The following is a 144,179-nucleotide window of genomic DNA, read 5'->3' on the forward strand; positions in this document are numbered from 1 at the left end:
TGGTCGACCACGACCGGCAACGAGAGGTACATCCCAATAACGCCCCTTAGGTCTCTGCGCGGCGCCGACCATGCTGGACATTCTTCCAGCGTATGGCGCGCAGAGTCCTGGGCCTCCTAGCAGTGGTGGCACTGCGATCCTCCCAGTGCCAGTTATGAACACACAGTTTGACGAAACGGCGGTATGCAGGTAATTTAACTTATGCGCATGCATTGCTGCAACTTGTGCTGTATAATTTAGAATTTTTGTTACCGCGGCATCCGATTTTTATACATGTGCAAATACTCGTACACGCTGCATTGTATTTTCTTCCGCATGCGACAAGGAGGGGACAGAGGCGAGTTCCGGCTAGCGTCTGACCCCTCCCCCCGTCCCACCCCTCTGGTCGACCCGCATAAAACTTAAAAATATGATAAAATAAAAGATAAAATCTATAAATGAAAACGTGTATAGATAAAATAGATCAAATAAAAGTCAATAAATAAACAAATAATAATAAGTAAATAAATACAATGGACAAACCACAACAAACATAAGAAGGGGGGCAAAATAAAGGGGAATAAAAGATAAAGATGAAATTTATAATATAGAATATAAAATATATATAGAATAAAATGAAATATTATAAAATAAAAGGACGGGGGTCGACCGGCTGGTCGCATCTTTGTAGAGGGGGGGAGGGGATTATTGCTCCACCTCGCCCCCGCGACCTGCCAACCTCGGGGGCGCCTTAAAGGCCAGCCCCCCTTGGCGGCGGTGGAAGTACTAAGTATTCCCACCGCCGCCATTACGTCTGCGGCCCCTTACCGGGGGGCCTTCGGCCTCGTCGGGGTTGCCCCGCCGATGCTAGCCTCCTGGTGGAGAGTGGTCGGCTTCCCTCTCCCTCTCCACTGCCTCCTTCTGCGTTATCACAATCTCGCAGAAGGAGGCAAACGCTGCTCTTGACCTCTCGCTGCCGATCATGTGGTCGACCACGACCGGCAACGAGAGGTACATCCCAATAACGCCCCTTAGGTCTCTGCGCGGCGCCGACCATGCTGGACATTCTTCCAGCGTATGGCCGCAGAGTCCTGGGCCTCCTAGCAGTGGTGGCACTGCGATCCTCCCAGTGCCAGTTATGAACACACAGTTTGACGAAACGGCGGTATGCAGGTAATTTAACTTATGCGCATGCATTGCTGCAACTTGTGCTGTATAATTTAGAATTTTTGTTACCGCGGCATCCGATTTTTATACATGTGCAAATACTCGTACACGCTGCATTGTATTTTCTTCCGCATGCGACAAGGAGGGGACAGAGGCGAGTTCCGGCTAGCGTCTGAACCCTCCCCCCGTCCCACCCCCCTGGTCGACCCGCATAAAACTTAAAAATATGATAATATAAAAGATAAAATCTATAAATGAAAACGTGTATAGATAAAATAGATCAAATAAAAGTCAATAAATAAACAAATAATAATAAGTAAATAAATACAATGGACAAACCACAACAAACATAAGAAGGGGGGCAAAATAAAGGGGAATAAAAGATAAAGATGAAATTTATAATATAGAATATAAAATATATATAGAATAAAATGAAATATTATAAAATAAAAGGACGGGGGTCGACCGGCTGGTCGCATCTTTGTAGAGGGGGGGAGGGGATTATTGCTCCACCTCGCCCCCGCGACCTGCCAACCTCGGGGGCGCCTTAACGGCCAGCCCCCCTTGGCGGCGGTGGAAGTACTAAGTATTCCCACCGCCGCCATTACGTCTGCGGCCCCTTACCGGGGGGCCTTCGGCCTCGTCGGGGTTGCCCCGCCGATGCTAGCCTCCTGGCGGAGAGTGGTCGGCTTCCCTCTCCCTCTCCACTGCCTCCTTCTGCGTTATCACAATCTCGCAGAAGGAGGCAAACGCTGCTCTTGACCTCTCGCTGCCGATCATGTGGTCGACCACGACCGGCAACGAGAGGTACATCCCAATAACGCCCCTTAGGTCTCTGCGCGGCGCCGACCATGCTGGACATTCTTCCAGCGTATGGCGCGCAGAGTCCTGGGCCTCCTAGCAGTGGTGGCACTGCGATCCTCCCAGTGCCAGTTATGAACACACAGTTTGACGAAACGGCGGTATGCAGGTAATTTAACTTATGCGCATGCATTGCTGCAACTTGTGCTGTATAATTTAGAATTTTTGTTACCGCGGCATCCGATTTTTATACATGTGCAAATACTCGTACACGCTGCATTGTATTTTCTTCCGCATGCGACAAGGAGGGGACAGAGGCGAGTTCCGGCTAGCGTCTGACCCCTCCCCCCGTCCCACCCCTCTGGTCGACCCGCATAAAACTTAAAAATATGATAAAATAAAAGATAAAATCTATAAATGAAAACGTGTATAGATAAAATAGATCAAATAAAAGTCAATAAATAAACAAATAATAATAAGTAAATAAATACAATGGACAAACCACAACAAACATAAGAAGGGGGGCAAAATAAAGGGGAATAAAAGATAAAGATGAAATTTATAATATAGAATATAAAATATATATAGAATAAAATGAAATATTATAAAATAAAAGGACGGGGGTCGACCGGCTGGTCGCATCTTTGTAGAGGGGGGGAGGGGATTATTGCTCCACCTCGCCCCCGCGACCTGCCAACCTCGGGGGCGCCTTAACGGCCAGCCCCCCTTGGCGGCGGTGGAAGTACTAAGTATTCCCACCGCCGCCATTACGTCTGCGGCCCCTTACCGGGGGGCCTTCGGCCTCGTCGGGGTTGCCCCGCCGATGCTAGCCTCCTGGCGGAGAGTGGTCGGCTTCCCTCTCCCTCTCCACTGCCTCCTTCTGCGTTATCACAATCTCGCAGAAGGAGGCAAACGCTGCTCTTGACCTCTCGCTGCCGATCATGTGGTCGACCACGACCGGCAACGAGAGGTACATCCCAATAACGCCCCTTAGGTCTCTGCGCGGCGCCGACCATGCTGGACATTCTTCCAGCGTATGGCGCGCAGAGTCCTGGGCCTCCTAGCAGTGGTGGCACTGCGATCCTCCCAGTGCCAGTTATGAACACACAGTTTGACGAAACGGCGGTATGCAGGTAATTTAACTTATGCGCATGCATTGCTGCAACTTGTGCTGTATAATTTAGAATTTTTGTTACCGCGGCATCCGATTTTTATACATGTGCAAATACTCGTACACGCTGCATTGTATTTTCTTCCGCATGCGACAAGGAGGGGACAGAGGCGAGTTCCGGCTAGCGTCTGACCCCTCCCCCCGTCCCACCCCCCTGGTCGACCCGCATAAAACTTAAAAATATGATAAAATAGAAGATAAAATCAATAAATGAAAACGTGTATAGATAAAATAGATCAAATAAAAGTCAATAAATAAACAAATAATAGTAAGTAAATAAATACAATGGACAAACCACAACAAACATAAGAAGGAGGGGCAAAATAAAGGGGAATAAAAGATAAAGATGAAATTTATAACATAGAATATAAAATATATATAGAATAAAATGAAATATTATAAAATAAAAGGAGGGGGGTCGACCGGCAGGTCGCATCTTTGTAGAGGGGGGGGATTATTGCACCACCTCGCCCCCCGCGACCTGCCCACCTCGGGGTCGCCTTAACGGCCAGCCCCCCTTGGCGGCGGTGGAAGTACTTAGTAGTTCCACCGCCGCCATTACGTCTGCGGCCCCTTACCGGGAGGCCGGCGGCCTCGTCGGGGTTGCTCCGCCGATGCTGGCCTCCTGGCGGAGAAGGAGTCGGCTTCCCTCTCCCTCTCCGCTGCCTCCTTCTGCGTTATCACAATCTCGCAGAAGGAGGCAAACGCTGCTCTTGACTTCTCGCTGCCGATCATGTGGTCGACCACGACCGGCAACGAGAGGTACATCCCAATAACGCCCCTTAGGTCTCTGCGCGGCGCCGACCATGCTGGACATTCTTCCAGCGTATGGCGCGCAGAGTCCTGGGCCTCCTCGCAGTGGTGGCACTGCGATCCTCCCAGTGCCAGTTATGAACACACAGTTTGAGGAAACGGCGGTATGCAGGTAATTTAACTTATGCGCATGCATTGCTGCCACTTGTGCTGTATAATTTAGAATTTTTGTTACCGCGGCATCCGATTTTAAACATGTGCAAATACTCGTACACGCTGCATTGTATTTTCTTCCGCTCGCGACAAGGAGGGGACAGAGGCGAGTTCCGGCTAGCGTCTGAACCCTCCCCCCGTCCCACCCCCCTGGTCGACCCGCATAAAACTTAAAAATATGATAATATAAAAGATAAAATCTATAAATGAAAACGTGTATAGATAAAATAGATCAAATAAAAGTCAATAAATAAACAAATAATAATAAGTAAATAAATACAATGGACAAACAACAACAAACATAAGAAGGGGGGCAAAATAAAGGGGAATAAAAGATAAAGATGAAATTTATAATATAGAATATAAAATATATATAGAATAAAATGAAATATTATAAAATAAAAGGACGGGGGTCGACCGGCTGGTCGCATCTTTGTAGAGGGGGGGAGGGGATTATTGCTCCACCTCGCCCCCGCGACCTGCCAACCTCGGGGGCGCCTTAAAGGCCAGCCCCCCTTGGCGGCGGTGGAAGTACTAAGTATTCCCACCGCCGCCATTACGTCTGCGGCCCCTTACCGGGGGGCCGTCGGCCTCGTCGGGGTTGCCCCGCCGATGCTATCCTCCTGGCGGAGAGTGGTCGGCTTCCCTCTCCCTCTCCACTGCTTCCTTCTGCGTTATCACAATCTCGCAGAAGGAGGCAAACGCTGCTCTTGACCTCTCGCTGCCGATCAAGTGGTCGACCACGACCGGCAACGAGAGGTCCATCCCAATAACGCCCCTTAGGTCTCTGCGCGGCGCCGACCACGCTGGACATTCTTCCAGCGTATGGCGCGCAGAGTCCTGGGCCTCCTCGCAGTGGTGGCACTGCGATCCTCCCAGTGCCAGTTATGAACACACAGTTTGAGGAAACGGCGGTATGCAGGTAATTTAACTTATGCGCATGCATTGCTGCAACTTGTGCTGTATAATTTAGAATTTTTGTTACCGCGGCATCCGATTTTAAACATGTGCAAATACTCGTACACGCTGCATTGTATTTTCTTCCGCTCGCGACAAGGAGGGGACAGAGGCGAGTTCCGGCTAGCGTCTGAACCCTCCCCCCGTCCCACCCCCCTGGTCGACCCGCATAAAACTTAAAAATATGATAAAATAAAAGATAAAATCTATAAATGAAAACGTGTATAGATAAAATAGATCAAATAAAAGTCAATAAATAAACAAATAATAATAAGTAAATAAATACAATGGACAAACCACAACAAACATAAGAAGGGGGGCAAATTAAAGGGGAATAAAAGATAAAGATGAAATTTATAATATAGAATATAAAATATATATAGAATAAAATGAAATATTATAAAATAAAAGGACGGGGGTCGACCGGCTGGTCGCATCTTTGTAGAGGGGGGGGATTATTGCACCACCTCGCCCCCCGCGACCTGCCCACCTCGGGGTCGCCTCAACGGCCAGCCCCCCTTGGCGGCGGTGGAAGTACTTAGTAGTTCCACCGCCGCCATTACGTCTGCGGCCCCTTACCGGGAGGCCGGCGGCCTCGTCGCGGTTGCTCCGCCGATGCTGGCCTCCTGGCGGAGAAGGAGTCGGCTTCCCTCTCCCTCTCCGCTGCCTCCTTCTGCGTTATCACAATCTCGCAGAAGGAGGCAAACGCTGCTCTTGACCTCTCGCTGCCGATCATGTGGTCGACCACGACCGGCAACGAGAGGTACATCCCAATAACGCCCCTTAGGTCTCTGCGCGGCGCCGACCATGCTGGACATTCTTCCAGCGTATGGCGCGCAGAGTCCTGGGCCTCCTCGCAGTGGTGGCACTGCGATCCTCCCAGTGCCAGTTATGAACACACAGTTTGACGAAACGGCGGTATGCAGGTAATTTAACTTATGCGCATGCATTGCTGCAACTTGTGCTGTATAATTTAGAATTTTTGTTACCGCGGCATCCGATTTTTATACATGTGCAAATACTCGTACACGCTGCATTGTATTTTCTTCCGCATGCGACAAGGAGGGGACAGAGGCGAGTTCCGGCTAGCGTCTGAACCCTCCCCCCGTCCCAGCCCCCTGGTCGACCCGCATAAAACTTAAAAATATGATAAAATAAAAGATAAAATCTATAAATGAAAACGTGTATAGATAAAATAGATCAAATAAAAGTCAATAAATAAACAAATAATAATAAGTAAATAAATACAATGGACAAACCACAACAAACATAAGAAGGGGGGCAAAATAAAGGGGAATAAAAGATAAAGATGAAATTTATAATATAGAATATAAAATATATATAGAATAAAATGAAATATTATAAAATAAAAGGACGGGGGTCGACCGGCTGGTCGCATCTTTGTAGAGGGGGGGAGGGGATTATTGCTCCACCTCGCCCCCGCGACCTGCCAACCTCGGGGGCGCCTTAAAGGCCAGCCCCCCTTGGCGGCGGTGGAAGTACTAAGTATTCCCACCGCCGCCATTACGTCTGCGGCCCCTTACCGGGGGGCCGTCGGCCTCGTCGGGGTTGCCCCGCCGATGCTATCCTCCTGGCGGAGAGTGGTCGGCTTCCCTCTCCCTCTCCACTGCTTCCTTCTGCGTTATCACAATCTCGCAGAAGGAGGCAAACGCTGCTCTTGACCTCTCGCTGCCGATCAAGTGGTCGACCACGACCGGCAACGAGAGGTCCATCCCAATAACGCCCCTTAGGTCTCTGCGCGGCGCCGACCACGCTGGACATTCTTCCAGCGTATGGCGCGCAGAGTCCTGGGCCTCCTCGCAGTGGTGGCACTGCGATCCTCCCAGTGCCAGTTATGAACACACAGTTTGAGGAAACGGCGGTATGCAGGTAATTTAACTTATGCGCATGCATTGCTGCCACTTGTGCTGTATAATTTAGAATTTTTGTTACCGCGGCATCCGATTTTAAACATGTGCAAATACTCGTACACGCTGCATTGTATTTTCTTCCGCTCGCGACAAGGAGGGGACAGAGGCGAGTTCCGGCTAGCGTCTGAACCCTCCCCCCGTCCCACCCCCCTGGTCGACCCGCATAAAACTTAAAAATATGATAATATAAAAGATAAAATCTATAAATGAAAACGTGTATAGATAAAATAGATCAAATAAAAGTCAATAAATAAACAAATAATAATAAGTAAATAAATACAATGGACAAACAACAACAAACATAAGAAGGGGGGCAAAATAAAGGGGAATAAAAGATAAAGATGAAATTTATAATATAGAATATAAAATATATATAGAATAAAATGAAATATTATAAAATAAAAGGACGGGGGTCGACCGGCTGGTCGCATCTTTGTAGAGGGGGGGAGGGGATTATTGCTCCACCTCGCCCCCGCGACCTGCCAACCTCGGGGGCGCCTTAAAGGCCAGCCCCCCTTGGCGGCGGTGGAAGTACTAAGTATTCCCACCGCCGCCATTACGTCTGCGGCCCCTTACCGGGGGGCCGTCGGCCTCGTCGGGGTTGCCCCGCCGATGCTATCCTCCTGGCGGAGAGTGGTCGGCTTCCCTCTCCCTCTCCACTGCTTCCTTCTGCGTTATCACAATCTCGCAGAAGGAGGCAAACGCTGCTCTTGACCTCTCGCTGCCGATCAAGTGGTCGACCACGACCGGCAACGAGAGGTCCATCCCAATAACGCCCCTTAGGTCTCTGCGCGGCGCCGACCACGCTGGACATTCTTCCAGCGTATGGCGCGCAGAGTCCTGGGCCTCCTCGCAGTGGTGGCACTGCGATCCTCCCAGTGCCAGTTATGAACACACAGTTTGAGGAAACGGCGGTATGCAGGTAATTTAACTTATGCGCATGCATTGCTGCAACTTGTGCTGTATAATTTAGAATTTTTGTTACCGCGGCATCCGATTTTAAACATGTGCAAATACTCGTACACGCTGCATTGTATTTTCTTCCGCTCGCGACAAGGAGGGGACAGAGGCGAGTTCCGGCTAGCGTCTGAACACTCCCCCCGTCCCGCCCCCCTGGTCGACCCGCATAAAACTTAAAAATATGATAATATAAAAGATAAAATCTATAAATGAAAACGTGTATAGATAAAATAGATCAAATAAAAGTCAATAAATAAACAAATAATAATAAGTAAATAAATACAATGGACAAACCACAACAAACATAAGAAGGGGGGCAAAATAAAGGGGAATAAAAGATAAAGATGAAATTTATAATATAGAATATAAAATATATATAGAATAAAATGAAATATTATAAAATAAAAGGACGGGGGTCGAGCGGCTGGTCGCATCTTTGTAGAGGGGGGGAGGGGATTATTGCTCCACCTCGCCCCCGCGACCTGCCAACCTCGGGGGCGCCTTAAAGGCCAGCCCCCCTTGGCGGCGGTGGAAGTACTAAGTATTCCCACCGCCGCCATTACGTCTGCGGCCCCTTACCGGGGGGCCGTCGGCCTCGTCGGGGTTGCCCCGCCGATGCTGGTCTCCTGGCGGAGAGTGGTCGGCTTCCCTCTCCCTCTCCACTGCCTCCTTCTGCGTTATCACAATCTCGCAGAAGGAGGCAAACGCTGCTCTTGACCACTCGCTGCCGATCAAGTGGTCGACCACGACCGGCAACGAGAGGTCCATCCCAATAACGCCCCTTAGGTCTCTGCGCGGCGCCGACCACGCTGGACATTCTTCCAGCGTATGGCGCGCAGAGTCCTGGGCCTCCTCGCAGTGGTGGCACTGCGATCCTCCCAGTGCCAGTTATGAACACACAGTTTGAGGAAACGGCGGTATGCAGGTAATTTAAGTTATGCGCATGCATTGCTGCAACTTGTGCTGTATACTTTAGAATTTTTGTTACCGCGGCATCCGATTTTTATACATGTGCAAATACTCGTACACGCTGCATTGTATTTTCTTCCGCTCGCGACAAGGAGGGGACAGAGGCGAGTTCCGGCTAGCGTCCGTCCCCTCCCCCCGTCCCACCCCCCTGGTCGACCCGCATAAAACTTAAAAATATGATAAAATAGAAGATAAAATCAATAAATGAAAACGTGTATAGATAAAATAGATCAAATAAAAGTCAATAAATAAACAAATAATAGTAAGTAAATAAATACAATGGACAAACCACAACAAACATAAGAAGGAGGGGCAAAATAATGGGGAATAAAAGATAAAGATGAAATTTATAACATAGAATATAAAATATATATAGAATAAAATGAAATATTATAAAATAAAAGGAGGGGGGTCGACCGGCAGGTCGCATCTTTGTAGAGGGGGGGGATTATTGCACCACCTCGCCCCCCGCGACCTGCCCACCACGGGGTCGCCTCAACGGCCAGCCCCCCTTGGCGGCGGTGGAAGTACTTAGTAGTTCCACCGCCGCCATTACGTCTGCGGCCCCTTACCGGGAGGCCGGCGGCCTCGTCGGGGTTGCTCCGCCGATGCTGGCCTCCTGGCGGAGAAGGAGTCGGCTTCCCTCTCCCTCTCCGCTGCCTCCTTCTGCGTTATCACAATTTCGCAGAAGGAGGCAAACGCTGCTCTTGACCTCTCGCTGCCGATCATGTGGTCGACCACGACCGGCAACGAGAGGTACATCCCAATAACGCCCCTTAGGTCTCTGCGCGGCGCCGACCATGCTGGACATTCTTCCAGCGTATGGCGCGCAGAGTCCTGGGCCTCCTCGCAGTGGTGGCACTGCGATCCTCCCAGTGCCAGTTATGAACACACAGTTTGACGAAACGGCGGTATGCAGGTAATTTAACTTATGCGCATGCATTGCTGCAACTTGTGCTGTATAATTTAGAATTTTTGTTACCGCGGCATCCGATTTTTATACATGTGCAAATACTCGTACACGCTGCATTGTATTTTCTTCCGCATGCGACAAGGAGGGGACAGAGGCGAGTTCCGGCTAGCGTCTGAACCCTCCCCCCGTCCCACCCCTCTGGTAGACCCGCATAAAACTTAAAAATATGATAAAATAAAAGATAAAATCTATAAATGAAAACGTGTATAGATAAAATAGATCAAATAAAAGTCAATAAATAAACAAATAATAATAAGTAAATAAATACAATGGACAAACCACGACAAACATAAGAAGGGGGGCAAAATAAAGGGGAATAAAAGATAAAGATGAAATTTATAATATAGAATATAAAATATATATAGAATAAAATGAAATATTATAAAATAAAAGGACGGGGGTCGACCGGCTGGTCGCATCTTTGTAGAGGGGGGGAGGGGATTATTGCTCCACCTCGCCCCCGCGACCTGCCAACCTCGGGGGCGCCTTAAAGGCCAGCCCCCCTTGGCGGCGGTGGAAGTACTAAGTATTCCCACCGCCGCCATTACGTCTGCGGCCCCTTACCGGGGGGCCTTCGGCCTCGTCGGGGTTGCCCCGCCGATGCTAGCCTCCTGGCGGAGAGTGGTCGGCTTCCCTCTCCCTCTCCACTGCCTCCTTCTGCGTTATCACAATCTCGCAGAAGGAGGCAAACGCTGCTCTTGACCTCTCGCTGCCGATCATGTGGTCGACCACGACCGGCAACGAGAGGTACATCCCAATAACGCCCCTTAGGTCTCTGCGCGGCGCCGACCATGCTGGACATTCTTCCAGCGTATGGCGCGCAGAGTCCTGGGCCTCCTAGCAGTGGTGGCACTGCGATCCTCCCAGTGCCAGTTATGAACACACAGTTTGACGAAACGGCGGTATGCAGGTAATTTAACTTATGCGCATGCATTGCTGCAACTTGTGCTGTATAATTTAGAATTTTTGTTACCGCGGCATCCGATTTTTATACATGTGCAAATACTCGTACACGCTGCATTGTATTTTCTTCCGCATGCGACAAGGAGGGGACAGAGGCGAGTTCCGGCTAGCGTCTGACCCCTCCCCCCGTCCCACCCCTCTGGTCGACCCGCATAAAACTTAAAAATATGATAAAATAAAAGATAAAATCTATAAATGAAAACGTGTATAGATAAAATAGATCAAATAAAAGTCAATAAATAAACAAATAATAATAAGTAAATAAATACAATGGACAAACCACAACAAACATAAGAAGGGGGGCAAAATAAAGGGGAATAAAAGATAAAGATGAAATTTATAATATAGAATATAAAATATATATAGAATAAAATGAAATATTATAAAATAAAAGGACGGGGGTCGACCGGCTGGTCGCATCTTTGTAGAGGGGGGGAGGGGATTATTGCTCCACCTCGCCCCCGCGACCTGCCAACCTCGGGGGCGCCTTAAAGGCCAGCCCCCCTTGGCGGCGGTGGAAGTACTAAGTATTCCCACCGCCGCCATTACGTCTGCGGCCCCTTACCGGGGGGCCGTCGGCCTCGTCGGGGTTGCCCCGCCGATGCTAGCCTCCTGGCGGAGAGTGGTCGGCTTCCCTCTCCCTCTCCACTGCCTCCTTCTGCGTTATCACAATCTCGCAGAAGGAGGCAAACGCTGCTCTTGACCTCTCGCTGCCGATCAAGTGGTCGACCACGACCGGCAACGAGAGGTCCATCGCAATAACGCCCCTTAGGTCTCTGCGCGGCGCCGACCATGCTGGACATTCTTCCAGCGTATGGCGCGCAGAGTCCTGGGCCTCCTTGCAGTGGTGGCACTGCGATCCTCCCAGTGCCAGTTATGAACACACAGTTTGACGAAACGGCGGTATGCAGGTAATTTAACTTATGCGCATGCATTGCTGCAACTTGTGCTGTATAATTTAGAATTTTTGTTACCGCGGCATCCGATTTTTATACATGTGCAAATACTCGTACACGCTGCATTGTATTTTCTTCCGCATGCGACAAGGAGGGGACAGAGGCGAGTTCCGGCTAGCGTCTGACCCCACCCCCCGTCCCACCCCCCTGGTCGACCCGCATAAAACTTAAAAATATGATAAAATAGAAGATAAAATCAATAAATGAAAACGTGTATAGATAAAATAGATCAAATAAAAGTCAATAAATAAACAAATAATAGTAAGTAAATAAATACAATGGACAAACCACAACAAACATAAGAAGGAGGGGCAAAATAAAGGGGAATAAAATATAAAGATGAAATTTATAACATAGAATATAAAATATATATAGAATAAAATGAAATATTATAAAATAAAAGGATGGCGGTCGACCGGCAGGTCGCATCTTTGTAGAGGGGGGGGATTATTGCACCACCTCGCCCCCCGCGACCTGCCCACCTCGGGGTCGCCTTAACGGCCAGCCCCCCTTGGCGGCGGTGGAAGTACTTAGTAGTTCCACCGCCGCCATTACGTCTGCGGCCCCTTACCGGGAGGCCGGCGGCCTCGTCGGGGTTGCTCCGCCGATGCTGGCCTCCTGGCGGAGAAGGAGTCGGCTTCCCTCTCCCTCTCCGCTGCCTCCTTCTGCGTTATCACAATCTCGCAGAAGGAGGCAAACGCTGCTCTTGACTTCTCGCTGCCGATCATGTGGTCGACCACGACCGGCAACGAGAGGTACATCCCAATAACGCCCCTTAGGTCTCTGCGCGGCGCCGACCATTCTGGACATTCTTCCAGCGTATGGCGCGCAGAGTCCTGGGCCTCCTCGCAGTGGTGGCACTGCGATCCTCCCAGTGCCAGTTATGAACACACAGTTTGAGGAAACGGCGGTATGCAGGTAATTTAACTTATGCGCATGCATTGCTGCAACTTGTGCTGTATAATTTAGAATTTTTGTTACCGCGGCATCCGATTTTAAACATGTGCAAATGCTCGTACACGCTGCATTGTATTTTCTTCCGCTCGCGACAAGGAGGGGACAGAGGCGAGTTCCGGCTAGCGTCTGAACCCTCCCCCCGTCCCACCCCCCTGGTCGACCCGCATAAAACTTAAAAATATGATAATATAAAAGATAAAATCTATAAATGAAAACGTGTATAGATAAAATAGATCAAATAAAAGTCAATAAATACAATAAATAAACAAATAATAATAAGTAAATAAATACAATGGACAAACCACAACAAACATAAGAAGGGGTGGCAAAATAAAGGGGAATAAAAGATAAAGATGAAATTTATAACATAGAATATAAAATATATATAGAATAAAATGAAATATTATAAAATAAAAGGAGGGGGGTCGACCGGCAGGTCGCATCTTTGTAGAGGGGGGGGATTATTGCACCACCTCGCCCCCCGCGACCTGCCCACCTCGGGGGCGCCTTAACGGCCAGCCCCCCTTGGCGGCGGTGGAAGTACTTAGTAGTCCCACCGCCGCCATTACGTCTGCGGCCCCTTACAGGGGGGGCCGTCGGCTTCGTCGGGGTTGCCCCGCCGATGCTAGCCTCCTGGCGGAGAGTGGTCGGATTCCCTCTCCCTCTCCGCTGCCTCCTTCTGCGTTATCATAATCTCGCAGAAGGAGGCAAACGCTGCTCTTGACCTCTCGCTGCCGATCATGTGGTCGACCGCGACCGGCAACGAGAGGTACATCCCAATAACGCCCCTTAGGTCCCTGCACGGCTCCGACCATGCTGGACATTCTTCCAGCGTATGGCGCGCAGAGTCCTGGGCCTCCTCGCAGTGGTGGCACTGCGATCCTCCCAGTGCCAGTTATGAACACACAGTTTGAGGAAACGGCGGTATGCAGGTAATTTAACTTATGCGCATGCATTGCTGCAACTTGTGCTGTATAATTTAGAATTTTTGTTACCGCGGCATCCGATTTTTATACATGTGCAAACACTCGTACACGCTGCATTGTATTTTCTTCCGCACGCGACAAGGAGGGGACAGAGGCGAGTTCCGGCTAGCGTCTGTCCCCTCCCCCCGTCCCATCCCCCTGGTCGACCCGCATAAAACTTAAAAATATGATAAAATAAAAGATAAAATCTATAAATGAAAACGTGTATAGATAAAATAGATCAAATAAAAGTCAATAAATAAACAAATAATAATAAGTAAATAAATACAATGGACAAACCACAACAAACATAAGAAGGGGTGGCAAAATAAAGGGGAATAAAAGATAAAGATGAAATTTATAACATAGAATATAAAATATATATAGAATAAAATGAAATATTATAAAATAAAAGGACGGGGGTCGACCGGCAGGTCGCATCTTTGTAGAGGGGGGGGATTATTGCACCACCTCGCCCCCCGCGACCTGCCCACCTCGGGGGCGCCTTAACGGCCAGCCCCCCTTGGCGGCGGTGGAAGTACTTAGTAGTCCCACCGCCGCCATAACGTCTGCGGCCCCTTACCGGGAGGCCGTCGGCCTCGTGGGGGTTGCCCCGCCGATGCTAGCCTCCTGGCGGAGAAGGGGTCGGCTTCCCTCTCCCTCGCCGCTGCCTCCTTCTGCGTTATCACAATCTCGCAGAAGGAGGCAAACGCTGCTCTTGACCTCTCGCTGCCGATCATGTGGTCGACCACGACCGGCAACGAGAGGTCCATCCCAATAACGCCCCTTAGGTCTCTGCGCGGCGCCGACCACGCTGGACATTCTTCCAGCGTATGGCGCGCAGAGTCCTGGGCCTCCTCGCAGTGGTGGCACTGCGATCCTCCCAGTGCCAGTTATGAACACACAGTTTGAGGAAACGGCGGTATGCAGGTAATTTAACATATGCGCATGCATTGCTGCAACTTGTGCTGTATAATTTAGAATTTTTGTTACCGCGGCATCCGATTTTTATACATGTGCAAATACTCGTACACGCTGCATTGTATTTTCTTCCGCACGCGACAAGGAGGGGACAGAGGCGAGTTCCGGCTAGCGTCTGTCCCCTCCCCCCGACCCACCCCCTGGTCTACCCGCATAAAACTTAAAAATATGATAAAATAAAAGATAAAATCTATAAATGAAAACGTGTATAGATAAAATAGATCAAATAAAAGTCAATAAATAAACAAATAATAATAAGTAAATAAATACAATGGACAAACCACGACAAACAAGAAGGGGGGCAAAATAAAGGGGAATAAAAGATAAAGATGAAATTTATAATATAGAATATAAAATATATATAGAATAAAATGAAATATTATAAAATAAAAGGACGGGGGTCGACCGGCAGGTCGCATCTTTGTAGAGGGGTGGAGGGGATTATTGCTCCACCTCGCCCCCCGCGACCTGCCCACCTCGGGGGCGCCTTAACGGCCAGCCCCCCTTGGCGGCGGTGGAAGTACTAAGTATTCCCACCGCCGCCATTACGTCTGCGGCCCCTTACCGTGGGGCCGTCGGCTTCGTCGGGGTTGCCCCGCCGATGCTAGCCTCCTGGCGGAGAGTGGTCGGATTCCCTCTCCCTCTCCGCTGCCTCCTTCTGCGTTATCATAATCTCGCAGAAGGAGGCAAACGCTGCTCTTGACCTCTCGCTGCCGATCATGTGGTCGACCGCGACCGGCAACGAGAGGTACATCCCAATAACGCCCCTTAGGTCCCTGCGCGGCTCCGACCATGCTGGACATTCTTCCAGCGTATGGCGCGCAGAGTCCTGGGCCTCCTCGCAGTGGTGGCACTGCGATCCTCCCAGTGCCAGTTATGAACACACAGTTTGAGGAAACGGCGGTATGCAGGTAATTTAACTTATGCGCATGCATTGCTGCAACTTGTGCTGTATAATTTAGAATTTTTGTTACCGCGGCATCCGATTTTTATACATGTGCAAACACTCGTACACGCTGCATTGTATTTTCTTCCGCACGCGACAAGGAGGGGACAGAGGCGAGTTCCGGCTAGCGTCTGTCCCCTCCCCCGTCCCATCCCCCTGGTCGACCCGCATAAAACTTAAAAATATGATAAAATAAAAGATAAAATCTATAAATGAAAACGTGTATAGATAAAATAGATCAAATAAAAGTCAATAAATAAACAAATAATAATAAGTAAATAAATACAATGGACAAACCACAACAAACATAAGAAGGGGTGGCAAAATAAAGGGGAATAAAAGATAAAGATGAAATTTATAACATAGAATATAAAATATATATAGAATAAAATGAAATATTATAAAATAAAAGGAGGGGGGTCGACCGGCAGGTCGCATCTTTGTAGAGGGGGGGGATTATTGCACCACCTCGCCACCCGCGACCTGCCCACCTCGGGGGCGCCTTAACGGCCAGCCCCCCTTGGCGGCGGTGGAAGTACTTAGTAGTCCCACCGCCGCCATAACGTCTGCGGCCCCTTACCGGGAGGCCGTCGGCCTCGTGGGGGTTGCCCCGCCGATGCTAGCCTCCTGGCGGAGAAGGGGTCGGCTTCCCTCTCCCTCGCCGCTGCCTCCTTCTGCGTTATCACAATCTCGCAGAAGGAGGCAAACGCTGCTCTTGACCTCTCGCTGCCGATCATGTGGTCGACCACGACCGGCAACGAGAGGTCCATCCCAATAACGCCCCTTAGTTCTCTGCGCGGCGCCGACCACGCTGGACATTCTTCCAGCGTATGGCGCGCAGAGTCCTGGGCCTCCTCGCAGTGGTGGCACTGCGATCCTCCCAGTGCCAGTTATGAACACACAGTTTGAGGAAACGGCGGTATGCAGGTAATTTAACTTATGCGCATGCATTGCTGCAACTTGTGCTGTATAATTTAGAATTTTTGTTACCGCGGCATCCGATTTTTATACATGTGCAAACACCCGTACACGCTGCATTGTATTTTCTTCCGCACGCGACAAGGAGGGGACAGAGGCGAGTTCCGGCTAGCGTCTGTCCCCTCCCCCCGTCCCATCCCCCTGGTCGACCCGCATAAAACTTAAAAATATGATAAAATAAAAGATAAAATCTATAAATGAAATCGTGTATAGATAAAATAGATCAAATAAAAGTCAATAAATAAACAAATAATAATAAGTAAATAAATACAATGGACAAACCACAACAAACATAAGAAGGGGTGGCAAAATAAAGGGGAATAAAAGATAAAGATGAAATTTATAACATAGAATATAAAATATATATAGAATAAAATGAAATATTACAAAATAAAAGGAGGGGGGTCGACCGGCAGGTCGCATCTTTGTAGAGGGGGGGGATTATTGCACCACCTCGCCCCCCGCGACCGGCCCACCTCGGGGGCGCCTTAACGGCCAGCCCCCCTTGGCGGCGGTGGAAGTACTTAGTAGTCCCACCGCCGCCATTACGTCTGCGGCCCCTTACAGGGGGGGCCGTCGGCTTCGTCGGGGTTGCCCCGCCGATGCTAGCCTCCTGGCGGAGAGTGGTCGGATTCCCTCTCCCTCTCCGCTGCCTCCTTCTGCGTTATCATAATCTCGCAGAAGGAGGCAAACGCTGCTCTTGACCTCTCGCTGCCGATCATGTGGTCGACCGCGACCGGCAACGAGAGGTACATCCCAATAACGCCCCTTAGGTCCCTGCGCGGCTCCGACCATGCTGGACATTCTTCCAGCGTATGGCGCGCAGAGTCCTGGGCCTCCTCGCAGTGGTGGCACTGCGATCCTCCCAGTGCCAGTTATGAACACACAGTTTGAGGAAACGGCGGTATGCAGGTAATTTAACTTATGCGCATGCATTGCTGCAACTTGTGCTGTATAATTTAGAATTTTTGTTACCGCGGCATCCGATTTTTATACATGTGCAAACACTCGTACACGCTGCATTGTATTTTCTTCCGCACGCGACAAGGAGGGGACAGAGGCGAGTTCCGGCTAGCGTCTGTCCCCTCCCCCCGTCCCATCCCCCTGGTCGACCCGCATAAAACTTAAAAATATGATAAAATAAAAGATAAAATCTATAAATGAAAACGTGTATAGATAAAATAGATCAAATAAAAGTCAATAAATAAACAAATAATAATAAGTAAATAAATACAATGGACAAACCACAACAAACATAAGAAGGGGTGGCAAAATAAAGGGGAATAAAAGATAAAGATGAAATTTATAACATAGAATATAAAATATATATAGAATAAAATGAAATATTATAAAATAAAAGGAGGGGGGTCGACCGGCAGGTCGCATCTTTGTAGAGGGGGGGGATTATTGCACCACCTCGCCACCCGCGACCTGCCCACCTCGGGGGCGCCTTAACGGCCAGCCCCCCTTGGCGGCGGTGGAAGTACTTAGTAGTCCCACCGCCGCCATAACGTCTGCGGCCCCTTACCGGGAGGCCGTCGGCCTCGTGGGGGTTGCCCCGCCGATGCTAGCCTCCTGGCGGAGAAGGGGTCGGCTTCCCTCTCCCTCGCCGCTGCCTCCTTCTGCGTTATCACAATCTCGCAGAAGGAGGCAAACGCTGCTCTTGACCTCTCGCTGCCGATCATGTGGTCGACCACGACCGGCAACGAGAGGTCCATCCCAATAACGCCCCTTAGTTCTCTGCGCGGCGCCGACCACGCTGGACATTCTTCCAGCGTATGGCGCGCAGAGTCCTGGGCCTCCTCGCAGTGGTGGCACTGCGATCCTCCCAGTGCCAGTTATGAACACACAGTTTGAGGAAACGGCGGTATGCAGGTAATTTAACTTATGCGCATGCATTGCTGCAACTTGTGCTGTATAATTTAGAATTTTTGTTACCGCGGCATCCGATTTTTATACATGTGCAAACACTCGTACACGCTGCATTGTATTTTCTTCCGCACGCGACAAGGAGGGGACAGAGGCGAGTTCCGGCTAGCGTCTGTCCCCTCCCCCCGTCCCATCCCCCTGGTCGACCCGCATAAAACTTAAAAATATGATAAAATAAAAGATAAAATCTATAAATGAAATCGTGTATAGATAAAATAGATCAAATAAAAGTCAATAAATAAACAAATAATAATAAGTAAATAAATACAATGGACAAACCACAACAAACATAAGAAGGGGTGGCAAAATAAAGGGGAATAAAAGATAAAGATGAAATTTATAACATAGAATATAAAATATATATAGAATAAAATGAAATATTATAAAATAAAAGGAGGGGGGTCGACCGGCAGGTCGCATCTTTGTAGAGGGGTGGGATTATTGCACCACCTCGCCCCCCGCGACCTGCCCACCTCGGGGGCGCCTTAACGGCCAGCCCCCCTTGGCGGCGGTGGAAGTACTTAGTAGTCCCACCGCCGCCATTACGTCTGCGGCCCCTTACAGGGGGGGCCGTCGGCTTCGTCGGGGTTGCCCCGCCGATGCTAGCCTCCTGGCGGAGAGTGGTCGGATTCCCTCTCCCTCTCCGCTGCCTCCTTCTGCGTTATCATAATCTCGCAGAAGGAGGCAAACGCTGCTCTTGACCTCTCGCTGCCGATCATGTGGTCGACCGCGACCGGCAACGAGAGGTACATCCCAATAACGCCCCTTAGGTCCCTGCGCGGCTCCGACCATGCTGGACATTCTTCCAGCGTATGGCGCGCAGAGTCCTGGGCCTCCTCGCAGTGGTGGCACTGCGATCCTCCCAGTGCCAGTTATGAACACACAGTTTGAGGAAACGGCGGTATGCAGGTAATTTAACTTATGCGCATGCATTGCTGCAACTTGTGCTGTATAATTTAGAATTTTTGTTACCGCGGCATCCGATTTTTATACATGTGCAAATACTCGTACACGCTGCATTGTATTTTCTTCCGCACGCGACAAGGAGGGGACAGAGGCGAGTTCCGGCTAGCGTCTGTCCCCTCCCCCCGTCCCACCCCCTGGTCTACCCGCATAAAACTTAAAAATATGATAAAATAAAAGATAAAATCTATAAATGAAAACGTGTATAGATAAAATAGATCAAATAAAAGTCAATAAATAAACAAATAATAATAAGTAAATAAATACAATGGACAAACCACGACAAACAAGAAGGGGGGCAAAATAAAGGGGAATAAAAGATAAAGATGAAATTTATAACATAGAATATAAAATATATATAGAATAAAATGAAATATTATAAAATAAAAGGACGGGGGTCGACCGGCAGGTCGCATCTTTGTAGAGGGGAGGAGGGGATTATTGCTCCACCTCGCCCCCCGCGACCTGCCCACCTCGGGGGCGCCTTAACGGCCAGCCCCCCTTGGCGGCGGTGGAAGTACTAAGTATTCCCACCGCCGCCATTACGTCTGCGGCCCCTTACCGGGGGGCCGTCGGCTTCGTCGGGGTTGCCCCGCCGATGCTAGCCTCCTGGCGGAGAGTGGTCGGATTCCCTCTCCCTCTCCGCTGCCTCCTTCTGCGTTATCATAATCTCGCAGAAGGAGGCAAACGCTGCTCTTGACCTCTCGCTGCCGATCATGTGGTCGACCGCGACCGGCAACGAGAGGTACATCCCAATAACGCCCCTTAGGTCCCTGCGCGGCTCCGACCATGCTGGACATTCTTCCAGCGTATGGCGCGCAGAGTCCTGGGCCTCCTCGCAGTGGTGGCACTGCGATCCTCCCAGTGCCAGTTATGAACACACAGTTTGAGGAAACGGCGGTATGCAGGTAATTTAACTTATGCGCATGCATTGCTGCAACTTGTGCTGTATAATTTAGAATTTTTGTTGCCGCGGCATCCGATTTTTATACATGTGCAAACACTCGTACACGCTGCATTGTATTTTCTTCCGCACGCGACAAGGAGGGGACAGAGGCGAGTTCCGGCTAGCGTCTGTCCCCTCCCCCCGTCCCATCCCCCTGGTCGACCCGCATAAAACTTAAAAATATGATAAAATAAAAGATAAAATCTATAAATGAAAACGTGTATAGATAAAATAGATCAAATAAAAGTCAATAAATAAACAAATAATAATAAGTAAATAAATACAATGGACAAACCACAACAAACATAAGAAGGGGGGTCAAAATAAAGGGGAATAAAAGATAAAGATGAAATTTATAACATAGAATATAAAATATATATAGAATAAAATGAAATATTATAAAATAAAAGGAGGGGGGTCGACCGGCAGGTCGCATCTTTGTAGAGGGGGGGGATTATTGCACCACCTCGCCCCCCGCGGCCTGCCCACCTCGGGGGCGCCTTAACGTCCAGCCCCCCTTGGCGGCGGTGGAAGTACTTAGTAGTCCCACCGCCGCCATAACGTCTGCGGCCCCTTACCGGGAGGCCGTCGGCCTCGTGGGGGTTGCCCCGCCGATGCTAGCCTCCTGGCGGAGAAGGGGTCGGCTTCCCTCTCCCTCGCCGCTGCCTCCTTCTGCGTTATCACAATCTCGCAGAAGGAGGCAAACGCTGCTCTTGACCTCTCGCTGCCGATCATGTGGTCGACCACGACCGGCAACGAGAGGTCCATCCCAATAACGCCCCTTAGGTCTCTGCGCGGCGCCGACCACGCTGGACATTCTTCCAGCGTATGGCGCGCAGAGTCCTGGGCCTCCTCGCCGTGGTGGCACTGCGATCCTCCCAGTGCCAGTTATGAACACACAGTTTGAGGAAACGGCGGTATGCAGGTAATTTAACTTATGCGCATGCATTGCTGCAACTTGTGCTGTATAATTTAGAATTTTTGTTACCGCGGCATCCGATTTTTATACATGTGCAAATACTCGTACACGCTGCATTGTATTTTCTTCCGCACGCGACAAGGAGGGGACAGAGGCGAGTTCCGGCTAGCGTCTGTCCCCTCCCCCCGTGCCACCCCCCTGGTCGACCCGCATAAAACTTAAAAATATGATAAAATAAAAGATAAAATCTATAAATGAAAACGTGTATAGATAAAATAGATCAAATAAAAGTCAATAAATAAACAAATAATAATAAGTAAATAAATACAATGGACAAACCACAACAAACATAAGAAGGGGGGCAAAAGAAAGGGGAATAAAAGATAAAGATGAAATTTATAATATAGAATATAAAATATATATAGAATAAAATGAAATATTATAAAATAAAAGGACGGGGGTCGACCGGCAGGTCGCATCTTTGTAGAGGGGGGGAGGGGATTATTGCTCCAACTCGCCCCCGCGACCTGCCAACCTCGGGGGCGCCTTAAAGGCCAGCCCCCCTTGGCGGCGGTGGAAGTACTAAGTATTCCCACCGCCGCCATTACGTCTGCGGCCCCTTACCGGGGGGCCGTCGGACTCGTCGGGGTTGCCCCGCCGATGCTGGCCTCCTGGCGGAGAGGGGGTCGGCTTCCCTCTCCCTCTCCGCTGCCTCCTTCTGCGTTATCACAATCTCGCAGAAGGAGGCAAACGCTGCTCTTGACCTCTCGCTGCCGATCATGTGGTCGACCACGACCGGCAACGAGAGGTCCATCCCAATAACGCCCCTTAGGTCTCTGCGCGGCGCCGACCACGCTGGACATTCTTCCAGCGTATGGCGCGCAGAGACCTGGGCCTCCTCGCCGTGGTGGCACTGCGATCCTCCCAGTGCCAGTTATGAACACACAGTTTGAGGAAACGGCGGTATGCAGGTAATTTAACTTATGCGCATGCATTGCTGCAACTTGTGCTGTATAATTTAGAATTTTTGTTACCGCGGCATCCGATTTTTATACATGTGCAAATACTCGTACACGCTGCATTGTATTTTCCTCCGCACGCGACAAGGAGGGGACAGAGGCGAGTTCCGGCTAGCGTCTGTCCCCTCCCCCCGTCCCACCCCCCTGGTCGACCCGCATAAAACTTAAAAATATGATAAAATAAAAGATAAAATCTATAAATGAAAACGTGTATAGATAAAATAGATCAAATAAAAGTCAATAAATAAACAAATAATAATAAGTAAATAAATACAATGGACAAACCACAACAAACATAAGAAGGGGGGCAAAATAAAGGGGAATGAAAGATAAAGATGAAATTTATAACATAGAATATAAAATATATATAGAATAAAATGAAATATTAAAAAATAAAAGGACGGGGGTCGACCGGCAGGTCGCATCTTTGTAGAGGGGGGGGATTATTGCACCACCTCGCCCCCCGCGACCTACCCACCTCGGGGGCGCCTCAACGGCCAGCTCCCCTTGGCGGCGGTGGAAGTACTTATTAGTCCCACCGCCGCCATTACGTCTGCGGCCCCTTACCGGGAGGCCGTCGGCCTCGTCGGGGTTGCCCCGCCGATGCTAGCCTCCTGGCGGAGAAGGGGTCGGCTTCCCTCTCCCTCTCCGCTGCCTCCTTCTGCGTTATCACAATCTCGCAGAAGGAGGCAAACGCTGCTCTTGACCTCTCGCTGCCGATCATGTGGTCGACCACGACCGGCAACGAGAGGTCCATCCCAATAACGCCCCTTATGTCTCTGTGCGGCGCCGACCACGCTGGACATTCTTCCAGCGTATGGCGCGCAGACTCCTGGGCCTCCTCGGAGTGGTGGCACTGCGATCCTCCCAGTGCCAGTTATGAACACACAGTTTGAGGAAACGGCGGTATGCAGGTAATTTAACTTATGCGCATGCATTGCTGCAACTTGTGCTGTATAATTTAGAATTTTTGTTACCGCGGCATCCGATTTTTATACATGTGCAAACACTCGTACACGCTGCATTGTATTTTCTTCCGCACGCGACAAGGAGGGGACAGAGGCGAGTTCCGGCTAGCGTCTGTCCCCTCCCCCCGTCCCATCCCCGTGGTCGACCCGCATAAAACTTAAAAATATGATAAAATAAAAGATAAAATCTATAAATGAAATCGTGTATAGATAAAATAGATCAAATAAAAGTCAATAAATAAACAAATAATAATAAGTAAATAAATACAATGGACAAACCACAACAAACATAAGAAGGGGTGGCAAAATAAAGGGGAATAAAAGATAAAGATGAAATTTATAACATAGAATATAAAATATATATAGAATAAAATGAAATATTATAAAATAAAAGGAGGGGGGTCGACCGGCAGGTCGCATCTTTGTAGAGGGGGGGGATTATTGCACCACCTCGCCCCCCGCGACCTGCCCACCTCGGGGGCGCCTTAACGGCCAGCCCCCCTTGGCGGCGGTGGAAGTACTTAGTAGTCCCACCGCCGCCATTACGTCTGCGGCCCCTTACAGGGGGGGCCGTCGGCTTCGTCGGGGTTGCCCCGCCGATGCTAGCCTCCTGGCGGGGAGTGGTCGGATTCCCTCTCCCTCTCCGCTGCCTCCTTCTGCGTTATCATAATCTCGCAGAAGGAGGCAAACGCTGCTCTTGACCTCTCGCTGCAGATCATGTGGTCGACCGCGACCGGCAACGAGAGGTACATCCCAATAACGCCCCTTAGGTCCCTGCGCGGCTCCGACCATGCTGGACATTCTTCCAGCGTATGGCGCGCAGAGTCCTGGGCCTCCTCGCAGTGGTGGCACCGCGATCCTCCCAGTGCCAGTTATGAACACACAGTTTGAGGAAACGGCGGTATGCAGGTAATTTAACTTATGCGCATGCATTGCTGCAACTTGTGCTGTATAATTTAGAATTTTTGTTACCGCGGCATCCGATTTTTATACATGTGCAAACACTCGTACACGCTGCATTGTATTTTCTTCCGCACGCGACAAGGAGGGGACAGAGGCGAGTTCCGGCTAGCGTCTGTCCCCTTCCCCCGTCCCATCCCCCTGGTCGACCCGCATAAAACTTAAAAATATGATAAAATAAAAGATAAAATCTATAAATGAAAACGTGTATAGATAAAATAGATCAAATAAAAGTCAATAAATAAACAAATAATAATAAGTAAATAAATACAATGGACAAACCACAACAAACATAAGAAGGGGTGGCAAAATAAAGGGGAATAAAAGATAAAGATGAAATTTATAACATAGAATATAAAATATATATAGAATAAAATGAAATATTATAAAATAAAAGGACGGGGGTCGACCGGCAGGTCGCATCTTTGTAGAGGGGGGGGATTATTGCACCACCTCGCCCCCCGCGACCTGCCCACCTCGGGGGCGCCTTAACGGCCAGCCCCCCTTGGCGGCGGTGGAAGTACTTAGTAGTCCCACCGCCGCCATAACGTCTGCGGCCGCTTACCGGGAGGCCGTCGGCCTCGTGGGGGTTGCCCCGCCGATGCTAGCCTCCTGGCGGAGAAGGGGTCGGCTTCCCTCTCCCTCGCCGCTGCCTCCTTCTGCGTTATCACAATCTCGCAGAAGGAGGCAAACGCTGCTCTTGACCTCTCGCTGCCGATCATGTGGTCGACCACGACCGGCAACGAGAGGTCCATCCCAATAACGCCCCTTAGGTCTCTGCGCGGCGCCGACCACGCTGGACATTCTTCCAGCGTATGGCGCGCAGAGTCCTGGGCCTCCTCGCAGTGGTGGCACTGCGATCCTCCCAGTGCCAGTTATGAACACACAGTTTGAGGAAACGGCGGTATGCAGGTAATTTAACTTATGCGCATGCATTGCTGCAACTTGTGCTGTATAATTTAGAATTTTTGTTACCGCGGCATCCGATTTTTATACATGTGCAAATACTCGTACACGCTGCATTGTATTTTCTTCCGCACGCGACAAGGAGGGGACAGAGGCGAGTTCCGGCTAGCGTCTGTCCCCTCCCCCCGTCCCACCCCCTGGTCTACCCGCATAAAACTTAAAAATATGATAAAATAAAAGATAAAATCTATAAATGAAAACGTGTATAGATAAAATAGATCAAATAAAAGTCAATAAATAAACAAATAATAATAAGTAAATAAATACAATGGACAAACCACGACAAACAAGAAGGGGGGCAAAATAAAGGGGAATAAAAGATAAAGATGAAATTTATAATATAGAATATAAAATATATATAGAATAAAATGAAATATTATAAAATAAAAGGACGGGGGTCGACCGGCAGGTCGCATCTTTGTAGAGGGGAGGAGGGGATTATTGCTCCACCTCGCCCCCCGCGACCTGCCCACCTCGGGGGCGCCTTAACGGCCAGCCCCCCTTGGCGGCGGTGGTAGTACTAAGTATTCCCACCGCCGCCATTACGTCTGCGGCCCCTTACCGGGGGGCCGTCGGCTTCGTCGGGGTTGCCCCGCCGATGCTAGCCTCCTGGCGGAGAGTGGTCGGATTCCCTCTCCCTCTCCGCTGCCTCCTTCTGCGTTATCATAATCTCGCAGAAGGAGGCAAACGCTGCTCTTGACCTCTCGCTGCCGATCATGTGGTCGACCGCGACCGGCAACGAGAGGTACATCCCAATAACGCCCCTTAGGTCCCTGCGCGGCTCCGACCATGCTGGACATTCTTCCAGCGTATGGCGCGCAGAGTCCTGGGCCTCCTCGCAGTGGTGGCACTGCGATCCTCCCAGTGCCAGTTATGAACACACAGTTTGAGGAAACGGCGGTATGCAGGTAATTTAACTTATGCGCATGCATTGCTGCAACTTGTGCTGTATAATTTAGAATTTTTGTTACCGCGGCATCCGATTTTTATACATGTGCAAACACTCGTACACGCTGCATTGTATTTTCTTCCGCACGCGACAAGGAGGGGACAGAGGCGAGTTCCGGCTAGCGTCTGTCCCCTCCCCCCGTCCCATCCCCCTGGTCGACCCGCATAAAACTTAAAAATATGATAAAATAAAAGATAAAATCTATAAATGAAAACGTGTATAGATAAAATAGATCAAATAAAAGTCAATAAATAAACAAATAATAATAAGTAAATAAATACAATGGACAAACCACAACAAACAGAAGAAGGGGTGGGAAAATAAAGGGGAATAAAAGATAAAGATGAAATTTATAACATAGAATATAAAATATATATAGAATAAAATGAAATATTATAAAATAAAAGGAGGGGGGTCGACCGGCAGGTCGCATCTTTGTAGAGGGGGGGGATTATTGCACCACCTCGCCCCCCGCGACCTGCCCACCTCGGCGGCGCCTTAACGTCCAGCCCCCCTTGGCGGCGGTGGAAGTACTTAGTAGTCCCACCGCCGCCATAACGTCTGCGGCCCCTTACCGGGAGGCCGTCGGCCTCGTGGGGGTTGCCCCGCCGATGCTAGCCTCCTGGCGGAGAAGGGGTCGGCTTCCCTCTCCCTCGCCGCTGCCTCCTTCTGCGTTATCACAATCTCGCAGAAGGAGGCAAACGCTGCTCTTGACCTCTCGCTGCCGATCATGTGGTCGACCACGACCGGCAACGAGAGGTCCATCCCAATAACGCCCCTTAGGTCTCTGCGCGGCGCCGACCACGCTGGACATTCTTCCAGCGTATGGCGCGCAGAGTCCTGGGCCTCCTCGCCGTGGTGGCACTGCGATCCTCCCAGTGCCAGTTATGAACACACAGTTTGAGGAAACGGCGGTATGCAGGTAATTTAACTTATGCGCATGCATTGCGGCAACTTGTGCTGTATAATTTAGAATTTTTGTTACCGCGGCATCCGATTTTTATACATGTGCAAATACTCGTACACGCTGCATTGTATTTTCTTCCGCACGCGACAAGGAGGGGACAGAGGCGAGTTCCGGCTAGCGTCTGTCCCCTCCCCCCGTCCCACCCCCCTGGTCGACCCGCATAAAACTTAAAAATATGATAAAATAATAGATAAAATCTATAAATGAAAACGTGTATAGATAAAATAGATCAAATAAAAGTCAATAAATAAACAAATAATAATAAGTAAATAAATACAATGGACAAACCACGACAAACAAGAGGGGGGGCAAAATAAAGGGGAATAAAAGATAAAGATGAAATTTATAATATAGAATATAAAATATATATAGAATAAAATGAAATATTATAAAATAAAAGGACGGGGGTCGACCGGCAGGTCGCATCTTTGTAGAGGGGGGGAGGGGATTATTGATCCAACTCGCCCCCGCGACCTGCCAACCTCGGGGGCGCCTTAAAGGCCAGCCCCCCTTGGCGGCGGTGGAAGTACTAAGTATTCCCACCGCCGCCATTACGTCTGCGGCCCCTTACCGGGGGGCCGTCGGACTCGTCGGGGTTGCCCCGCCGATGCTGGCCTCCTGGCGGAGAGGGGGTCGGCTTCCCTCTCCCTCTCCGCTGCCTCCTTCTGCGTTATCACAATCTCGCAGAAGGAGGCAAACGCTGCTCTTGACCTCTCGCTGCCGATCATGTGGTCGACCACGACCGGCAACGAGAGGTCCATCCCAATAACGCCCCTTAGGTCTCTGCGCGGCGCCGACCACGCTGGACATTCTTCCAGCGTATGGCGCGCAGAGACCTGGGCCTCCTCGCCGTGGTGGCACTGCGATCCTCCCAGTGCCAGTTATGAACACACAGTTTGAGGAAACGGCGGTATGCAGGTAATTTAACTTATGCGCATGCATTGCTGCAACTTGTGCTGTATAATTTAGAATTTTTGTTACCGCGGCATCCGATTTTTATACATGTGCAAATACTCGTACACGCTGCATTGTATTTTCCTCCGCACGCGACAAGGAGGGGACAGAGGCGAGTTGCGGCTAGCGTGTGTCCCCTCCCCCCGTCCCACCCCCCTGGTCGACCCGCATAAAACTTAAAAATATGATAAAATAAAAGATAAAATCTATAAATGAAAACGTGTATAGATAAAATAGATCAAATAAAAGTCAATAAATAAACAAATAATAATAAGTAAATAAATACAATGGACAAACCACAACAAACATAAGAAGGGGGGCAAAATAAAGGGGAATAAAAGATAAAGATGAAATTTATAACATAGAATATAAAATATATATAGAATAAAATGAAATATTATAAAATAAAAGGACGGGGGTCGACCGGCAGGTCGCATCTTTGTAGAGGGGGGGAGGGGATTATTGCTCCACCTCGCCCCCCGCGACCTGCCCACCTCGGGGGCGCCTTAACGGCCAGCCCCCCTTGGCGGCGGTGGAAGTACTAAGTATTCCCACCGCCGCCATTACGTCTGCGGCCCCTTACCGGGAGGCCGTCGGCCTCGTGGGGGTTGCCCCGCCGATGCTAGCCTCCTGGCGGAGAAGGGGTCGGCTTCCCTCTCCCTCGCCGCTGCCTCCTTCTGCGTTATCACAATCTCGCAGAAGGAGGCAAACGCTGCTCTTGACCTCTCGCTGCCGATCATGTGGTCGACCACGACCGGCAACTAGAGGTCCATCCCAATAACGCCCCTTAGGTCTCTGCGCGGCGCCGACCACGCTGGACATTCTTCCAGCGTATGGCGCGCAGAGTCCTGGGCCTCCTCGCCGTGGTGGCACTGCGATCCTCCCAGTGCCAGTTATGAACACACAGTTTGAGGAAACGGCGGTATGCAGGTAATTTAACTTATGCGCATGCATTGCTGCAACTTGTGCTGTATAATTTAGAATTTTTGTTACCGCGGCATCCGATTTTTATACATGTGCAAATACTCGTACACGCTGCATTGTATTTTCTTCCGCACGCGACAAGGAGGGGACAGAGGCGAGTTCCGGCTAGCGTCTGTCCCCTCCCCCCGTGCCACCCCCCTGGTCGACCCGCATAAAACTTAAAAATATGATAAAATAAAAGATAAAATCTATAAATGAAAACGTGTATAGATAAAATAGATCAAATAAAAGTCAATAAATAAACAAATAATAATAAGTAAATAAATACAATGGACAAACCACAACAAACATAAGAAGGGGGGCAAAATAAAGGGGAATAAAAGATAAAGATGAAATTTATAATATAGAATATAAAATATATATAGAATAAAATGAAATATTATAAAATAAAAGGACGGGGGTCGACCGGCAGGTCGCATCTTTGTAGAGGGGGGGAGGGGATTATTGATCCAACTCGCCCCCGCGACCTGCCAACCTCGGGGGCGCCTTAAAGGCCAGCCCCCCTTGGCGGCGGTGGAAGTACTAAGTATTCCCACCGCCGCCATTACGTCTGCGGCCCCTTACCGGGGGGCCGTCGGACTCGTCGGGGTTGCCCCGCCGATGCTGGCCTCCTGGCGGAGAGGGGGTCGGCTTCCCTCTCCCTCTCCGCTGCCTCCTTCTGCGTTATCACAATCTCGCAGAAGGAGGCAAACGCTGCTCTTGACCTCTCGCTGCCGATCATGTGGTCGACCACGACCGGCAACGAGAGGTCCATCCCAATAACGCCCCTTAGGTCTCTGCGCGGCGCCGACCACGCTGGACATTCTTCCAGCGTATGGCGCGCAGAGACCTGGGCCTCCTCGCCGTGGTGGCACTGCGATCCTCCCAGTGCCAGTTATGAACACACAGTTTGAGGAAACGGCGGTATGCAGGTAATTTAACTTATGCGCATGCATTGCTGCAACTTGTGCTGTATAATTTAGAATTTTTGTTACCGCGGCATCCGATTTTTATACATGTGCAAATACTCGTACACGCTGCATTGTATTTTCCTCCGCACGCGACAAGGAGGGGACAGAGGCGAGTTGCGGCTAGCGTGTGTCCCCTCCCCCCGTCCCACCCCCCTGGTCGACCCGCATAAAACTTAAAAATATGATAAAATAAAAGATAAAATCTATAAATGAAAACGTGTATAGATAAAATAGATCAAATAAAAGTCAATAAATAAACAAATAATAATAAGTAAATAAATACAATGGACAAACCACAACAAACATAAGAAGGGGGGCAAAATAAAGGGGAATAAAAGATAAAGATGAAATTTATAACATAGAATATAAAATATATATAGAATAAAATGAAATATTAAAAAATAAAAGGACGGGGGTCGACCGGCAGGTCGCATCTTTGTAGAGGGGGGGGATTATTGCACCACCTCGCCCCCCGCGACCTACCCACCTCGGGGGCGCCTCAACGGCCAGCTCCCCTTGGCGGCGGTGGAAGTACTTATTAGTCCCACCGCCGCCATTACGTCTGCGGCCCCTTACCGGGAGGCCGTCGGCCTCGTCGGGGTTGCCCCGCCGATGCTAGCCTCCTGGCGGAGAAGGGGTCGGCTTCCCTCTCCCTCTCCGCTGCCTCCTTCTGCGTTATCACAATCTCGCAGAAGGAGGCAAACGCTGCTCTTGACCTCTCGCTGCCGATCATGTGGTCGACCACGACCGGCAACGAGAGGTCCATCCCAATAACGCCCCTTATGTCTCTGTGCGGCGCCGACCACGCTGGACATTCTTCCAGCGTATGGCGCGCAGACTCCTGGGCCTCCTCGGAGTGGTGGCACTGCGATCCTCCCAGTGCCAGTTATGAACACACAGTTTGACGAAACGGCGGTATGCAGGTAATTTAACTTATGCGCATGCATTGCTGCAACTTGTGCTGTATAATTTAGAATTTTTGTTACCGCGGCATCCGATTTTTATACATGTGCAAATACTCGTACACGCTGCATTGTATTTTCCTCCGCACGCGACAAGGAGGGGACAGAGGCGAGTTCCGGCTAGCGTCTGTCCCCTCCCCCCGTCCCACCCCCCTGGTCTACCCGCATAAAACTTAAAAATATGATAAAATAAAAGATAAAATCTATAAATGAAAACGTGTATAAATAAAATAGATCAAATAAAAGTCAATAAATAAACAAATAATAATAAGTAAATAAATACAATGGACAAACCACATCAAACATAAGAAGGGGGGCAAAATAAAGGGGAATAAAAGATAAAGATGAAATTTATAATATAGAATATAAAATATGTATAGAATAAAATGAAATATTATAAAATAAAAGGACGGGGGTCGACCGGCAGGTCGCAACTTTGTAGAGGGGGGGGGGGATTATTGCACCACCTCGCCCTCCGCGACCTGCCCACCTCGGGGGCGCCTCAACGGCCAGCTCCCCTTAGCGGCGGTGGAAGTACTTAGTAGTCCCACCGCCGCCATTACGTCTGCGGCCCCTTACCGGGAGGCCGTCGGCCTCGTCGGGGTTGCCCCGCCGATGCTAGCCTCCTGGCGGAGAAGGGGTCGGCTTCCCTCTCCCTCTCCGCTGCCTCCTTCTGCGTTATCACAATCTCGCAGAAGGAGGCAAACGCTGCTCTTGACCTCTCGCTGCCGATCATGTGGTCGACCACGACCGGCAACGAGAGGTCCATCCCAATAACGCCCCTTAGGTCTCTGCGCGGCGCCGACCACGCTGGACATTCTTCCAGCGTCTGGCGCGCAGAGTCCTGGGCCTCCTCGCAGTGGTGGCACTGCGATCCTCCCAGTGCCAGTTATGAACACACAGTTTGAGGAAACGGCGGTATGCAGGTAATTTAACTTATGCGCATGCATTGCTGCAACTTGTGCTGTATAATTTAGAATTTTTGTTACCGCGGCATCCGATTTTTATACATGTGCAAACACTCGTACACGCTGCATTGTATTTTCTTCCGCACGCGACAAGGAGGGGACAGAGGCGAGTTCCGGCTAGCGTCTGTCCCCTCCCCCCGTCCCACCCCCCTGGTCGACCCGCATAAAACTTAAAAATATGATAAAATAAAAGATAAAATCTATAAATGGAAACGTGTATAGATAAAATAGATCAAATGAAAGTCAATAAATAAACAAATAATAATAAGTAAATAAATACAATGGACAAACCACAACAAACATAAGAAGGGGGGGCAAAATAAAGGGGAATAAAAGATAAAGATGAAATTTATAACATAGAATATAAAATATATATAGAATAAAATGAAATATTATAAAATAAAAGGAGGGGGGTCGACCGGCAGGTCGCATCTTTGTAGAGGGGGGGGATTATTGCACCACCTCGCCCCCCGCGGCCTGCCCACCTCGGGGGCGCCTTAACGGCCAGCTCCCCTTGGCGGCGGTGGAAGTACTTAGTAGTCCCACCGCCGCCATTACGTCTGCGGCCCCTTACCGGGAGGCCGTCGGCCTCGTCGGGGTTGCCCCGCCGATGCTAGCCTCCTGGCGGAGAAGGGGTCGGCTTCCCTCTCCCTCGCCGCTGCCTCCTTCTGCGTTATCACAATCTCGCAGAAGGAGGCAAACGCTGCTCTTGACCTCTCGCTGCCGATCATGTGGTCGACCACGACCGGCAACGAGAGGTCCATCCCAATAACGCCCCTTATGTCTCTGTGCGGCGCCGACCACGCTGGACATTCTTCCAGCGTATGGCGCGCAGACTCCTGGGCCTCCTCGGAGTGGTGGCACTGCGATCCTCCCAGTGCCAGATATGAACACACAGTTTGACGAAACGGCGGTATGCAGGTAATTTAACTTATGCGCATGCATTGCTGCAACTTGTGCTGTATAATTTAGAATTTTTGTTACCGCGGCATCCGATTTTTATACATGTGCAAATACTCGTACACGCTGCATTGTATTTTCCTCCGCACGCGACAAGGAGGGGACAGAGGCGAGTTCCGGCTAGCGTCTGTCCCCTCCCCCCGTCCCACCCCCCTGGTCTACCCGCATAAAACTTAAAAATATGATAAAATAAAAGATAAAATCTATAAATGAAAACGTGTATAAATAAAATAGATCAAATAAAAGTCAATAAATAAACAAATAATAATAAGTAAATAAATACAATGGACAAACCACAACAAACATAAGAAGGGGGGGCAAAATAAAGGGGAATAAAAGATAAAGATGAAATTTATAACATAGAATATAAAATATATATAGAATAAAATGAAATATTATAAAATAAAAGGAGGGGGGTCGACCGGCAGGTCGCATCTTTGTAGAGGGGGGGGATTATTGCACCACCTCGCCCCCCGCGGCCTGCCCACCTCGGGGGCGCCTTAACGGCCAGCTCCCCTTGGCGGCGGTGGAAGTACTTAGTAGTCCCACCGCCGCCATTACGTCTGCGGCCCCTTACCGGGAGGCCGTCGGCCTCGTCGGGGTTGCCCCGCCGATGCTAGCCTCCTGGCGGAGAAGGGGTCGGCTTCCCTCTCCCTCGCCGCTGCCTCCTTCTGCGTTATCACAATCTCGCAGAAGGAGGCAAACGCTGCTCTTGACCTCTCGCTGCCGATCATGTGGTCGACCACGACCGGCAACGAGAGGTCCATCCCAATAACGCCCCTTAGGTCTCTGCGCGGCGCCGACCACGCTGGACATTCTTCCAGCGTATGGCGCGCAGAGTCCTGGGCCTTCTCGCAGTGGTGGCACTGCGATCCTCCCAGTGCCAGTTATGAACACACAGTTTGAGGAAACGGCGGTATGCAGGTAATTAAACTTATGCGCATGCATTGCTGCAACTTGTGCTGTATAATTTAGAATTTTTGTTACCGCGGCATCCGATTTTTATACATGTGCAAATACTCGTACACGCTGCATTGTATTTTCTTCCGCACGCGACAAGGAGGGGACAGAGGCGATTTCCGGCTAGCGTCTGTCCCCTCCCCCCGTCCCACCCCCCTGGTCTACCCGCATAAAACTTAAAAATATGATAAAATAAAAGATAAAATCTATAAATGAAAACGTGTATAGATAAAATAGATCAAATAAAAGTCAATAAATAAACAAATAATAATAAGTAAATAAATACAATGGACAAACCACAACAAACATAAGAAGGGGGGGCAAAATAAAGGGGAATAAAAGATAAAGATGAAATTTATAACATAGAATATAAAATATATATAGAATAAAATGAAATATTATAAAATAAAAGGAGGGGGGTCGACCGGCAGGTCGCATCTTTGTAGAGGGGGGGGATTATTGCACCACCTCGCCCCCCGCGGCCTGCCCACCTCGGGGGCGCCTTAACGGCCAGCTCCCCTTGGCGGCGGTGGAAGTACTTAATAGTCCCACCGCCGCCATTACGTCTGCGGCCCCTTACCGGGAGGCCGTCGGCCTCGTCGGGGTTGCCCCGCCGATGCTAGCCTCCTGGCGGAGAAGGGGTCGGCTTCCCTCTCCCTCGCCGCTGCCTCCTTCTGCGTTATCACAATCTCGCAGAAGGAGGCAAACGCTGCTCTTGACCTCTCGCTGCCGATCATGTGGTCGACCACGACCGGCAACGAGAGGTCCATCCCAATAACGCCCCTTAGGTCTCTGCGCGGCGCCGACCACGCTGGACATTCTTCCAGCGTATGGCGCGCAGAGTCCTGGGCCTTCTCGCAGTGGTGGCACTGCGATCCTCCCAGTGCCAGTTATGAACACACAGTTTGAGGAAACGGCGGTATGCAGGTAATTAAACTTATGCGCATGCATTGCTGCAACTTGTGCTGTATAATTTAGAATTTTTGTTACCGCGGCATCCGATTTTTATACATGTGCAAATACTCGTACACGCTGCATTGTATTTTCTTCCGCACGCGACAAGGAGGGGACAGAGGCGATTTCCGGCTAGCGTCTGTCCCCTCCCCCCGTCCCACCCCCCTGGTCTACCCGCATAAAACTTAAAAATATGATAAAATAAAAGATAAAATCTATAAATGAAAACGTGTATAGATAAAATAGATCAAATAAAAGTCAATAAATAAACAAATAATAATAAGTAAATAAATACAATGGACAAACCACAACAAACATAAGAAGGGGGGGCAAAATAAAGGGGAATAAAAGATAAAGATGAAATTTATAACATAGAATATAAAATATATATAGAATAAAATGAAATATTATAAAATAAAAGGAGGGGGGTCGACCGGCAGGTCGCATCTTTGTAGAGGGGGGGGATTACTGCACCACCTCGCCCCCCGCGGCCTGCCCACCTCGGGGGCGCCTTAACGGCCAGCTCCCCTTGGCGGCGGTGGAAGTACTTAGTAGTCCCACCGCCGCCATTACGTCTGCGGCCCCTTACCGGGAGGCCGTCGGCCTCGTCGGGGTTGCCCCGCCGATGCTAGCCTCCTGGCGGAGAAGGGGTCGGCTTCCCTCTCCCTCGCCGCTGCCTCCTTCTGCGTTATCACAATCTCGCAGAAGGAGGCAAACGCTGCTCTTGACCTCTCGCTGCCGATCATGTGGTCGACCACGACCGGCAACGAGAGGTCCATACCAATAACGCCCCTTAGGTCTCTGCGCGGCGCCGACCACGCTGGACATTCTTCCAGCGTATGGCGCGCAGAGTCCTGGGCCTTCTCGCAGTGGTGGCACTGGGATCCTCCCAGTGCCAGTTATGAACACACAGTTTGAGGAAACGGCGGTATGCAGGTAATTAAACTTATGCGCATGCATTGCTGCAACTTGTGCTGTATAATTTAGAATTTTTGTTACCGCGGCATCCGATTTTTATACATGTGCAAATACTCGTACACGCTGCATTGTATTTTCTTCCGCACGCGACAAGGAGGGGACAGAGGCGAGTTCCGGCTAGCGTCTGTCCCCTCCCCCCGTCCCATCCCCCTGGTCGACCCGCATAAAACTTAAAAATATGATAAAATAAAAGATAAAATCTATAAATGAAAACGTGTATAGATAAAATAGATCAAATAAAAGTCAATAAATAAACAAATAATAATAAGTAAATAAATACAATGGACAAACCACGACAAACAAGAAGGGGGGCAAAATAAAGGGGAATAAAAGATAAAGATGAAATTTATAATATAGAATATAAAGTATATATAGAATAAAATGAAATATTATAAAATAAAAGGACGGGGGTCGACCGGCAGGTCGCATCTTTGTAGAGGGGGGGAGGGGATTATTGCTCCACCTCGCCCCCCGCGACCTGCCCACCTCGGGGGCGCCTTAACGGCCAGCCCCACTTGGCGGCGGTGGAAGTACTAAGTATTCCCACCGCCGCCATTACGTCTGCGGCCCCTTACCGGGGGGCCGTCGGCTTCGTCGGGGTTGCCCCGCCGATGCTAGCCTCCTGGCGGAGAGTGGTCGGCTTCCCTCTCCCTCTCCGCTGCCTCCTTCTGCGTTATCATAATCTCGCAGAAGGAGGCAAACGCTGCTCTTGACCTCTCGCTGCCGATCATGTGGTCGACCGCGACCGGCAACGAGAGGTACATCCCAATAACGCCCCTTAGGTCCCTGCGCGGCTCCGACCATGCTGGACATTCTTCCAACGTATGGCGCGCAGAGTCCTGGGCCTCCTCGCAGTGGTGGCACTGCGATCCTCCCAGTGCCAGTTATGAACACACAGTTTGAGGAAACGGCGGTATGCAGGTAATTTAACTTATGCGCATGCATTGCTGCAACTTGTGCTGTATAATTTAGAATTTTTGTTACCGCGGCATCCGATTTTTATACATGTGCAAATACTCGTACACGCTGCATTGTATTTTCTTCCGCACGCGACAAGGAGGGGACAGAGGCGAGTTCCGGCTAGCGTCTGTCCCCTCCCCCCGTCCCATCCCCCTGGTCGACCCGCATAAAACTTAAAAATATGATAAAATAAAAGATAAAATCTATAAATGAAAACGTGTATAGATAAAATAGATCAAATAAAAGTCAATAAATAAACAAATAATAATAAGTAAATAAATACAATGGACAAACCACAACAAACATAAGAAGGGGGGGCAAAATAAAGGGGAATAAAAGATAAAGATGAAATTTATAACATAGAATATAAAATATATATAGAATAAAATGAAATATTATAAAATAAAAGGAGGGGGGTCGACCGGCAGGTCGCATCTTTGTAGAGGGGGGGGATTATTGCACCACCTCGCCCCCCGCGGCCTGCCCACCTCGGGGGCGCCTTAACGGCCAGCTCCCCTTGGCGGCGGTGGAAGTACTTAGTAGTCTCACCGCCGCCATTACGTCTGCGGCCCCTTACCGGGAGGCCGTCGGCCTCGTCGGGGTTGCCCCGCCGATGCTAGCCTCCTGGCGGAGAAGGGGTCGGCTTCCCTCTCCCTCGCCGCTGCCTCCTTCTGCGTTATCACAATCTCGCAGAAGGAGGCAAACGCTGCTCTTGACCTCTCGCTGCCGATCATGTGGTCGACCACGACCGGCAACGAGAGGTCCATCCCAATAACGCCCCTTATGTCTCTGTGCGGCGCCGACCACGCTGGGCATTCTTCCAGCGTATGGCGCGCAGACTCCTGGGCCTCCTCGGAGTGGTGGCACTGCGATCCTCCCAGTGCCAGTTATGAACACACAGTTTGACGAAACGGCGGTATGCAGGTAATTTAACTTATGCGCATGCATTGCTGCAACTTGTGCTGTATAATTTAGAATTTTTGTTACCGCGGCATCCGATTTTTATACATGTGCAAATACTCGTACACGCTGCATTGTATTTTCCTCCGCACGCGACAAGGAGGGGACAGAGGCGAGTTCCGGCTAGCGTCTGTCCCCTCCCCCCGTCCCCCCCCTGGTCTACCCGCATAAAACTTAAAAATATGATAAAATAAAAGATAAAATCTATAAATGAAAACGTGTATAAATAAAATAGATCAAATAAAAGTCAATAAATAAACAAATAATAATAAGTAAATAAATACAATGGACAAACCACAACAAACATAAGAAGGGGGGCAAAATAAAGGGGAATAAAAGATAAAGATGAAATTTATAATATAGAATATAAAATATGTATAGAATAAAATGAAATATTATAAAATAAAAGGACGGGGGTCGACCGGCAGGTCGCATCTTTGTAGAGGGGGGGGGGGATTATTGCACCACCTCGCCCTCCGCGACCTGCCCACCTCGGGGGCGCCTCAACGGCCAGCTCCCCTTAGCGGCGGTGGAAGTACTTAGTAGTCCCACCGCCGCCATTACGCCTGCGGCCCCTTACCGGGAGGCCGTCGGCCTCGTGGGGGTTGCCTCGCCGATGCTAGCCTCCTGGCGGAGAAGGGGTCGGCTTCCCTCTCCCTCGCCGCTGCCTCCTTCTGCGTTATCACAATCTCGCAGAAGGAGGCAAACGCTGCTCTTGACCTCTCGCTGCCGATCATGTGGTCGACCACGACCGGCAACGAGAGGTCCATCCCAATAACGCCCCTTAGGTCTCTGCGCGGCGCCGACCACGCTGGACATTCTTCCAGCGTATGGCGCGCAGAGTCCTGGGCCTCCTCGCAGTGGTGGCACTGGGATCCTCCCAGTGCCAGTTATGAACACACAGTTTGAGGAAACGGCGGTATGCAGGTAATTTAACTTATGCGCATGCATTGCTGCAACTTGTGCTGTATAATTTAGAATTTTTGTTACCGCGGCATCCGATTTTTATACATGTGCAAATATTCGTACACGCTGCATTGTATTTTCTTCCGCACGCGACAAGGAGGGGACAGAGGCGAGTTCCGGCTAGCGTCTGTCCCCTCCCCCCGTCCCACCCCCCTTTTCGAGGCGCATAAAACTTAAAAATATGATAAAATAAAAGATAAAATCTATAAATGAAAACGTGTATAGATAAAATAGATCAAATAAAAGTCAATAAATAAACAAATAATAATAAGTAAATAAATACAATGGACAAACCACAACAAACATAAGAAGGGGGGGCAAAATAAAGGGGAATAAAAGATAAAGATGAAATTTATAACATAGAATATAAAATATATATAGAATAAAATGAAATATTATAAAATAAAAGGAGGGGGGTCGACCGGCAGGTCGCATCTTTGTAGAGGGGGGGGATTATTGCACCACCTCGCCCCCCGCGGCCTGCCCACCTCGGGGGCGCCTTAACGGCTAGCTCCCCTTGGCGGCGGTGGAAGTACTTAGTAGTCCCACCGCCGCCATTACGTCTGCGGCCCCTTACCGGGAGGCCGTCGGCCTCGTCGGGGTTGCCCCGCCGATGCTAGCCTCCTCGCGGAGAAGGGGTCGGCTTCCCTCTCCCTCGCCGCTGCCTCCTTCTGCGTTATCACAATCTCGCAGAAGGAGGCAAACGCTGCTCTTGACCTCTCGCTGCCGATCATGTGGTCGACCACGACCGGCAACGAGAGGTCCATCCCAATAACGCCCCTTAGGTCTCTGCGCGGCGCCGACCACGCTGGACATTCTTCCAGCGTATGGCGCGCAGAGTCCTGGGCCTTCTCGCAGTGGTGGCACTGCGATCCTCCCAGTGCCAGTTATGAACACACAGTTTGAGGAAACGGCGGTATGCAGGTAATTAAACTTATGCGCATGCATTGCTGCAACTTGTGCTGTATAATTTAGAATTTTTGTTACCGCGGCATCCGATTTTTATACATGTGCAAATACTCGTACACGCTGCATTGTATTTTCTTCCGCACGCGACAAGGAGGGGACAGAGGCGATTTCCGGCTAGCGTCTGTCCCCTCCCCCCGTCCCACCCCCCTGGTCTACCCGCATAAAACTTAAAAATATGATAAAATAAAAGATAAAATCTATAAATGAAAACGTGTATAGATAAAATAGATCAAATAAAAGTCAATAAATAAACAAATAATAATAAGTAAATAAATACAATGGACAAACCACAACAAACATAAGAAGGGGGGGCAAAATAAAGGGGAATAAAAGATAAAGATGAAATTTATAACATAGAATATAAAATATATATAGAATAAAATGAAATATTATAAAATAAAAGGAGGGGGGTCGACCGGCAGGTCGCATCTTTGTAGAGGGGGGGGATTACTGCACCACCTCGCCCCCCGCGGCCTGCCCACCTCGGGGGCGCCTTAACGGCCAGCTCCCCTTGGCGGCGGTGGAAGTACTTAGTAGTCCCACCGCCGCCATTACGTCTGCGGCCCCTTACCGGGAGGCCGTCGGCCTCGTCGGGGTTGCCCCGCCGATGCTAGCCTCCTGGCGGAGAAGGGGTCGGCTTCCCTCTCCCTCGCCGCTGCCTCCTTCTGCGTTATCACAATCTCGCAGAAGGAGGCAAACGCTGCTCTTGACCTCTCGCTGCCGATCATGTGGTCGACCACGACCGGCAACGAGAGGTCCATACCAATAACGTCCCTTAGGTCTCTGCGCGGCGCCGACCACGCTGGACATTCTTCCAGCGTATGGCGCGCAGAGTCCTGGGCCTTCTCGCAGTGGTGGCACTGCGATCCTCCCAGTGCCAGTTATGAACACACAGTTTGAGGAAACGGCGGTATGCAGGTAATTAAACTTATGCGCATGCATTGCTGCAACTTGTGCTGTATAATTTAGAATTTTTGTTACCGCGGCATCCGATTTTTATACATGTGCAAATACTCGTACACGCTGCATTGTATTTTCTTCCGCACTCGACAAGGAGGGGACAGAGGCGAGTTCCGGCTAGCGTCTGTCCCCTCCCCCCGTCCCACCCCCCTGGTCTACCCGCATAAAACTTAAAAATATGATAAAATAAAAGATAAAATCTATAAATGAAAACGTGTATAGATAAAATAGATCAAATAAAAGTCAATAAATAAACAAATAATAATAAGTAAATAAATACAATGGACAAACCACAACAAACATAAGAAGGGGGGCAAAATAAAGGGGAATAACAGATAAAGATGAAATTTATAATATAGAATATAAAATATATATAGAATAAAATGAAATATTATAAAATAAAAGGAGGGGGGTCGACCGGCAGGTCGCATCTTTGTAGAGGGGGGGGATTATTGCACCACCTCGCCCCCCGCGACCTGCCCACCTCGGGGCCGCCTTAACGGCCAGCTCCCCTTGGCGGCGGTGGAAGTACTTAGTAGTCCCACCGCCGCCATTACGTCTGCGGCCCCTTACCGGGAGGCCGTCGGCCTCGTGGGGGTTGCCCCGCCGATGCTAGCCTCCTGGCGGAGAAGGGGTCGGCTTCCCACTCCCTCGCCGCTGCCTCCTTCTGCGTTATCACAATCTCGCAGAAGGAGGCAAACGCTGCTCTTGACCTCTCGCTGCCGATCATGTGGTCGACCACGACCGGCAACGAGAGGTCCATCCCAATAACGCCCCTTAGGTCTCTGCGCGGCGCCGACCACGCTGGACATTCTTCCAGCGTATGGCGCGCAGAGTCCTGGGCCTTCTCGCAGTGGTGGCACTGCGATCCTCCCAGTGCCAGTTATGAACACACAGTTTGAGGAAACGGCGGTATGCAGGTAATTAAACTTATGCGCATGCATTGCTGCAACTTGTGCTGTATAATTTAGAATTTTTGTTACCGCGGCATCCGATTTTTATACATGTGCAAATACTCGTACACGCTGCATTGTATTTTCTTCCGCACGCGACAAGGAGGGGACAGAGGCGAGTTCCGGCTAGCGTCTGTCCCCTCCCCCCGTCCCACCCCCCTGGTCTACCCGCATAAAACTTAAAAATATGATAAAATAAAAGATAAAATCTATAAATGAAAACGTGTATAGATAAAATAGATCAAATAAAAGTCAATAAATAAACAAATAATAATAAGTAAATAAATACAATGGACAAACCACAACAAACATAAGAAGGGGGGCAAAATAAAGGGGAATAACAGATAAAGATGAAATTTATAATATAGAATATAAAATATATATAGAATAAAATGAAATATTATAAAATAAAAGGACGGGGGTCGACCGGCAGGTCGCATCTTTGTAGAGGGGGGGAGGGGATTATTGCTCCACCTCGCCCCCGCGAACTGCCAACCTCGGTGGCGCCTTAACGGCCAGCCCCCCTTGGCGGCGGTGGAAGTACTAAGTATTCCCACCGCCGCCATTACGTCTGCGGCCCCTTACCGGGGGGCCGTCGGCCTCGTCGGGGTTGCCCCGCCGATGCTAGCCTCCTGGCGGAGAGGGGGTCGGCTTCCCTCTCCCTCTCCGCTGCCTCCTTCTGCATTATCATAATCTCGCAGAAGGAGGCGAACGCTGCTCTTGACCTCTCGCTGCCGATCATGTGGTCGACCACGACCGGCAACGAGAGGTCCATCCCAATAACGCCCCTTAGGTCTCTGCGCGGCGCCGACCACGCTGGACATTCTTCCAGCGTATGGCGCGCAGACTCCTGGGCCTCCTCGCAGTGGTGGCACTGCGATCCTCCCAGTGCCAGTTATGAACACACAGTTTTAGGAAACGGCGGTATGCAGGTAATTTAACTTATGCGCATGCATTGCTGCAACTTGTGCTGTATAATTTAGAATTTTCGTTACCGCGGCATCCGATTTTTATACATGTGCAAATACTCGTACACGCTGCATTGTATTTTCCTCCGCACGCGACAAGGAGGGGACAGAGGCGAGTTCCGGCTAGCGTCTGTCCCCTCCCCCCGTCCCACCCCCCTGGTCGACCCGCATAAAACTTAAAAATATGATAAAATAAAAGATAAAATCTATAAATGAAAACGTGTATAGATAAAATAGATCAAATAAAAGTCAATAAATAAATAAATAATAATAAGTAAATAAATACAATGGACAAACCACAACAAACATATGAAGGGGGGGCAAAATAAAGGGGAATAAAAGATAAAGATGAAATTTATAACATAGAATATAAAATATATATAGAATAAAATGAAATATTATAAAATAAAAGGAGGGGGGTCGACCGGCAGGTCGCATCTTTGTAGAGGGGGGGGATTATTGCACCACCTCGCCCCCCGCGGCCTGCCCACCTCGGGGGCGCCTTAACGGCCAGCTCCCCTTGGCGGCGGTGGAAGTACTTAGTAGTCCCACCGCCGCCATTACGTCTGCGGCCCCTTACCGGGAGGCCGTCGGCCTCGTCGGGGTTGCCCCGCCGATGCTAGCCTCCTGGCGGAGAAGGGGTCGGCTTCCGTCTCCCTCTCCGCTGCCTCCTTCTGCGTTATCACAATCTCGCAGAAGGAGGCAAACGCTGCTCTTGACCTCTCGCTGCCGATCATGTGGTCGACCACGACCGGCAACGAGAGGTACATCCCAATAACGCCCCTTAGGTCTCTGCGCGGCGCCGACCATGCTGGACATTCTTCCAGCGTATGGCGCGCAGAGTCCTGGGCCTCCTCGCAGTGGTGGCACTGCGATCCTCCCAGTGCCAGTTATGAACACACAGTTTGAGGAAACGGCGGTATGCAGGTAATTTAACTTATGCTCATGCATTGCTGCAACTTGTGCTGTATAATTTAGAATTTTTGTTACCGCGGCATCCGATTTTTATACATGTGCAAATACTCGTACACGCTGCATTGTATTTTCTTCCGCACGCGACAAGGAGGGGACAGAGGCGAGTTCCGGCTAGCGTCTGTCCCCTCCCCCCGTCCCATCCCCCTGGTCGACCCGCATAAAACTTAAAAATATGATAAAATAAAAGATAAAATCTATAAATGAAAACGTGTATAGATAAAATAGATCAAATAAAAGTCAATAAATAAACAAATAATAATAAGTAAATAAATACAATGGACAAACCACGACAAACAAGAAGGGGGGCAAAATAAAGGGGAATAAAAGATAAAGATGAAATTTATAATATAGAATATAAAATATATATAGAATAAAATGAAATATTATAAAATAAAAGGACGGGGGTCGACCGGCAGGTCGCATCTTTGTAGAGGGGGGGAGGGGATTATTGCTCCACCTCGCCCCCCGCGACCTGCCCACCTCGGGGGCGCCTTAACGGCCAGCCCCCCTTGGCGGCGGTGGAAGTACTAAGTATTCCCACCGCCGCCATTACGTCTGCGGCCCCTTACCGGGGGGCCGTCGGCTTCGTCGGGGTTGCCCCGCCGATGCTAGCCTCCTGGCGGAGAGTGGTCGGCTTCCCTCTCCCTCTCCGCTGCCTCCTTCTGCGTTATCATAATCTCGCAGAAGGAGGCAAACGCTGCTCTTGACCTCTCGCTGCCGATCATGTGGTCGACCGCGACCGGCAACGAGAGGTACATCCCAATAACGCCCCTTAGGTCCCTGCGCGGCTCCGACCATGCTGGACATTCTTCCAACGTATGGCGCGCAGAGTCCTGGGCCTCCTCGCAGTGGTGGCACTGCGATCCTCCCAGTGCCAGTTATGAACACACAGTTTGAGGAAACGGCGGTATGCAGGTAATTTAACTTATGCGCATGCATTGCTGCAACTTGTGCTGTATAATTTAGAATTTTTGTTACCGCGGCATCCGATTTTTATACATGTGCAAATACTCGTACACGCTGCATTGTATTTTCTTCCGCACGCGACAAGGAGGGGACAGAGGCGAGTTCCGGCTAGCGTCTGTCCCCTCCCCCCGTCCCATCCCCCTGATCGACCCGCATAAAACTTAAAAATATGATAAAATAAAAGATAAAATCTATAAATGAAAACGTGTATAGATAAAATAGATCAAATAAAAGTCAATAAATAAACAAATAATAAAAAGTAAATAAATACAATGGACAAACCACAACAAACATAAGAAGGGGTGGCAAAATAAAGGGGAATAAAAGATAAAGATGAAATTTATAACATAGAATATAAAATATATATAGAATAAAATGAAATATTATAAAATAAAAGGAGGGGGGTCGACCGGCAGGTCGCATCTTTGTAGAGGGGGGGGATTATTGCACCACCTCGCCCCCCGCGACCTGCCCACCTCGGGGCCGCCTTAACGGCCAGCTCCCCTTGGCGGCGGTGGAAGTACTTAGTAGTCCCACCGCCGCCATTACGTCTGCGGCCCCTTACCGGGAGGCCGTCGGCCTCGTCGGGGTTGCCCCGCCGATGCTAGCCTCCTGGCGGAGAAGGGGTCGGCTTCCCTCTCCCTCGCCGCTGCCTCCTTCTGCGTTATCACAATCTCGCAGAAGGAGGCAAACGCTGCTCTTGACCTCTCGCTGCCGATCATGTGGTCGACCACGACCGGCAACGAGAGGTCCATCCCAATAACGCCCCTTAGGTCTCTGCGCGGCGCCGACCACGCTGGACATTCTTCCAGCGTATGGCGCGCAGAGTCCTGGGCCTTCTCGCAGTGGTGGCACTGCGATCCTCCCAGTGCCAGTTATGAACACACAGTTTGAGGAAACGGCGGTATGCAGGTAATTTAACTTATGCGCATGCATTGCTGCAACTTGTGCTGTATAATTTATAATTTTTGTTACCGCGCCATCCGATTTTTATACATGTGCAAATACTCGTACAGGCTGCATTGTATTTTCTTCCGCACGCGACAAGGAGGGGACAGAGGCGAGTTCCGGCTAGCGTCTGTCCCCTCCCCCCGTCCCAACCCCCTGGTCGACCCGCATAAAACTTAAAAATATTATAAAATAAAAGATAAAATCTATAAATGAAAACGTGTATAGATAAAATAGATCAAATAAAAGTCAATAAATAAACAAATAATAATAAGTAAATAAATACAAAAGACAAACCACGACAAACATAAGAAGGGGGGCAAAATAAAGGGGAATAAAAGATAAAGATGAAATTTATAATATAGAATATAAAATATATATAGAATAAAATGAAATATTATAAAATAAAAGGACGGGGGTCGACCGGCAGGTCGCATCTTTGTAGAGGGGGGGAGGGGATTATTGCTCCACCTCGCCCCCCGCGACCTGCCCACCTCGGGGGCGCCTTAACGGCCACCCCCCCTTGGCGGCGGTGGAAGTACTAAGTATTCCCACCGCCGCCATTACGTCTGCGGCCCCTTACCGGGGGGCCGTCGGCCTCGTCGGGGTTGCCCCGCCGATGCTAGCCTCCTGGCGGAGAGTGGTCGGCTTCCCTCTCCCTCTCCGCTGCCTCCCTCTGCGTTATCATAATCTCGCAGAAGGAGGCAAACGCTGCTCTTGACCTCTCGCTGCCGATCATGTGGTCGACCGCGACCGGCAACGAGAGGTACATCCCAATAACGCCCCTTAGGTCCCCGCGCGGCGCCGACCATGCTGGACATTCTTCCAGCGTATGGCGCGCAGAGTCCTGGGCCTCCTCGCAGTGGTGGCACTGCGATCCTCCCAGTGCCAGTTATGAACACACAGTTTGAGGAAACGGCGGTATGCAGGTAATTTAACTTATGCGCATGCATTGCTGCAACTTGTGCTGTATAATTTAGAATTTTTGTTACCGCGGCATCCGATTTTTATACATGTGCAAACACTCGTACACGCTGCATTGTATTTTCTTCCGCACGCGACAAGGAGGGGACAGAGGCGAGTTCCGGCTAGCGTCTGTCCCCTCCCCCCGTCCCACCCCCCTGGTCGACCCGCATAAAACTTAAAAATATGATAAAATAAAAGATAAAATCTATAAATGAAAACGTGTATAGATAAAATAGATCAAATAAAAGTCAATAAATAAACAAATAATAATAAGTAAATAAATACAATGGACAAACCACAACAAACATAAGAAGGGGGGGCAAAATAAAGGGGAATAAAAGATAAAGATGAAATTTATAATATAGAATATAAAATATATATAGAATAAAATGAAATATTATAAAATAAAAGGAGGGGGGTCGACCGGCAGGTAGCATCTTTGTAGAGGGGGGAGGGGATTATTGCTCCACCTCGCCCCCGCGACCTGCCAACCTCGGGGGCGCCTTAACGGCCAGCCCCCCTTGGCGGCGGTGGAAGTACTAAGTATTCCCACCGCCGCCATTACGTCTGCGGCCCCTTACCGGGGGGCCGTCGGCCTCGTCGGGGTTGCCCCGCCGATGCTAGCCTCCTGGCGGAGAGTGGTCGGCTTCCCTCTCCCTCTCCGCTGCCTCCCTCTGCGTTATCATAATCTCGCAGAAGGAGGCAAACGCTGCTCTTGACCTCTCGCTGCCGATCATGTGGTCGACCGCGACCGGCAACGAGAGGTACATCCCAATAACGCCCCTTAGGTCCCCGCGCGGCGCCGACCATGCTGGACATTCTTCCAGCGTATGGCGCGCAGAGTCCTGGGCCTCCTCGCAGTGGTGGCACTGCGATCCTCCCAGTGCCAGTTATGAACACACAGTTTGAGGAAACGGCGGTATGCAGGTAATTTAACTTATGCGCATGCATTGCTGCAACTTGTGCTGTATAATTTAGAATTTTTGTTACCGCGGCATCCGATTTTTATACATGTGCAAATACTCGTACACGCTGCATTGTATTTTCTTCCGCACGCGACAAGGAGGGGACAGAGGCGAGTTCCGGCTAGCGTCTGTCCCCTCCCCCCGTCCCACCCCCCTGGTCGACCCGCATAAAACTTAAAAATATGATAAAATAAAAGATAAAATCTATAAATGAAAACGTGTATAGATAAAATAGATCAAATAAAAGTCAATAAATAAACAAATAATAATAAGTAAATAAATACAAAAGACAAACCACGACAAACATAAGAAGGGGGGCAAAATAAAGGGGAATAAAAGATAAAGATGAAATTTATAATATAGAATATAAAATATATATAGAATAAAATGAAATATTATAAAATAAAAGGACGGGGGTCGACCGGCAGGTCGCATCTTTGTAGAGGGGGGGAGGGGATTATTGCTCCACCTCGCCCCCCGCGAACTGCCCACCTCGGGGGCGCCTTAACGGCCAGCCCCCCTTGGCGGCGGTGGAAGTACTAAGTATTCCCACCGCCGCCATTACGTCTGCGGCCCCTTACCGGGGGGCCGTCGGCCTCGTCGGGGTTGCCCCGCCGATGCTAGCCTCCTGGCGGAGAGTGGTCGGCTTCCCTCTCCCTCTCCGCTGCCTCCCTCTGCGTTATCATAATCTCGCAGAAGGAGGCAAACGCTGCTCTTGACCTCTCGCTGCCGATCATGTGGTCGACCGCGACCGGCAACGAGAGGTACATCCCAATAACGCCCCTTAGGTCCCCGCGCGGCGCCGACCATGCTGGACATTCTTCCAGCGTATGGCGCGCAGAGTCCTGGGCCTCCTCGCAGTGGTGGCACTGCGATCCTCCCAGTGCCAGTTATGAACACACAGTTTGAGGAAACGGCGGTTTGCAGGTAATTTAACTTATGCGCATGCATTGCTGCAACTTGTGCTGTATAATTTAGAATTTTTGTTACCGCGGCATCCGATTTTTATACATGTGCAAACACTCGTACACGCTGCATTGTATTTTCTTCCGCACGCGACAAGGAGGGGACAGAGGCGAGTTCCGGCTAGCGTCTGTCCCCTCCCCCCGTCCCACCCCCCTGGTCGACCCGCATAAAACTTAAAAATATGATAAAATAAAAGATAAAATCTATAAATGAAAACGTGTATAGATAAAATAGATCAAATAAAAGTCAATAAATAAACAAATAATAATAAGTAAATAAATACAATGGACAAACCACAACAAACATAAGAAGGGGGGGCAAAATAAAGGGGAATAAAAGATAAAGATGAAATTTATAATATAGAATATAAAATATATATAGAATAAAATGAAATATTATAACATAAAAGGAGGGGGGTCGACCGGCAGGTAGCATCTTTGTAGAGGGGGGAGGGGATTATTGCTCCACCTCGCCCCCGCGACCTGCCAACCTCGGGGGCGCCTTAACGGCCAGCCCCCCTTGGCGGCGGTGGAAGTACTAAGTATTCCCACCGCCGCCATTACGTCTGCGGCCCCTTACCGGGGGGCCGTCGGCCTCGTCGGGGTTGCCCCGCCGATGCTAGCCTCCTGGCGGAGAGTGGTCGGCTTCCCTCTCCCTCTCCGCTGCCTCCCTCTGCGTTATCATAATCTCGCAGAAGGAGGCAAACGCTGCTCTTGACCTCTCGCTGCCGATCATGTGGTCGACCGCGACCGGCAACGAGAGGTACATCCCAATAACGCCCCTTAGGTCCCCGCGCGGCGCCGACCATGCTGGACATTCTTCCAGCGTATGGCGCGCAGAGTCCTGGGCCTCCTCGCAGTGGTGGCACTGCGATCCTCCCAGTGCCAGTTATGAACACACAGTTTGAGGAAACGGCGGTATGCAGGTAATTTAACTTATGCGCATGCATTGCTGCAACTTGTGCTGTATAATTTAGAATTTTTGTTACCGCGGCATCCGATTTTTATACATGTGCAAATACTCGTACACGCTGCATTGTATTTTCTTCCGCACGCGACAAGGAGGGGACAGAGGCGAGTTCTGGCTAGCGTCTGTCCCCTCCCCCCGTCCCACCCCCCTGGTCGACCCGCATAAAACTTAAAAATATGATAAAATAAAAGATAAAATCTATAAATGAAAACGTGTATAGATAAAATAGATCAAATAAAAGTCAATAAATAAACAAATAATAATAAGTAAATAAATACAATGGACAAACCACGACAAACAAGAAGGGGGGCAAAATAAAGGGGAATAAAAGATAAAGATGAAATTTATAATATAGAATATAAAATATATATAGAATAAAATGAAATATTATAAAATAAAAGGACGGGGGTCGACCGGCAGGTCGCATCTTTGTAGAGGGGGGGAGGGGATTATTGCTCCACCTCGCCCCCCGCGACCTGCCCACCTCGGGGGCGCCTTAACGGCCAGCCCCCCTTGGCGGCGGTGGAAGTACTAAGTATTCCCACCGCCGCCATTACGTCTGCGGCCCCTTACCGGGGGGCCGTCGGCTTCGTCGGGGTTGCCCCGCCGATGCTAGCCTCCTGGCGGAGAGTGGTCGGCTTCCCTCTCCCTCTCCGCTGCCTCCTTCTGCGTTATCATAATCTCGCAGAAGGAGGCAAACGCTGCTCTTGACCTCTCGCTGCCGATCATGTGGTCGACCGCGACCGGCAACGAGAGGTACATCCCAATAACGCCCCTTAGGTCCCTGCGCGGCTCCGACCATGCTGGACATTCTTCCAGCGTATGGCGCGCAGAGTCCTGGGCCTCCTCGCAGTGGTGGCACTGCGATCCTCCCAGTGCCAGTTATGAACACACAGTTTGAGGAAACGGCGGTATGCAGGTAATTTAACTTATGCGCATGCATTGCTGCAACTTGTGCTGTATAATTTAGAATTTTTGTTACCGCGGCATCCGATTTTTATACATGTGCAAATACTCGTACACGCTGCATTGTATTTTCTTCCGCACGCGACAAGGAGGGGACAGAGGCGAGTTCCGGCTAGCGTCTGTCCCCTCCCCCCGTCCCATCCCCCTGGTCGACCCGCATAAAACTTAAAAATATGATAAAATAAAAGATAAAATCTATAAATGAAAACGTGTATAGATAAAATAGATCAAATAAAAGTCAATAAATAAACATATAATAATAAGTAAATAAATACAATGGACAAACCACAACAAACATAAGAAGGGGTGGCAAAATAAAGGGGAATAAAAGATAAAGATGAAATTTATAACATAGAATATAAAATATATATAGAATAAAATGAAATATTATAAAATAAAAGGAGGGGGGTCGACCGGCAGGTCGCATCTTTGTAGAGGGGGGGGATTATTGCACCACCTCGCCCCCCGCGACCTGCCCACCTCGGGGGCGCCGTAACGGCCAGCCCCCATTGGCGGCGGTGGAAGTACTTAGTAGTCCCACCGCCGCCATAACGTCTGCGGCCCCTTACCGGGAGGCCGTCGGCCTCGTGGGGGTTGCCCCGCCGATGCTAGCCTCCTGGCGGAGAAGGGGTCGGCTTCCCTCTCCCTCGCCGCTGCCTCCATATGCGTTATCACAATCTCGCAGAAGGAGGCAAACGCTGCTCTTGACCTCTCGCTGCCGATCATGTGGTCGACCACGACCGGCAACGAGAGGTCCATCCCAATAACGCCCCTTAGGTCTCTGCGCGGCGCCGACCACGCTGGACATTCTTCCAGCGTATGGCGCGCAGAGTCCTGGGCCTCCTCGCAGTGGTGGCACTGCGATCCTCCCAGTGCCAGTTATGAACACACAGTTTGAGGAAACGGCGGTATGCAGGTAATTTAACTTATGCGCATGCATTGCTGCAACTTGTGCTGTATAATTTAGAATTTTTGTTACCGCGGCATCCGATTTTTATACATGTGCAAACACTCGTACACGCTGCATTGTATTTTCTTCCGCACGCGACAAGGAGGGGACAGAGGCGAGTTCCGGCTAGCGTCTGTCCCCTCCCCCCGTCCCACCCCCCTGGTCGACCCGCATAAAACTTAAAAATATGATAAAATAAAAGATAAAATCTATAAATGAAAACGTGTATAGATAAAATAGATCAAATAAAAGTCAATAAATAAACAAATAATAATAAGTAAATAAATACAATGGACAAACCACAACAAACATAAGAAGGGGGGGCAAAATAAAGGGGAATAAAAGATAAAGATGAAATTTATAATATAGAATATAAAATATATATAGAATAAAATGAAATATTATAAAATAAAAGGAGGGGGGTCGACCGGCAGGTAGCATCTTTGTAGAGGGGGGAGGGGATTATTGCTCCACCTCGCCCCCGCGACCTGCCAACCTCGGGGGCGCCTTAACGGCCAGCCCCCCTTGGCGGCGGTGGAAGTACTAAGTATTCCCACCGCCGCCATTACGTCTGCGGCCCCTTACCGGGGGGCCGTCGGCCTCGTCGGGGTTGCCCCGCCGATGCTAGCCTCCTGGCGGAGAGTGGTCGGCTTCCCTCTCCCTCTCCGCTGCCTCCCTCTGCGTTATCATAATCTCGCAGAAGGAGGCAAACGCTGCTCTTGACCTCTCGCTGCCGATCATGTGGTCGACCGCGACCGGCAACGAGAGGTACATCCCAATAACGCCCCTTAGGTCCCCGCGCGGCGCCGACCATGCTGGACATTCTTCCAGCGTATGGCGCGCAGAGTCCTGGGCCTCCTCGCAGTGGTGGCACTGCGATCCTCCCAGTGCCAGTTATGAACACACAGTTTGAGGAAACGGCGGTATGCAGGTAATTTAACTTATGCGCATGCATTGCTGCAACTTGTGCTGTATAATTTAGAATTTTTGTTACCGCGGCATCCGATTTTTATACATGTGCAAATACTCGTACACGCTGCATTGTATTTTCTTCCGCACGCGACAAGGAGGGGACAGAGGCGAGTTCCGGCTAGCGTCTGTCCCCTCCCCCCGTCCCACCCCCCTGGTCGACCCGCATAAAACTTAAAAATATGATAAAATAAAAGATAAAATCTATAAATGAAAACGTGTATAGATAAAATAGATCAAATAAAAGTCAATAAATAAACAAATAATAATAAGTAAATAAATACAATGGACAAACCACAACAAACATAAGAAGGGGGGGCAAAATAAAGGGGAATAAAAGATAAAGATGAAATTTATAATATAGAATATAAAATATATATAGAATAAAATGAAATATTATAAAATAAAAGGAGGGGGGTCGACCGACAGGTCGCATCTTTGTAGAGGGGGGAGGGGATTATTGCTCCACCTCGCCCCCGCGACCTGCCAACCTCGGGGGCGCCTTAACGGCCAGCCCCCCTTGGCGGCGGTGGAAGTACTAAGTATTCCCACCGCCGCCATTACGTCTGCGGCCCCTTACCGGGGGGCCGTCGGCCTCGTCGGGGTTGCCCCGCCGATGCTAGCCTCCTGGCGGAGAGTGGTCGGCTTCCCTCTCCCTCTCCGCTGCCTCCCTCTGCGTTATCATAATCTCGCAGAAGGAGGCAAACGCTGCTCTTGACCTCTCGCTGCCGATCATGTGGTCGACCGCGACCGGCAACGAGAGGTACATCCCAATAACGCCCCTTAGGTCCCCGCGCGGCGCCGACCATGCTGGACATTCTTCCAGCGTATGGCGCGCAGAGTCCTGGGCCTCCTCGCAGTGGTGGCACTGCGATCCTCCCAGTGCCAGTTATGAACACACAGTTTGAGGAAACGGCGGTATGCAGGTAATTTAACTTATGCGCATGTATTGCTGCAACTTGTGCTGTATAATTTAGAATTTTTGTTACCGCGGCATCCGATTTTTATACATGTGCAAACACTCGTACACGCTGCATTGTATTTTCTTCCGCACGCGACAAGGAGGGGACAGAGGCGAGTTCCGGCTAGCGTCTGTCCCCTCCCCCCGTCCCACCCCCCTGGTCGACCCGCATAAAACTTCAAAATATGATAAAATAAAAGATAAAATCTATAAATGAAAACGTGTATAGATAAAATAGATCAAATAAAAGTCAATAAATAAACAAATAATAATAAGTAAATAAATACAATGGACAAACCACAACAAACATAAGAAGGGGGGGCAAAATAAAGGGGAATAAAAGATAAAGATGAAATTTATAATATAGAATATAAAATATATATAGAATAAAATGAAATATTATAAAATAAAAGGAGGGGGGTCGACCGGCAGGTCGCATCTTTGTAGAGGGGGGAGGGGATTATTGCTCCACCTCGCCCCCGCGACCTGCCAACCTCGGGGGCGCCTTAACGGCCAGCCCCCCTTGGCGGCGGTGGAAGTACTAAGTATTCCCACCGCCGCCATTACGTCTGCGGCCCCTTACCAGGGGGCCGTCGGCCTCGTCGGGGTTGCCCCGCCGATGCTAGCCTCCTGGCGGAGAGTGGTCGGCTTCCCTCTCCCTCTCCGCTGCCTCCCTCTGCGTTATCATAATCTCGCAGAAGGAGGCAAACGCTGCTCTTGACCTCTCGCTGCCGATCATGTGGTCGACCGCGACCGGCAACGAGAGGTACATCCCAATAACGCCCCTTAGGTCCCCGCGCGGCGCCGACCATGCTGGACATTCTTCCAGCGTATGGCGCGCAGAGTCCTGGGCCTCCTCGCAGTGGTGGCACTGCGATCCTCCCAGTGCCAGTTATGAACACACAGTTTGAGGAAACGGCGGTATGCAGGTAATTAAACTTATGCGCATGCATTGCTGCAACTTGTGCTGTATAATTTATAATTTTTGTTACCGCGCCATCCGATAATTATACATGTGCAAATACTCGTACAGGCTGCATTGTATTTTCTTCCGCACGCGACAAGGAGGGGACAGAGGCGAGTTCCGGCTAGCGTCTGTCCCCTCCCCCCGTCCCAACCCCCTGGTCGACCCGCATAAAACTTAAAAATATTATAAAATAAAAGATAAAATCTATAAATGAAAACGTGTATAGATAAAATAGATCAAATAAAAGTCAATAAATAAACAAATAATAATAAGTAAATAAATACAATGGACAAACCACGACAAACATAAGAAGGGGGGCAAAATAAAGGGGAATAAAAGATAAAGATGAAATTTATAATATAGAATATAAAATATATATAGAATAAAATGAAATATTATAAAATAAAAGGACGGGGGTCGACCGGCAGGTCGCATCTTTGTAGAGGGGGGGAGGGGATTATTGCTCCACCTCGCCCCCCGCGACCTGCCCACCTCGGGGGCGCCTTAACGGCCAGCCCCCCTTGGCGGCGGTGGAAGTACTAAGTATTCCCACCGCCGCCATTACGTCTGCGGCCCCTTACCGGGGGGCCGTCGGCTTCGTCGGGGTTGCCCCGCCGATGCTAGCCTCCTGGCGGAGAGTGGTCGGCTTCCCTCTCCCTCTCCGCTGCCTCCCTCTGCGTTATCATAATCTCGCAGAAGGAGGCAAACGCTGCTCTTGACCTCTCGCTGCCGATCATGTGGTCGACCGCGACCGGCAACGAGAGGTACATCCCAATAACGCCCCTTAGGTCCCCGCGCGGCGCCGACCATGCTGGACATTCTTCCGGCGTATGGCGCGCAGAGTCCTGGGCCTCCTCGCAGTGGTGGCACTGCGATCCTCCCAGTGCCAGTTATGAACACACAGTTTGAGGAAACGGCGGTATGCAGGTAATTTAACTTATGCGCATGCATTGCTGCAACTTGTGCTGTATAATTTAGAATTTTTGTTACCGCGGCATCCGATTTTTATACATGTGCAAACACTCGTACACGCTGCATTGTATTTTCTTCCGCACGCGACAAGGAGGGGACAGAGGCGAGTTCCGGCTAGCGTCTGTCCCCTCCCCCCGTCCCACCCCCCTGGTCGACCCGCATAAAACTTCAAAATATGATAAAATAAAAGATAAAATCTATAAATGAAAACGTGTATAGATAAAATAGATCAAATAAAAGTCAATAAATAAACAAATAATAATAAGTAAATAAATACAATGGACAAACCACAACAAACATAAGAAGGGGGGGCAAAATAAAGGGGAATAAAAGATAAAGATGAAATTTATAATATAGAATATAAAATATATATAGAATAAAATGAAATATTATAAAATAAAAGGAGGGGGGTCGACCGGCAGGTCGCATCTTTGTAGAGGGGGGAGGGGATTATTGCTCCACCTCGCCCCCGCGACCTGCCAACCTCGGGGGCGCCTTAACGGCCAGCCCCCCTTGGCGGCGGTGGAAGTACTAAGTATTCCCACCGCCGCCATTACGTCTGCGGCCCCTTACCGGGGGGCCGTCGGCCTCGTCGGGGTTGCCCCGCCGATGCTAGCCTCCTGGCGGAGAGTGGTCGGCTTCCCTCTCCCTCTCCGCTGCCTCCCTCTGCGTTATCATAATCTCGCAGAAGGAGGCAAACGCTGCTCTTGACCTCTCGCTGCCGATCATGTGGTCGACCGCGACCGGCAACGAGAGGTACATCCCAATAACGCCCCTTAGGTCCCCGCGCGGCGCCGACCATGCTGGACATTCTTCCAGCGTATGGCGCGCAGAGTCCTGGGCCTCCTCGCAGTGGTGGCACTGCGATCCTCCCAGTGCCAGTTATGAACACACAGTTTGAGGAAACGGCGGTATGCAGGTAATTTAACTTATGCGCATGCATTGCTGCAACTTGTGCTGTATAATTTAGAATTTTTGTTACCGCGGCATCCGATTTTTATACATGTGCAAACACTCGTACACGCTGCATTGTATTTTCTTCCGCACGCGACAAGGAGGGGACAGAGGCGAGTTCCGGCTAGCGTCTGTCCCCTCCCCCCGTCCCACCCCCCTGGTCGACCCGCATAAAACTTAAAAATATGATAAAATAAAAGATAAAATCTATAAATGAAAACGTGTATAGATAAAATAGATCAAATAAAAGTCAATAAATAAACAAATAATAATAAGTAAATAAATACAATGGACAAACCACAACAAACATAAGAAGGGGGGGCAAAATAAAGGGGAATAAAAGATAAAGATGAAATTTATAATATAGAATATAAAATATATATAGAATAAAATGAAATATTATAAAATAAAAGGAGGGGGGTCGACCGGCAGGTCGCATCTTTGTAGAGGGGGGAGGGGATTATTGCTCCACCTCGCCCCCGCGACCTGCCAACCTCGGGGGCGCCTTAACGGCCAGCCCCCCTTGGCGGCGGTGGAAGTACTAAGTATTCCCACCGCCGCCATTACGTCTGCGGCCCCTTACCGGGGGGCCGTCGGCCTCGTCGGGGTTGCCCCGCCGATGCTAGCCTCCTGGCGGAGAGTGGTCGGCTTCCCTCTCCCTCTCCGCTGCCTCCCTCTGCGTTATCATAATCTCGCAGAAGGAGGCAAACGCTGCTCTTGACCTCTCGCTGCCGATCATGTGGTCGACCGCGACCGGCAACGAGAGGTACATCCCAATAACGCCCCTTAGGTCCCCGCGCGGCGCCGACCATGCTGGACATTCTTCCGGCGTATGGCGCGCAGAGTCCTGGGCCTCCTCGCAGTGGTGGCACTGCGATCCTCCCAGTGCCAGTTATGAACACACAGTTTGAGGAAACGGCGGTATGCAGGTAATTTAACTTATGCGCATGCATTGCTGCAACTTGTGCTGTATAATTTAGAATTTTTGTTACCGCGGCATCCGATTTTTATACATGTGCAAACACTCGTACACGCTGCATTGTATTTTCTTCCGCACGCGACAAGGAGGGGACAGAGGCGAGTTCCGGCTAGCGTCTGTCCCCTCCCCCCGTCCCACCCCCCTGGTCGACCCGCATAAAACTTAAAAATATGATAAAATAAAAGATAAAATCTATAAATGAAAACGTGTATAGATAAAATAGATCAAATAAAAGTCAATAAATAAACAAATAATAATAAGTAAATAAATACAATGGACAAACCACAACAAACATAAGAAGGGGGGGCAAAATAAAGGGGAATAAAAGATAAAGATGAAATTTATAATATAGAATATAAAATATATATAGAATAAAATGAAATATTATAAAATAAAAGGAGGGGGGTCGACCGGCAGGTCGCATCTTTGTAGAGGGGGGAGGGGATTATTGCTCCACCTCGCCCCCCGCGACCTGCCCACCTCGGGGGCGCCTTAACGGCCAGCCCCCCTTGGCGGCGGTGGAAGTACTAAGTATTCCCACCGCCGCCATTACGTCTGCGGCCCCTTACCGGGGGCCGTCGGCTTCGTCGGGGTTGCCCCGCCGATGCTAGCCTCCTGGCGGAGAGTGGTCGGCTTCCCTCTCCCTCTCCGCTGCCTCCCTCTGCGTTATCATAATCTCGCAGAAGGAGGCAAACGCTGCTCTTGACCTCTCGCTGCCGATCATGTGGTCGACCGCGACCGGCAACGAGAGGTACATCCCAATAACGCCCCTTAGGTCCCCGCGCGGCGCCGACCATGCTGGACATTCTTCCAGCGTATGGCGCGCAGAGTCCTGGGCCTCCTCGCAGTGGTGGCACTGCGATCCTCCCAGTGCCAGTTATGAACACACAGTTTGAGGAAACGGCGGTATGCAGGTAATTTAACTTATGCGCATGCATTGCTGCAACTTGTGCTGTATAATTTAGAATTTTTGTTACCGCGGCATCCGATTTTTATACATGTGCAAATACTCGTACACGCTGCATTGTATTTTCTTCCGCACGCGACAAGGAGGGGACAGAGGCGAGTTCCGGCTAGCGTCTGTCCCCTCCCCCCGTCCCACCCCCCTGGTCGACCCGCATAAAACTTAAAAATATGATAAAATAAAAGATAAAATCTATAAATGAAAACGTGTATAGATAAAATAGATCAAATAAAAGTCAATAAATAAACAAATAATAATAAGTAAATAAATACAATGGACAAACCACGACAAACAAGAAGGGGGGCAAAATAAAGGGGAATAAAAGATAAAGATGAAATTTATAATATAGAATATAAAATATATATAGAATAAAATGAAATATTATAAAATAAAAGGACGGGGGTCGACCGGCAGGTCGCATCTTTGTAGAGGGGGGGAGGGGATTATTGCTCCACCTCGCCCCCCGCGACCTGCCCACCTCGGGGGCGCCTTAACGGCCAGCCCCCCTTGGCGGCGGTGGAAGTACTAAGTATTCCCACCGCCGCCATTACGTCTGCGGCCCCTTACCGGGGGGCCGTCGGCTTCGTCGGGGTTGCCCCGCCGATGCTAGCCTCCTGGCGGAGAGTGGTCGGCTTCCCTCTCCCTCTCCGCTGCCTCCTTCTGCGTTATCATAATCTCGCAGAAGGAGGCAAACGCTGCTCTTGACCTCTCGCTGCCGATCATGTGGTCGACCGCGACCGGCAACGAGAGGTACATCCCAATAACGCCCCTTAGGTCCCTGCGCGGCTCCGACCATGCTGGACATTCTTCCAGCGTATGGCGCGCAGAGTCCTGGGCCTCCTCGCAGTGGTGGCACTGCGATCCTCCCAGTGCCAGTTATGAACACACAGTTTGAGGAAACGGCGGTATGCAGGTAATTTAACTTATGCGCATGCATTGCTGCAACTTGTGCTGTATAATTTAGAATTTTTGTTACCGCGGCATCCGATTTTTATACATGTGCAAATACTCGTACACGCTGCATTGTATTTTCTTCCGCACGCGACAAGGAGGGGACAGAGGCGAGTTCCGGCTAGCGTCTGTCCCCTCCCCCCGTCCCATCCCCCTGGTCGACCCGCATAAAACTTAAAAATATGATAAAATAAAAGATAAAATCTATAAATGAAAACGTGTATAGATAAAATAGATCAAATAAAAGTCAATAAATAAACATATAATAATAAGTAAATAAATACAATGGACAAACCACAACAAACATAAGAAGGGGTGGCAAAATAAAGGGGAATAAAAGATAAAGATGAAATTTATAACATAGAATATAAAATATATATAGAATAAAATGAAATATTATAAAATAAAAGGAGGGGGGTCGACCGGCAGGTCGCATCTTTGTAGAGGGGGGGGATTATTGCACCACCTCGCCCCCCGCGACCTGCCCACCTCGGGGGCGCCGTAACGGCCAGCCCCCATTGGCGGCGGTGGAAGTACTTAGTAGTCCCACCGCCGCCATAACGTCTGCGGCCCCTTACCGGGAGGCCGTCGGCCTCGTGGGGGTTGCCCCGCCGATGCTAGCCTCCTGGCGGAGAAGGGGTCGGCTTCCCTCTCCCTCGCCGCTGCCTCCATATGCGTTATCACAATCTCGCAGAAGGAGGCAAACGCTGCTCTTGACCTCTCGCTGCCGATCATGTGGTCGACCACGACCGGCAACGAGAGGTCCATCCCAATAACGCCCCTTAGGTCTCTGCGCGGCGCCGACCACGCTGGACATTCTTCCAGCGTATGGCGCGCAGAGTCCTGGGCCTCCTCGCAGTGGTGGCACTGCGATCCTCCCAGTGCCAGTTATGAACACACAGTTTGAGGAAACGGCGGTATGCAGGTAATTAAACTTATGCGCATGCATTGCTGCAACTTGTGCTGTATAATTTAGAATTTTTGTTACCGCGCCATCCGATAATTATACATGTGCAAATACTCGTACAGGCTGCATTGTATTTTCTTCCGCACGCGACAAGGAGGGGACAGAGGCGAGTTCCGGCTAGCGTCTGTCCCCTCCCCCCGTCCCAACCCCCTGGTCGACCCGCATAAAACTTAAAAATATTATAAAATAAAAGATAAAATCTATAAATGAAAACGTGTATAGATAAAATAGATCAAATAAAAGTCAATAAATAAACAAATAATAATAAGTAAATAAATACAATGGACAAACCACGACAAACATAAGAAGGGGGGCAAAATAAAGGGGAATAAAAGATAAAGATGAAATTTATAATATAGAATATAAAATATATATAGAATAAAATGAAATATTATAAAATAAAAGGACGGGGGTCGACCGGCAGGTCGCATCTTTGTAGAGGGGGGGAGGGGATTATTGCTCCACCTCGCCCCCCGCGACCTGCCCACCTCGGGGGCGCCTTAACGGCCAGCCCCCCTTGGCGGCGGTGGAAGTACTAAGTATTCCCACCGCCGCCATTACGTCTGCGGCCCCTTACCGGGGGGCCGTCGGCTTCGTCGGGGTTGCCCCGCCGATGCTAGCCTCCTGGCGGAGAGTGGTCGGCTTCCCTCTCCCTCTCCGCTGCCTCCCTCTGCGTTATCATAATCTCGCAGAAGGAGGCAAACGCTGCTCTTGACCTCTCGCTGCCGATCATGTGGTCGACCGCGACCGGCAACGAGAGGTACATCCCAATAACGCCCCTTAGGTCCCCGCGCGGCGCCGACCATGCTGGACATTCTTCCGGCGTATGGCGCGCAGAGTCCTGGGCCTCCTCGCAGTGGTGGCACTGCGATCCTCCCAGTGCCAGTTATGAACACACAGTTTGAGGAAACGGCGGTATGCAGGTAATTTAACTTATGCGCATGCATTGCTGCAACTTGTGCTGTATAATTTAGAATTTTTGTTACCGCGGCATCCGATTTTTATACATGTGCAAACACTCGTACACGCTGCATTGTATTTTCTTCCGCACGCGACAAGGAGGGGACAGAGGCGAGTTCCGGCTAGCGTCTGTCCCCTCCCCCCGTCCCACCCCCCTGGTCGACCCGCATAAAACTTCAAAATATGATAAAATAAAAGATAAAATCTATAAATGAAAACGTGTATAGATAAAATAGATCAAATAAAAGTCAATAAATAAACAAATAATAATAAGTAAATAAATACAATGGACAAACCACAACAAACATAAGAAGGGGGGGCAAAATAAAGGGGAATAAAAGATAAAGATGAAATTTATAATATAGAATATAAAATATATATAGAATAAAATGAAATATTATAAAATAAAAGGAGGGGGGTCGACCGGCAGGTCGCATCTTTGTAGAGGGGGGAGGGGATTATTGCTCCACCTCGCCCCCGCGACCTGCCAACCTCGGGGGCGCCTTAACGGCCAGCCCCCCTTGGCGGCGGTGGAAGTACTAAGTATTCCCACCGCCGCCATTACGTCTGCGGCCCCTTACCGGGGGGCCGTCGGCCTCGTCGGGGTTGCCCCGCCGATGCTAGCCTCCTGGCGGAGAGTGGTCGGCTTCCCTCTCCCTCTCCGCTGCCTCCCTCTGCGTTATCATAATCTCGCAGAAGGAGGCAAACGCTGCTCTTGACCTCTCGCTGCCGATCATGTGGTCGACCGCGACCGGCAACGAGAGGTACATCCCAATAACGCCCCTTAGGTCCCCGCGCGGCGCCGACCATGCTGGACATTCTTCCAGCGTATGGCGCGCAGAGTCCTGGGCCTCCTCGCAGTGGTGGCACTGCGATCCTCCCAGTGCCAGTTATGAACACACAGTTTGAGGAAACGGCGGTATGCAGGTAATTTAACTTATGCGCATGCATTGCTGCAACTTGTGCTGTATAATTTAGAATTTTTGTTACCGCGGCATCCGATTTTTATACATGTGCAAACACTCGTACACGCTGCATTGTATTTTCTTCCGCACGCGACAAGGAGGGGACAGAGGCGAGTTCCGGCTAGCGTCTGTCCCCTCCCCCCGTCCCACCCCCCTGGTCGACCCGCATAAAACTTAAAAATATGATAAAATAAAAGATAAAATCTATAAATGAAAACGTGTATAGATAAAATAGATCAAATAAAAGTCAATAAATAAACAAATAATAATAAGTAAATAAATACAATGGACAAACCACAACAAACATAAGAAGGGGGGGCAAAATAAAGGGGAATAAAAGATAAAGATGAAATTTATAATATAGAATATAAAATATATATAGAATAAAATGAAATATTATAAAATAAAAGGAGGGGGGTCGACCGGCAGGTCGCATCTTTGTAGAGGGGGGAGGGGATTATTGCTCCACCTCGCCCCCGCGACCTGCCAACCTCGGGGGCGCCTTAACGGCCAGCCCCCCTTGGCGGCGGTGGAAGTACTAAGTATTCCCACCGCCGCCATTACGTCTGCGGCCCCTTACCGGGGGGCCGTCGGCCTCGTCGGGGTTGCCCCGCCGATGCTAGCCTCCTGGCGGAGAGTGGTCGGCTTCCCTCTCCCTCTCCGCTGCCTCCCTCTGCGTTATCATAATCTCGCAGAAGGAGGCAAACGCTGCTCTTGACCTCTCGCTGCCGATCATGTGGTCGACCGCGACCGGCAACGAGAGGTACATCCCAATAACGCCCCTTAGGTCCCCGCGCGGCGCCGACCATGCTGGACATTCTTCCAGCGTATGGCGCGCAGAGTCCTGGGCCTCCTCGCAGTGGTGGCACTGCGATCCTCCCAGTGCCAGTTATGAACACACAGTTTGAGGAAACGGCGGTATGCAGGTAATTTAACTTATGCGCATGTATTGCTGCAACTTGTGCTGTATAATTTAGAATTTTTGTTACCGCGGCATCCGATTTTTATACATGTGCAAACACTCGTACACGCTGCATTGTATTTTCTTCCGCACGCGACAAGGAGGGGACAGAGGCGAGTTCCGGCTAGCGTCTGTCCCCTCCCCCCGTCCCACCCCCCTGGTCGACCCGCATAAAACTTAAAAATATGATAAAATAAAAGATAAAATCTATAAATGAAAACGTGTATAGATAAAATAGATCAAATAAAAGTCAATAAATAAACAAATAATAATAAGTAAATAAATACAATGGACAAACCACAACAAACATAAGAAGGGGGGGCAAAATAAAGGGGAATAAAAGATAAAGATGAAATTTATAATATAGAATATAAAATATATATAGAATAAAATGAAATATTATAAAATAAAAGGAGGGGGGTCGACCGGCAGGTCGCATCTTTGTAGAGGGGGGAGGGGATTATTGCTCCACCTCGCCCCCGCGACCTGCCAACCTCGGGGGCGCCTTAACGGCCAGCCCCCCTTGGCGGCGGTGGAAGTACTAAGTATTCCCACCGCCGCCATTACGTCTGCGGCCCCTTACCGGGGGGCCGTCGGCCTCGTCGGGGTTGCCCGGCCGATGCTAGCCTCCTGGCGGAGAGTGGTCGGCTTCCCTCTCCCTCTCCGCTGCCTCCCTCTGCGTTATCATAATCTCGCAGAAGGAGGCAAACGCTGCTCTTGACCTCTCGCTGCCGATCATGTGGTCGACCGCGACCGGCAACGAGAGGTACATCCCAATAACGCCCCTTAGGTCCCCGCGCGGCGCCGACCATGCTGGACATTCTTCCAGCGTATGGCGCGCAGAGTCCTGGGCCTCCTCGCAGTGGTGGCACTGCGATCCTCCCAGTGCCAGTTATGAACACACAGTTTGAGGAAACGGCGGTATGCAGGTAATTTAACTTATGCGCATGCATTGCTGCAACTTGTGCTGTATAATTTAGAATTTTTGTTACCGCGGCATCCGATTTTTATACATGTGCAAACACTCGTACACGCTGCATTGTATTTTCTTCCGCACGCGACAAGGAGGGGACAGAGGCGAGTTCCGGCTAGCGTCTGTCCCCTCCCCCCGTCCCACCCCCCTGGTCGACCCGCATAAAACTTAAAAATATGATAAAATAAAAGATAAAATCTATAAATGAAAACGTGTATAGATAAAATAGATCAAATAAAAGTCAATAAATAAACAAATAATAATAAGTAAATAAATACAATGGACAAACCACAACAAACATAAGAAGGGGGGGCAAAATAAAGGGGAATAAAAGATAAAGATGAAATTTATAATATAGAATATAAAATATATATAGAATAAAATGAAATATTATAAAATAAAAGGAGGGGGGTCGACCGGCAGGTCGCATCTTTGTAGAGGGGGGAGGGGATTATTGCTCCACCTCGCCCCCGCGACCTGCCAACCTCGGGGGCGCCTTAACGGCCAGCCCCCCTTGGCGGCGGTGGAAGTACTAAGTATTCCCACCGCCGCCATTACGTCTGCGGCCCCTTACCGGGGGGCCGTCGGCCTCGTCGGGGTTGCCCCGCCGATGCTAGCCTCCTGGCGGAGAGTGGTCGGCTTCCCTCTCCCTCTCCGCTGCCTCCCTCTGCGTTATCATAATCTCGCAGAAGGAGGCAAACGCTGCTCTTGACCTCTCGCTGCCGATCATGTGGTCGACCGCGACCGGCAACGAGAGGTACATCCCAATAACGCCCCTTAGGTCCCCGCGCGGCGCCGACCATGCTGGACATTCTTCCAGCGTATGGCGCGCAGAGTCCTGGGCCTCCTCGCAGTGGTGGCACTGCGATCCTCCCAGTGCCAGTTATGAACACACAGTTTGAGGAAACGGCGGTATGCAGGTAATTTAACTTATGCGCATGCATTGCTGCAACTTGTGCTGTATAATTTAGAATTTTTGTTACCGCGGCATCCGATTTTTATACATGTGCAAACACTCGTACACGCTGCATTGTATTTTCTTCCGCACGCGACAAGGAGGGGACAGAGGCGAGTTCCGGCTAGCGTCTGTCCCCTCCCCCCGTCCCACCCCCCTGGTCGACCCGCATAAAACTTAAAAATATGATAAAATAAAAGATAAAATCTATAAATGAAAACGTGTATAGATAAAATAGATCAAATAAAAGTCAATAAATAAACAAATAATAATAAGTAAATAAATACAATGGACAAACCACAACAAACATAAGAAGGGGGGGCAAAATAAAGGGGAATAAAAGATAAAGATGAAATTTATAATATAGAATATAAAATATATATAGAATAAAATGAAATATTATAAAATAAAAGGAGGGGGGTCGACCGGCAGGTCGCATCTTTGTAGAGGGGGGAGGGGATTATTGCTCCACCTCGCCCCCGCGACCTGCCAACCTCGGGGGCGCCTTAACGGCCAGCCCCCCTTGGCGGCGGTGGAAGTACTAAGTATTCCCACCGCCGCCATTACGTCTGCGGCCCCTTACCGGGGGGCCGTCGGCTTCGTCGGGGTTGCCCCGCCGATGCTAGCCTCCTGGCGGAGAGTGGTCGGCTTCCCTCTCCCTCTCCGCTGCCTCCTTCTGCGTTATCATAATCTCGCAGAAGGAGGCAAACGCTGCTCTTGACCTCTCGCTGCCGATCATGTGGTCGACCGCGACCGGCAACGAGAGGTACATCCCAATAACGCCCCTTAGGTCCCTGCGCGGCTCCGACCATGCTGGACATTCTTCCAGCGTATGGCGCGCAGAGTCCTGGGCCTCCTCGCAGTGGTGGCACTGCGATCCTCCCAGTGCCAGTTATGAACACACAGTTTGAGGAAACGGCGGTATGCAGGTAATTTAACTTATGCGCATGCATTGCTGCAACTTGTGCTGTATAATTTAGAATTTTTGTTACCGCGGCATCCGATTTTTATACATGTGCAAATACTCGTACACGCTGCATTGTATTTTCTTCCGCACGCGACAAGGAGGGGACAGAGGCGAGTTCCGGCTAGCGTCTGTCCCCTCCCCCCGTCCCATCCCCCTGGTCGACCCGCATAAAACTTAAAAATATGATAAAATAAAAGATAAAATCTATAAATGAAAACGTGTATAGATAAAATAGATCAAATAAAAGTCAATAAATAAACATATAATAATAAGTAAATAAATACAATGGACAAACCACAACAAACATAAGAAGGGGTGGCAAAATAAAGGGGAATAAAAGATAAAGATGAAATTTATAACATAGAATATAAAATATATATAGAATAAAATGAAATATTATAAAATAAAAGGAGGGGGGTCGACCGGCAGGTCGCATCTTTGTAGAGGGGGGGGATTATTGCACCACCTCGCCCCCCGCGACCTGCCCACCTCGGGGGCGCCGTAACGGCCAGCCCCCATTGGCGGCGGTGGAAGTACTTAGTAGTCCCACCGCCGCCATAACGTCTGCGGCCCCTTACCGGGAGGCCGTCGGCCTCGTGGGGGTTGCCCCGCCGATGCTAGCCTCCTGGCGGAGAAGGGGTCGGCTTCCCTCTCCCTCGCCGCTGCCTCCATATGCGTTATCACAATCTCGCAGAAGGAGGCAAACGCTGCTCTTGACCTCTCGCTGCCGATCATGTGGTCGACCACGACCGGCAACGAGAGGTCCATCCCAATAACGCCCCTTAGGTCTCTGCGCGGCGCCGACCACGCTGGACATTCTTCCAGCGTATGGCGCGCAGAGTCCTGGGCCTCCTCGCAGTGGTGGCACTGCGATCCTCCCAGTGCCAGTTATGAACACACAGTTTGAGGAAACGGCGGTATGCAGGTAATTAAACTTATGCGCATGCATTGCTGCAACTTGTGCTGTATAATTTAGAATTTTTGTTACCGCGGCATCCGATTTTTATACATGTGCAAACACTCGTACACGCTGCATTGTATTTTCTTCCGCACGCGACAAGGAGGGGACAGAGGCGAGTTCCGGCTAGCGTCTGTCCCCTCCCCCCGTCCCACCCCCCTGGTCGACCCGCATAAAACTTCAAAATATGATAAAATAAAAGATAAAATCTATAAATGAAAACGTGTATAGATAAAATAGATCAAATAAAAGTCAATAAATAAACAAATAATAATAAGTAAATAAATACAATGGACAAACCACAACAAACATAAGAAGGGGGGGCAAAATAAAGGGGAATAAAAGATAAAGATGAAATTTATAATATAGAATATAAAATATATATAGAATAAAATGAAATATTATAAAATAAAAGGAGGGGGGTCGACCGGCAGGTCGCATCTTTGTAGAGGGGGGAGGGGATTATTGCTCCACCTCGCCCCCGCGACCTGCCAACCTCGGGGGCGCCTTAACGGCCAGCCCCCCTTGGCGGCGGTGGAAGTACTAAGTATTCCCACCGCCGCCATTACGTCTGCGGCCCCTTACCGGGGGGCCGTCGGCCTCGTCGGGGTTGCCCCGCCGATGCTAGCCTCCTGGCGGAGAGTGGTCGGCTTCCCTCTCCCTCTCCGCTGCCTCCCTCTGCGTTATCATAATCTCGCAGAAGGAGGCAAACGCTGCTCTTGACCTCTCGCTGCCGATCATGTGGTCGACCGCGACCGGCAACGAGAGGTACATCCCAATAACGCCCCTTAGGTCCCCGCGCGGCGCCGACCATGCTGGACATTCTTCCAGCGTATGGCGCGCAGAGTCCTGGGCCTCCTCGCAGTGGTGGCACTGCGATCCTCCCAGTGCCAGTTATGAACACACAGTTTGAGGAAACGGCGGTATGCAGGTAATTTAACTTATGCGCATGCATTGCTGCAACTTGTGCTGTATAATTTAGAATTTTTGTTACCGCGGCATCCGATTTTTATACATGTGCAAACACTCGTACACGCTGCATTGTATTTTCTTCCGCACGCGACAAGGAGGGGACAGAGGCGAGTTCCGGCTAGCGTCTGTCCCCTCCCCCCGTCCCACCCCCCTGGTCGACCCGCATAAAACTTAAAAATATGATAAAATAAAAGATAAAATCTATAAATGGAAACGTGTATAGATAAAATAGATCAAATGAAAGTCAATAAATAAACAAATAATAATAAGTAAATAAATACAATGGACAAACCACAACAAACATAAGAAGGGGGGGCAAAATAAAGGGGAATAAAAGATAAAGATGAAATTTATAACATAGAATATAAAATATATATAGAATAAAATGAAATATTATAAAATAAAAGGAGGGGGGTCGACCGGCAGGTCGCATCTTTGTAGAGGGGGGGGATTATTGCACCACCTCGCCCCCCGCGGCCTGCCCACCTCGGGGGCGCCTTAACGGCCAGCTCCCCTTGGCGGCGGTGGAAGTACTTAGTAGTCTCACCGCCGCCATTACGTCTGCGGCCCCTTACCGGGAGGCCGTCGGCCTCGTCGGGGTTGCCCCGCCGATGCTAGCCTCCTGGCGGAGAAGGGGTCGGCTTCCCTCTCCCTCGCCGCTGCCTCCTTCTGCGTTATCACAATCTCGCAGAAGGAGGCAAACGCTGCTCTTGACCTCTCGCTGCCGATCATGTGGTCGACCACGACCGGCAACGAGAGGTCCATCCCAATAACGCCCCTTATGTCTCTGTGCGGCGCCGACCACGCTGGGCATTCTTCCAGCGTATGGCGCGCAGACTCCTGGGCCTCCTCGGAGTGGTGGCACTGCGATCCTCCCAGTGCCAGTTATGAACACACAGTTTGACGAAACGGCGGTATGCAGGTAATTTAACTTATGCGCATGCATTGCTGCAACTTGTGCTGTATAATTTAGAATTTTTGTTACCGCGGCATCCGATTTTTATACATGTGCAAATACTCGTACACGCTGCATTGTATTTTCCTCCGCACGCGACAAGGAGGGGACAGAGGCGAGTTCCGGCTAGCGTCTGTCCCCTCCCCCCGTCCCCCCCCTGGTCTACCCGCATAAAACTTAAAAATATGATAAAATAAAAGATAAAATCTATAAATGAAAACGTGTATAAATAAAATAGATCAAATAAAAGTCAATAAATAAACAAATAATAATAAGTAAATAAATACAATGGACAAACCACAACAAACATAAGAAGGGGGGCAAAATAAAGGGGAATAAAAGATAAAGATGAAATTTATAATATAGAATATAAAATATGTATAGAATAAAATGAAATATTATAAAATAAAAGGACGGGGGTCGACCGGCAGGTCGCATCTTTGTAGAGGGGGGGGGGGATTATTGCACCACCTCGCCCTCCGCGACCTGCCCACCTCGGGGGCGCCTCAACGGCCAGCTCCCCTTAGCGGCGGTGGAAGTACTTAGTAGTCCCACCGCCGCCATTACGCCTGCGGCCCCTTACCGGGAGGCCGTCGGCCTCGTGGGGGTTGCCTCGCCGATGCTAGCCTCCTGGCGGAGAAGGGGTCGGCTTCCCTCTCCCTCGCCGCTGCCTCCTTCTGCGTTATCACAATCTCGCAGAAGGAGGCAAACGCTGCTCTTGACCTCTCGCTGCCGATCATGTGGTCGACCACGACCGGCAACGAGAGGTCCATCCCAATAACGCCCCTTAGGTCTCTGCGCGGCGCCGACCACGCTGGACATTCTTCCAGCGTATGGCGCGCAGAGTCCTGGGCCTCCTCGCAGTGGTGGCACTGGGATCCTCCCAGTGCCAGTTATGAACACACAGTTTGAGGAAACGGCGGTATGCAGGTAATTTAACTTATGCGCATGCATTGCTGCAACTTGTGCTGTATAATTTAGAATTTTTGTTACCGCGGCATCCGATTTTTATACATGTGCAAATATTCGTACACGCTGCATTGTATTTTCTTCCGCACGCGACAAGGAGGGGACAGAGGCGAGTTCCGGCTAGCGTCTGTCCCCTCCCCCCGTCCCACCCCCCTTTTCGAGGCGCATAAAACTTAAAAATATGATAAAATAAAAGATAAAATCTATAAATGAAAACGTGTATAGATAAAATAGATCAAATAAAAGTCAATAAATAAACAAATAATAATAAGTAAATAAATACAATGGACAAACCACAACAAACATAAGAAGGGGGGGCAAAATAAAGGGGAATAAAAGATAAAGATAAAATTTATAACATAGAATATAAAATATATATAGAATAAAATGAAATATTATAAAATAAAAGGAGGGGGGTCGACCGGCAGGTCGCATCTTTGTAGAGGGGGGGGATTATTGCACCACCTCGCCCCCCGCGGCCTGCCCACCTCGGGGGCGCCTTAACGGCTAGCTCCCCTTGGCGGCGGTGGAAGTACTTAGTAGTCCCACCGCCGCCATTACGTCTGCGGCCCCTTACCGGGAGGCCGTCGGCCTCGTCGGGGTTGCCCCGCCGATGCTAGCCTCCTCGCGGAGAAGGGGTCGGCTTCCCTCTCCCTCGCCGCTGCCTCCTTCTGCGTTATCACAATCTCGCAGAAGGAGGCAAACGCTGCTCTTGACCTCTCGCTGCCGATCATGTGGTCGACCACGACCGGCAACGAGAGGTCCATCCCAATAACGCCCCTTAGGTCTCTGCGCGGCGCCGACCACGCTGGACATTCTTCCAGCGTATGGCGCGCAGAGTCCTGGGCCTTCTCGCAGTGGTGGCACTGCGATCCTCCCAGTGCCAGTTATGAACACACAGTTTGAGGAAACGGCGGTATGCAGGTAATTAAACTTATGCGCATGCATTGCTGCAACTTGTGCTGTATAATTTAGAATTTTTGTTACCGCGGCATCCGATTTTTATACATGTGCAAATACTCGTACACGCTGCATTGTATTTTCTTCCGCACGCGACAAGGAGGGGACAGAGGCGATTTCCGGCTAGCGTCTGTCCCCTCCCCCCGTCCCACCCCCCTGGTCTACCCGCATAAAACTTAAAAATATGATAAAATAAAAGATAAAATCTATAAATGAAAACGTGTATAGATAAAATAGATCAAATAAAAGTCAATAAATAAACAAATAATAATAAGTAAATAAATACAATGGACAAACCACAACAAACATAAGAAGGGGGGGCAAAATAAAGGGGAATAAAAGATAAAGATGAAATTTATAACATAGAATATAAAATATATATAGAATAAAATGAAATATTATAAAATAAAAGGAGGGGGGTCGACCGGCAGGTCGCATCTTTGTAGAGGGGGGGGATTACTGCACCACCTCGCCCCCCGCGGCCTGCCCACCTCGGGGGCGCCTTAACGGCCAGCTCCCCTTGGCGGCGGTGGAAGTACTTAGTAGTCCCACCGCCGCCATTACGTCTGCGGCCCCTTACCGGGAGGCCGTCGGCCTCGTCGGGGTTGCCCCGCCGATGCTAGCCTCCTGGCGGAGAAGGGGTCGGCTTCCCTCTCCCTCGCCGCTGCCTCCTTCTGCGTTATCACAATCTCGCAGAAGGAGGCAAACGCTGCTCTTGACCTCTCGCTGCCGATCATGTGGTCGACCACGACCGGCAACGAGAGGTCCATACCAATAACGTCCCTTAGGTCTCTGCGCGGCGCCGACCACGCTGGACATTCTTCCAGCGTATGGCGCGCAGAGTCCTGGGCCTTCTCGCAGTGGTGGCACTGCGATCCTCCCAGTGCCAGTTATGAACACACAGTTTGAGGAAACGGCGGTATGCAGGTAATTAAACTTATGCGCATGCATTGCTGCAACTTGTGCTGTATAATTTAGAATTTTTGTTACCGCGGCATCCGATTTTTATACATGTGCAAATACTCGTACACGCTGCATTGTATTTTCTTCCGCACTCGACAAGGAGGGGACAGAGGCGAGTTCCGGCTAGCGTCTGTCCCCTCCCCCCGTCCCACCCCCCTGGTCTACCCGCATAAAACTTAAAAATATGATAAAATAAAAGATAAAATCTATAAATGAAAACGTGTATAGATAAAATAGATCAAATAAAAGTCAATAAATAAACAAATAATAATAAGTAAATAAATACAATGGACAAACCACAACAAACATAAGAAGGGGGGCAAAATAAAGGGGAATAACAGATAAAGATGAAATTTATAATATAGAATATAAAATATATATAGAATAAAATGAAATATTATAAAATAAAAGGAGGGGGGTCGACCGGCAGGTCGCATCTTTGTAGAGGGGGGGGATTATTGCACCACCTCGCCCCCCGCGACCTGCCCACCTCGGGGCCGCCTTAACGGCCAGCTCCCCTTGGCGGCGGTGGAAGTACTTAGTAGTCCCACCGCCGCCATTACGTCTGCGGCCCCTTACCGGGAGGCCGTCGGCCTCGTGGGGGTTGCCCCGCCGATGCTAGCCTCCTGGCGGAGAAGGGGTCGGCTTCCCACTCCCTCGCCGCTGCCTCCTTCTGCGTTATCACAATCTCGCAGAAGGAGGCAAACGCTGCTCTTGACCTCTCGCTGCCGATCATGTGGTCGACCACGACCGGCAACGAGAGGTCCATCCCAATAACGCCCCTTAGGTCTCTGCGCGGCGCCGACCACGCTGGACATTCTTCCAGCGTATGGCGCGCAGAGTCCTGGGCCTTCTCGCAGTGGTGGCACTGCGATCCTCCCAGTGCCAGTTATGAACACACAGTTTGAGGAAACGGCGGTATGCAGGTAATTAAACTTATGCGCATGCATTGCTGCAACTTGTGCTGTATAATTTAGAATTTTTGTTACCGCGGCATCCGATTTTTATACATGTGCAAATACTCGTACACGCTGCATTGTATTTTCTTCCGCACGCGACAAGGAGGGGACAGAGGCGAGTTCCGGCTAGCGTCTGTCCCCTCCCCCCGTCCCACCCCCCTGGTCTACCCGCATAAAACTTAAAAATATGATAAAATAAAAGATAAAATCTATAAATGAAAACGTGTATAGATAAAATAGATCAAATAAAAGTCAATAAATAAACAAATAATAATAAGTAAATAAATACAATGGACAAACCACAACAAACATAAGAAGGGGGGGCAAAATAAAGGGGAATAAAAGATAAAGATGAAATTTATAATATAGAATATAAAATATATATAGAATAAAATGAAATATTATAAAATAAAAGGAGGGGGGTCGACCGGCAGGTCGCATCTTTGTAGAGGGGGGAGGGGATTATTGCTCCACCTCGCCCCCGCGACCTGCCAACCTCGGGGGCGCCTTAACGGCCAGCCCCCCTTGGCGGCGGTGGAAGTACTAAGTATTCCCACCGCCGCCATTACGTCTGCGGCCCCTTACCAGGGGGCCGTCGGCCTCGTCGGGGTTGCCCCGCCGATGCTAGCCTCCTGGCGGAGAGTGGTCGGCTTCCCTCTCCCTCTCCGCTGCCTCCCTCTGCGTTATCATAATCTCGCAGAAGGAGGCAAACGCTGCTCTTGACCTCTCGCTGCCGATCATGTGGTCGACCGCGACCGGCAACGAGAGGTACATCCCAATAACGCCCCTTAGGTCCCCGCGCGGCGCCGACCATGCTGGACATTCTTCCAGCGTATGGCGCGCAGAGTCCTGGGCCTCCTCGCAGTGGTGGCACTGCGATCCTCCCAGTGCCAGTTATGAACACACAGTTTGAGGAAACGGCGGTATGCAGGTAATTAAACTTATGCGCATGCATTGCTGCAACTTGTGCTGTATAATTTATAATTTTTGTTACCGCGCCATCCGATAATTATACATGTGCAAATACTCGTACAGGCTGCATTGTATTTTCTTCCGCACGCGACAAGGAGGGGACAGAGGCGAGTTCCGGCTAGCGTCTGTCCCCTCCCCCCGTCCCAACCCCCTGGTCGACCCGCATAAAACTTAAAAATATTATAAAATAAAAGATAAAATCTATAAATGAAAACGTGTATAGATAAAATAGATCAAATAAAAGTCAATAAATAAACAAATAATAATAAGTAAATAAATACAATGGACAAACCACGACAAACATAAGAAGGGGGGCAAAATAAAGGGGAATAAAAGATAAAGATGAAATTTATAATATAGAATATAAAATATATATAGAATAAAATGAAATATTATAAAATAAAAGGACGGGGGTCGACCGGCAGGTCGCATCTTTGTAGAGGGGGGGAGGGGATTATTGCTCCACCTCGCCCCCCGCGACCTGCCCACCTCGGGGGCGCCTTAACGGCCAGCCCCCCTTGGCGGCGGTGGAAGTACTAAGTATTCCCACCGCCGCCATTACGTCTGCGGCCCCTTACCGGGGGGCCGTCGGCTTCGTCGGGGTTGCCCCGCCGATGCTAGCCTCCTGGCGGAGAGTGGTCGGCTTCCCTCTCCCTCTCCGCTGCCTCCCTCTGCGTTATCATAATCTCGCAGAAGGAGGCAAACGCTGCTCTTGACCTCTCGCTGCCGATCATGTGGTCGACCGCGACCGGCAACGAGAGGTACATCCCAATAACGCCCCTTAGGTCCCCGCGCGGCGCCGACCATGCTGGACATTCTTCCGGCGTATGGCGCGCAGAGTCCTGGGCCTCCTCGCAGTGGTGGCACTGCGATCCTCCCAGTGCCAGTTATGAACACACAGTTTGAGGAAACGGCGGTATGCAGGTAATTTAACTTATGCGCATGCATTGCTGCAACTTGTGCTGTATAATTTAGAATTTTTGTTACCGCGGCATCCGATTTTTATACATGTGCAAACACTCGTACACGCTGCATTGTATTTTCTTCCGCACGCGACAAGGAGGGGACAGAGGCGAGTTCCGGCTAGCGTCTGTCCCCTCCCCCCGTCCCACCCCCCTGGTCGACCCGCATAAAACTTCAAAATATGATAAAATAAAAGATAAAATCTATAAATGAAAACGTGTATAGATAAAATAGATCAAATAAAAGTCAATAAATAAACAAATAATAATAAGTAAATAAATACAATGGACAAACCACAACAAACATAAGAAGGGGGGGCAAAATAAAGGGGAATAAAAGATAAAGATGAAATTTATAATATAGAATATAAAATATATATAGAATAAAATGAAATATTATAAAATAAAAGGAGGGGGGTCGACCGGCAGGTCGCATCTTTGTAGAGGGGGGAGGGGATTATTGCTCCACCTCGCCCCCGCGACCTGCCAACCTCGGGGGCGCCTTAACGGCCAGCCCCCCTTGGCGGCGGTGGAAGTACTAAGTATTCCCACCGCCGCCATTACGTCTGCGGCCCCTTACCGGGGGGCCGTCGGCCTCGTCGGGGTTGCCCCGCCGATGCTAGCCTCCTGGCGGAGAGTGGTCGGCTTCCCTCTCCCTCTCCGCTGCCTCCCTCTGCGTTATCATAATCTCGCAGAAGGAGGCAAACGCTGCTCTTGACCTCTCGCTGCCGATCATGTGGTCGACCGCGACCGGCAACGAGAGGTACATCCCAATAACGCCCCTTAGGTCCCCGCGCGGCGCCGACCATGCTGGACATTCTTCCAGCGTATGGCGCGCAGAGTCCTGGGCCTCCTCGCAGTGGTGGCACTGCGATCCTCCCAGTGCCAGTTATGAACACACAGTTTGAGGAAACGGCGGTATGCAGGTAATTTAACTTATGCGCATGCATTGCTGCAACTTGTGCTGTATAATTTAGAATTTTTGTTACCGCGGCATCCGATTTTTATACATGTGCAAACACTCGTACACGCTGCATTGTATTTTCTTCCGCACGCGACAAGGAGGGGACAGAGGCGAGTTCCGGCTAGCGTCTGTCCCCTCCCCCCGTCCCACCCCCCTGGTCGACCCGCATAAAACTTAAAAATATGATAAAATAAAAGATAAAATCTATAAATGAAAACGTGTATAGATAAAATAGATCAAATAAAAGTCAATAAATAAACAAATAATAATAAGTAAATAAATACAATGGACAAACCACAACAAACATAAGAAGGGGGGGCAAAATAAAGGGGAATAAAAGATAAAGATGAAATTTATAATATAGAATATAAAATATATATAGAATAAAATGAAATATTATAAAATAAAAGGAGGGGGGTCGACCGGCAGGTCGCATCTTTGTAGAGGGGGGAGGGGATTATTGCTCCACCTCGCCCCCGCGACCTGCCAACCTCGGGGGCGCCTTAACGGCCAGCCCCCCTTGGCGGCGGTGGAAGTACTAAGTATTCCCACCGCCGCCATTACGTCTGCGGCCCCTTACCGGGGGGCCGTCGGCCTCGTCGGGGTTGCCCCGCCGATGCTAGCCTCCTGGCGGAGAGTGGTCGGCTTCCCTCTCCCTCTCCGCTGCCTCCCTCTGCGTTATCATAATCTCGCAGAAGGAGGCAAACGCTGCTCTTGACCTCTCGCTGCCGATCATGTGGTCGACCGCGACCGGCAACGAGAGGTACATCCCAATAACGCCCCTTAGGTCCCCGCGCGGCGCCGACCATGCTGGACATTCTTCCGGCGTATGGCGCGCAGAGTCCTGGGCCTCCTCGCAGTGGTGGCACTGCGATCCTCCCAGTGCCAGTTATGAACACACAGTTTGAGGAAACGGCGGTATGCAGGTAATTTAACTTATGCGCATGCATTGCTGCAACTTGTGCTGTATAATTTAGAATTTTTGTTACCGCGGCATCCGATTTTTATACATGTGCAAACACTCGTACACGCTGCATTGTATTTTCTTCCGCACGCGACAAGGAGGGGACAGAGGCGAGTTCCGGCTAGCGTCTGTCCCCTCCCCCCGTCCCACCCCCCTGGTCGACCCGCATAAAACTTAAAAATATGATAAAATAAAAGATAAAATCTATAAATGAAAACGTGTATAGATAAAATAGATCAAATAAAAGTCAATAAATAAACAAATAATAATAAGTAAATAAATACAATGGACAAACCACAACAAACATAAGAAGGGGGGGCAAAATAAAGGGGAATAAAAGATAAAGATGAAATTTATAATATAGAATATAAAATATATATAGAATAAAATGAAATATTATAAAATAAAAGGAGGGGGGTCGACCGGCAGGTCGCATCTTTGTAGAGGGGGGAGGGGATTATTGCTCCACCTCGCCCCCCGCGACCTGCCCACCTCGGGGGCGCCTTAACGGCCAGCCCCCCTTGGCGGCGGTGGAAGTACTAAGTATTCCCACCGCCGCCATTACGTCTGCGGCCCCTTACCGGGGGCCGTCGGCTTCGTCGGGGTTGCCCCGCCGATGCTAGCCTCCTGGCGGAGAGTGGTCGGCTTCCCTCTCCCTCTCCGCTGCCTCCCTCTGCGTTATCATAATCTCGCAGAAGGAGGCAAACGCTGCTCTTGACCTCTCGCTGCCGATCATGTGGTCGACCGCGACCGGCAACGAGAGGTACATCCCAATAACGCCCCTTAGGTCCCCGCGCGGCGCCGACCATGCTGGACATTCTTCCAGCGTATGGCGCGCAGAGTCCTGGGCCTCCTCGCAGTGGTGGCACTGCGATCCTCCCAGTGCCAGTTATGAACACACAGTTTGAGGAAACGGCGGTATGCAGGTAATTTAACTTATGCGCATGCATTGCTGCAACTTGTGCTGTATAATTTAGAATTTTTGTTACCGCGGCATCCGATTTTTATACATGTGCAAATACTCGTACACGCTGCATTGTATTTTCTTCCGCACGCGACAAGGAGGGGACAGAGGCGAGTTCCGGCTAGCGTCTGTCCCCTCCCCCCGTCCCACCCCCCTGGTCGACCCGCATAAAACTTAAAAATATGATAAAATAAAAGATAAAATCTATAAATGAAAACGTGTATAGATAAAATAGATCAAATAAAAGTCAATAAATAAACAAATAATAATAAGTAAATAAATACAATGGACAAACCACGACAAACAAGAAGGGGGGCAAAATAAAGGGGAATAAAAGATAAAGATGAAATTTATAATATAGAATATAAAATATATATAGAATAAAATGAAATATTATAAAATAAAAGGACGGGGGTCGACCGGCAGGTCGCATCTTTGTAGAGGGGGGGAGGGGATTATTGCTCCACCTCGCCCCCCGCGACCTGCCCACCTCGGGGGCGCCTTAACGGCCAGCCCCCCTTGGCGGCGGTGGAAGTACTAAGTATTCCCACCGCCGCCATTACGTCTGCGGCCCCTTACCGGGGGGCCGTCGGCTTCGTCGGGGTTGCCCCGCCGATGCTAGCCTCCTGGCGGAGAGTGGTCGGCTTCCCTCTCCCTCTCCGCTGCCTCCTTCTGCGTTATCATAATCTCGCAGAAGGAGGCAAACGCTGCTCTTGACCTCTCGCTGCCGATCATGTGGTCGACCGCGACCGGCAACGAGAGGTACATCCCAATAACGCCCCTTAGGTCCCTGCGCGGCTCCGACCATGCTGGACATTCTTCCAGCGTATGGCGCGCAGAGTCCTGGGCCTCCTCGCAGTGGTGGCACTGCGATCCTCCCAGTGCCAGTTATGAACACACAGTTTGAGGAAACGGCGGTATGCAGGTAATTTAACTTATGCGCATGCATTGCTGCAACTTGTGCTGTATAATTTAGAATTTTTGTTACCGCGGCATCCGATTTTTATACATGTGCAAATACTCGTACACGCTGCATTGTATTTTCTTCCGCACGCGACAAGGAGGGGACAGAGGCGAGTTCCGGCTAGCGTCTGTCCCCTCCCCCCGTCCCATCCCCCTGGTCGACCCGCATAAAACTTAAAAATATGATAAAATAAAAGATAAAATCTATAAATGAAAACGTGTATAGATAAAATAGATCAAATAAAAGTCAATAAATAAACATATAATAATAAGTAAATAAATACAATGGACAAACCACAACAAACATAAGAAGGGGTGGCAAAATAAAGGGGAATAAAAGATAAAGATGAAATTTATAACATAGAATATAAAATATATATAGAATAAAATGAAATATTATAAAATAAAAGGAGGGGGGTCGACCGGCAGGTCGCATCTTTGTAGAGGGGGGGGATTATTGCACCACCTCGCCCCCCGCGACCTGCCCACCTCGGGGGCGCCGTAACGGCCAGCCCCCATTGGCGGCGGTGGAAGTACTTAGTAGTCCCACCGCCGCCATAACGTCTGCGGCCCCTTACCGGGAGGCCGTCGGCCTCGTGGGGGTTGCCCCGCCGATGCTAGCCTCCTGGCGGAGAAGGGGTCGGCTTCCCTCTCCCTCGCCGCTGCCTCCATATGCGTTATCACAATCTCGCAGAAGGAGGCAAACGCTGCTCTTGACCTCTCGCTGCCGATCATGTGGTCGACCACGACCGGCAACGAGAGGTCCATCCCAATAACGCCCCTTAGGTCTCTGCGCGGCGCCGACCACGCTGGACATTCTTCCAGCGTATGGCGCGCAGAGTCCTGGGCCTCCTCGCAGTGGTGGCACTGCGATCCTCCCAGTGCCAGTTATGAACACACAGTTTGAGGAAACGGCGGTATGCAGGTAATTAAACTTATGCGCATGCATTGCTGCAACTTGTGCTGTATAATTTAGAATTTTTGTTACCGCGCCATCCGATAATTATACATGTGCAAATACTCGTACAGGCTGCATTGTATTTTCTTCCGCACGCGACAAGGAGGGGACAGAGGCGAGTTCCGGCTAGCGTCTGTCCCCTCCCCCCGTCCCAACCCCCTGGTCGACCCGCATAAAACTTAAAAATATTATAAAATAAAAGATAAAATCTATAAATGAAAACGTGTATAGATAAAATAGATCAAATAAAAGTCAATAAATAAACAAATAATAATAAGTAAATAAATACAATGGACAAACCACGACAAACATAAGAAGGGGGGCAAAATAAAGGGGAATAAAAGATAAAGATGAAATTTATAATATAGAATATAAAATATATATAGAATAAAATGAAATATTATAAAATAAAAGGACGGGGGTCGACCGGCAGGTCGCATCTTTGTAGAGGGGGGGAGGGGATTATTGCTCCACCTCGCCCCCCGCGACCTGCCCACCTCGGGGGCGCCTTAACGGCCAGCCCCCCTTGGCGGCGGTGGAAGTACTAAGTATTCCCACCGCCGCCATTACGTCTGCGGCCCCTTACCGGGGGGCCGTCGGCTTCGTCGGGGTTGCCCCGCCGATGCTAGCCTCCTGGCGGAGAGTGGTCGGCTTCCCTCTCCCTCTCCGCTGCCTCCCTCTGCGTTATCATAATCTCGCAGAAGGAGGCAAACGCTGCTCTTGACCTCTCGCTGCCGATCATGTGGTCGACCGCGACCGGCAACGAGAGGTACATCCCAATAACGCCCCTTAGGTCCCCGCGCGGCGCCGACCATGCTGGACATTCTTCCGGCGTATGGCGCGCAGAGTCCTGGGCCTCCTCGCAGTGGTGGCACTGCGATCCTCCCAGTGCCAGTTATGAACACACAGTTTGAGGAAACGGCGGTATGCAGGTAATTTAACTTATGCGCATGCATTGCTGCAACTTGTGCTGTATAATTTAGAATTTTTGTTACCGCGGCATCCGATTTTTATACATGTGCAAACACTCGTACACGCTGCATTGTATTTTCTTCCGCACGCGACAAGGAGGGGACAGAGGCGAGTTCCGGCTAGCGTCTGTCCCCTCCCCCCGTCCCACCCCCCTGGTCGACCCGCATAAAACTTCAAAATATGATAAAATAAAAGATAAAATCTATAAATGAAAACGTGTATAGATAAAATAGATCAAATAAAAGTCAATAAATAAACAAATAATAATAAGTAAATAAATACAATGGACAAACCACAACAAACATAAGAAGGGGGGGCAAAATAAAGGGGAATAAAAGATAAAGATGAAATTTATAATATAGAATATAAAATATATATAGAATAAAATGAAATATTATAAAATAAAAGGAGGGGGGTCGACCGGCAGGTCGCATCTTTGTAGAGGGGGGAGGGGATTATTGCTCCACCTCGCCCCCGCGACCTGCCAACCTCGGGGGCGCCTTAACGGCCAGCCCCCCTTGGCGGCGGTGGAAGTACTAAGTATTCCCACCGCCGCCATTACGTCTGCGGCCCCTTACCGGGGGGCCGTCGGCCTCGTCGGGGTTGCCCCGCCGATGCTAGCCTCCTGGCGGAGAGTGGTCGGCTTCCCTCTCCCTCTCCGCTGCCTCCCTCTGCGTTATCATAATCTCGCAGAAGGAGGCAAACGCTGCTCTTGACCTCTCGCTGCCGATCATGTGGTCGACCGCGACCGGCAACGAGAGGTACATCCCAATAACGCCCCTTAGGTCCCCGCGCGGCGCCGACCATGCTGGACATTCTTCCAGCGTATGGCGCGCAGAGTCCTGGGCCTCCTCGCAGTGGTGGCACTGCGATCCTCCCAGTGCCAGTTATGAACACACAGTTTGAGGAAACGGCGGTATGCAGGTAATTTAACTTATGCGCATGCATTGCTGCAACTTGTGCTGTATAATTTAGAATTTTTGTTACCGCGGCATCCGATTTTTATACATGTGCAAACACTCGTACACGCTGCATTGTATTTTCTTCCGCACGCGACAAGGAGGGGACAGAGGCGAGTTCCGGCTAGCGTCTGTCCCCTCCCCCCGTCCCACCCCCCTGGTCGACCCGCATAAAACTTAAAAATATGATAAAATAAAAGATAAAATCTATAAATGAAAACGTGTATAGATAAAATAGATCAAATAAAAGTCAATAAATAAACAAATAATAATAAGTAAATAAATACAATGGACAAACCACAACAAACATAAGAAGGGGGGGCAAAATAAAGGGGAATAAAAGATAAAGATGAAATTTATAATATAGAATATAAAATATATATAGAATAAAATGAAATATTATAAAATAAAAGGAGGGGGGTCGACCGGCAGGTCGCATCTTTGTAGAGGGGGGAGGGGATTATTGCTCCACCTCGCCCCCGCGACCTGCCAACCTCGGGGGCGCCTTAACGGCCAGCCCCCCTTGGCGGCGGTGGAAGTACTAAGTATTCCCACCGCCGCCATTACGTCTGCGGCCCCTTACCGGGGGGCCGTCGGCCTCGTCGGGGTTGCCCCGCCGATGCTAGCCTCCTGGCGGAGAGTGGTCGGCTTCCCTCTCCCTCTCCGCTGCCTCCCTCTGCGTTATCATAATCTCGCAGAAGGAGGCAAACGCTGCTCTTGACCTCTCGCTGCCGATCATGTGGTCGACCGCGACCGGCAACGAGAGGTACATCCCAATAACGCCCCTTAGGTCCCCGCGCGGCGCCGACCATGCTGGACATTCTTCCAGCGTATGGCGCGCAGAGTCCTGGGCCTCCTCGCAGTGGTGGCACTGCGATCCTCCCAGTGCCAGTTATGAACACACAGTTTGAGGAAACGGCGGTATGCAGGTAATTTAACTTATGCGCATGTATTGCTGCAACTTGTGCTGTATAATTTAGAATTTTTGTTACCGCGGCATCCGATTTTTATACATGTGCAAACACTCGTACACGCTGCATTGTATTTTCTTCCGCACGCGACAAGGAGGGGACAGAGGCGAGTTCCGGCTAGCGTCTGTCCCCTCCCCCCGTCCCACCCCCCTGGTCGACCCGCATAAAACTTAAAAATATGATAAAATAAAAGATAAAATCTATAAATGAAAACGTGTATAGATAAAATAGATCAAATAAAAGTCAATAAATAAACAAATAATAATAAGTAAATAAATACAATGGACAAACCACAACAAACATAAGAAGGGGGGGCAAAATAAAGGGGAATAAAAGATAAAGATGAAATTTATAATATAGAATATAAAATATATATAGAATAAAATGAAATATTATAAAATAAAAGGAGGGGGGTCGACCGGCAGGTCGCATCTTTGTAGAGGGGGGAGGGGATTATTGCTCCACCTCGCCCCCGCGACCTGCCAACCTCGGGGGCGCCTTAACGGCCAGCCCCCCTTGGCGGCGGTGGAAGTACTAAGTATTCCCACCGCCGCCATTACGTCTGCGGCCCCTTACCGGGGGGCCGTCGGCCTCGTCGGGGTTGCCCGGCCGATGCTAGCCTCCTGGCGGAGAGTGGTCGGCTTCCCTCTCCCTCTCCGCTGCCTCCCTCTGCGTTATCATAATCTCGCAGAAGGAGGCAAACGCTGCTCTTGACCTCTCGCTGCCGATCATGTGGTCGACCGCGACCGGCAACGAGAGGTACATCCCAATAACGCCCCTTAGGTCCCCGCGCGGCGCCGACCATGCTGGACATTCTTCCAGCGTATGGCGCGCAGAGTCCTGGGCCTCCTCGCAGTGGTGGCACTGCGATCCTCCCAGTGCCAGTTATGAACACACAGTTTGAGGAAACGGCGGTATGCAGGTAATTTAACTTATGCGCATGCATTGCTGCAACTTGTGCTGTATAATTTAGAATTTTTGTTACCGCGGCATCCGATTTTTATACATGTGCAAACACTCGTACACGCTGCATTGTATTTTCTTCCGCACGCGACAAGGAGGGGACAGAGGCGAGTTCCGGCTAGCGTCTGTCCCCTCCCCCCGTCCCACCCCCCTGGTCGACCCGCATAAAACTTAAAAATATGATAAAATAAAAGATAAAATCTATAAATGAAAACGTGTATAGATAAAATAGATCAAATAAAAGTCAATAAATAAACAAATAATAATAAGTAAATAAATACAATGGACAAACCACAACAAACATAAGAAGGGGGGGCAAAATAAAGGGGAATAAAAGATAAAGATGAAATTTATAATATAGAATATAAAATATATATAGAATAAAATGAAATATTATAAAATAAAAGGAGGGGGGTCGACCGGCAGGTCGCATCTTTGTAGAGGGGGGAGGGGATTATTGCTCCACCTCGCCCCCGCGACCTGCCAACCTCGGGGGCGCCTTAACGGCCAGCCCCCCTTGGCGGCGGTGGAAGTACTAAGTATTCCCACCGCCGCCATTACGTCTGCGGCCCCTTACCGGGGGGCCGTCGGCCTCGTCGGGGTTGCCCCGCCGATGCTAGCCTCCTGGCGGAGAGTGGTCGGCTTCCCTCTCCCTCTCCGCTGCCTCCCTCTGCGTTATCATAATCTCGCAGAAGGAGGCAAACGCTGCTCTTGACCTCTCGCTGCCGATCATGTGGTCGACCGCGACCGGCAACGAGAGGTACATCCCAATAACGCCCCTTAGGTCCCCGCGCGGCGCCGACCATGCTGGACATTCTTCCAGCGTATGGCGCGCAGAGTCCTGGGCCTCCTCGCAGTGGTGGCACTGCGATCCTCCCAGTGCCAGTTATGAACACACAGTTTGAGGAAACGGCGGTATGCAGGTAATTTAACTTATGCGCATGCATTGCTGCAACTTGTGCTGTATAATTTAGAATTTTTGTTACCGCGGCATCCGATTTTTATACATGTGCAAACACTCGTACACGCTGCATTGTATTTTCTTCCGCACGCGACAAGGAGGGGACAGAGGCGAGTTCCGGCTAGCGTCTGTCCCCTCCCCCCGTCCCACCCCCCTGGTCGACCCGCATAAAACTTAAAAATATGATAAAATAAAAGATAAAATCTATAAATGAAAACGTGTATAGATAAAATAGATCAAATAAAAGTCAATAAATAAACAAATAATAATAAGTAAATAAATACAATGGACAAACCACAACAAACATAAGAAGGGGGGGCAAAATAAAGGGGAATAAAAGATAAAGATGAAATTTATAATATAGAATATAAAATATATATAGAATAAAATGAAATATTATAAAATAAAAGGAGGGGGGTCGACCGGCAGGTCGCATCTTTGTAGAGGGGGGAGGGGATTATTGCTCCACCTCGCCCCCGCGACCTGCCAACCTCGGGGGCGCCTTAACGGCCAGCCCCCCTTGGCGGCGGTGGAAGTACTAAGTATTCCCACCGCCGCCATTACGTCTGCGGCCCCTTACCGGGGGGCCGTCGGCTTCGTCGGGGTTGCCCCGCCGATGCTAGCCTCCTGGCGGAGAGTGGTCGGCTTCCCTCTCCCTCTCCGCTGCCTCCTTCTGCGTTATCATAATCTCGCAGAAGGAGGCAAACGCTGCTCTTGACCTCTCGCTGCCGATCATGTGGTCGACCGCGACCGGCAACGAGAGGTACATCCCAATAACGCCCCTTAGGTCCCTGCGCGGCTCCGACCATGCTGGACATTCTTCCAGCGTATGGCGCGCAGAGTCCTGGGCCTCCTCGCAGTGGTGGCACTGCGATCCTCCCAGTGCCAGTTATGAACACACAGTTTGAGGAAACGGCGGTATGCAGGTAATTTAACTTATGCGCATGCATTGCTGCAACTTGTGCTGTATAATTTAGAATTTTTGTTACCGCGGCATCCGATTTTTATACATGTGCAAATACTCGTACACGCTGCATTGTATTTTCTTCCGCACGCGACAAGGAGGGGACAGAGGCGAGTTCCGGCTAGCGTCTGTCCCCTCCCCCCGTCCCATCCCCCTGGTCGACCCGCATAAAACTTAAAAATATGATAAAATAAAAGATAAAATCTATAAATGAAAACGTGTATAGATAAAATAGATCAAATAAAAGTCAATAAATAAACATATAATAATAAGTAAATAAATACAATGGACAAACCACAACAAACATAAGAAGGGGTGGCAAAATAAAGGGGAATAAAAGATAAAGATGAAATTTATAACATAGAATATAAAATATATATAGAATAAAATGAAATATTATAAAATAAAAGGAGGGGGGTCGACCGGCAGGTCGCATCTTTGTAGAGGGGGGGGATTATTGCACCACCTCGCCCCCCGCGACCTGCCCACCTCGGGGGCGCCGTAACGGCCAGCCCCCATTGGCGGCGGTGGAAGTACTTAGTAGTCCCACCGCCGCCATAACGTCTGCGGCCCCTTACCGGGAGGCCGTCGGCCTCGTGGGGGTTGCCCCGCCGATGCTAGCCTCCTGGCGGAGAAGGGGTCGGCTTCCCTCTCCCTCGCCGCTGCCTCCATATGCGTTATCACAATCTCGCAGAAGGAGGCAAACGCTGCTCTTGACCTCTCGCTGCCGATCATGTGGTCGACCACGACCGGCAACGAGAGGTCCATCCCAATAACGCCCCTTAGGTCTCTGCGCGGCGCCGACCACGCTGGACATTCTTCCAGCGTATGGCGCGCAGAGTCCTGGGCCTCCTCGCAGTGGTGGCACTGCGATCCTCCCAGTGCCAGTTATGAACACACAGTTTGAGGAAACGGCGGTATGCAGGTAATTAAACTTATGCGCATGCATTGCTGCAACTTGTGCTGTATAATTTAGAATTTTTGTTACCGCGGCATCCGATTTTTATACATGTGCAAACACTCGTACACGCTGCATTGTATTTTCTTCCGCACGCGACAAGGAGGGGACAGAGGCGAGTTCCGGCTAGCGTCTGTCCCCTCCCCCCGTCCCACCCCCCTGGTCGACCCGCATAAAACTTCAAAATATGATAAAATAAAAGATAAAATCTATAAATGAAAACGTGTATAGATAAAATAGATCAAATAAAAGTCAATAAATAAACAAATAATAATAAGTAAATAAATACAATGGACAAACCACAACAAACATAAGAAGGGGGGGCAAAATAAAGGGGAATAAAAGATAAAGATGAAATTTATAATATAGAATATAAAATATATATAGAATAAAATGAAATATTATAAAATAAAAGGAGGGGGGTCGACCGGCAGGTCGCATCTTTGTAGAGGGGGGAGGGGATTATTGCTCCACCTCGCCCCCGCGACCTGCCAACCTCGGGGGCGCCTTAACGGCCAGCCCCCCTTGGCGGCGGTGGAAGTACTAAGTATTCCCACCGCCGCCATTACGTCTGCGGCCCCTTACCGGGGGGCCGTCGGCCTCGTCGGGGTTGCCCCGCCGATGCTAGCCTCCTGGCGGAGAGTGGTCGGCTTCCCTCTCCCTCTCCGCTGCCTCCCTCTGCGTTATCATAATCTCGCAGAAGGAGGCAAACGCTGCTCTTGACCTCTCGCTGCCGATCATGTGGTCGACCGCGACCGGCAACGAGAGGTACATCCCAATAACGCCCCTTAGGTCCCCGCGCGGCGCCGACCATGCTGGACATTCTTCCAGCGTATGGCGCGCAGAGTCCTGGGCCTCCTCGCAGTGGTGGCACTGCGATCCTCCCAGTGCCAGTTATGAACACACAGTTTGAGGAAACGGCGGTATGCAGGTAATTTAACTTATGCGCATGCATTGCTGCAACTTGTGCTGTATAATTTAGAATTTTTGTTACCGCGGCATCCGATTTTTATACATGTGCAAACACTCGTACACGCTGCATTGTATTTTCTTCCGCACGCGACAAGGAGGGGACAGAGGCGAGTTCCGGCTAGCGTCTGTCCCCTCCCCCCGTCCCACCCCCCTGGTCGACCCGCATAAAACTTAAAAATATGATAAAATAAAAGATAAAATCTATAAATGGAAACGTGTATAGATAAAATAGATCAAATGAAAGTCAATAAATAAACAAATAATAATAAGTAAATAAATACAATGGACAAACCACAACAAACATAAGAAGGGGGGGCAAAATAAAGGGGAATAAAAGATAAAGATGAAATTTATAACATAGAATATAAAATATATATAGAATAAAATGAAATATTATAAAATAAAAGGAGGGGGGTCGACCGGCAGGTCGCATCTTTGTAGAGGGGGGGGATTATTGCACCACCTCGCCCCCCGCGGCCTGCCCACCTCGGGGGCGCCTTAACGGCCAGCTCCCCTTGGCGGCGGTGGAAGTACTTAGTAGTCTCACCGCCGCCATTACGTCTGCGGCCCCTTACCGGGAGGCCGTCGGCCTCGTCGGGGTTGCCCCGCCGATGCTAGCCTCCTGGCGGAGAAGGGGTCGGCTTCCCTCTCCCTCGCCGCTGCCTCCTTCTGCGTTATCACAATCTCGCAGAAGGAGGCAAACGCTGCTCTTGACCTCTCGCTGCCGATCATGTGGTCGACCACGACCGGCAACGAGAGGTCCATCCCAATAACGCCCCTTATGTCTCTGTGCGGCGCCGACCACGCTGGGCATTCTTCCAGCGTATGGCGCGCAGACTCCTGGGCCTCCTCGGAGTGGTGGCACTGCGATCCTCCCAGTGCCAGTTATGAACACACAGTTTGACGAAACGGCGGTATGCAGGTAATTTAACTTATGCGCATGCATTGCTGCAACTTGTGCTGTATAATTTAGAATTTTTGTTACCGCGGCATCCGATTTTTATACATGTGCAAATACTCGTACACGCTGCATTGTATTTTCCTCCGCACGCGACAAGGAGGGGACAGAGGCGAGTTCCGGCTAGCGTCTGTCCCCTCCCCCCGTCCCCCCCCTGGTCTACCCGCATAAAACTTAAAAATATGATAAAATAAAAGATAAAATCTATAAATGAAAACGTGTATAAATAAAATAGATCAAATAAAAGTCAATAAATAAACAAATAATAATAAGTAAATAAATACAATGGACAAACCACAACAAACATAAGAAGGGGGGCAAAATAAAGGGGAATAAAAGATAAAGATGAAATTTATAATATAGAATATAAAATATGTATAGAATAAAATGAAATATTATAAAATAAAAGGACGGGGGTCGACCGGCAGGTCGCATCTTTGTAGAGGGGGGGGGGGATTATTGCACCACCTCGCCCTCCGCGACCTGCCCACCTCGGGGGCGCCTCAACGGCCAGCTCCCCTTAGCGGCGGTGGAAGTACTTAGTAGTCCCACCGCCGCCATTACGCCTGCGGCCCCTTACCGGGAGGCCGTCGGCCTCGTGGGGGTTGCCTCGCCGATGCTAGCCTCCTGGCGGAGAAGGGGTCGGCTTCCCTCTCCCTCGCCGCTGCCTCCTTCTGCGTTATCACAATCTCGCAGAAGGAGGCAAACGCTGCTCTTGACCTCTCGCTGCCGATCATGTGGTCGACCACGACCGGCAACGAGAGGTCCATCCCAATAACGCCCCTTAGGTCTCTGCGCGGCGCCGACCACGCTGGACATTCTTCCAGCGTATGGCGCGCAGAGTCCTGGGCCTCCTCGCAGTGGTGGCACTGGGATCCTCCCAGTGCCAGTTATGAACACACAGTTTGAGGAAACGGCGGTATGCAGGTAATTTAACTTATGCGCATGCATTGCTGCAACTTGTGCTGTATAATTTAGAATTTTTGTTACCGCGGCATCCGATTTTTATACATGTGCAAATATTCGTACACGCTGCATTGTATTTTCTTCCGCACGCGACAAGGAGGGGACAGAGGCGAGTTCCGGCTAGCGTCTGTCCCCTCCCCCCGTCCCACCCCCCTTTTCGAGGCGCATAAAACTTAAAAATATGATAAAATAAAAGATAAAATCTATAAATGAAAACGTGTATAGATAAAATAGATCAAATAAAAGTCAATAAATAAACAAATAATAATAAGTAAATAAATACAATGGACAAACCACAACAAACATAAGAAGGGGGGGCAAAATAAAGGGGAATAAAAGATAAAGATAAAATTTATAACATAGAATATAAAATATATATAGAATAAAATGAAATATTATAAAATAAAAGGAGGGGGGTCGACCGGCAGGTCGCATCTTTGTAGAGGGGGGGGATTATTGCACCACCTCGCCCCCCGCGGCCTGCCCACCTCGGGGGCGCCTTAACGGCTAGCTCCCCTTGGCGGCGGTGGAAGTACTTAGTAGTCCCACCGCCGCCATTACGTCTGCGGCCCCTTACCGGGAGGCCGTCGGCCTCGTCGGGGTTGCCCCGCCGATGCTAGCCTCCTCGCGGAGAAGGGGTCGGCTTCCCTCTCCCTCGCCGCTGCCTCCTTCTGCGTTATCACAATCTCGCAGAAGGAGGCAAACGCTGCTCTTGACCTCTCGCTGCCGATCATGTGGTCGACCACGACCGGCAACGAGAGGTCCATCCCAATAACGCCCCTTAGGTCTCTGCGCGGCGCCGACCACGCTGGACATTCTTCCAGCGTATGGCGCGCAGAGTCCTGGGCCTTCTCGCAGTGGTGGCACTGCGATCCTCCCAGTGCCAGTTATGAACACACAGTTTGAGGAAACGGCGGTATGCAGGTAATTAAACTTATGCGCATGCATTGCTGCAACTTGTGCTGTATAATTTAGAATTTTTGTTACCGCGGCATCCGATTTTTATACATGTGCAAATACTCGTACACGCTGCATTGTATTTTCTTCCGCACGCGACAAGGAGGGGACAGAGGCGATTTCCGGCTAGCGTCTGTCCCCTCCCCCCGTCCCACCCCCCTGGTCTACCCGCATAAAACTTAAAAATATGATAAAATAAAAGATAAAATCTATAAATGAAAACGTGTATAGATAAAATAGATCAAATAAAAGTCAATAAATAAACAAATAATAATAAGTAAATAAATACAATGGACAAACCACAACAAACATAAGAAGGGGGGGCAAAATAAAGGGGAATAAAAGATAAAGATGAAATTTATAACATAGAATATAAAATATATATAGAATAAAATGAAATATTATAAAATAAAAGGAGGGGGGTCGACCGGCAGGTCGCATCTTTGTAGAGGGGGGGGATTACTGCACCACCTCGCCCCCCGCGGCCTGCCCACCTCGGGGGCGCCTTAACGGCCAGCTCCCCTTGGCGGCGGTGGAAGTACTTAGTAGTCCCACCGCCGCCATTACGTCTGCGGCCCCTTACCGGGAGGCCGTCGGCCTCGTCGGGGTTGCCCCGCCGATGCTAGCCTCCTGGCGGAGAAGGGGTCGGCTTCCCTCTCCCTCGCCGCTGCCTCCTTCTGCGTTATCACAATCTCGCAGAAGGAGGCAAACGCTGCTCTTGACCTCTCGCTGCCGATCATGTGGTCGACCACGACCGGCAACGAGAGGTCCATACCAATAACGTCCCTTAGGTCTCTGCGCGGCGCCGACCACGCTGGACATTCTTCCAGCGTATGGCGCGCAGAGTCCTGGGCCTTCTCGCAGTGGTGGCACTGCGATCCTCCCAGTGCCAGTTATGAACACACAGTTTGAGGAAACGGCGGTATGCAGGTAATTAAACTTATGCGCATGCATTGCTGCAACTTGTGCTGTATAATTTAGAATTTTTGTTACCGCGGCATCCGATTTTTATACATGTGCAAATACTCGTACACGCTGCATTGTATTTTCTTCCGCACTCGACAAGGAGGGGACAGAGGCGAGTTCCGGCTAGCGTCTGTCCCCTCCCCCCGTCCCACCCCCCTGGTCTACCCGCATAAAACTTAAAAATATGATAAAATAAAAGATAAAATCTATAAATGAAAACGTGTATAGATAAAATAGATCAAATAAAAGTCAATAAATAAACAAATAATAATAAGTAAATAAATACAATGGACAAACCACAACAAACATAAGAAGGGGGGCAAAATAAAGGGGAATAACAGATAAAGATGAAATTTATAATATAGAATATAAAATATATATAGAATAAAATGAAATATTATAAAATAAAAGGAGGGGGGTCGACCGGCAGGTCGCATCTTTGTAGAGGGGGGGGATTATTGCACCACCTCGCCCCCCGCGACCTGCCCACCTCGGGGCCGCCTTAACGGCCAGCTCCCCTTGGCGGCGGTGGAAGTACTTAGTAGTCCCACCGCCGCCATTACGTCTGCGGCCCCTTACCGGGAGGCCGTCGGCCTCGTGGGGGTTGCCCCGCCGATGCTAGCCTCCTGGCGGAGAAGGGGTCGGCTTCCCACTCCCTCGCCGCTGCCTCCTTCTGCGTTATCACAATCTCGCAGAAGGAGGCAAACGCTGCTCTTGACCTCTCGCTGCCGATCATGTGGTCGACCACGACCGGCAACGAGAGGTCCATCCCAATAACGCCCCTTAGGTCTCTGCGCGGCGCCGACCACGCTGGACATTCTTCCAGCGTATGGCGCGCAGAGTCCTGGGCCTTCTCGCAGTGGTGGCACTGCGATCCTCCCAGTGCCAGTTATGAACACACAGTTTGAGGAAACGGCGGTATGCAGGTAATTAAACTTATGCGCATGCATTGCTGCAACTTGTGCTGTATAATTTAGAATTTTTGTTACCGCGGCATCCGATTTTTATACATGTGCAAATACTCGTACACGCTGCATTGTATTTTCTTCCGCACGCGACAAGGAGGGGACAGAGGCGAGTTCCGGCTAGCGTCTGTCCCCTCCCCCCGTCCCACCCCCCTGGTCTACCCGCATAAAACTTAAAAATATGATAAAATAAAAGATAAAATCTATAAATGAAAACGTGTATAGATAAAATAGATCAAATAAAAGTCAATAAATAAACAAATAATAATAAGTAAATAAATACAATGGACAAACCACAACAAACATAAGAAGGGGGGCAAAATAAAGGGGAATAACAGATAAAGATGAAATTTATAATATAGAATATAAAATATATATAGAATAAAATGAAATATTATAAAATAAAAGGACGGGGGTCGACCGGCAGGTCGCATCTTTGTAGAGGGGGGGAGGGGATTATTGCTCCACCTCGCCCCCGCGAACTGCCAACCTCGGTGGCGCCTTAACGGCCAGCCCCCCTTGGCGGCGGTGGAAGTACTAAGTATTCCCACCGCCGCCATTACGTCTGCGGCCCCTTACCGGGGGGCCGTCGGCCTCGTCGGGGTTGCCCCGCCGATGCTAGCCTCCTGGCGGAGAGGGGGTCGGCTTCCCTCTCCCTCTCCGCTGCCTCCTTCTGCATTATCATAATCTCGCAGAAGGAGGCGAACGCTGCTCTTGACCTCTCGCTGCCGATCATGTGGTCGACCACGACCGGCAACGAGAGGTCCATCCCAATAACGCCCCTTAGGTCTCTGCGCGGCGCCGACCACGCTGGACATTCTTCCAGCGTATGGCGCGCAGACTCCTGGGCCTCCTCGCAGTGGTGGCACTGCGATCCTCCCAGTGCCAGTTATGAACACACAGTTTTAGGAAACGGCGGTATGCAGGTAATTTAACTTATGCGCATGCATTGCTGCAACTTGTGCTGTATAATTTAGAATTTTCGTTACCGCGGCATCCGATTTTTATACATGTGCAAATACTCGTACACGCTGCATTGTATTTTCCTCCGCACGCGACAAGGAGGGGACAGAGGCGAGTTCCGGCTAGCGTCTGTCCCCTCCCCCCGTCCCACCCCCCTGGTCGACCCGCATAAAACTTAAAAATATGATAAAATAAAAGATAAAATCTATAAATGAAAACGTGTATAGATAAAATAGATCAAATAAAAGTCAATAAATAAATAAATAATAATAAGTAAATAAATACAATGGACAAACCACAACAAACATATGAAGGGGGGGCAAAATAAAGGGGAATAAAAGATAAAGATGAAATTTATAACATAGAATATAAAATATATATAGAATAAAATGAAATATTATAAAATAAAAGGAGGGGGGTCGACCGGCAGGTCGCATCTTTGTAGAGGGGGGGGGATTATTGCACCACCTCGCCCCCCGCGGCCTGCCCACCTCGGGGGCGCCTTAACGGCCAGCTCCCCTTGGCGGCGGTGGAAGTACTTAGTAGTCCCACCGCCGCCATTACGTCTGCGGCCCCTTACCGGGAGGCCGTCGGCCTCGTCGGGGTTGCCCCGCCGATGCTAGCCTCCTGGCGGAGAAGGGGTCGGCTTCCCTCTCCCTCGCCGCTGCCTCCTTCTGCGTTATCACAATCTCGCAGAAGGAGGCAAACGCTGCTCTTGACCTCACGCTGCCGATCATGTGGTCGACCACGACCGGCAACGAGAGGTCCATCACAATAACGCCCCTTAGGTCTCTGCGCGGCGCCGACCACGCTGGACATTCTTCCAGCGTATGGCGCGCAGAGTCCTGGGCCTTCTCGCAGTGGTGGCACTGCGATCCTCCCAGTGCCAGTTATGAACACACAGTTTGAGAAAACGGCGGTATGCAGGTAATTAAACTTATGCGCATGCATTGCTGCAACTTGTGCTGTATAATTTAGAATTTTTGTTACCGCGGCATCCGATTTTTATACATGTGCAAATACTCGTACACGCTGCATTGTATTTTCTTCCGCACGCGACAAGGAGGGGACAGAGGCGAGTTCCGGCTAGCGTCTGTCCCCTCCCCCCGTCCCACCCCCTGGTCTACCCGCATAAAACTTAAAAATATGATAAAATAAAAGATAAAATCTATAAATGAAAACGTGTATAGATAAAATAGATCAAATAAAAGTCAATAAATAAACAAATAATAATAAGTAAATAAATACAATGGACAAACCACAACAAACATAAGAAGGGGGGCAAAATAAAGGGGAATAAAAGATAAAGATGAAATTTATAATATAGAATATAAAATATGTATAGAATAAAATGAAATATTATAAAATAAAAGGACGGGGGTCGACCGGCAGGTCGCATCTTTGTAGAGGGGGGGGGATTATTGCACCACCTCGCCCCCCGCGACCTGCCCACCTCGGGGGCGCCTTAACGGCCAGCCCCCCTTGGCGGCGGTGGAAGTACTTAGTAGTCCCACCGCCTCCATTACGTCTGCGGCCCCTTACCGGGAGGCCGTCGGCCTCGTCGGGGTTGCCCCGCCGATGCTAGCCTCCTGGCGGAGAAGGGGTCGGCTTCCGTCTCCCTCTCCGCTGCCTCCTTCTGCGTTATCACAATCTCGCAGAAGGAGGCAAACGCTGCTCTTGACCTCTCGCTGCCGATCATGTGGTCGACCACGACCGGCAACGAGAGGTACATCCCAATAACGCCCCTTAGGTCTCTGCTTGGCGCCGACCATGCTGGACATTCTTCCAGCGTATGGCGCGCAGAGTCCTGGGCCTCCTCGCAGTGGTGGCACTGCGATCCTCCCAGTGCCAGTTATGAACACACAGTTTGAGGAAACGGCGGTATGCAGGTAATTTAACTTATGCTCATGCATTGCTGCAACTTGTGCTGTATAATTTAGAATTTTTGTTACCGCGGCATCCGATTTTTATACATGTGCAAATACTCGTACACGCTGCATTGTATTTTCTTCCGCACGCGACAAGGAGGGGACAGAGGCGAGTTCCGGCTAGCGTCTGTCCCCTCCCCCCGTCCCATCCCCCTGGTCGACCCGCATAAAACTTAAAAATATGATAAAATAAAAGATAAAATCTATAAATGAAAACGTGTATAGATAAAATAGATCAAATAAAAGTCAATAAATAAACAAATAATAATAAGTAAATAAATACAATGGACAAACCACGACAAACAAGAAGGGGGGCAAAATAAAGGGGAATAAAAGATAAAGATGAAATTTATAATATAGAATATAAAATATATATAGAATAAAATGAAATATTATAAAATAAAAGGACGGGGGTCGACCGGCAGGTCGCATCTTTGTAGAGGGGGGGAGGGGATTATTGCTCCACCTCGCCCCCCGCGACCTGCCCACCTCGGGGGCGCCTTAACGGCCAGCCCCCCTTGGCGGCGGTGGAAGTACTAAGTATTCCCACCGCCGCCATTACGTCTGCGGCCCCTTACCGGGGGGCCGTCGGCTTCGTCGGGGTTGCCCCGCCGATGCTAGCCTCCTGGCGGAGAGTGGTCGGCTTCCCTCTCCCTCTCCGCTGCCTCCTTCTGCGTTATCATAATCTCGCAGAAGGAGGCAAACGCTGCTCTTGACCTCTCGCTGCCGATCATGTGGTCGACCGCGACCGGCAACGAGAGGTACATCCCAATAACGCCCCTTAGGTCCCTGCGCGGCTCCGACCATGCTGGACATTCTTCCAACGTATGGCGCGCAGAGTCCTGGGCCTCCTCGCAGTGGTGGCACTGCGATCCTCCCAGTGCCAGTTATGAACACACAGTTTGAGGAAACGGCGGTATGCAGGTAATTTAACTTATGCGCATGCATTGCTGCAACTTGTGCTGTATAATTTAGAATTTTTGTTACCGCGGCATCCGATTTTTATACATGTGCAAATACTCGTACACGCTGCATTGTATTTTCTTCCGCACGCGACAAGGAGGGGACAGAGGCGAGTTCCGGCTAGCGTCTGTCCCCTCCCCCCGTCCCATCCCCCTGATCGACCCGCATAAAACTTAAAAATATGATAAAATAAAAGATAAAATCTATAAATGAAAACGTGTATAGATAAAATAGATCAAATAAAAGTCAATAAATAAACAAATAATAAAAAGTAAATAAATACAATGGACAAACCACAACAAACATAAGAAGGGGTGGCAAAATAAAGGGGAATAAAAGATAAAGATGAAATTTATAACATAGAATATAAAATATATATAGAATAAAATGAAATATTATAAAATAAAAGGAGGGGGGTCGACCGGCAGGTCGCATCTTTGTAGAGGGGGGGGATTATTGCACCACCTCGCCCCCCGCGACCTGCCCACCTCGGGGCCGCCTTAACGGCCAGCTCCCCTTGGCGGCGGTGGAAGTACTTAGTAGTCCCACCGCCGCCATTACGTCTGCGGCCCCTTACCGGGAGGCCGTCGGCCTCGTCGGGGTTGCCCCGCCGATGCTAGCCTCCTGGCGGAGAAGGGGTCGGCTTCCCTCTCCCTCGCCGCTGCCTCCTTCTGCGTTATCACAATCTCGCAGAAGGAGGCAAACGCTGCTCTTGACCTCTCGCTGCCGATCATGTGGTCGACCACGACCGGCAACGAGAGGTCCATCCCAATAACGCCCCTTAGGTCTCTGCGCGGCGCCGACCACGCTGGACATTCTTCCAGCGTATGGCGCGCAGAGTCCTGGGCCTTCTCGCAGTGGTGGCACTGCGATCCTCCCAGTGCCAGTTATGAACACACAGTTTGAGGAAACGGCGGTATGCAGGTAATTTAACTTATGCGCATGCATTGCTGCAACTTGTGCTGTATAATTTATAATTTTTGTTACCGCGCCATCCGATTTTTATACATGTGCAAATACTCGTACAGGCTGCATTGTATTTTCTTCCGCACGCGACAAGGAGGGGACAGAGGCGAGTTCCGGCTAGCGTCTGTCCCCTCCCCCCGTCCCAACCCCCTGGTCGACCCGCATAAAACTTAAAAATATTATAAAATAAAAGATAAAATCTATAAATGAAAACGTGTATAGATAAAATAGATCAAATAAAAGTCAATAAATAAACAAATAATAATAAGTAAATAAATACAAAAGACAAACCACGACAAACATAAGAAGGGGGGCAAAATAAAGGGGAATAAAAGATAAAGATGAAATTTATAATATAGAATATAAAATATATATAGAATAAAATGAAATATTATAAAATAAAAGGACGGGGGTCGACCGGCAGGTCGCATCTTTGTAGAGGGGGGGAGGGGATTATTGCTCCACCTCGCCCCCCGCGACCTGCCCACCTCGGGGGCGCCTTAACGGCCACCCCCCCTTGGCGGCGGTGGAAGTACTAAGTATTCCCACCGCCGCCATTACGTCTGCGGCCCCTTACCGGGGGGCCGTCGGCCTCGTCGGGGTTGCCCCGCCGATGCTAGCCTCCTGGCGGAGAGTGGTCGGCTTCCCTCTCCCTCTCCGCTGCCTCCCTCTGCGTTATCATAATCTCGCAGAAGGAGGCAAACGCTGCTCTTGACCTCTCGCTGCCGATCATGTGGTCGACCGCGACCGGCAACGAGAGGTACATCCCAATAACGCCCCTTAGGTCCCCGCGCGGCGCCGACCATGCTGGACATTCTTCCAGCGTATGGCGCGCAGAGTCCTGGGCCTCCTCGCAGTGGTGGCACTGCGATCCTCCCAGTGCCAGTTATGAACACACAGTTTGAGGAAACGGCGGTATGCAGGTAATTTAACTTATGCGCATGCATTGCTGCAACTTGTGCTGTATAATTTAGAATTTTTGTTACCGCGGCATCCGATTTTTATACATGTGCAAACACTCGTACACGCTGCATTGTATTTTCTTCCGCACGCGACAAGGAGGGGACAGAGGCGAGTTCCGGCTAGCGTCTGTCCCCTCCCCCCGTCCCACCCCCCTGGTCGACCCGCATAAAACTTAAAAATATGATAAAATAAAAGATAAAATCTATAAATGAAAACGTGTATAGATAAAATAGATCAAATAAAAGTCAATAAATAAACAAATAATAATAAGTAAATAAATACAATGGACAAACCACAACAAACATAAGAAGGGGGGGCAAAATAAAGGGGAATAAAAGATAAAGATGAAATTTATAATATAGAATATAAAATATATATAGAATAAAATGAAATATTATAAAATAAAAGGAGGGGGGTCGACCGGCAGGTAGCATCTTTGTAGAGGGGGGAGGGGATTATTGCTCCACCTCGCCCCCGCGACCTGCCAACCTCGGGGGCGCCTTAACGGCCAGCCCCCCTTGGCGGCGGTGGAAGTACTAAGTATTCCCACCGCCGCCATTACGTCTGCGGCCCCTTACCGGGGGGCCGTCGGCCTCGTCGGGGTTGCCCCGCCGATGCTAGCCTCCTGGCGGAGAGTGGTCGGCTTCCCTCTCCCTCTCCGCTGCCTCCCTCTGCGTTATCATAATCTCGCAGAAGGAGGCAAACGCTGCTCTTGACCTCTCGCTGCCGATCATGTGGTCGACCGCGACCGGCAACGAGAGGTACATCCCAATAACGCCCCTTAGGTCCCCGCGCGGCGCCGACCATGCTGGACATTCTTCCAGCGTATGGCGCGCAGAGTCCTGGGCCTCCTCGCAGTGGTGGCACTGCGATCCTCCCAGTGCCAGTTATGAACACACAGTTTGAGGAAACGGCGGTATGCAGGTAATTTAACTTATGCGCATGCATTGCTGCAACTTGTGCTGTATAATTTAGAATTTTTGTTACCGCGGCATCCGATTTTTATACATGTGCAAATACTCGTACACGCTGCATTGTATTTTCTTCCGCACGCGACAAGGAGGGGACAGAGGCGAGTTCCGGCTAGCGTCTGTCCCCTCCCCCCGTCCCACCCCCCTGGTCGACCCGCATAAAACTTAAAAATATGATAAAATAAAAGATAAAATCTATAAATGAAAACGTGTATAGATAAAATAGATCAAATAAAAGTCAATAAATAAACAAATAATAATAAGTAAATAAATACAAAAGACAAACCACGACAAACATAAGAAGGGGGGCAAAATAAAGGGGAATAAAAGATAAAGATGAAATTTATAATATAGAATATAAAATATATATAGAATAAAATGAAATATTATAAAATAAAAGGACGGGGGTCGACCGGCAGGTCGCATCTTTGTAGAGGGGGGGAGGGGATTATTGCTCCACCTCGCCCCCCGCGAACTGCCCACCTCGGGGGCGCCTTAACGGCCAGCCCCCCTTGGCGGCGGTGGAAGTACTAAGTATTCCCACCGCCGCCATTACGTCTGCGGCCCCTTACCGGGGGGCCGTCGGCCTCGTCGGGGTTGCCCCGCCGATGCTAGCCTCCTGGCGGAGAGTGGTCGGCTTCCCTCTCCCTCTCCGCTGCCTCCCTCTGCGTTATCATAATCTCGCAGAAGGAGGCAAACGCTGCTCTTGACCTCTCGCTGCCGATCATGTGGTCGACCGCGACCGGCAACGAGAGGTACATCCCAATAACGCCCCTTAGGTCCCCGCGCGGCGCCGACCATGCTGGACATTCTTCCAGCGTATGGCGCGCAGAGTCCTGGGCCTCCTCGCAGTGGTGGCACTGCGATCCTCCCAGTGCCAGTTATGAACACACAGTTTGAGGAAACGGCGGTTTGCAGGTAATTTAACTTATGCGCATGCATTGCTGCAACTTGTGCTGTATAATTTAGAATTTTTGTTACCGCGGCATCCGATTTTTATACATGTGCAAACACTCGTACACGCTGCATTGTATTTTCTTCCGCACGCGACAAGGAGGGGACAGAGGCGAGTTCCGGCTAGCGTCTGTCCCCTCCCCCCGTCCCACCCCCCTGGTCGACCCGCATAAAACTTAAAAATATGATAAAATAAAAGATAAAATCTATAAATGAAAACGTGTATAGATAAAATAGATCAAATAAAAGTCAATAAATAAACAAATAATAATAAGTAAATAAATACAATGGACAAACCACAACAAACATAAGAAGGGGGGGCAAAATAAAGGGGAATAAAAGATAAAGATGAAATTTATAATATAGAATATAAAATATATATAGAATAAAATGAAATATTATAACATAAAAGGAGGGGGGTCGACCGGCAGGTAGCATCTTTGTAGAGGGGGGAGGGGATTATTGCTCCACCTCGCCCCCGCGACCTGCCAACCTCGGGGGCGCCTTAACGGCCAGCCCCCCTTGGCGGCGGTGGAAGTACTAAGTATTCCCACCGCCGCCATTACGTCTGCGGCCCCTTACCGGGGGGCCGTCGGCCTCGTCGGGGTTGCCCCGCCGATGCTAGCCTCCTGGCGGAGAGTGGTCGGCTTCCCTCTCCCTCTCCGCTGCCTCCCTCTGCGTTATCATAATCTCGCAGAAGGAGGCAAACGCTGCTCTTGACCTCTCGCTGCCGATCATGTGGTCGACCGCGACCGGCAACGAGAGGTACATCCCAATAACGCCCCTTAGGTCCCCGCGCGGCGCCGACCATGCTGGACATTCTTCCAGCGTATGGCGCGCAGAGTCCTGGGCCTCCTCGCAGTGGTGGCACTGCGATCCTCCCAGTGCCAGTTATGAACACACAGTTTGAGGAAACGGCGGTATGCAGGTAATTTAACTTATGCGCATGCATTGCTGCAACTTGTGCTGTATAATTTAGAATTTTTGTTACCGCGGCATCCGATTTTTATACATGTGCAAATACTCGTACACGCTGCATTGTATTTTCTTCCGCACGCGACAAGGAGGGGACAGAGGCGAGTTCTGGCTAGCGTCTGTCCCCTCCCCCCGTCCCACCCCCCTGGTCGACCCGCATAAAACTTAAAAATATGATAAAATAAAAGATAAAATCTATAAATGAAAACGTGTATAGATAAAATAGATCAAATAAAAGTCAATAAATAAACAAATAATAATAAGTAAATAAATACAATGGACAAACCACGACAAACAAGAAGGGGGGCAAAATAAAGGGGAATAAAAGATAAAGATGAAATTTATAATATAGAATATAAAATATATATAGAATAAAATGAAATATTATAAAATAAAAGGACGGGGGTCGACCGGCAGGTCGCATCTTTGTAGAGGGGGGGAGGGGATTATTGCTCCACCTCGCCCCCCGCGACCTGCCCACCTCGGGGGCGCCTTAACGGCCAGCCCCCCTTGGCGGCGGTGGAAGTACTAAGTATTCCCACCGCCGCCATTACGTCTGCGGCCCCTTACCGGGGGGCCGTCGGCTTCGTCGGGGTTGCCCCGCCGATGCTAGCCTCCTGGCGGAGAGTGGTCGGCTTCCCTCTCCCTCTCCGCTGCCTCCTTCTGCGTTATCATAATCTCGCAGAAGGAGGCAAACGCTGCTCTTGACCTCTCGCTGCCGATCATGTGGTCGACCGCGACCGGCAACGAGAGGTACATCCCAATAACGCCCCTTAGGTCCCTGCGCGGCTCCGACCATGCTGGACATTCTTCCAGCGTATGGCGCGCAGAGTCCTGGGCCTCCTCGCAGTGGTGGCACTGCGATCCTCCCAGTGCCAGTTATGAACACACAGTTTGAGGAAACGGCGGTATGCAGGTAATTTAACTTATGCGCATGCATTGCTGCAACTTGTGCTGTATAATTTAGAATTTTTGTTACCGCGGCATCCGATTTTTATACATGTGCAAATACTCGTACACGCTGCATTGTATTTTCTTCCGCACGCGACAAGGAGGGGACAGAGGCGAGTTCCGGCTAGCGTCTGTCCCCTCCCCCCGTCCCATCCCCCTGGTCGACCCGCATAAAACTTAAAAATATGATAAAATAAAAGATAAAATCTATAAATGAAAACGTGTATAGATAAAATAGATCAAATAAAAGTCAATAAATAAACATATAATAATAAGTAAATAAATACAATGGACAAACCACAACAAACATAAGAAGGGGTGGCAAAATAAAGGGGAATAAAAGATAAAGATGAAATTTATAACATAGAATATAAAATATATATAGAATAAAATGAAATATTATAAAATAAAAGGAGGGGGGTCGACCGGCAGGTCGCATCTTTGTAGAGGGGGGGGATTATTGCACCACCTCGCCCCCCGCGACCTGCCCACCTCGGGGGCGCCGTAACGGCCAGCCCCCATTGGCGGCGGTGGAAGTACTTAGTAGTCCCACCGCCGCCATAACGTCTGCGGCCCCTTACCGGGAGGCCGTCGGCCTCGTGGGGGTTGCCCCGCCGATGCTAGCCTCCTGGCGGAGAAGGGGTCGGCTTCCCTCTCCCTCGCCGCTGCCTCCATATGCGTTATCACAATCTCGCAGAAGGAGGCAAACGCTGCTCTTGACCTCTCGCTGCCGATCATGTGGTCGACCACGACCGGCAACGAGAGGTCCATCCCAATAACGCCCCTTAGGTCTCTGCGCGGCGCCGACCACGCTGGACATTCTTCCAGCGTATGGCGCGCAGAGTCCTGGGCCTCCTCGCAGTGGTGGCACTGCGATCCTCCCAGTGCCAGTTATGAACACACAGTTTGAGGAAACGGCGGTATGCAGGTAATTTAACTTATGCGCATGCATTGCTGCAACTTGTGCTGTATAATTTAGAATTTTTGTTACCGCGGCATCCGATTTTTATACATGTGCAAACACTCGTACACGCTGCATTGTATTTTCTTCCGCACGCGACAAGGAGGGGACAGAGGCGAGTTCCGGCTAGCGTCTGTCCCCTCCCCCCGTCCCACCCCCCTGGTCGACCCGCATAAAACTTAAAAATATGATAAAATAAAAGATAAAATCTATAAATGAAAACGTGTATAGATAAAATAGATCAAATAAAAGTCAATAAATAAACAAATAATAATAAGTAAATAAATACAATGGACAAACCACAACAAACATAAGAAGGGGGGGCAAAATAAAGGGGAATAAAAGATAAAGATGAAATTTATAATATAGAATATAAAATATATATAGAATAAAATGAAATATTATAAAATAAAAGGAGGGGGGTCGACCGGCAGGTAGCATCTTTGTAGAGGGGGGAGGGGATTATTGCTCCACCTCGCCCCCGCGACCTGCCAACCTCGGGGGCGCCTTAACGGCCAGCCCCCCTTGGCGGCGGTGGAAGTACTAAGTATTCCCACCGCCGCCATTACGTCTGCGGCCCCTTACCGGGGGGCCGTCGGCCTCGTCGGGGTTGCCCCGCCGATGCTAGCCTCCTGGCGGAGAGTGGTCGGCTTCCCTCTCCCTCTCCGCTGCCTCCCTCTGCGTTATCATAATCTCGCAGAAGGAGGCAAACGCTGCTCTTGACCTCTCGCTGCCGATCATGTGGTCGACCGCGACCGGCAACGAGAGGTACATCCCAATAACGCCCCTTAGGTCCCCGCGCGGCGCCGACCATGCTGGACATTCTTCCAGCGTATGGCGCGCAGAGTCCTGGGCCTCCTCGCAGTGGTGGCACTGCGATCCTCCCAGTGCCAGTTATGAACACACAGTTTGAGGAAACGGCGGTATGCAGGTAATTTAACTTATGCGCATGCATTGCTGCAACTTGTGCTGTATAATTTAGAATTTTTGTTACCGCGGCATCCGATTTTTATACATGTGCAAATACTCGTACACGCTGCATTGTATTTTCTTCCGCACGCGACAAGGAGGGGACAGAGGCGAGTTCCGGCTAGCGTCTGTCCCCTCCCCCCGTCCCACCCCCCTGGTCGACCCGCATAAAACTTAAAAATATGATAAAATAAAAGATAAAATCTATAAATGAAAACGTGTATAGATAAAATAGATCAAATAAAAGTCAATAAATAAACAAATAATAATAAGTAAATAAATACAATGGACAAACCACAACAAACATAAGAAGGGGGGGCAAAATAAAGGGGAATAAAAGATAAAGATGAAATTTATAATATAGAATATAAAATATATATAGAATAAAATGAAATATTATAAAATAAAAGGAGGGGGGTCGACCGACAGGTCGCATCTTTGTAGAGGGGGGAGGGGATTATTGCTCCACCTCGCCCCCGCGACCTGCCAACCTCGGGGGCGCCTTAACGGCCAGCCCCCCTTGGCGGCGGTGGAAGTACTAAGTATTCCCACCGCCGCCATTACGTCTGCGGCCCCTTACCGGGGGGCCGTCGGCCTCGTCGGGGTTGCCCCGCCGATGCTAGCCTCCTGGCGGAGAGTGGTCGGCTTCCCTCTCCCTCTCCGCTGCCTCCCTCTGCGTTATCATAATCTCGCAGAAGGAGGCAAACGCTGCTCTTGACCTCTCGCTGCCGATCATGTGGTCGACCGCGACCGGCAACGAGAGGTACATCCCAATAACGCCCCTTAGGTCCCCGCGCGGCGCCGACCATGCTGGACATTCTTCCAGCGTATGGCGCGCAGAGTCCTGGGCCTCCTCGCAGTGGTGGCACTGCGATCCTCCCAGTGCCAGTTATGAACACACAGTTTGAGGAAACGGCGGTATGCAGGTAATTTAACTTATGCGCATGTATTGCTGCAACTTGTGCTGTATAATTTAGAATTTTTGTTACCGCGGCATCCGATTTTTATACATGTGCAAACACTCGTACACGCTGCATTGTATTTTCTTCCGCACGCGACAAGGAGGGGACAGAGGCGAGTTCCGGCTAGCGTCTGTCCCCTCCCCCCGTCCCACCCCCCTGGTCGACCCGCATAAAACTTCAAAATATGATAAAATAAAAGATAAAATCTATAAATGAAAACGTGTATAGATAAAATAGATCAAATAAAAGTCAATAAATAAACAAATAATAATAAGTAAATAAATACAATGGACAAACCACAACAAACATAAGAAGGGGGGGCAAAATAAAGGGGAATAAAAGATAAAGATGAAATTTATAATATAGAATATAAAATATATATAGAATAAAATGAAATATTATAAAATAAAAGGAGGGGGGTCGACCGGCAGGTCGCATCTTTGTAGAGGGGGGAGGGGATTATTGCTCCACCTCGCCCCCGCGACCTGCCAACCTCGGGGGCGCCTTAACGGCCAGCCCCCCTTGGCGGCGGTGGAAGTACTAAGTATTCCCACCGCCGCCATTACGTCTGCGGCCCCTTACCAGGGGGCCGTCGGCCTCGTCGGGGTTGCCCCGCCGATGCTAGCCTCCTGGCGGAGAGTGGTCGGCTTCCCTCTCCCTCTCCGCTGCCTCCCTCTGCGTTATCATAATCTCGCAGAAGGAGGCAAACGCTGCTCTTGACCTCTCGCTGCCGATCATGTGGTCGACCGCGACCGGCAACGAGAGGTACATCCCAATAACGCCCCTTAGGTCCCCGCGCGGCGCCGACCATGCTGGACATTCTTCCAGCGTATGGCGCGCAGAGTCCTGGGCCTCCTCGCAGTGGTGGCACTGCGATCCTCCCAGTGCCAGTTATGAACACACAGTTTGAGGAAACGGCGGTATGCAGGTAATTAAACTTATGCGCATGCATTGCTGCAACTTGTGCTGTATAATTTATAATTTTTGTTACCGCGCCATCCGATAATTATACATGTGCAAATACTCGTACAGGCTGCATTGTATTTTCTTCCGCACGCGACAAGGAGGGGACAGAGGCGAGTTCCGGCTAGCGTCTGTCCCCTCCCCCCGTCCCAACCCCCTGGTCGACCCGCATAAAACTTAAAAATATTATAAAATAAAAGATAAAATCTATAAATGAAAACGTGTATAGATAAAATAGATCAAATAAAAGTCAATAAATAAACAAATAATAATAAGTAAATAAATACAATGGACAAACCACGACAAACATAAGAAGGGGGGCAAAATAAAGGGGAATAAAAGATAAAGATGAAATTTATAATATAGAATATAAAATATATATAGAATAAAATGAAATATTATAAAATAAAAGGACGGGGGTCGACCGGCAGGTCGCATCTTTGTAGAGGGGGGGAGGGGATTATTGCTCCACCTCGCCCCCCGCGACCTGCCCACCTCGGGGGCGCCTTAACGGCCAGCCCCCCTTGGCGGCGGTGGAAGTACTAAGTATTCCCACCGCCGCCATTACGTCTGCGGCCCCTTACCGGGGGGCCGTCGGCTTCGTCGGGGTTGCCCCGCCGATGCTAGCCTCCTGGCGGAGAGTGGTCGGCTTCCCTCTCCCTCTCCGCTGCCTCCCTCTGCGTTATCATAATCTCGCAGAAGGAGGCAAACGCTGCTCTTGACCTCTCGCTGCCGATCATGTGGTCGACCGCGACCGGCAACGAGAGGTACATCCCAATAACGCCCCTTAGGTCCCCGCGCGGCGCCGACCATGCTGGACATTCTTCCGGCGTATGGCGCGCAGAGTCCTGGGCCTCCTCGCAGTGGTGGCACTGCGATCCTCCCAGTGCCAGTTATGAACACACAGTTTGAGGAAACGGCGGTATGCAGGTAATTTAACTTATGCGCATGCATTGCTGCAACTTGTGCTGTATAATTTAGAATTTTTGTTACCGCGGCATCCGATTTTTATACATGTGCAAACACTCGTACACGCTGCATTGTATTTTCTTCCGCACGCGACAAGGAGGGGACAGAGGCGAGTTCCGGCTAGCGTCTGTCCCCTCCCCCCGTCCCACCCCCCTGGTCGACCCGCATAAAACTTCAAAATATGATAAAATAAAAGATAAAATCTATAAATGAAAACGTGTATAGATAAAATAGATCAAATAAAAGTCAATAAATAAACAAATAATAATAAGTAAATAAATACAATGGACAAACCACAACAAACATAAGAAGGGGGGGCAAAATAAAGGGGAATAAAAGATAAAGATGAAATTTATAATATAGAATATAAAATATATATAGAATAAAATGAAATATTATAAAATAAAAGGAGGGGGGTCGACCGGCAGGTCGCATCTTTGTAGAGGGGGGAGGGGATTATTGCTCCACCTCGCCCCCGCGACCTGCCAACCTCGGGGGCGCCTTAACGGCCAGCCCCCCTTGGCGGCGGTGGAAGTACTAAGTATTCCCACCGCCGCCATTACGTCTGCGGCCCCTTACCGGGGGGCCGTCGGCCTCGTCGGGGTTGCCCCGCCGATGCTAGCCTCCTGGCGGAGAGTGGTCGGCTTCCCTCTCCCTCTCCGCTGCCTCCCTCTGCGTTATCATAATCTCGCAGAAGGAGGCAAACGCTGCTCTTGACCTCTCGCTGCCGATCATGTGGTCGACCGCGACCGGCAACGAGAGGTACATCCCAATAACGCCCCTTAGGTCCCCGCGCGGCGCCGACCATGCTGGACATTCTTCCAGCGTATGGCGCGCAGAGTCCTGGGCCTCCTCGCAGTGGTGGCACTGCGATCCTCCCAGTGCCAGTTATGAACACACAGTTTGAGGAAACGGCGGTATGCAGGTAATTTAACTTATGCGCATGCATTGCTGCAACTTGTGCTGTATAATTTAGAATTTTTGTTACCGCGGCATCCGATTTTTATACATGTGCAAACACTCGTACACGCTGCATTGTATTTTCTTCCGCACGCGACAAGGAGGGGACAGAGGCGAGTTCCGGCTAGCGTCTGTCCCCTCCCCCCGTCCCACCCCCCTGGTCGACCCGCATAAAACTTAAAAATATGATAAAATAAAAGATAAAATCTATAAATGAAAACGTGTATAGATAAAATAGATCAAATAAAAGTCAATAAATAAACAAATAATAATAAGTAAATAAATACAATGGACAAACCACAACAAACATAAGAAGGGGGGGCAAAATAAAGGGGAATAAAAGATAAAGATGAAATTTATAATATAGAATATAAAATATATATAGAATAAAATGAAATATTATAAAATAAAAGGAGGGGGGTCGACCGGCAGGTCGCATCTTTGTAGAGGGGGGAGGGGATTATTGCTCCACCTCGCCCCCGCGACCTGCCAACCTCGGGGGCGCCTTAACGGCCAGCCCCCCTTGGCGGCGGTGGAAGTACTAAGTATTCCCACCGCCGCCATTACGTCTGCGGCCCCTTACCGGGGGGCCGTCGGCCTCGTCGGGGTTGCCCCGCCGATGCTAGCCTCCTGGCGGAGAGTGGTCGGCTTCCCTCTCCCTCTCCGCTGCCTCCCTCTGCGTTATCATAATCTCGCAGAAGGAGGCAAACGCTGCTCTTGACCTCTCGCTGCCGATCATGTGGTCGACCGCGACCGGCAACGAGAGGTACATCCCAATAACGCCCCTTAGGTCCCCGCGCGGCGCCGACCATGCTGGACATTCTTCCGGCGTATGGCGCGCAGAGTCCTGGGCCTCCTCGCAGTGGTGGCACTGCGATCCTCCCAGTGCCAGTTATGAACACACAGTTTGAGGAAACGGCGGTATGCAGGTAATTTAACTTATGCGCATGCATTGCTGCAACTTGTGCTGTATAATTTAGAATTTTTGTTACCGCGGCATCCGATTTTTATACATGTGCAAACACTCGTACACGCTGCATTGTATTTTCTTCCGCACGCGACAAGGAGGGGACAGAGGCGAGTTCCGGCTAGCGTCTGTCCCCTCCCCCCGTCCCACCCCCCTGGTCGACCCGCATAAAACTTAAAAATATGATAAAATAAAAGATAAAATCTATAAATGAAAACGTGTATAGATAAAATAGATCAAATAAAAGTCAATAAATAAACAAATAATAATAAGTAAATAAATACAATGGACAAACCACAACAAACATAAGAAGGGGGGGCAAAATAAAGGGGAATAAAAGATAAAGATGAAATTTATAATATAGAATATAAAATATATATAGAATAAAATGAAATATTATAAAATAAAAGGAGGGGGGTCGACCGGCAGGTCGCATCTTTGTAGAGGGGGGAGGGGATTATTGCTCCACCTCGCCCCCCGCGACCTGCCCACCTCGGGGGCGCCTTAACGGCCAGCCCCCCTTGGCGGCGGTGGAAGTACTAAGTATTCCCACCGCCGCCATTACGTCTGCGGCCCCTTACCGGGGGCCGTCGGCTTCGTCGGGGTTGCCCCGCCGATGCTAGCCTCCTGGCGGAGAGTGGTCGGCTTCCCTCTCCCTCTCCGCTGCCTCCCTCTGCGTTATCATAATCTCGCAGAAGGAGGCAAACGCTGCTCTTGACCTCTCGCTGCCGATCATGTGGTCGACCGCGACCGGCAACGAGAGGTACATCCCAATAACGCCCCTTAGGTCCCCGCGCGGCGCCGACCATGCTGGACATTCTTCCAGCGTATGGCGCGCAGAGTCCTGGGCCTCCTCGCAGTGGTGGCACTGCGATCCTCCCAGTGCCAGTTATGAACACACAGTTTGAGGAAACGGCGGTATGCAGGTAATTTAACTTATGCGCATGCATTGCTGCAACTTGTGCTGTATAATTTAGAATTTTTGTTACCGCGGCATCCGATTTTTATACATGTGCAAATACTCGTACACGCTGCATTGTATTTTCTTCCGCACGCGACAAGGAGGGGACAGAGGCGAGTTCCGGCTAGCGTCTGTCCCCTCCCCCCGTCCCACCCCCCTGGTCGACCCGCATAAAACTTAAAAATATGATAAAATAAAAGATAAAATCTATAAATGAAAACGTGTATAGATAAAATAGATCAAATAAAAGTCAATAAATAAACAAATAATAATAAGTAAATAAATACAATGGACAAACCACGACAAACAAGAAGGGGGGCAAAATAAAGGGGAATAAAAGATAAAGATGAAATTTATAATATAGAATATAAAATATATATAGAATAAAATGAAATATTATAAAATAAAAGGACGGGGGTCGACCGGCAGGTCGCATCTTTGTAGAGGGGGGGAGGGGATTATTGCTCCACCTCGCCCCCCGCGACCTGCCCACCTCGGGGGCGCCTTAACGGCCAGCCCCCCTTGGCGGCGGTGGAAGTACTAAGTATTCCCACCGCCGCCATTACGTCTGCGGCCCCTTACCGGGGGGCCGTCGGCTTCGTCGGGGTTGCCCCGCCGATGCTAGCCTCCTGGCGGAGAGTGGTCGGCTTCCCTCTCCCTCTCCGCTGCCTCCTTCTGCGTTATCATAATCTCGCAGAAGGAGGCAAACGCTGCTCTTGACCTCTCGCTGCCGATCATGTGGTCGACCGCGACCGGCAACGAGAGGTACATCCCAATAACGCCCCTTAGGTCCCTGCGCGGCTCCGACCATGCTGGACATTCTTCCAGCGTATGGCGCGCAGAGTCCTGGGCCTCCTCGCAGTGGTGGCACTGCGATCCTCCCAGTGCCAGTTATGAACACACAGTTTGAGGAAACGGCGGTATGCAGGTAATTTAACTTATGCGCATGCATTGCTGCAACTTGTGCTGTATAATTTAGAATTTTTGTTACCGCGGCATCCGATTTTTATACATGTGCAAATACTCGTACACGCTGCATTGTATTTTCTTCCGCACGCGACAAGGAGGGGACAGAGGCGAGTTCCGGCTAGCGTCTGTCCCCTCCCCCCGTCCCATCCCCCTGGTCGACCCGCATAAAACTTAAAAATATGATAAAATAAAAGATAAAATCTATAAATGAAAACGTGTATAGATAAAATAGATCAAATAAAAGTCAATAAATAAACATATAATAATAAGTAAATAAATACAATGGACAAACCACAACAAACATAAGAAGGGGTGGCAAAATAAAGGGGAATAAAAGATAAAGATGAAATTTATAACATAGAATATAAAATATATATAGAATAAAATGAAATATTATAAAATAAAAGGAGGGGGGTCGACCGGCAGGTCGCATCTTTGTAGAGGGGGGGGATTATTGCACCACCTCGCCCCCCGCGACCTGCCCACCTCGGGGGCGCCGTAACGGCCAGCCCCCATTGGCGGCGGTGGAAGTACTTAGTAGTCCCACCGCCGCCATAACGTCTGCGGCCCCTTACCGGGAGGCCGTCGGCCTCGTGGGGGTTGCCCCGCCGATGCTAGCCTCCTGGCGGAGAAGGGGTCGGCTTCCCTCTCCCTCGCCGCTGCCTCCATATGCGTTATCACAATCTCGCAGAAGGAGGCAAACGCTGCTCTTGACCTCTCGCTGCCGATCATGTGGTCGACCACGACCGGCAACGAGAGGTCCATCCCAATAACGCCCCTTAGGTCTCTGCGCGGCGCCGACCACGCTGGACATTCTTCCAGCGTATGGCGCGCAGAGTCCTGGGCCTCCTCGCAGTGGTGGCACTGCGATCCTCCCAGTGCCAGTTATGAACACACAGTTTGAGGAAACGGCGGTATGCAGGTAATTAAACTTATGCGCATGCATTGCTGCAACTTGTGCTGTATAATTTAGAATTTTTGTTACCGCGCCATCCGATAATTATACATGTGCAAATACTCGTACAGGCTGCATTGTATTTTCTTCCGCACGCGACAAGGAGGGGACAGAGGCGAGTTCCGGCTAGCGTCTGTCCCCTCCCCCCGTCCCAACCCCCTGGTCGACCCGCATAAAACTTAAAAATATTATAAAATAAAAGATAAAATCTATAAATGAAAACGTGTATAGATAAAATAGATCAAATAAAAGTCAATAAATAAACAAATAATAATAAGTAAATAAATACAATGGACAAACCACGACAAACATAAGAAGGGGGGCAAAATAAAGGGGAATAAAAGATAAAGATGAAATTTATAATATAGAATATAAAATATATATAGAATAAAATGAAATATTATAAAATAAAAGGACGGGGGTCGACCGGCAGGTCGCATCTTTGTAGAGGGGGGGAGGGGATTATTGCTCCACCTCGCCCCCCGCGACCTGCCCACCTCGGGGGCGCCTTAACGGCCAGCCCCCCTTGGCGGCGGTGGAAGTACTAAGTATTCCCACCGCCGCCATTACGTCTGCGGCCCCTTACCGGGGGGCCGTCGGCTTCGTCGGGGTTGCCCCGCCGATGCTAGCCTCCTGGCGGAGAGTGGTCGGCTTCCCTCTCCCTCTCCGCTGCCTCCCTCTGCGTTATCATAATCTCGCAGAAGGAGGCAAACGCTGCTCTTGACCTCTCGCTGCCGATCATGTGGTCGACCGCGACCGGCAACGAGAGGTACATCCCAATAACGCCCCTTAGGTCCCCGCGCGGCGCCGACCATGCTGGACATTCTTCCGGCGTATGGCGCGCAGAGTCCTGGGCCTCCTCGCAGTGGTGGCACTGCGATCCTCCCAGTGCCAGTTATGAACACACAGTTTGAGGAAACGGCGGTATGCAGGTAATTTAACTTATGCGCATGCATTGCTGCAACTTGTGCTGTATAATTTAGAATTTTTGTTACCGCGGCATCCGATTTTTATACATGTGCAAACACTCGTACACGCTGCATTGTATTTTCTTCCGCACGCGACAAGGAGGGGACAGAGGCGAGTTCCGGCTAGCGTCTGTCCCCTCCCCCCGTCCCACCCCCCTGGTCGACCCGCATAAAACTTCAAAATATGATAAAATAAAAGATAAAATCTATAAATGAAAACGTGTATAGATAAAATAGATCAAATAAAAGTCAATAAATAAACAAATAATAATAAGTAAATAAATACAATGGACAAACCACAACAAACATAAGAAGGGGGGGCAAAATAAAGGGGAATAAAAGATAAAGATGAAATTTATAATATAGAATATAAAATATATATAGAATAAAATGAAATATTATAAAATAAAAGGAGGGGGGTCGACCGGCAGGTCGCATCTTTGTAGAGGGGGGAGGGGATTATTGCTCCACCTCGCCCCCGCGACCTGCCAACCTCGGGGGCGCCTTAACGGCCAGCCCCCCTTGGCGGCGGTGGAAGTACTAAGTATTCCCACCGCCGCCATTACGTCTGCGGCCCCTTACCGGGGGGCCGTCGGCCTCGTCGGGGTTGCCCCGCCGATGCTAGCCTCCTGGCGGAGAGTGGTCGGCTTCCCTCTCCCTCTCCGCTGCCTCCCTCTGCGTTATCATAATCTCGCAGAAGGAGGCAAACGCTGCTCTTGACCTCTCGCTGCCGATCATGTGGTCGACCGCGACCGGCAACGAGAGGTACATCCCAATAACGCCCCTTAGGTCCCCGCGCGGCGCCGACCATGCTGGACATTCTTCCAGCGTATGGCGCGCAGAGTCCTGGGCCTCCTCGCAGTGGTGGCACTGCGATCCTCCCAGTGCCAGTTATGAACACACAGTTTGAGGAAACGGCGGTATGCAGGTAATTTAACTTATGCGCATGCATTGCTGCAACTTGTGCTGTATAATTTAGAATTTTTGTTACCGCGGCATCCGATTTTTATACATGTGCAAACACTCGTACACGCTGCATTGTATTTTCTTCCGCACGCGACAAGGAGGGGACAGAGGCGAGTTCCGGCTAGCGTCTGTCCCCTCCCCCCGTCCCACCCCCCTGGTCGACCCGCATAAAACTTAAAAATATGATAAAATAAAAGATAAAATCTATAAATGAAAACGTGTATAGATAAAATAGATCAAATAAAAGTCAATAAATAAACAAATAATAATAAGTAAATAAATACAATGGACAAACCACAACAAACATAAGAAGGGGGGGCAAAATAAAGGGGAATAAAAGATAAAGATGAAATTTATAATATAGAATATAAAATATATATAGAATAAAATGAAATATTATAAAATAAAAGGAGGGGGGTCGACCGGCAGGTCGCATCTTTGTAGAGGGGGGAGGGGATTATTGCTCCACCTCGCCCCCGCGACCTGCCAACCTCGGGGGCGCCTTAACGGCCAGCCCCCCTTGGCGGCGGTGGAAGTACTAAGTATTCCCACCGCCGCCATTACGTCTGCGGCCCCTTACCGGGGGGCCGTCGGCCTCGTCGGGGTTGCCCCGCCGATGCTAGCCTCCTGGCGGAGAGTGGTCGGCTTCCCTCTCCCTCTCCGCTGCCTCCCTCTGCGTTATCATAATCTCGCAGAAGGAGGCAAACGCTGCTCTTGACCTCTCGCTGCCGATCATGTGGTCGACCGCGACCGGCAACGAGAGGTACATCCCAATAACGCCCCTTAGGTCCCCGCGCGGCGCCGACCATGCTGGACATTCTTCCAGCGTATGGCGCGCAGAGTCCTGGGCCTCCTCGCAGTGGTGGCACTGCGATCCTCCCAGTGCCAGTTATGAACACACAGTTTGAGGAAACGGCGGTATGCAGGTAATTTAACTTATGCGCATGTATTGCTGCAACTTGTGCTGTATAATTTAGAATTTTTGTTACCGCGGCATCCGATTTTTATACATGTGCAAACACTCGTACACGCTGCATTGTATTTTCTTCCGCACGCGACAAGGAGGGGACAGAGGCGAGTTCCGGCTAGCGTCTGTCCCCTCCCCCCGTCCCACCCCCCTGGTCGACCCGCATAAAACTTAAAAATATGATAAAATAAAAGATAAAATCTATAAATGAAAACGTGTATAGATAAAATAGATCAAATAAAAGTCAATAAATAAACAAATAATAATAAGTAAATAAATACAATGGACAAACCACAACAAACATAAGAAGGGGGGGCAAAATAAAGGGGAATAAAAGATAAAGATGAAATTTATAATATAGAATATAAAATATATATAGAATAAAATGAAATATTATAAAATAAAAGGAGGGGGGTCGACCGGCAGGTCGCATCTTTGTAGAGGGGGGAGGGGATTATTGCTCCACCTCGCCCCCGCGACCTGCCAACCTCGGGGGCGCCTTAACGGCCAGCCCCCCTTGGCGGCGGTGGAAGTACTAAGTATTCCCACCGCCGCCATTACGTCTGCGGCCCCTTACCGGGGGGCCGTCGGCCTCGTCGGGGTTGCCCGGCCGATGCTAGCCTCCTGGCGGAGAGTGGTCGGCTTCCCTCTCCCTCTCCGCTGCCTCCCTCTGCGTTATCATAATCTCGCAGAAGGAGGCAAACGCTGCTCTTGACCTCTCGCTGCCGATCATGTGGTCGACCGCGACCGGCAACGAGAGGTACATCCCAATAACGCCCCTTAGGTCCCCGCGCGGCGCCGACCATGCTGGACATTCTTCCAGCGTATGGCGCGCAGAGTCCTGGGCCTCCTCGCAGTGGTGGCACTGCGATCCTCCCAGTGCCAGTTATGAACACACAGTTTGAGGAAACGGCGGTATGCAGGTAATTTAACTTATGCGCATGCATTGCTGCAACTTGTGCTGTATAATTTAGAATTTTTGTTACCGCGGCATCCGATTTTTATACATGTGCAAACACTCGTACACGCTGCATTGTATTTTCTTCCGCACGCGACAAGGAGGGGACAGAGGCGAGTTCCGGCTAGCGTCTGTCCCCTCCCCCCGTCCCACCCCCCTGGTCGACCCGCATAAAACTTAAAAATATGATAAAATAAAAGATAAAATCTATAAATGAAAACGTGTATAGATAAAATAGATCAAATAAAAGTCAATAAATAAACAAATAATAATAAGTAAATAAATACAATGGACAAACCACAACAAACATAAGAAGGGGGGGCAAAATAAAGGGGAATAAAAGATAAAGATGAAATTTATAATATAGAATATAAAATATATATAGAATAAAATGAAATATTATAAAATAAAAGGAGGGGGGTCGACCGGCAGGTCGCATCTTTGTAGAGGGGGGAGGGGATTATTGCTCCACCTCGCCCCCGCGACCTGCCAACCTCGGGGGCGCCTTAACGGCCAGCCCCCCTTGGCGGCGGTGGAAGTACTAAGTATTCCCACCGCCGCCATTACGTCTGCGGCCCCTTACCGGGGGGCCGTCGGCCTCGTCGGGGTTGCCCCGCCGATGCTAGCCTCCTGGCGGAGAGTGGTCGGCTTCCCTCTCCCTCTCCGCTGCCTCCCTCTGCGTTATCATAATCTCGCAGAAGGAGGCAAACGCTGCTCTTGACCTCTCGCTGCCGATCATGTGGTCGACCGCGACCGGCAACGAGAGGTACATCCCAATAACGCCCCTTAGGTCCCCGCGCGGCGCCGACCATGCTGGACATTCTTCCAGCGTATGGCGCGCAGAGTCCTGGGCCTCCTCGCAGTGGTGGCACTGCGATCCTCCCAGTGCCAGTTATGAACACACAGTTTGAGGAAACGGCGGTATGCAGGTAATTTAACTTATGCGCATGCATTGCTGCAACTTGTGCTGTATAATTTAGAATTTTTGTTACCGCGGCATCCGATTTTTATACATGTGCAAACACTCGTACACGCTGCATTGTATTTTCTTCCGCACGCGACAAGGAGGGGACAGAGGCGAGTTCCGGCTAGCGTCTGTCCCCTCCCCCCGTCCCACCCCCCTGGTCGACCCGCATAAAACTTAAAAATATGATAAAATAAAAGATAAAATCTATAAATGAAAACGTGTATAGATAAAATAGATCAAATAAAAGTCAATAAATAAACAAATAATAATAAGTAAATAAATACAATGGACAAACCACAACAAACATAAGAAGGGGGGGCAAAATAAAGGGGAATAAAAGATAAAGATGAAATTTATAATATAGAATATAAAATATATATAGAATAAAATGAAATATTATAAAATAAAAGGAGGGGGGTCGACCGGCAGGTCGCATCTTTGTAGAGGGGGGAGGGGATTATTGCTCCACCTCGCCCCCGCGACCTGCCAACCTCGGGGGCGCCTTAACGGCCAGCCCCCCTTGGCGGCGGTGGAAGTACTAAGTATTCCCACCGCCGCCATTACGTCTGCGGCCCCTTACCGGGGGGCCGTCGGCTTCGTCGGGGTTGCCCCGCCGATGCTAGCCTCCTGGCGGAGAGTGGTCGGCTTCCCTCTCCCTCTCCGCTGCCTCCTTCTGCGTTATCATAATCTCGCAGAAGGAGGCAAACGCTGCTCTTGACCTCTCGCTGCCGATCATGTGGTCGACCGCGACCGGCAACGAGAGGTACATCCCAATAACGCCCCTTAGGTCCCTGCGCGGCTCCGACCATGCTGGACATTCTTCCAGCGTATGGCGCGCAGAGTCCTGGGCCTCCTCGCAGTGGTGGCACTGCGATCCTCCCAGTGCCAGTTATGAACACACAGTTTGAGGAAACGGCGGTATGCAGGTAATTTAACTTATGCGCATGCATTGCTGCAACTTGTGCTGTATAATTTAGAATTTTTGTTACCGCGGCATCCGATTTTTATACATGTGCAAATACTCGTACACGCTGCATTGTATTTTCTTCCGCACGCGACAAGGAGGGGACAGAGGCGAGTTCCGGCTAGCGTCTGTCCCCTCCCCCCGTCCCATCCCCCTGGTCGACCCGCATAAAACTTAAAAATATGATAAAATAAAAGATAAAATCTATAAATGAAAACGTGTATAGATAAAATAGATCAAATAAAAGTCAATAAATAAACATATAATAATAAGTAAATAAATACAATGGACAAACCACAACAAACATAAGAAGGGGTGGCAAAATAAAGGGGAATAAAAGATAAAGATGAAATTTATAACATAGAATATAAAATATATATAGAATAAAATGAAATATTATAAAATAAAAGGAGGGGGGTCGACCGGCAGGTCGCATCTTTGTAGAGGGAGGGGATTATTGCACCACCTCGCCCCCCGCGACCTGCCCACCTCGGGGGCGCCGTAACGGCCAGCCCCCATTGGCGGCGGTGGAAGTACTTAGTAGTCCCACCGCCGCCATAACGTCTGCGGCCCCTTACCGGGAGGCCGTCGGCCTCGTGGGGGTTGCCCCGCCGATGCTAGCCTCCTGGCGGAGAAGGGGTCGGCTTCCCTCTCCCTCGCCGCTGCCTCCATATGCGTTATCACAATCTCGCAGAAGGAGGCAAACGCTGCTCTTGACCTCTCGCTGCCGATCATGTGGTCGACCACGACCGGCAACGAGAGGTCCATCCCAATAACGCCCCTTAGGTCTCTGCGCGGCGCCGACCACGCTGGACATTCTTCCAGCGTATGGCGCGCAGAGTCCTGGGCCTCCTCGCAGTGGTGGCACTGCGATCCTCCCAGTGCCAGTTATGAACACACAGTTTGAGGAAACGGCGGTATGCAGGTAATTAAACTTATGCGCATGCATTGCTGCAACTTGTGCTGTATAATTTAGAATTTTTGTTACCGCGGCATCCGATTTTTATACATGTGCAAACACTCGTACACGCTGCATTGTATTTTCTTCCGCACGCGACAAGGAGGGGACAGAGGCGAGTTCCGGCTAGCGTCTGTCCCCTCCCCCCGTCCCACCCCCCTGGTCGACCCGCATAAAACTTCAAAATATGATAAAATAAAAGATAAAATCTATAAATGAAAACGTGTATAGATAAAATAGATCAAATAAAAGTCAATAAATAAACAAATAATAATAAGTAAATAAATACAATGGACAAACCACAACAAACATAAGAAGGGGGGGCAAAATAAAGGGGAATAAAAGATAAAGATGAAATTTATAATATAGAATATAAAATATATATAGAATAAAATGAAATATTATAAAATAAAAGGAGGGGGGTCGACCGGCAGGTCGCATCTTTGTAGAGGGGGGAGGGGATTATTGCTCCACCTCGCCCCCGCGACCTGCCAACCTCGGGGGCGCCTTAACGGCCAGCCCCCCTTGGCGGCGGTGGAAGTACTAAGTATTCCCACCGCCGCCATTACGTCTGCGGCCCCTTACCGGGGGGCCGTCGGCCTCGTCGGGGTTGCCCCGCCGATGCTAGCCTCCTGGCGGAGAGTGGTCGGCTTCCCTCTCCCTCTCCGCTGCCTCCCTCTGCGTTATCATAATCTCGCAGAAGGAGGCAAACGCTGCTCTTGACCTCTCGCTGCCGATCATGTGGTCGACCGCGACCGGCAACGAGAGGTACATCCCAATAACGCCCCTTAGGTCCCCGCGCGGCGCCGACCATGCTGGACATTCTTCCAGCGTATGGCGCGCAGAGTCCTGGGCCTCCTCGCAGTGGTGGCACTGCGATCCTCCCAGTGCCAGTTATGAACACACAGTTTGAGGAAACGGCGGTATGCAGGTAATTTAACTTATGCGCATGCATTGCTGCAACTTGTGCTGTATAATTTAGAATTTTTGTTACCGCGGCATCCGATTTTTATACATGTGCAAACACTCGTACACGCTGCATTGTATTTTCTTCCGCACGCGACAAGGAGGGGACAGAGGCGAGTTCCGGCTAGCGTCTGTCCCCTCCCCCCGTCCCACCCCCCTGGTCGACCCGCATAAAACTTAAAAATATGATAAAATAAAAGATAAAATCTATAAATGAAAACGTGTATAGATAAAATAGATCAAATAAAAGTCAATAAATAAACAAATAATAATAAGTAAATAAATACAATGGACAAACCACAACAAACATAAGAAGGGGGGGCAAAATAAAGGGGAATAAAAGATAAAGATGAAATTTATAATATAGAATATAAAATATATATAGAATAAAATGAAATATTATAAAATAAAAGGAGGGGGGTCGACCGGCAGGTCGCATCTTTGTAGAGGGGGGAGGGGATTATTGCTCCACCTCGCCCCCGCGACCTGCCAACCTCGGGGGCGCCTTAACGGCCAGCCCCCCTTGGCGGCGGTGGAAGTACTAAGTATTCCCACCGCCGCCATTACGTCTGCGGCCCCTTACCGGGGGGCCGTCGGCCTCGTCGGGGTTGCCCCGCCGATGCTAGCCTCCTGGCGGAGAGTGGTCGGCTTCCCTCTCCCTCTCCGCTGCCTCCCTCTGCGTTATCATAATCTCGCAGAAGGAGGCAAACGCTGCTCTTGACCTCTCGCTGCCGATCATGTGGTCGACCGCGACCGGCAACGAGAGGTACATCCCAATAACGCCCCTTACGTCCCCGCGCGGCGCCGACCATGCTGGACATTCTTCCAGCGTATGGCGCGCAGAGTCCTGGGCCTCCTCGCAGTGGTGGCACTGCGATCCTCCCAGTGCCAGTTATGAACACACAGTTTGAGGAAACGGCGGTATGCAGGTAATTTAACTTATGCGCATGCATTGCTGCAACTTGTGCTGTATAATTTAGAATTTTTGTTACCGCGGCATCCGATTTTTATACATGTGCAAACACTCGTACACGCTGCATTGTATTTTCTTCCGCACGCGACAAGGAGGGGACAGAGGCGAGTTCCGGCTAGCGTCTGTCCCCTCCCCCCGTCCCACCCCCCTGGTCGACCCGCATAAAACTTAAAAATATGATAAAATAAAAGATAAAATCTATAAATGAAAACGTGTATAGATAAAATAGATCAAATAAAAGTCAATAAATAAACAAATAATAATAAGTAAATAAATACAATGGACAAACCACAACAAACATAAGAAGGGGGGGCAAAATAAAGGGGAATAAAAGATAAAGATGAAATTTATAACATAGAATATAAAATATATATAGAATAAAATGAAATATTATAAAATAAAAGGAGGGGGGTCGACCGGCAGGTCGCATCTTTGTAGAGGGGGGGGATTATTGCACCACCTCGCCCCCCGCGACCTGCCCACCTCGGGGGCGCCGTAACGGCCAGCCCCCATTGGCGGCGGTGGAAGTACTTAGTAGTCCCACCGCCGCCATAACGTCTGCGGCCCCTTACCGGGAGGCCGTCGGCCTCGTGGGGGTTGCCCCGCCGATGCTAGCCTCCTGGCGGAGAAGGGGTCGGCTTCCCTCTCCCTCGCCGCTGCCTCCATATGCGTTATCACAATCTCGCAGAAGGAGGCAAACGCTGCTCTTGACCTCTCGCTGCCGATCATGTGGTCGACCACGACCGGCAACGAGAGGTCCATCCCAATAACGCCCCTTAGGTCTCTGCGCGGCGCCGACCACGCTGGACATTCTTCCAGCGTATGGCGCGCAGAGTCCTGGGCCTCCTCGCAGTGGTGGCACTGCGATCCTCCCAGTGCCAGTTATGAACACACAGTTTGAGGAAACGGCGGTATGCAGGTAATTAAACTTATGCGCATGCATTGCTGCAACTTGTGCTGTATAATTTATAATTTTTGTTACCGCGCCATCCGATAATTATACATGTGCAAATACTCGTACAGGCTGCATTGTATTTTCTTCCGCACGCGACAAGGAGGGGACAGAGGCGAGTTCCGGCTAGCGTCTGTCCCCTCCCCCCGTCCCAACCCCCTGGTCGACCCGCATAAAACTTAAAAATATTATAAAATAAAAGATAAAATCTATAAATGAAAACGTGTATAGATAAAATAGATCAAATAAAAGTCAATAAATAAACAAATAATAATAAGTAAATAAATACAATGGACAAACCACGACAAACATAAGAAGGGGGGCAAAATAAAGGGGAATAAAAGATAAAGATGAAATTTATAATATAGAATATAAAATATATATAGAATAAAATGAAATATTATAAAATAAAAGGACGGGGGTCGACCGGCAGGTCGCATCTTTGTAGAGGGGGGGAGGGGATTATTGCTCCACCTCGCCCCCCGCGACCTGCCCACCTCGGGGGCGCCTTAACGGCCAGCCCCCCTTGGCGGCGGTGGAAGTACTAAGTATTCCCACCGCCGCCATTACGTCTGCGGCCCCTTACCGGGGGGCCGTCGGCTTCGTCGGGGTTGCCCCGCCGATGCTAGCCTCCTGGCGGAGAGTGGTCGGCTTCCCTCTCCCTCTCCGCTGCCTCCCTCTGCGTTATCATAATCTCGCAGAAGGAGGCAAACGCTGCTCTTGACCTCTCGCTGCCGATCATGTGGTCGACCGCGACCGGCAACGAGAGGTACATCCCAATAACGCCCCTTAGGTCCCCGCGCGGCGCCGACCATGCTGGACATTCTTCCGGCGTATGGCGCGCAGAGTCCTGGGCCTCCTCGCAGTGGTGGCACTGCGATCCTCCCAGTGCCAGTTATGAACACACAGTTTGAGGAAACGGCGGTATGCAGGTAATTTAACTTATGCGCATGCATTGCTGCAACTTGTGCTGTATAATTTAGAATTTTTGTTACCGCGGCATCCGATTTTTATACATGTGCAAACACTCGTACACGCTGCATTGTATTTTCTTCCGCACGCGACAAGGAGGGGACAGAGGCGAGTTCCGGCTAGCGTCTGTCCCCTCCCCCCGTCCCACCCCCCTGGTCGACCCGCATAAAACTTAAAAATATGATAAAATAAAAGATAAAATCTATAAATGAAAACGTGTATAGATAAAATAGATCAAATAAAAGTCAATAAATAAACAAATAATAATAAGTAAATAAATACAATGGACAAACCACAACAAACATAAGAAGGGGGGGCAAAATAAAGGGGAATAAAAGATAAAGATGAAATTTATAATATAGAATATAAAATATATATAGAATAAAATGAAATATTATAAAATAAAAGGAGGGGGGTCGACCGGCAGGTCGCATCTTTGTAGAGGGGGGAGGGGATTATTGCTCCACCTCGCCCCCGCGACCTGCCAACCTCGGGGGCGCCTTAACGGCCAGCCCCCCTTGGCGGCGGTGGAAGTACTAAGTATTCCCACCGCCGCCATTACGTCTGCGGCCCCTTACCGGGGGGCCGTCGGCCTCGTCGGGGTTGCCCCGCCGATGCTAGCCTCCTGGCGGAGAGTGGTCGGCTTCCCTCTCCCTCTCCGCTGCCTCCCTCTGCGTTATCATAATCTCGCAGAAGGAGGCAAACGCTGCTCTTGACCTCTCGCTGCCGATCATGTGGTCGACCGCGACCGGCAACGAGAGGTACATCCCAATAACGCCCCTTAGGTCCCCGCGCGGCGCCGACCATGCTGGACATTCTTCCAGCGTATGGCGCGCAGAGTCCTGGGCCTCCTCGCAGTGGTGGCACTGCGATCCTCCCAGTGCCAGTTATGAACACACAGTTTGAGGAAACGGCGGTATGCAGGTAATTTAACTTATGCGCATGCATTGCTGCAACTTGTGCTGTATAATTTAGAATTTTTGTTACCGCGGCATCCGATTTTTATACATGTGCAAACACTCGTACACGCTGCATTGTATTTTCTTCCGCACGCGACAAGGAGGGGACAGAGGCGAGTTCCGGCTAGCGTCTGTCCCCTCCCCCCGTCCCACCCCCCTGGTCGACCCGCATAAAACTTAAAAATATGATAAAATAAAAGATAAAATCTATAAATGAAAACGTGTATAGATAAAATAGATCAAATAAAAGTCAATAAATAAACAAATAATAATAAGTAAATAAATACAATGGACAAACCACAACAAACATAAGAAGGGGGGGCAAAATAAAGGGGAATAAAAGATAAAGATGAAATTTATAATATAGAATATAAAATATATATAGAATAAAATGAAATATTATAAAATAAAAGGAGGGGGGTCGACCGGCAGGTCGCATCTTTGTAGAGGGGGGAGGGGATTATTGCTCCACCTCGCCCCCGCGACCTGCCAACCTCGGGGGCGCCTTAACGGCCAGCCCCCCTTGGCGGCGGTGGAAGTACTAAGTATTCCCACCGCCGCCATTACGTCTGCGGCCCCTTACCGGGGGGCCGTCGGCCTCGTCGGGGTTGCCCGGCCGATGCTAGCCTCCTGGCGGAGAGTGGTCGGCTTCCCTCTCCCTCTCCGCTGCCTCCCTCTGCGTTATCATAATCTCGCAGAAGGAGGCAAACGCTGCTCTTGACCTCTCGCTGCCGATCATGTGGTCGACCGCGACCGGCAACGAGAGGTACATCCCAATAACGCCCCTTAGGTCCCCGCGCGGCGCCGACCATGCTGGACATTCTTCCAGCGTATGGCGCGCAGAGTCCTGGGCCTCCTCGCAGTGGTGGCACTGCGATCCTCCCAGTGCCAGTTATGAACACACAGTTTGAGGAAACGGCGGTATGCAGGTAATTTAACTTATGCGCATGCATTGCTGCAACTTGTGCTGTATAATTTAGAATTTTTGTTACCGCGGCATCCGATTTTTATACATGTGCAAACACTCGTACACGCTGCATTGTATTTTCTTCCGCACGCGACAAGGAGGGGACAGAGGCGAGTTCCGGCTAGCGTCTGTCCCCTCCCCCCGTCCCACCCCCCTGGTCGACCCGCATAAAACTTAAAAATATGATAAAATAAAAGATAAAATCTATAAATGAAAACGTGTATAGATAAAATAGATCAAATAAAAGTCAATAAATAAACAAATAATAATAAGTAAATAAATACAATGGACAAACCACAACAAACATAAGAAGGGGGGGCAAAATAAAGGGGAATAAAAGATAAAGATGAAATTTATAATATAGAATATAAAATATATATAGAATAAAATGAAATATTATAAAATAAAAGGAGGGGGGTCGACCGGCAGGTCGCATCTTTGTAGAGGGGGGAGGGGATTATTGCTCCACCTCGCCCCCGCGACCTGCCAACCTCGGGGGCGCCTTAACGGCCAGCCCCCCTTGGCGGCGGTGGAAGTACTAAGTATTCCCACCGCCGCCATTACGTCTGCGGCCCCTTACCGGGGGGCCGTCGGCCTCGTCGGGGTTGCCCCGCCGATGCTAGCCTCCTGGCGGAGAGTGGTCGGCTTCCCTCTCCCTCTCCGCTGCCTCCCTCTGCGTTATCATAATCTCGCAGAAGGAGGCAAACGCTGCTCTTGACCTCTCGCTGCCGATCATGTGGTCGACCGCGACCGGCAACGAGAGGTACATCCCAATAACGCCCCTTAGGTCCCCGCGCGGCGCCGACCATGCTGGACATTCTTCCAGCGTATGGCGCGCAGAGTCCTGGGCCTCCTCGCAGTGGTGGCACTGCGATCCTCCCAGTGCCAGTTATGAACACACAGTTTGAGGAAACGGCGGTATGCAGGTAATTTAACTTATGCGCATGCATTGCTGCAACTTGTGCTGTATAATTTAGAATTTTTGTTACCGCGGCATCCGATTTTTATACATGTGCAAACACTCGTACACGCTGCATTGTATTTTCTTCCGCACGCGACAAGGAGGGGACAGAGGCGAGTTCCGGCTAGCGTCTGTCCCCTCCCCCCGTCCCACCCCCCTGGTCGACCCGCATAAAACTTAAAAATATGATAAAATAAAAGATAAAATCTATAAATGAAAACGTGTATAGATAAAATAGATCAAATAAAAGTCAATAAATAAACAAATAATAATAAGTAAATAAATACAATGGACAAACCACAACAAACATAAGAAGGGGGGGCAAAATAAAGGGGAATAAAAGATAAAGATGAAATTTATAATATAGAATATAAAATATATATAGAATAAAATGAAATATTATAAAATAAAAGGAGGGGGGTCGACCGGCAGGTCGCATCTTTGTAGAGGGGGGAGGGGATTATTGCTCCACCTCGCCCCCGCGACCTGCCAACCTCGGGGGCGCCTTAACGGCCAGCCCCCCTTGGCGGCGGTGGAAGTACTAAGTATTCCCACCGCCGCCATTACGTCTGCGGCCCCTTACCGGGGGGCCGTCGGCTTCGTCGGGGTTGCCCCGCCGATGCTAGCCTCCTGGCGGAGAGTGGTCGGCTTCCCTCTCCCTCTCCGCTGCCTCCTTCTGCGTTATCATAATCTCGCAGAAGGAGGCAAACGCTGCTCTTGACCTCTCGCTGCCGATCATGTGGTCGACCGCGACCGGCAACGAGAGGTACATCCCAATAACGCCCCTTAGGTCCCTGCGCGGCTCCGACCATGCTGGACATTCTTCCAGCGTATGGCGCGCAGAGTCCTGGGCCTCCTCGCAGTGGTGGCACTGCGATCCTCCCAGTGCCAGTTATGAACACACAGTTTGAGGAAACGGCGGTATGCAGGTAATTTAACTTATGCGCATGCATTGCTGCAACTTGTGCTGTATAATTTAGAATTTTTGTTACCGCGGCATCCGATTTTTATACATGTGCAAATACTCGTACACGCTGCATTGTATTTTCTTCCGCACGCGACAAGGAGGGGACAGAGGCGAGTTCCGGCTAGCGTCTGTCCCCTCCCCCCGTCCCATCCCCCTGGTCGACCCGCATAAAACTTAAAAATATGATAAAATAAAAGATAAAATCTATAAATGAAAACGTGTATAGATAAAATAGATCAAATAAAAGTCAATAAATAAACATATAATAATAAGTAAATAAATACAATGGACAAACCACAACAAACATAAGAAGGGGTGGCAAAATAAAGGGGAATAAAAGATAAAGATGAAATTTATAACATAGAATATAAAATATATATAGAATAAAATGAAATATTATAAAATAAAAGGAGGGGGGTCGACCGGCAGGTCGCATCTTTGTAGAGGGGGGGGATTATTGCACCACCTCGCCCCCCGCGACCTGCCCACCTCGGGGGCGCCGTAACGGCCAGCCCCCATTGGCGGCGGTGGAAGTACTTAGTAGTCCCACCGCCGCCATAACGTCTGCGGCCCCTTACCGGGAGGCCGTCGGCCTCGTGGGGGTTGCCCCGCCGATGCTAGCCTCCTGGCGGAGAAGGGGTCGGCTTCCCTCTCCCTCGCCGCTGCCTCCATATGCGTTATCACAATCTCGCAGAAGGAGGCAAACGCTGCTCTTGACCTCTCGCTGCCGATCATGTGGTCGACCACGACCGGCAACGAGAGGTCCATCCCAATAACGCCCCTTAGGTCTCTGCGCGGCGCCGACCACGCTGGACATTCTTCCAGCGTATGGCGCGCAGAGTCCTGGGCCTCCTCGCAGTGGTGGCACTGCGATCCTCCCAGTGCCAGTTATGAACACACAGTTTGAGGAAACGGCGGTATGCAGGTAATTAAACTTATGCGCATGCATTGCTGCAACTTGTGCTGTATAATTTAGAATTTTTGTTACCGCGGCATCCGATTTTTATACATGTGCAAACACTCGTACACGCTGCATTGTATTTTCTTCCGCACGCGACAAGGAGGGGACAGAGGCGAGTTCCGGCTAGCGTCTGTCCCCTCCCCCCGTCCCACCCCCCTGGTCGACCCGCATAAAACTTCAAAATATGATAAAATAAAAGATAAAATCTATAAATGAAAACGTGTATAGATAAAATAGATCAAATAAAAGTCAATAAATAAACAAATAATAATAAGTAAATAAATACAATGGACAAACCACAACAAACATAAGAAGGGGGGGCAAAATAAAGGGGAATAAAAGATAAAGATGAAATTTATAATATAGAATATAAAATATATATAGAATAAAATGAAATATTATAAAATAAAAGGAGGGGGGTCGACCGGCAGGTCGCATCTTTGTAGAGGGGGGAGGGGATTATTGCTCCACCTCGCCCCCGCGACCTGCCAACCTCGGGGGCGCCTTAACGGCCAGCCCCCCTTGGCGGCGGTGGAAGTACTAAGTATTCCCACCGCCGCCATTACGTCTGCGGCCCCTTACCGGGGGGCCGTCGGCCTCGTCGGGGTTGCCCCGCCGATGCTAGCCTCCTGGCGGAGAGTGGTCGGCTTCCCTCTCCCTCTCCGCTGCCTCCCTCTGCGTTATCATAATCTCGCAGAAGGAGGCAAACGCTGCTCTTGACCTCTCGCTGCCGATCATGTGGTCGACCGCGACCGGCAACGAGAGGTACATCCCAATAACGCCCCTTAGGTCCCCGCGCGGCGCCGACCATGCTGGACATTCTTCCAGCGTATGGCGCGCAGAGTCCTGGGCCTCCTCGCAGTGGTGGCACTGCGATCCTCCCAGTGCCAGTTATGAACACACAGTTTGAGGAAACGGCGGTATGCAGGTAATTTAACTTATGCGCATGCATTGCTGCAACTTGTGCTGTATAATTTAGAATTTTTGTTACCGCGGCATCCGATTTTTATACATGTGCAAACACTCGTACACGCTGCATTGTATTTTCTTCCGCACGCGACAAGGAGGGGACAGAGGCGAGTTCCGGCTAGCGTCTGTCCCCTCCCCCCGTCCCACCCCCCTGGTCGACCCGCATAAAACTTAAAAATATGATAAAATAAAAGATAAAATCTATAAATGAAAACGTGTATAGATAAAATAGATCAAATAAAAGTCAATAAATAAACAAATAATAATAAGTAAATAAATACAATGGACAAACCACAACAAACATAAGAAGGGGGGGCAAAATAAAGGGGAATAAAAGATAAAGATGAAATTTATAATATAGAATATAAAATATATATAGAATAAAATGAAATATTATAAAATAAAAGGAGGGGGGTCGACCGGCAGGTCGCATCTTTGTAGAGGGGGGAGGGGATTATTGCTCCACCTCGCCCCCGCGACCTGCCAACCTCGGGGGCGCCTTAACGGCCAGCCCCCCTTGGCGGCGGTGGAAGTACTAAGTATTCCCACCGCCGCCATTACGTCTGCGGCCCCTTACCGGGGGGCCGTCGGCCTCGTCGGGGTTGCCCCGCCGATGCTAGCCTCCTGGCGGAGAGTGGTCGGCTTCCCTCTCCCTCTCCGCTGCCTCCCTCTGCGTTATCATAATCTCGCAGAAGGAGGCAAACGCTGCTCTTGACCTCTCGCTGCCGATCATGTGGTCGACCGCGACCGGCAACGAGAGGTACATCCCAATAACGCCCCTTAGGTCCCCGCGCGGCGCCGACCATGCTGGACATTCTTCCAGCGTATGGCGCGCAGAGTCCTGGGCCGCCTCGCAGTGGTGGCACTGCGATCCTCCCAGTGCCAGTTATGAACACACAGTTTGAGGAAACGGCGGTATGCAGGTAATTTAACTTATGCGCATGCATTGCTGCAACTTGTGCTGTATAATTTAGAATTTTTGTTACCGCGGCATCCGATTTTTATACATGTGCAAACACTCGTACACGCTGCATTGTATTTTCTTCCGCACGCGACAAGGAGGGGACAGAGGCGAGTTCCGGCTAGCGTCTGTCCCCTCCCCCCGTCCCACCCCCCTGGTCGACCCGCATAAAACTTAAAAATATGATAAAATAAAAGATAAAATCTATAAATGAAAACGTGTATAGATAAAATAGATCAAATAAAAGTCAATAAATAAACAAATAATAATAAGTAAATAAATACAATGGACAAACCACAACAAACATAAGAAGGGGGGGCAAAATAAAGGGGAATAAAAGATAAAGATGAAATTTATAATATAGAATATAAAATATATATAGAATAAAATGAAATATTATAAAATAAAAGGAGGGGGGTCGACCGGCAGGTCGCATCTTTGTAGAGGGGGGAGGGGATTATTGCTCCACCTCGCCCCCGCGACCTGCCAACCTCGGGGGCGCCTTAACGGCCAGCCCCCCTTGGCGGCGGTGGAAGTACTAAGTATTCCCACCGCCGCCATTACGTCTGCGGCCCCTTACCGGGGGGCCGTCGGCCTCGTCGGGGTTGCCCCGCCGATGCTAGCCTCCTGGCGGAGAGTGGTCGGCTTCCCTCTCCCTCTCCGCTGCCTCCCTCTGCGTTATCATAATCTCGCAGAAGGAGGCAAACGCTGCTCTTGACCTCTCGCTGCCGATCATGTGGTCGACCGCGACCGGCAACGAGAGGTACATCCCAATAACGCCCCTTAGGTCCCCGCGCGGCGCCGACCATGCTGGACATTCTTCCAGCGTATGGCGCGCAGAGTCCTGGGCCTCCTCGCAGTGGTGGCACTGCGATCCTCCCAGTGCCAGTTATGAACACACAGTTTGAGGAAACGGCGGTATGCAGGTAATTTAACTTATGCGCATGTATTGCTGCAACTTGTGCTGTATAATTTAGAATTTTTGTTACCGCGGCATCCGATTTTTATACATGTGCAAACACTCGTACACGCTGCATTGTATTTTCTTCCGCACGCGACAAGGAGGGGACAGAGGCGAGTTCCGGCTAGCGTCTGTCCCCTCCCCCCGTCCCACCCCCCTGGTCGACCCGCATAAAACTTAAAAATATGATAAAATAAAAGATAAAATCTATAAATGAAAACGTGTATAGATAAAATAGATCAAATAAAAGTCAATAAATAAACAAATAATAATAAGTAAATAAATACAATGGACAAACCACAACAAACATAAGAAGGGGGGGCAAAATAAAGGGGAATAAAAGATAAAGATGAAATTTATAATATAGAATATAAAATATATATAGAATAAAATGAAATATTATAAAATAAAAGGAGGGGGGTCGACCGGCAGGTCGCATCTTTGTAGAGGGGGGAGGGGATTATTGCTCCACCTCGCCCCCGCGACCTGCCAACCTCGGGGGCGCCTTAACGGCCAGCCCCCCTTGGCGGCGGTGGAAGTACTAAGTATTCCCACCGCCGCCATTACGTCTGCGGCCCCTTACCGGGGGGCCGTCGGCCTCGTCGGGGTTGCCCCGCCGATGCTAGCCTCCTGGCGGAGAGTGGTCGGCTTCCCTCTCCCTCTCCGCTGCCTCCCTCTGCGTTATCATAATCTCGCAGAAGGAGGCAAACGCTGCTCTTGACCTCTCGCTGCCGATCATGTGGTCGACCGCGACCGGCAACGAGAGGTACATCCCAATAACGCCCCTTAGGTCCCCGCGCGGCGCCGACCATGCTGGACATTCTTCCAGCGTATGGCGCGCAGAGTCCTGGGCCTCCTCGCAGTGGTGGCACTGCGATCCTCCCAGTGCCAGTTATGAACACACAGTTTGAGGAAACGGCGGTATGCAGGTAATTTAACTTATGCGCATGCATTGCTGCAACTTGTGCTGTATAATTTAGAATTTTTGTTACCGCGGCATCCGATTTTTATACATGTGCAAACACTCGTACACGCTGCATTGTATTTTCTTCCGCACGCGACAAGGAGGGGACAGAGGCGAGTTCCGGCTAGCGTCTGTCCCCTCCCCCCGTCCCACCCCCCTGGTCGACCCGCATAAAACTTAAAAATATGATAAAATAAAAGATAAAATCTATAAATGAAAACGTGTATAGATAAAATAGATCAAATAAAAGTCAATAAATAAACAAATAATAATAAGTAAATAAATACAATGGACAAACCACAACAAACATAAGAAGGGGGGGCAAAATAAAGGGGAATAAAAGATAAAGATGAAATTTATAATATAGAATATAAAATATATATAGAATAAAATGAAATATTATAAAATAAAAGGAGGGGGGTCGACCGGCAGGTCGCATCTTTGTAGAGGGGGGAGGGGATTATTGCTCCACCTCGCCCCCGCGACCTGCCAACCTCGGGGGCGCCTTAACGGCCAGCCCCCCTTGGCGGCGGTGGAAGTACTAAGTATTCCCACCGCCGCCATTACGTCTGCGGCCCCTTACCGGGGGGCCGTCGGCTTCGTCGGGGTTGCCCCGCCGATGCTAGCCTCCTGGCGGAGAGTGGTCGGCTTCCCTCTCCCTCTCCGCTGCCTCCTTCTGCGTTATCATAATCTCGCAGAAGGAGGCAAACGCTGCTCTTGACCTCTCGCTGCCGATCATGTGGTCGACCGCGACCGGCAACGAGAGGTACATCCCAATAACGCCCCTTAGGTCCCTGCGCGGCTCCGACCATGCTGGACATTCTTCCAGCGTATGGCGCGCAGAGTCCTGGGCCTCCTCGCAGTGGTGGCACTGCGATCCTCCCAGTGCCAGTTATGAACACACAGTTTGAGGAAACGGCGGTATGCAGGTAATTTAACTTATGCGCATGCATTGCTGCAACTTGTGCTGTATAATTTAGAATTTTTGTTACCGCGGCATCCGATTTTTATACATGTGCAAATACTCGTACACGCTGCATTGTATTTTCTTCCGCACGCGACAAGGAGGGGACAGAGGCGAGTTCCGGCTAGCGTCTGTCCCCTCCCCCCGTCCCATCCCCCTGGTCGACCCGCATAAAACTTAAAAATATGATAAAATAAAAGATAAAATCTATAAATGAAAACGTGTATAGATAAAATAGATCAAATAAAAGTCAATAAATAAACATATAATAATAAGTAAATAAATACAATGGACAAACCACAACAAACATAAGAAGGGGTGGCAAAATAAAGGGGAATAAAAGATAAAGATGAAATTTATAACATAGAATATAAAATATATATAGAATAAAATGAAATATTATAAAATAAAAGGAGGGGGGTCGACCGGCAGGTCGCATCTTTGTAGAGGGGGGGGATTATTGCACCACCTCGCCCCCCGCGACCTGCCCACCTCGGGGGCGCCGTAACTGCCAGCCCCCATTGGCGGCGGTGGAAGTACTTAGTAGTCCCACCGCCGCCATAACGTCTGCGGCCCCTTACCGGGAGGCCGTCGGCCTCGTGGGGGTTGCCCCGCCGATGCTAGCCTCCTGGCGGAGAAGGGGTCGGCTTCCCTCTCCCTCGCCGCTGCCTCCATATGCGTTATCACAATCTCGCAGAAGGAGGCAAACGCTGCTCTTGACCTCTCGCTGCCGATCATGTGGTCGACCACGACCGGCAACGAGAGGTCCATCCCAATAACGCCCCTTAGGTCTCTGCGCGGCGCCGACCACGCTGGACATTCTTCCAGCGTATGGCGCGCAGAGTCCTGGGCCTCCTCGCAGTGGTGGCACTGCGATCCTCCCAGTGCCAGTTATGAACACACAGTTTGAGGAAACGGCGGTATGCAGGTAATTAAACTTATGCGCATGCATTGCTGCAACTTGTGCTGTATAATTTATAATTTTTGTTACCGCGCCATCCGATAATTATACATGTGCAAATACTCGTACAGGCTGCATTGTATTTTCTTCCGCACGCGACAAGGAGGGGACAGAGGCGAGTTCCGGCTAGCGTCTGTCCCCTCCCCCCGTCCCAACCCCCTGGTCGACCCGCATAAAACTTAAAAATATTATAAAATAAAAGATAAAATCTATAAATGAAAACGTGTATAGATAAAATAGATCAAATAAAAGTCAATAAATAAACAAATAATAATAAGTAAGTAAATACAATGGACAAACCACGACAAACATAAGAAGGGGGGCAAAATAAAGGGGAATAAAAGATAAAGATGAAATTTATAATATAGAATATAAAATATATATAGAATAAAATGAAATATTATAAAATAAAAGGACGGGGGTCGACCGGCAGGTCGCATCTTTGTAGAGGGGGGGAGGGGATTATTGCTCCACCTCGCCCCCCGCGACCTGCCCACCTCGGGGGCGCCTTAACGGCCAGCCCCCCTTGGCGGCGGTGGAAGTACTAAGTATTCCCACCGCCGCCATTACGTCTGCGGCCCCTTACCGGGGGGCCGTCGGCTTCGTCGGGGTTGCCCCGCCGATGCTAGCCTCCTGGCGGAGAGTGGTCGGCTTCCCTCTCCCTCTCCGCTGCCTCCCTCTGCGTTATCATAATCTCGCAGAAGGAGGCAAACGCTGCTCTTGACCTCTCGCTGCCGATCATGTGGTCGACCGCGACCGGCAACGAGAGGTACATCCCAATAACGCCCCTTAGGTCCCCGCGCGGCGCCGACCATGCTGGACATTCTTCCGGCGTATGGCGCGCAGAGTCCTGGGCCTCCTCGCAGTGGTGGCACTGCGATCCTCCCAGTGCCAGTTATGAACACACAGTTTGAGGAAACGGCGGTATGCAGGTAATTTAACTTATGCGCATGCATTGCTGCAACTTGTGCTGTATAATTTAGAATTTTTGTTACCGCGGCATCCGATTTTTATACATGTGCAAACACTCGTACACGCTGCATTGTATTTTCTTCCGCACGCGACAAGGAGGGGACAGAGGCGAGTTCCGGCTAGCGTCTGTCCCCTCCCCCCGTCCCACCCCCCTGGTCGACCCGCATAAAACTTAAAAATATGATAAAATAAAAGATAAAATCTATAAATGAAAACGTGTATAGATAAAATAGATCAAATAAAAGTCAATAAATAAACAAATAATAATAAGTAAATAAATACAATGGACAAACCACAACAAACATAAGAAGGGGGGGCAAAATAAAGGGGAATAAAAGATAAAGATGAAATTTATAATATAGAATATAAAATATATATAGAATAAAATGAAATATTATAAAATAAAAGGAGGGGGGTCGACCGGCAGGTCGCATCTTTGTAGAGGGGGGAGGGGATTATTGCTCCACCTCGCCCCCGCGACCTGCCAACCTCGGGGGCGCCTTAACGGCCAGCCCCCCTTGGCGGCGGTGGAAGTACTAAGTATTCCCACCGCCGCCATTACGTCTGCGGCCCCTTACCGGGGGGCCGTCGGCCTCGTCGGGGTTGCCCCGCCGATGCTAGCCTCCTGGCGGAGAGTGGTCGGCTTCCCTCTCCCTCTCCGCTGCCTCCCTCTGCGTTATCATAATCTCGCAGAAGGAGGCAAACGCTGCTCTTGACCTCTCGCTGCCGATCATGTGGTCGACCGCGACCGGCAACGAGAGGTACATCCCAATAACGCCCCTTAGGTCCCCGCGCGGCGCCGACCATGCTGGACATTCTTCCAGCGTATGGCGCGCAGAGTCCTGGGCCGCCTCGCAGTGGTGGCACTGCGATCCTCCCAGTGCCAGTTATGAACACACAGTTTGAGGAAACGGCGGTATGCAGGTAATTTAACTTATGCGCATGCATTGCTGCAACTTGTGCTGTATAATTTAGAATTTTTGTTACCGCGGCATCCGATTTTTATACATGTGCAAACACTCGTACACGCTGCATTGTATTTTCTTCCGCACGCGACAAGGAGGGGACAGAGGCGAGTTCCGGCTAGCGTCTGTCCCCTCCCCCCGTCCCACCCCCCTGGTCGACCCGCATAAAACTTCAAAATATGATAAAATAAAAGATAAAATCTATAAATGAAAACGTGTATAGATAAAATAGATCAAATAAAAGTCAATAAATAAACAAATAATAATAAGTAAATAAATACAATGGACAAACCACAACAAACATAAGAAGGGGGGGCAAAATAAAGGGGAATAAAAGATAAAGATGAAATTTATAATATAGAATATAAAATATATATAGAATAAAATGAAATATTATAAAATAAAAGGAGGGGGGTCGACCGGCAGGTCGCATCTTTGTAGAGGGGGGAGGGGATTATTGCTCCACCTCGCCCCCGCGACCTGCCAACCTCGGGGGCGCCTTAACGGCCAGCCCCCCTTGGCGGCGGTGGAAGTACTAAGTATTCCCACCGCCGCCATTACGTCTGCGGCCCCTTACCGGGGGGCCGTCGGCCTCGTCGGGGTTGCCCCGCCGATGCTAGCCTCCTGGCGGAGAGTGGTCGGCTTCCCTCTCCCTCTCCGCTGCCTCCCCCTGCGTTATCATAATCTCGCAGAAGGAGGCAAACGCTGCTCTTGACCTCTCGCTGCCGATCATGTGGTCGACCGCGACCGGCAACGAGAGGTACATCCCAATAACGCCCCTTAGGTCCCCGCGCGGCGCCGACCATGCTGGACATTCTTCCAGCGTATGGCGCGCAGAGTCCTGGGCCTCCTCGCAGTGGTGGCACTGCGATCCTCCCAGTGCCAGTTATGAACACACAGTTTGAGGAAACGGCGGTATGCAGGTAATTTAACTTATGCGCATGTATTGCTGCAACTTGTGCTGTATAATTTAGAATTTTTGTTACCGCGGCATCCGATTTTTATACATGTGCAAACACTCGTACACGCTGCATTGTATTTTCTTCCGCACGCGACAAGGAGGGGACAGAGGCGAGTTCCGGCTAGCGTCTGTCCCCTCCCCCCGTCCCACCCCCCTGGTCGACCCGCATAAAACTTAAAAATATGATAAAATAAAAGATAAAATCTATAAATGAAAACGTGTATAGATAAAATAGATCAAATAAAAGTCAATAAATAAACAAATAATAATAAGTAAATAAATACAATGGACAAACCACAACAAACATAAGAAGGGGGGGCAAAATAAAGGGGAATAAAAGATAAAGATGAAATTTATAATATAGAATATAAAATATATATAGAATAAAATGAAATATTATAAAATAAAAGGAGGGGGGTCGACCGGCAGGTCGCATCTTTGTAGAGGGGGGAGGGGATTATTGCTCCACCTCGCCCCCGCGACCTGCCAACCTCGGGGGCGCCTTAACGGCCAGCCCCCCTTGGCGGCGGTGGAAGTACTAAGTATTCCCACCGCCGCCATTACGTCTGCGGCCCCTTACCGGGGGGCCGTCGGCCTCGTCGGGGTTGCCCCGCCGATGCTAGCCTCCTGGCGGAGAGTGGTCGGCTTCCCTCTCCCTCTCCGCTGCCTCCCTCTGCGTTATCATAATCTCGCAGAAGGAGGCAAACGCTGCTCTTGACCTCTCGCTGCCGATCATGTGGTCGACCGCGACCGGCAACGAGAGGTACATCCCAATAACGCCCCTTAGGTCCCCGCGCGGCGCCGACCATGCTGGACATTCTTCCAGCGTATGGCGCGCAGAGTCCTGGGCCTCCTCGCAGTGGTGGCACTGCGATCCTCCCAGTGCCAGTTATGAACACACAGTTTGAGGAAACGGCGGTATGCAGGTAATTTAACTTATGCGCATGCATTGCTGCAACTTGTGCTGTATAATTTAGAATTTTTGTTACCGCGGCATCCGATTTTTATACATGTGCAAACACTCGTACACGCTGCATTGTATTTTCTTCCGCACGCGACAAGGAGGGGACAGAGGCGAGTTCCGGCTAGCGTCTGTCCCCTCCCCCCGTCCCACCCCCCTGGTCGACCCGCATAAAACTTAAAAATATGATAAAATAAAAGATAAAATCTATAAATGAAAACGTGTATAGATAAAATAGATCAAATAAAAGTCAATAAATAAACAAATAATAATAAGTAAATAAATACAATGGACAAACCACAACAAACATAAGAAGGGGGGGCAAAATAAAGGGGAATAAAAGATAAAGATGAAATTTATAATATAGAATATAAAATATATATAGAATAAAATGAAATATTATAAAATAAAAGGAGGGGGGTCGACCGGCAGGTCGCATCTTTGTAGAGGGGGGAGGGGATTATTGCTCCACCTCGCCCCCGCGACCTGCCAACCTCGGGGGCGCCTTAACGGCCAGCCCCCCTTGGCGGCGGTGGAAGTACTAAGTATTCCCACCGCCGCCATTACGTCTGCGGCCCCTTACCGGGGGGCCGTCGGCCTCGTCGGGGTTGCCCCGCCGATGCTAGCCTCCTGGCGGAGAGTGGTCGGCTTCCCTCTCCCTCTCCGCTGCCTCCCTCTGCGTTATCATAATCTCGCAGAAGGAGGCAAACGCTGCTCTTGACCTCTCGCTGCCGATCATGTGGTCGACCGCGACCGGCAACGAGAGGTACATCCCAATAACGCCCCTTAGGTCCCCGCGCGGCGCCGACCATGCTGGACATTCTTCCAGCGTATGGCGCGCAGAGTCCTGGGCCTCCTCGCAGTGGTGGCACTGCGATCCTCCCAGTGCCAGTTATGAACACACAGTTTGAGGAAACGGCGGTATGCAGGTAATTTAACTTATGCGCATGTATTGCTGCAACTTGTGCTGTATAATTTAGAATTTTTGTTACCGCGGCATCCGATTTTTATACATGTGCAAACACTCGTACACGCTGCATTGTATTTTCTTCCGCACGCGACAAGGAGGGGACAGAGGCGAGTTCCGGCTAGCGTCTGTCCCCTCCCCCCGTCCCACCCCCCTGGTCGACCCGCATAAAACTTAAAAATATGATAAAATAAAAGATAAAATCTATAAATGAAAACGTGTATAGATAAAATAGATCAAATAAAAGTCAATAAATAAACAAATAATAATAAGTAAATAAATACAATGGACAAACCACAACAAACATAAGAAGGGGGGGCAAAATAAAGGGGAATAAAAGATAAAGATGAAATTTATAATATAGAATATAAAATATATATAGAATAAAATGAAATATTATAAAATAAAAGGAGGGGGGTCGACCGGCAGGTCGCATCTTTGTAGAGGGGGGAGGGGATTATTGCTCCACCTCGCCCCCGCGACCTGCCAACCTCGGGGGCGCCTTAACGGCCAGCCCCCCTTGGCGGCGGTGGAAGTACTAAGTATTCCCACCGCCGCCATTACGTCTGCGGCCCCTTACCGGGGGGCCGTCGGCCTCGTCGGGGTTGCCCCGCCGATGCTAGCCTCCTGGCGGAGAGTGGTCGGCTTCCCTCTCCCTCTCCGCTGCCTCCCTCTGCGTTATCATAATCTCGCAGAAGGAGGCAAACGCTGCTCTTGACCTCTCGCTGCCGATCATGTGGTCGACCGCGACCGGCAACGAGAGGTACATCCCAATAACGCCCCTTAGGTCCCCGCGCGGCGCCGACCATGCTGGACATTCTTCCAGCGTATGGCGCGCAGAGTCCTGGGCCTCCTCGCAGTGGTGGCACTGCGATCCTCCCAGTGCCAGTTATGAACACACAGTTTGAGGAAACGGCGGTATGCAGGTAATTTAACTTATGCGCATGCATTGCTGCAACTTGTGCTGTATAATTTAGAATTTTTGTTACCGCGGCATCCGATTTTTATACATGTGCAAACACTCGTACACGCTGCATTGTATTTTCTTCCGCACGCGACAAGGAGGGGACAGAGGCGAGTTCCGGCTAGCGTCTGTCCCCTCCCCCCGTCCCACCCCCCTGGTCGACCCGCATAAAACTTAAAAATATGATAAAATAAAAGATAAAATCTATAAATGAAAACGTGTATAGATAAAATAGATCAAATAAAAGTCAATAAATAAACAAATAATAATAAGTAAATAAATACAATGGACAAACCACAACAAACATAAGAAGGGGGGGCAAAATAAAGGGGAATAAAAGATAAAGATGAAATTTATAATATAGAATATAAAATATATATAGAATAAAATGAAATATTATAAAATAAAAGGAGGGGGGTCGACCGGCAGGTCGCATCTTTGTAGAGGGGGGAGGGGATTATTGCTCCACCTCGCCCCCGCGACCTGCCAACCTCGGGGGCGCCTTAACGGCCAGCCCCCCTTGGCGGCGGTGGAAGTACTAAGTATTCCCACCGCCGCCATTACGTCTGCGGCCCCTTACCGGGGGGCCGTCGGCCTCGTCGGGGTTGCCCCGCCGATGCTAGCCTCCTGGCGGAGAGTGGTCGGCTTCCCTCTCCCTCTCCGCTGCCTCCCTCTGCGTTATCATAATCTCGCAGAAGGAGGCAAACGCTGCTCTTGACCTCTCGCTGCCGATCATGTGGTCGACCGCGACCGGCAACGAGAGGTACATCCCAATAACGCCCCTTAGGTCCCCGCGCGGCGCCGACCATGCTGGACATTCTTCCAGCGTATGGCGCGCAGAGTCCTGGGCCTCCTCGCAGTGGTGGCACTGCGATCCTCCCAGTGCCAGTTATGAACACACAGTTTGAGGAAACGGCGGTATGCAGGTAATTTAACTTATGCGCATGTATTGCTGCAACTTGTGCTGTATAATTTAGAATTTTTGTTACCGCGGCATCCGATTTTTATACATGTGCAAACACTCGTACACGCTGCATTGTATTTTCTTCCGCACGCGACAAGGAGGGGACAGAGGCGAGTTCCGGCTAGCGTCTGTCCCCTCCCCCCGTCCCACCCCCCTGGTCGACCCGCATAAAACTTAAAAATATGATAAAATAAAAGATAAAATCTATAAATGAAAACGTGTATAGATAAAATAGATCAAATAAAAGTCAATAAATAAACAAATAATAATAAGTAAATAAATACAATGGACAAACCACAACAAACATAAGAAGGGGGGGCAAAATAAAGGGGAATAAAAGATAAAGATGAAATTTATAATATAGAATATAAAATATATATAGAATAAAATGAAATATTATAAAATAAAAGGAGGGGGGTCGACCGGCAGGTCGCATCTTTGTAGAGGGGGGAGGGGATTATTGCTCCACCTCGCCCCCCGCGACCTGCCCACCTCGGGGGCGCCTTAACGGCCAGCCCCCCTTGGCGGCGGTGGAAGTACTAAGTATTCCCACCGCCGCCATTACGTCTGCGGCCCCTTACCGGGGGCCGTCGGCTTCGTCGGGGTTGCCCCGCCGATGCTAGCCTCCTGGCGGAGAGTGGTCGGCTTCCCTCTCCCTCTCCGCTGCCTCCCTCTGCGTTATCATAATCTCGCAGAAGGAGGCAAACGCTGCTCTTGACCTCTCGCTGCCGATCATGTGGTCGACCGCGACCGGCAACGAGAGGTACATCCCAATAACGCCCCTTAGGTCCCCGCGCGGCGCCGACCATGCTGGACATTCTTCCGGCGTATGGCGCGCAGAGTCCTGGGCCTCCTCGCAGTGGTGGCACTGCGATCCTCCCAGTGCCAGTTATGAACACACAGTTTGAGGAAACGGCGGTATGCAGGTAATTTAACTTATGCGCATGCATTGCTGCAACTTGTGCTGTATAATTTAGAATTTTTGTTACCGCGGCATCCGATTTTTATACATGTGCAAACACTCGTACACGCTGCATTGTATTTTCTTCCGCACGCGACAAGGAGGGGACAGAGGCGAGTTCCGGCTAGCGTCTGTCCCCTCCCCCCGTCCCACCCCCCTGGTCGACCCGCATAAAACTTAAAAATATGATAAAATAAAAGATAAAATCTATAAATGAAAACGTGTATAGATAAAATAGATCAAATAAAAGTCAATAAATAAACAAATAATAATAAGTAAATAAATACAATGGACAAACCACAACAAACATAAGAAGGGGGGGCAAAATAAAGGGGAATAAAAGATAAAGATGAAATTTATAATATAGAATATAAAATATATATAGAATAAAATGAAATATTATAAAATAAAAGGAGGGGGGTCGACCGGCAGGTCGCATCTTTGTAGAGGGGGGAGGGGATTATTGCTCCACCTCGCCCCCGCGACCTGCCAACCTCGGGGGCGCCTTAACGGCCAGCCCCCCTTGGCGGCGGTGGAAGTACTAAGTATTCCCACCGCCGCCATTACGTCTGCGGCCCCTTACCGGGGGGCCGTCGGCCTCGTCGGGGTTGCCCCGCCGATGCTAGCCTCCTGGCGGAGAGTGGTCGGCTTCCCTCTCCCTCTCCGCTGCCTCCCTCTGCGTTATCATAATCTCGCAGAAGGAGGCAAACGCTGCTCTTGACCTCTCGCTGCCGATCATGTGGTCGACCGCGACCGGCAACGAGAGGTACATCCCAATAACGCCCCTTAGGTCCCCGCGCGGCGCCGACCATGCTGGACATTCTTCCAGCGTATGGCGCGCAGAGTCCTGGGCCGCCTCGCAGTGGTGGCACTGCGATCCTCCCAGTGCCAGTTATGAACACACAGTTTGAGGAAACGGCGGTATGCAGGTAATTTAACTTATGCGCATGCATTGCTGCAACTTGTGCTGTATAATTTAGAATTTTTGTTACCGCGGCATCCGATTTTTATACATGTGCAAACACTCGTACACGCTGCATTGTATTTTCTTCCGCACGCGACAAGGAGGGGACAGAGGCGAGTTCCGGCTAGCGTCTGTCCCCTCCCCCCGTCCCACCCCCCTGGTCGACCCGCATAAAACTTAAAAATATGATAAAATAAAAGATAAAATCTATAAATGAAAACGTGTATAGATAAAATAGATCAAATAAAAGTCAATAAATAAACAAATAATAATAAGTAAATAAATACAATGGACAAACCACAACAAACATAAGAAGGGGGGGCAAAATAAAGGGGAATAAAAGATAAAGATGAAATTTATAATATAGAATATAAAATATATATAGAATAAAATGAAATATTATAAAATAAAAGGAGGGGGGTCGACCGGCAGGTCGCATCTTTGTAGAGGGGGGAGGGGATTATTGCTCCACCTCGCCCCCGCGACCTGCCAACCTCGGGGGCGCCTTAACGGCCAGCCCCCCTTGGCGGCGGTGGAAGTACTAAGTATTCCCACCGCCGCCATTACGTCTGCGGCCCCTTACCGGGGGGCCGTCGGCCTCGTCGGGGTTGCCCCGCCGATGCTAGCCTCCTGGCGGAGAGTGGTCGGCTTCCCTCTCCCTCTCCGCTGCCTCCCTCTGCGTTATCATAATCTCGCAGAAGGAGGCAAACGCTGCTCTTGACCTCTCGCTGCCGATCATGTGGTCGACCGCGACCGGCAACGAGAGGTACATCCCAATAACGCCCCTTAGGTCCCCGCGCGGCGCCGACCATGCTGGACATTCTTCCAGCGTATGGCGCGCAGAGTCCTGGGCCTCCTCGCAGTGGTGGCACTGCGATCCTCCCAGTGCCAGTTATGAACACACAGTTTGAGGAAACGGCGGTATGCAGGTAATTTAACTTATGCGCATGTATTGCTGCAACTTGTGCTGTATAATTTAGAATTTTTGTTACCGCGGCATCCGATTTTTATACATGTGCAAACACTCGTACACGCTGCATTGTATTTTCTTCCGCACGCGACAAGGAGGGGACAGAGGCGAGTTCCGGCTAGCGTCTGTCCCCTCCCCCCGTCCCACCCCCCTGGTCGACCCGCATAAAACTTAAAAATATGATAAAATAAAAGATAAAATCTATAAATGAAAACGTGTATAGATAAAATAGATCAAATAAAAGTCAATAAATAAACAAATAATAATAAGTAAATAAATACAATGGACAAACCACAACAAACATAAGAAGGGGGGGCAAAATAAAGGGGAATAAAAGATAAAGATGAAATTTATAATATAGAATATAAAATATATATAGAATAAAATGAAATATTATAAAATAAAAGGAGGGGGGTCGACCGGCAGGTCGCATCTTTGTAGAGGGGGGAGGGGATTATTGCTCCACCTCGCCCCCCGCGACCTGCCCACCTCGGGGGCGCCTTAACGGCCAGCCCCCCTTGGCGGCGGTGGAAGTACTAAGTATTCCCACCGCCGCCATTACGTCTGCGGCCCCTTACCGGGGGCCGTCGGCTTCGTCGGGGTTGCCCCGCCGATGCTAGCCTCCTGGCGGAGAGTGGTCGGCTTCCCTCTCCCTCTCCGCTGCCTCCCTCTGCGTTATCATAATCTCGCAGAAGGAGGCAAACGCTGCTCTTGACCTCTCGCTGCCGATCATGTGGTCGACCGCGACCGGCAACGAGAGGTACATCCCAATAACGCCCCTTAGGTCCCCGCGCGGCGCCGACCATGCTGGACATTCTTCCGGCGTATGGCGCGCAGAGTCCTGGGCCTCCTCGCAGTGGTGGCACTGCGATCCTCCCAGTGCCAGTTATGAACACACAGTTTGAGGAAACGGCGGTATGCAGGTAATTTAACTTATGCGCATGCATTGCTGCAACTTGTGCTGTATAATTTAGAATTTTTGTTACCGCGGCATCCGATTTTTATACATGTGCAAACACTCGTACACGCTGCATTGTATTTTCTTCCGCACGCGACAAGGAGGGGACAGAGGCGAGTTCCGGCTAGCGTCTGTCCCCTCCCCCCGTCCCACCCCCCTGGTCGACCCGCATAAAACTTAAAAATATGATAAAATAAAAGATAAAATCTATAAATGAAAACGTGTATAGATAAAATAGATCAAATAAAAGTCAATAAATAAACAAATAATAATAAGTAAATAAATACAATGGACAAACCACAACAAACATAAGAAGGGGGGGCAAAATAAAGGGGAATAAAAGATAAAGATGAAATTTATAATATAGAATATAAAATATATATAGAATAAAATGAAATATTATAAAATAAAAGGAGGGGGGTCGACCGGCAGGTCGCATCTTTGTAGAGGGGGGAGGGGATTATTGCTCCACCTCGCCCCCGCGACCTGCCAACCTCGGGGGCGCCTTAACGGCCAGCCCCCCTTGGCGGCGGTGGAAGTACTAAGTATTCCCACCGCCGCCATTACGTCTGCGGCCCCTTACCGGGGGGCCGTCGGCCTCGTCGGGGTTGCCCCGCCGATGCTAGCCTCCTGGCGGAGAGTGGTCGGCTTCCCTCTCCCTCTCCGCTGCCTCCCTCTGCGTTATCATAATCTCGCAGAAGGAGGCAAACGCTGCTCTTGACCTCTCGCTGCCGATCATGTGGTCGACCGCGACCGGCAACGAGAGGTACATCCCAATAACGCCCCTTAGGTCCCCGCGCGGCGCCGACCATGCTGGACATTCTTCCAGCGTATGGCGCGCAGAGTCCTGGGCCGCCTCGCAGTGGTGGCACTGCGATCCTCCCAGTGCCAGTTATGAACACACAGTTTGAGGAAACGGCGGTATGCAGGTAATTTAACTTATGCGCATGCATTGCTGCAACTTGTGCTGTATAATTTAGAATTTTTGTTACCGCGGCATCCGATTTTTATACATGTGCAAACACTCGTACACGCTGCATTGTATTTTCTTCCGCACGCGACAAGGAGGGGACAGAGGCGAGTTCCGGCTAGCGTCTGTCCCCTCCCCCCGTCCCACCCCCCTGGTCGACCCGCATAAAACTTCAAAATATGATAAAATAAAAGATAAAATCTATAAATGAAAACGTGTATAGATAAAATAGATCAAATAAAAGTCAATAAATAAACAAATAATAATAAGTAAATAAATACAATGGACAAACCACAACAAACATAAGAAGGGGGGGCAAAATAAAGGGGAATAAAAGATAAAGATGAAATTTATAATATAGAAT

Source organism: Lasioglossum baleicum, unplaced genomic scaffold, assembly GCF_051020765.1.
Source record: "Lasioglossum baleicum unplaced genomic scaffold, iyLasBale1 scaffold0024, whole genome shotgun sequence".
Lineage (NCBI taxonomy): Eukaryota > Metazoa > Arthropoda > Insecta > Hymenoptera > Halictidae > Lasioglossum > Lasioglossum baleicum.